Genomic DNA, 144,179 nt, shown 5'->3' with positions numbered 1-144,179 from the left:
TGAGAATTGAAGAGTAAAGCACAGCCACACCACTAGAGGCTCTCTGATATCTATTAAATTCCACACAGAGATGAAACTAAAATTTTGATAAGCCTTCAGTTAACACCAACCAATTAACTTTCACATAGTAAGTCAAGACAACAGGAAATAAGAGTACAAAGCTCTCCACTGCGTTCTTTGCTAGACACCCAGGGTCTCAGTCCCAACATCATACTAGGGCTCTAATGTCCTTCATCAAAAAGATCTGCTGCAGTAAGGAAAAACAACTTCAGAAACCTAGCTCAGAGAAACCATACAATCCTAATATTCCTTCAAGTAAGTTACTTTAAACGTGAAATATAAAGAGTAGTTTGGGGCAATGGGAGTACAATAATAGAGTATTACAGCACTTTTAGAGATACTGTCCAAACTAATGTCATCAGGAAGCAACAGGTAACAATCCATCATTCCAAAAACATAGCCACACACATTTTTTCCACAGCAAAACACAAAAAATCTTTCTAGTTCTGTGCACATGCAGATACAAGAACAGGAAAAACAGCAGTGAGACCACACCAGAGGCACATCTCTGGGCCAAGGACATCTTCACTATGATTAAAGCAAGTACCTATGCTCATTCTTGTAACCACAATACTGCGCTTCAACAGCTCGCCAGATCCGAAAAAGAGTAGGAAACTCAGATAAGAACTTTTATGGCTGGAAGAAAGGAACCAACATTTGCTAAAGGCTTTACTTCCAGAAAAGCTACACCTACACTGAGCTTCTCTTTCAACAAGTAACTTAAAACATCACGCTTTTCAACATTCATAGGTTATTTGGCATCAGTGTGTAAACCAGCTACACTCAAACATGCTACCTTAATTATAAGTGTTCACCTTTACAACATGTAATTTAATTCACTGAAGAGCACTTGCCAATTTACTAACCAGCTTCTAAACACGTATAATTGAAGCTGCAAGTATCAGCTTTCATACAATAAACTCCTGACACCACATAACTTGTCAGACAGTAGAAGCAAAGATGCAAAAAGCTCTTGATACGTCAACCAACTGTTAGCAGCCAGAAACGCACCACTTGTCATATATATACAGTATATTTGTTTATATACACACATATATGTTTATAAAACTATGCACATACTACATAGTACAATAGTTACATGGAAAAATAACAGGAGAGGAAAAATGTAAAGACGCATTTGTCTTCGAAACTATCTGGATGGTATACCAATAACCACACCCAGCCTGTGGAAAATAAAAACTGGTTCCCATAAGTGAGCAGCAGAGCTATGAAGGAGGTACACCAGATTGGAATCACAGAATAATTCTGGCTGGAAGGGACCAGAGGAGATGCCTGGTCTGCTGTCGTTCAAAGTGGGACAGAGGCATTCAATCAGGTTGCTCAGGACTTAGTCTATAATATTTATTTGCAAAGCATTCCTAAAAAGATAAGCTAGAACAACATGATGACAGGAGTTCTTTGACTATAGCATCTGAATAAAAAAATCAAAAGATGCTGTATCATATTTACAGCCAAATCAGTAACAACAAGAAAGCAATCCACACAAACCCCAAACCAAATCAACAAATTTAAGAGTATGAGGATGAGCAGATAATTATTCAACAGTTTCAAGGGAGCTTCTGTACTGAACATTCTTGTATTAACATTTACATTTAACAAAGCTAATTCAACTGCCCAAGTTGGTTGGTTTTTTGTTGTTTAATTGTTGGCACTATCTTCCAATATCATAGCAACTTATTACAGTATGCCTATGCTAAGAAAACTGAAGTCTATGAATGTAGTTCTAAGTTTCATGCCATCTCCTCCTCTTAAAAGCTTCTCTAATGGCACACAATTAGTCTTGAAAAGCTCTAAAGGAAAATTAAGTTTTTGTTCTCTGCAGTCAACCTAAGTGGAATCTCTCTATTTTCTTTAGCATCACTCTGGCTGATAGCTGCTTTTTTGCACTCAGGGAAGACCTCAGCAGTTGACTGGGAGCCACTCCAAGCCTGCAAATAAAGATGCAGAAGGAAAAGGTGCTTGTCAATCCCCAAAATTACGATTCTAAAAAGCTCTGTGTTTACTTGGTTTCTTCAATTAAATGCATTCAGTACACAACAAACGTGTTCCAGAAGAAGATACAACCCATGAGCTGAATAATCAAATCAAAATCAACTGAGATTGTGGGGTACTTTTTAAGGTGTTCCCCCACTGCTAGCAAGTCTTCCACAGAACTTGCAGCTCAATCCATCTAAATAAGCCACAACAGAAATGGATGACTGGAAATTCCACACACAAGATATAAAGCCTGTACTTTCTCTAGGCCCAAGAAAAATAATTTGCCTTTATTTTCATGTTGTTCAATCCAAAAAAAGTAACATTTTTTCAAGGTAATGTTTTTGTCTACTTAAGACCTTTTAAGAGTTGTGCTCTAAAATAACTTCATCAGTAGCCAGAACAATGACTGTAATGAGGGACTACAGTCAACTAAATTAAATAGGTACAGTAAGCAAAAAGCATTGACAAAGATTCTTTTCAGGACAAGAGATGATATTTTGCAAGACACATGATATTTATTTTTATACTTTAGTCATACAATAATACTACAGATCTTTTTCTTGAAAGTAGCACATTATTTTATGTTAAGGTGCTTTGCTGATATTAATTTTGTACAGCTTAACATTTATTTTTGCTGTTACAAAAGGTTTGATTTTGAATTAACATACTGCACATGGAAGTATTCAGTATACATACAGGTATGCAGTGCACCTTTTAAAAAAGGACAAGTCTTCACAAAAAAATTAATATTGAATTCAAACACAAAAGGGAAAAAGTACCATACTCAAAAAATAGCATGTGTCTCTTATCTTTTCAATCAAATCTCAAAAAAAACTCGTTATACATGGAACAGCAAAAGATTACTGGCTTCAGATTGCTGTAATGATCGTCAGGCCAGTACAGTACAGGCAAAAAGGTGTAAAATAACATTGGCAACATATTCCATCTGAATATGATAGAGTACATCCTTGTTGACTTCATTTAAGCAAAAATTGTTCCAAGACCTTGTAATTTTTAATATACCAATTTTTCACATGAGAAAAAATATGAAGGAACATATCCCCTACTGATTACTCCCCTCAAGTGTCAGTTCATGTAGTTTTGATTCAAATCTACATATTATCCTTGAAATGACTGGAAGAATATTTCAGATATTTTCAGAAATTTATCAGAATTAACTCTTAGTTAATGTAACACAGATTTTTCAGGTGAGGTTTTCTTACATAGTTAGTTTGGTATAATTTATTATCATGTCTTCACTTTCGTTATTATCCCTCCCCTTACCCTAACATACTTTCCAATTAAAGTACTTCAGGGCTCTACTATATGAAAACTTCCATGTATCATCAAAAGTAACAGATAGGACTACATTAGCTATTCCTTAAATGAAAAAAAAATCCCCACCTAAAAAAACACTCATCCTGATTCAAAGAAGAAAATCTAACAAAATTTTATGAACATTGCAGACAGAAAACCAAGCTTATTGGTTTGTAAAGTAAGTACTTGCAGAGGTCAGCCTGCTCAGAGAGAAGAAAACAGAAGTTGGCCAAGACCTCGTCATTAGAAAACAGTCTCTATCATGGTAAGTGCAGCATGTGTTTGAGAGTAAAACACCATAATATTATTTTACAGTGTTTCAGCAGGATTTTGTTTTTACTTGGGTGTTATAGAAGCCTGTACAGTACACTAGAGTTTTTAGTTTGATTTTATAGAAGAACATTGAACTGAAAACCAAAACTAATAAAAATACAAGGGTCCACAAATATTTGCAAGACAATAATAAAATGTTTTAGGATACAATTGTGTACTCAATTATAGTTGCTACAGATCCATATAAAATTGTCAGCAATTCCAAGTATCCACAGCTGATTGCAAATCCCTGTTTCTACCACCTCTACCACTGCAGGCTGAAATAGTAGTCAGTCATTCTCGTTTAAGATTTTACACTAATTTATTTGGGGTTTGGGGCTTTTTTTTTTTTTTTTTTTAAAAAAAAAAAATTTTTTTTTTTTTTTTTAAAAAAAAAAAAAAAAAAAAAGGACAAAATCCCAGCAAGCTTACTAGGTTTTCTTCTTTGAAATTAGATACTATTTCCCAAAATCTTTCAAATAAACCTACTTTTTCTTTTTTCTTTTTTCTTTTTTTTTTTAAACAAAAAAATTTTACATAATGAAGACAGAGAGCAGATTTTCCTCCTCCTCCCCCCACAAAGTTTTGCTCTCCTTTTAGGCCACCATCACAGCAGGCTCAGAGACACTCAGGAATAGCTTTGACATCTGGATCCCACGTTGCCAGATTAATAACGCTCTTTCATACAATGTCTCCAAGCAAAAAGACCAAAGCTTTTACAGAATCTTGCCACTGTTTTCTCTTGCTAGATGACAGTTCCAGCCTCACATCAGAGACAACACACAGATCAAGCTACCTAGAATACACAGATTCTCAGACATCTCCTCTTAACCCAGTCTAGGTTAACATTTAATATTTCAAAACTACAAATTCATTCAAGGTTGTCTTCTAATTCTGTATCTAAACAGAAGTAACTAAATCTCTACTGTATCATTAACAGATCAGTAGCATAACATTTTTTTTAGTAGCATGACAACTGCACTGGTAAAAATCATACCTGTGTTTTAAAAAACCACTTTGTGTTCCAATGCAACTGATTAGATTGAGCAAACATTGAGAACGATAGGAAGTACTTTTGAGAAGCAGTAAATGCACTTAGTTTTAACAGCTACAAATGTGTTTGCCATGTCATACTTAAATCTGGGTATATCATTACCCCATACTATTTAATTCAATGTCTACAGATACTAAATATAGAACATTAAGGTGCAGCGATGAGGGAACAGGAGCAAGCAAAAATAAAGCTTATCAATTGATCAGCATCCCCATAAGTCTATACAAGAATACATGTCTACAGAGTAACTATCATGAAGATGCAGTATCCATCCCTCCCTTCTTAGTGTAAGGGATAACATTATTCTAGTACTTGAGGCAGAATATTCTTATACTAGAGTCAATATTTAAGACTCATAGAATGATATAAATACACTGAGGCAATATGAATCATCCTGAGAAAATAGATACATTTTGTTTTCTTTAAAAGCCCTACGACATACAAAGAAGTGGAAGATTAACTCACCTTCAATGAATAAAAGATGTTTAAGCATTTGAAAAAACTGTACTTGGACCCCCACCCATTCAGTTAAAAAAAAAATCCCCAATACAGGCAAACTATTAAGGAAGAGCCAAGTTTCATGAAAATCATCAACAAAAAATTAAATTATCTTCACCCTCACACTAATTAACTATACCCTCTAATAAACAAGAAAGTCAGCACAAATGAGACAGTTACATGGCCAGGAAGTTTCTGGAATTAAGTTCAAGAAGCTCTAGCATATGACAAACAAGTCAATATGTTTAGTTATTTCCAAATGGACTGTATTGAAACTCCATAAAACAAATGTTACCAAAAAAAATCCGTACAACATGGAAAAACTCTGCTGTCATTCTTCCATGGGTTCCATCTTGACAGCTTAAGCAAGTTTTTCCAAGCATGTACGGTCATGGTTGCAACTGATTTCAAGAAAAGTAAAACCAAAGTACTGAAGTACTAAATGAAATGCTAAAAACTAAGATATCTAAAATAAGATACAAGTACTAAAAAAAATTTTAAACTTTGTGCCCACTCCAGTCTGGTCAAACAGGAGCACCCATCTTTCTAAGTATAACACAAAATCAGAGAATTGTACCAAGTGCTCATACCATACAATGATCAAGATACTCAGAGCTGATGAGAAATTACTTTGCTTTCCTATCAGCCTTCAAACACTGTAAATACTGTTTAAATACTGTTTTCTTTAGCTTTTTTCACTCTGCACAATGTGCAATACTTATTTAATAATCAGTTATTCAATATCTAATTTTTTTAACTCCTTTTCAGTATGAGTATGCAATTGTATGATTACTAAAAAGCTAATACTGTAGGTCACAAATTAAGAAGCCACCAGCTTAATTTTCTCACTTCTTAACTGAGCACTCTATTTTGTTACTCTAATTTTTTTAACAATTTGCCTATATGCACACATGCATATCCCTATGTAAGTTCTCCAGACAGTGTGCACAAACTTAAAGAGCTGATTAAGTCATTTTGCATGATGCTTGTAGATAGTTCAAAAGCTAGTCCAGATGTATCATCATTCAAGCAATCATTGCCCCCACAGAAAAGTGAATTTTCACAAGTTTTTCAGTGGTGCCCAACAGCAGGACCATAGGCAATGGGCACAAACCAAAAACCAGATGCCTTGTGACATCAGGAAACACTTTTTCACTGTGAAGGTGACAGAGCTGGCACAGGTTGCCCAGGAAGGTTACAGAGTGTCTACTCTTGAAGACAGTTAAAAGCCACGCGGACATGGTCCTGAGCAACTGACTCTAGGTGACCCTGCTTGAGGAGGGGAGTTGGACCAGATGACCTACAGAATTCCCTTCCAACCTCAACTAGTCTAAGATTCTCTGAAGAAACAGCACTTGAAAGGTATAAGAGATATACCTTGCCACCAGGCTTCACAGCAGAGGAAGACTGAAGAGACTCCCTTCCAAAATCTGGCATTCCAGCAGGCTCTAATTACTATACTTTTCTCCCAACTTTGTTCTCCTCTATCCCATACTCATTAATCTCTCTCTACCCTGTCCTCAAATACCTTCTCCTTCCCCTCTTCACTCTGTTATCCTATACCTTAAGCCCTCTTTCCATATCAACTTAAATCAATTTTCTACTGTCCTCAGGCTTTTCATCTCTGGATCCAGGTAACTGCTAAATTCCAAGACATAATAAGCCCATTCAAACAGAAACTTTGAAACTTTGAAATTTTTTTTTTAAGTGTATGAAACCTGGCCATATTTTTACCATTATTTGTGAAAACCTGACCAAATGCATAACCATGAGAAAGTAAACTTTCCATTCCTTATTAAATATTATAACAGCACTGAAGGTGTTTAAAATAAACCTTTTTTTTTCTTCTGAAGGACTTACTTTCTCAACAGTTAAGTGTTTTGGCTTGAATTAAATAAAAGTCAGAACCAAACCACATGCAAATCCTTAAAACAATCAGGCTAAGGCAGTCGTCCAGTACAGGGAGGGTGGAGAGAATAAAAAGAAAAATTGTCAGTCCAGACACATTTGGCAAAAGTTATAAGCAATTTAAAAGCTGTGTCTTAAAGGGGAGGTTTTGGGAACCTTAATTATAGATAGTAGTTCCAGACTTGTCTACATAAAAAACCCCAAACAACACCCCACCAAAAAAATAGTAAGACTAGATGTTTCAATTTTTTCTTTTTGTGCATTTGATAAAGAAACATTTTTTTCAGTAAGCTTAAAAACTCCCATATATATCAGCGTCTATTCTAAACTAATAGATCTCACATTTTATCTCCAAATCTGTATATATTACAGGGTATGAGTACTGTTACAGTATTCAAATTTACAAATTTCAAGCTCACAACCATGATACTGATGAAGGCTTTGTTCCATTTCAGAGATCTGAGACAAAGAGAAAGGGATGGATTCAATATGATTCATGCAGTGTGAAACTGGTGGTACCCTAGCTCTTACTGACAAACAAAACTGACACTGCAAGATAAACAAAAGACTGATTAACATGTATATGTTTTGACCTTTAAAATAAAAAAGTTCTTCAAATGAGCCTTAAGGATTACAAATCATAAACAGAGAGGCCTGTGGTCTCAAAAAACCCGAAGAACTAAAAAAGCCCCACACCTTTGAACAAAGCTTGAACTAGGATCTGGGGTTTTTGTTTGGGTTTTTGTTGGGGTTTTTTAATTTCTTAAACTTTCTTCTGTTCTGCCATAAGTTTAAGACAATATCAAGAAGCCCATATCAGTTACTCAAGCATTTCTTTCCTGGATGAAACTGTTTCTTCAGAAGTTTCACTTAGTGAAATGAAACAAAATGGGTTAAATTAAAAAAGCAGTTCATGTATAATCATGGATACACTAGACTTCTGCTATATGTAATATGTGACCTGCAATCAAGAACAGATGAGTTGCTGCTGATGAAACAGGAAAGGTTGAAATAAAGGAGAACTGTAACAAAAGCTCAATACAACAGAAATAAAAGGGAAAGATAATGGGCTACAAAATGAAAGGCGATTACCCAAGGAAACTGTTTCAAATCCTACATATGGGGTGGGGAAACCACTCCCTTCTGAAGTACTGCAATTCATTAGATATTGCATGGGTATAATTTCTTTACCACAAAACTTAGATCAGCAAACTGATACAGACTTAAAACAGATGTGAATGTAATTTAAGCTGAAGACTGCCAGTTGCTTACTCAGTAGGACATTTTCAGGATTACCTGAAAGGAGCAGAAGTTTCATTAGTAAAACTGGCATTTTCTAGAACAGTAATGGGGATAAAATGTCTCCAACCTTAGCCTTTTATATCCATTTTTATCACAGCTTCTTATGACTGGAGCTTTCTAATACATTTTACGTGCATGTTTTTTTTTCTGTCACAACAAGAGAAATAAAACTCTACAGCTTGAGAGGAGACATAAAGTGTTTAATATTGGTTTGTACTAAGTAGAGGCTCAGCATACTCTCACCAGAATCTTTAAAACTTATTTCTGGGTGATGCTAAATTGTCATTTCACTACCATGAAAAGCATTAAGAAATTCTGCTTCCTGGATTAACGCTGCAGATTAATACTGATAGTTGGATTCATACACATGCCAAGAAAACGTGATTCAATGTTCAATCACAATACTTATTTACCTTAAGGTTTAGCATCACTCACCATATCCATATGGTCATTAAGGACTACATAAGAGTATTGCTACAGTAAATGATCAAGTTACGAAGAAATGCTTAATTGTGACAACACATTTTCCTAATAAAATTTAGAACTTCTACTTGTAATTATAAAACCTGAAGTTATTAGATTCCATTTCAGAACTACCTTTGTGTTCCTGTAAAGAGGGAAATGTTACACACCAATTAAAAAATGGTATTTGGGACCATCATCCTTGGCAGTTAAATATTGTTTAAATATAGATCAGGGAACCTGTTTTGCAGCTTAGTTAAACTGAAACTAGAGATGGAAGCCTTGGAGACAAGCAGAAGATATTTGATCATATGCACCAGTTAATTACTGGCAATGCTGTTTTCCAAGAACTCAAACGTCAGCAAAATCTTGAGTTTCATTTGTATCTCAAGCTGTCCTGCAGTGGTTATCTCCTTAGTTACTACGTCCTTGTGCCCCTACATTCGGTAGGCAAATCATTTTGCATCAGAGCACACAACGAGAAGGGCACTAAGCCTGCATTCCATCCAATTATTAGTTTTATAGAAGATCCTTCAGCATTGATATTTTCTCTATACTGCTTTACCCTAAAAAAAAAAAAAGAGGGATCACTATAATCACCTGTCTTACTCAACTACAAATTGTCCCACTCTGGTATGATATCCACTTTTAAAACTCAGTATGTAAGAAAAGACAATCACTTCATTGATTTTTAGTACTGTACACACTAATTTTACAGGCCAAACTACAAAATTCTGAGAGAAGACATCAAGATCTCATTAATTTGGATATCATTCATTGTAAGAAACCAATCCACTGTTAAAAGGCTTGTGTCAGTAGCACAGGTGCTGAACTTGTCTATATAAAGCTGTAACTGGACTTAATACATATTATTCCCCACAGCAACTCTAACACAGCCTCACTTAACTTCCTTGCCTATAGATATATGTTAAGCACTTTTGCTGTATTAAATCCCTTCCACATGATCCAGTTCCATACAGGTTTTAACCACTACTTTAAGAACATCTAAACAGATTCATAATGCAACATTGCAGTCATAATACTAGGAGTTACTTCTTTCTGTACCAACCACAACAACTGATAAACAGAGTATTGTTTTAATTTATACTATCCTACATTAATCATGATCACTGCAAATACACTGTGGTTTGTAGAGAGAAACATAATGCCTTGCAAGTCAGCCTCAGTAACAACAAGCAACTTGCAGTAACAGCATAAAAGTTCTTGGATCAGCTGCTGTAGCAACAGAAGACTATTAAAAAACGTTCAACTGAGTGTGAAGAATTTTTCTCATGTTACATTCATGCTATTTGGTTTGTGTGCATTTAAGAGGTACAGTAGAAATGGCCGAGAAGGTAAACTGGTAAAAAATACTTAGAAGCATCACAATTCCAGCAACAGCTGGAAAGTCTTGTGATAAAAGACAAGACACTCACAGAAGGCTACTGAGGTTACCTAGTTACTCAGACATGCACCACAAGCACCTGCAAACTAAAGATACTCTATAAACTCAAATGCTAGCAAGGATTAGTTCACCAATTTCACACTGGCAGAACAACACTGAGGCTACTGTGCTCTGCCCCTTGCAGTTTTAACAACAGTAGAACAGTATTGGCAAGATATGAAAAATCCCATCATCTTCAGATTAATGGGGGTTCCCAAATTCCCCTTTTCTCTTAAGACCATAAATTGAAAAAAAGATATTTCTTCCCCATGCTCCACAACCTGCCTGATCACCATGGCAATCTCACAAAAAATAACATTGCTTGTCCATGACTAGAACCTTTAGCAACTCAAACCTTTGGGATGAAATGTCAGCACAAAGAGCAGGCTGCTACAGACTAACCCGGTTGTTCTCATCATCCTGGTCATATCAATAAAATTGTCATGTTTCTCTTGTCATTTTGTTAATTTAGAAACTTAATCCACAGAAATAGAGAATAAGCAGGAGTTTAACAATGAATTAGAGAGGAAGTGCTTAACAGATAATTAACCAGCTGCAGGTTGAACATATATTAGTGAGACTGAAAAGGATATGTAGTGTCTTGTGATCAGACCATAAGCTGCTGAGCAACATTGTTTATAACTGCATAAGCAACATCTGTGAACCTCACTGATGGCTGAGAGAAAAAAAATGCTCGACAGCCTCTCAGTCATTCAAAACACTTTCAGAATACAAGCCAAATTAGCAGGGTTCATCTCACAAGTCAGAGAACTGCATTTTTTTTTCCTTTAAATTTGAAAACCAAATGAAGTATAGCAACCAGTTCAGTGATGTATAGATGCAGATAACTTTTCAAGGTCATTTGGAGTTACAGGATTTTGAAGTATTTGTATGCTATTTTCATAAATATGATTAATTTAATCTTGAACTTCCAGTGTTGAAAATAACTCTTCTTAGTAAAGATCCACAAATAATGAGATTGTTTATTTAACAAAACTGCTCTAAGAATCAAAACAGCTAAAGTTTTGAATCTTACAGCAAAAGTAATCAAAAACCTAAGAGACAGTATGAATTGCAACTACATAAGCCCTCAACATGAGATGGTACAACAGGAACTCCAGGAATGCTCGAGTCTTCAGAGTGGTTTTATGAGTCAACAGGCTGTTCTCCATACCCTACACTGCAGTGTCAAGAACTTTGGACAGGTGACCACAGGGGGACCTTATCAATTTAGGATGTATAGTAGAAATGGCTGAAAAGGTCAACTGGTAAAAAGACTTACTAAGTGTCTGATCGGAGAGTGTAAAGAAAATAAAAACAGATTCTTCTTGGAGGTGTCCCTGAAAGGACAAGTGGCAATGGGCATGAACTGACACAAAGAAAGTTCTATCTGATCATAAGAAAACACTGTAACAGTGAGGAGGGCTGAACACTGAAGCAGACTGCCTTCAGAGGTTGCAGAGACTCCATGTTGATGCTCTAAATGGCACTGGACACAGTCCTTGAGCAACCCACTCAAAGTGACCCATCTTAAGAAGGGGATTTGGATTTCCACAGGTACTTTCCAGCCTCAACTCTTCTGTGATTCTTTGACACCTTTGGAGTTATCTCAAATTATAGTGCATAATGTGTCTGAGGGTATTACATGACAACACAAAGGTGCTTCCCAAATTCAGCTGGAGGACTGCAAAACTTCATGTTATCCCTTTCTTTTTCTATCATGTCCTGGTCCATGGTTAACTCCTATATTTAATTTGCCATTATCCTCCTTAGTCCTGAGAAACTCCTTTGCTCCTGCCCACATTTCAAGGCAGCTAGTAGTTTTGTAAACATTGTTATTCAGAGCCCCTTCAGATATGCCTAAATTAAGACAGTTCTTAAACTTAGTATTGCTAATGTTGGCTTCGATACCTATTCTACCAAAGGTGAATTGCCTGTTCTGTCTTTCAGTGCAAAGTGACTTATCTCCTGAAGATGTCGTCTTTACAGCTTCCTATTCAAAAACAAAACAAAAAAGCTTTCCTTCTTTACTCCCCACATCTTCTAAATTAAAAAATACTATACAACATAACAAAATGGTTGAGGCCAATTGGTACTGCTGTGCAGACCACAATGGAAACAGTTACTTCAGCAAACAAATCCACAAATGCCTGTGAATTGTAACTTTTGTTTTGAAACAGTTCCAATGATCCATCAATAAAAACGAAGGCAATAGATTATTCACTTACAATCCCAATCAGAGGCCACCAGGAATGGAATGATTTCACTGGGCTAACTTCCTATACCGAAGAAGCGGTAGGAGCTGTGCCATCTTCCTTTGGAACCAAAACATAAAACAGATACAAAATGAACTTTAACTTCCCTTGAAGATGCTGCACACAGCCTGAAATGACTCTTCAAGACATTCGAGGTTACCAACATTTGCCTCACCAGTGGATTAACTCCCCTTTGTGATTTTATTTGTATAGCAAATTACTTATTAGCTGCTTAAATTCTCTATATTACAAAGAGAAGACTGTCAAGTCTAAAAAGCCATAACAGAACACTGTGCAGTATAACTCAAAGAATAATATGATATAATGCTATAAAACCTCACACATACAAGCAGAACATTGATCAAACCAAACATGTAAAAATACATCATCTCAGGTTCTCCTTAGGATTTTAGTCCTTTTAATTTGCTGTGGAGATGCAGAATGATGGGGAAAAGTTTACTACTTAGAACAGCAAAGAGAAGAACAGGTTTCAGTCAGAAGTTATTGAAAGGGACCAGGCTATATATTTTCATTCCCACAAGAACAAGTAATGCCTTTCCATTGCTTGCCTAACTCTTAGCACATTTATGATTTCTCTGGAGTGTATCAGTGCTGACTAAGCAAGAGGTGTTCAAACTATAAAGGACAATCTCCTACAATCAAGGAAGGAAGACTGGCTTCCATTCTCCCTCCTACTCGCTACACTGAGTAAGCTGGTAAACTAGAGAAAACTCTTCACTTAGAAGGTCCCTTCTCTCTAATATCCCTCCTCCATTTCACCATACAGGGACAGCCAGCTTGGCACTTAGTGAAAGACACAGCCATAAGAAAAGAGATTTTAAGTTTCTTAACTGTTTGGAAACTGATGCCTCCACTATTTGCCTTTTACAATTAGACCACCAAGACACAATTCAAAGGCTACCAAATCACATCCACATATCAAAGAACCATTAAATATCTCTTTCCCACAGAGGGGCACCAGGGTAAGAAAAAGCCCAGGTAAGCACACCCATTCATAGACATCATGTGCTTCCTATAACATTTAACATTACATCAAATAAAACAATATAAACTAGGAGAGAGAGGTACTGCTTGTGATCCTTTTTCCAGGTACATATTTTGGGTATAACTGGCACTGAAACCATCACCTCTGACCTGCTTAAGGCTCTTTCATCATGATGATTTAATCCATCATAATGGATTAAAAAAAATTATCTTCCTCAGAGTTCCTGAAGCTTTGAGAAGCCTCAAATTCCTCCACCCTGTTCACAATAAAATGTAATCTACTGATGACATCTTCTGAACGCTGACAAACAGGATGGTGTTGGATGGTGTTAAGAGAAATTATTTTAGTGCACCCCAGTCATGATACAATACAAAATCATGCAAGAGCAGGTGGAGGCACCAGTAAAAACCTCACATGAACATCTGCCCACAGTTTATTAATCTGTCCATAACATGGGATAAAGCAATGTGTTTTAAATGCACTTTATGCAGTATGCAAAAAAACCCTCATTTAAGAGCTAAACAGCTTCAGTTAGTGAACTCCTTATCTAGAATTGCTTGAGGAATTTTGAAGGCAGATACACTACTTCTCGCCATTATAAAATGGAAAATGTCTTGCTATCACACTCAATCATTCAAATATTTGGAAGAGATGGGCACAAACACCCACATCTTCCCAAATGAAAGAAAACTGTCATAAAACCAGTAATTCACACAGTGAACAGCCAGTCACAAGACTCACAGCTTAAACAAAGGTTAAGACTGGTACTCCAAATATGTTAATGAAAAAATAAAACAAAACGCCTATTTATTGCCCACTTTCCAGTTAATGAGCAGGGAAGGATACCGTTACTTCTTCCTCTTTTATTTGCTTCTAGGACTGGGTCTTCCACCTTCCTTGAGATTTTTATACAAGTCAAAAGGTTTCCTCACAGCTACCAATCTAGGTTTTAAATTAAGTAAAAATCCTATCTGTAACACTAAAAAAGTGCCTGCTAAATACAGAATCAGACTAAGGACTCAAGATCCAACCAACACATCTAGGTTACCAAATTCTTCTTTTAAAAATGCTTCCCCAGCCCCTCCGATCAAGAAAGAATACAGGCAGCATCTTCAAGAAAAGTGTTAAGTATTTTGCATAAGCATAGGATCTGTGCCTTTAAAAGATGGGGTTGAGGTTAGGTATTTTTAGAAACTCCTAGATCTTATTTTTTTAAAGCCAAAAGTATGTAATTAACACTAGTAAGACCTGCAGATCATGGGCATTTGAAAGATTAGTTCATATGTCATCAGTTTCACAACTGTCATCTGCCTAAAAAAAGGATCTTTTTAGATCCATTTAGACTAAAATCCAATATTTCAAGAACATTAAAATAGTTAAACTTGTTTTACCACAAGTCTACCAAATCCAGCATCTGATTTCTGACATCACCCAGAAGGGAATACAGAGTATAGCATAAGAATGCTACAAGCATGTAAAGACAACCCTGAATACTCTACCAAAGACTCTGCCCCATACAGACACACACACCCCCTGCCCCCAACATCCTATTGTCCTCACTGTGTTCAAATCAGATAATCTCTTCCTCAGATCTAGATTTCAGTACAGCCCTGTTCTGTGCACTTTGACAAAACTGTACCTATTTAACACAGGCCAGAAGCTAAAAAGCATCATTTCATGCCATATTGACGATAACACAGTTTTAACACAAGTAATTTAATACAAGTTACCGAATACAGATTATCAAATACAAACTAGTTTAGCTCAAACTTGATGGTATCATCCTTACACACAAATTACTGGATGGAGTTTGAGAAAGTGGTTTGTAGCAGATTAAGGCAGTTGATTACGGTAGTTACTCTAGGACTTAAAACCTGTTAGCCTTACTTTGTGGTTAAAAGAACACAGCTCTAATGAAGAAAAAAAGCTAAAAAACAAACTCCTTTAGCTAACCAAGAGTCGCAACAGTTAATCCAAAGACTGAGTAATAATTCAGCTGTATGTTCAAAATATTTTCTAAAAATGTCACATTCATTATTAAAAGGCCACAAAGCATGTACCTTGTTTGAAGAACCTAAACTGGTTATGCTCAAAAGTCAACAAAAAAAGTTAGGATCCCAGAGAAACTAACAAAGGACTATAGGATTTTTCACCTACAATAGCTCACATGCAGAACAACTACAGCACTCAAGTACTACATACAATGTCTTCAGATTGCTTTCACTGAATACTGAAAATAGCACTAAGTGGTATCTATTTGAAAGAACACAGGAAACAAGATATTTCAAAAGCTATTAAAGTTATAGCTATTGTCACAGTTTATCTGTGTTCTTACAACTGCGAGAGTGATTATTCTCATTTTATTATTTTATCAGTCTGTGCTGTTAAGTGTAGCAGTTCACCTATACTGATGAATTAGAACTTTTACTCCAAAACCGGCCCTGAACAGGATAGGAAGAGAAGAAAAAATAGCACACTTAGCGCACACTTTTGTAAAATCATGTTTCAAGTCAAAAAGAATTCCCTTTCTTTCTTCCTTTCAAATGCTCCAAAATTCAACAGATTCCAATACTGTGAAATTCTCATTTAAGTTTACAACAGAAACAAAACATCAAAACATCCCTTATCCACCTATGCCTTTTGCCCCTTTGGTTTTTGCAGATCTGTAACATCCAAACAACAGACACTACCTTTTGTCCTTTGAAATACACTAGTGTTACACTGATCTGATAGCTATTAAGGGTAATATCCTACTTAGGTAAGGGAACCCTGACCACTAACATCATTAGTATGCAACAGCAGTCCTACTTGTTCTTCTTTTCTTTGTTTCTCCATTTATTTTATCAGTTCAAATGGAATGGGGAGTGGAAATTCAATAGGGTGTGCTTTCAGTACTTCAAGAAGTTTAGATTACTTGATTCATTCATTGTGACACTCATTAAGAGTTAAAATTAAATCGCTTTAACTGCTATTTTTAGAAATACAGTTTTAACTGCTATTTTTAGAAATACAGTTTTAACTGCTATTTTTAGAAATACAGTTTTAACTGCTATTTTTAGAAATCATAAGCAAAACATGAAAAGGAAAAGGAAGAGACACACTTATTTCTTGTTTAAAAGCAATTCTTTAATTGATTCAAAAACCAAACAATATGCAGTTACCACTCTCAATATTTTCTGGTCTCCTTCACTGTATTTCAACTGACTAGCACATAAACATGTGACACTAACAACAAAACCCTATACTAGCCACCAAATAAACTATCTATGACTTGTAAAAAGAGTTGATCCTAAACAATCCATTTTCTTTACTACATCTCATATCTGCCATAAATATGCAGAATTCAGATCCAGTTGTAGAAAACTATTGATAAAGCACTAATGTTGAAGACTGCCACATGATCTTATGCCATAAAGCAAACCCTATAGGGCAGTAACAGTGAATTTTTATTCCCAGGCATTGTAATAGAAAGTAGAAGTTCATATTTGTATGAGTTCCAGTTATAAAATACACTTGATAAAAAACAGAATTAAAAGTCTTAAAGGCTACCAATAGTAATTTCATTAACACCACCATGTATTAAGCCACAGGGAAGTACAGCAGAGTAACAGTAGAGCTTCTGTATGTAGATCATGAACAAAGTAGAACTTACTACACCTAATACCCACTAGCAGAGCCTATTAAGTAGTGTCAATTTTGTGTATACATATTGGTCTTCTAGAGGTGAATGTGTGTTCCCTTCTTTCAAAGCACTTGATCAATGCATTATTGTCTCATCTGAAACAAGAAAATTAACATCAGCATTTCCAACTAATTTAGGATACACTTCCTATACACAAATAATGATTTACTGTTACAACACCTTGCATCACTCTGTTTTCTGGGATATCTGACAGCAAATAAGATTTTGGGGAATAGTTCTAGTAAAGTGTTTCATTTTATTACTGTTGCCAATATGGATAAGCTATCACAGTCATATCTAAACAAAAACAGTAAGACCAACAGTTTTATTCTTAAAAATTTGACTGTGTATTTTTAAGTATCTAAAGGCAACTCAAAAAAGCAGAAGAGACAATTAGCTAACTAGTTGCAGTCTTTTTTTTTTTTTTTAAATTCAATTGATAGAACATAGTTCACCATAATTTTCAAAAGGCACTTTCTTAATATTACAATTACACAGCTTCAAGACCATATTTGGGGAAGAACTGTGGGCAATGAAAAAAAAAAACCTCAAAATATTAAAACCCCATATACCATACAAAAGACTTCTCCCCTTAGGAAGATCACCTTGCATTTATAAATTATACACATAGTACGAATGTAATTATCTAATCTAATTTGATACTGGGTATTACAAAACTCAACACAGTTTATTTAAGAGTAAAAAAGGAAGAGATAGGCTCACTTAAGAGTGACCGAGAACATCAAACTTCAGAAAAAGAGAAACTGAATCAAGTTTACGCATATATTCTTTGCTCTAGTAAAAATGTATGTGCAGACTGACTTATTTTAAATTTTAACTTGACACAGTACACAACTGCCACACAGTACACAACTTGACACAGTACACAACTTGTTTCTAATCAAGAACTTCTTGAATTTTATTGCTAAAACAAGTTTTGAGCCTTACATTCACCAGGATTTTTCCCCAACCAAGATTTTTTTCTTCCTCTCCCTAGTTTACTGCAGCATTTGCAGAAGTCTCCCAAAAAATTCAGGACCAGAGAAGCCTACCAAACAGAATAACCCATGCTGGAAGATTCAAGAGATACAGAGATTAAGCTGCCTGTAAAACAGAGTGCAAGAGCAGATCTCACTAAAGATGTATTTCCCACTGTTGAAAAAGCAAATTAGCCTGCTGTTCCTAAATTACAGTATTTGTAAAATGTGTTTATAGCTGTACTACAGCAAAACACTTCCCCCTCCTCCCCCAATCTCAAAGCTATGCTTCCCCTCCCGGTACTTCCACATTTTGTCATCTCATTTATTAATTATTGCTTAAACCCAAACATACACTACCTGCATATTTTATAAACAAGATATATTCTTTAACTTTGTTTTATTTTCTCACATACAAAAGCACAACTAATTAGAAGAACAAAACTTAAATGTATGACCAGAAAATGCATTGTGGAATTGAACATTTTTGACTTTTTTTTCCTGCACTTGAATGACTTACATAAAGGTTCAGCTCAGACTTTGAGGTGCTCACAATAGCCCAAAACTAACACCTTGAGTCTCACAGCAATCCATGTTAAGCAACTATGTTACCAGACCAGAGTCACAAAGAAATACTTTACCTTTTTCAGAAGATGAGAGTATTGTAACCTAATCTCCAGATAAACAAAAACTTTTGAACACTATACAGATTCAGGAATCCAACTTTATTTCATTATAATCCTGGCATTGTTATTCTCTTTTGCAAACCAGGAACAGTTAGATCTCTCTGCACAGGGAATTCGGATACAGAAGAGCTGAGCTCCAACTCCTAATATTTGTGACAATTATTAAACACCCACTGTAAATACAGTTGTAAGGAGCTCAAAGTTCTGTGGTTAATATTCAATAAATATACATTATAATATCAAGGACAAAGTCTTACCACAAAAACCTTATCTGGATCCTACAACATATGCTTACTTTCTAGAAAAAGGACTACCATCCACAACTTCCCTTCAACAGTAATTCATCATGCAGTCTTAATTTATGGAATAATTAAGCTACTGAAAGGCACATAAAAAGCCATAATAAACAAAATCAGAAAAATGTGCCAAGTAACACCTTCATTCTCACATTAAAATAAATGTTAATAGATAAAACAATCCCCACTCATTTCCTAAACTTACCCTAACCAATATTTGCCCTCCACAGCAGCAAACCTAAAATAGAACCGTGATACAAAAAAGGACCATTTCTATCACCGATCTTCACCACACCTTCTACAGGTTCACTGGAATACACACCAAGGTCCTAGAAACAAGGAAACTTGGTCAAAGTAAATCACAGCATAAAACAGTGATCTTCATTAAAATGCATCACTAGCCATTTGTAATTTGAGTGGTATTTCCCAACAAGAAATGACAGCCTGCAAGAATCCATGAAATTGCAACAGCAAACAAGAAATACAAAACAACTTAAAACATACACTAATCACAAGCAAAACCCCCAAAGCACCATCCTAACCTTTCATCTCCAATACAAATGGTCAAAACAGTAAAGGACATACTTCTTGAACGTCTAGGTAGAAATGACAATTATCACTGCATAAAAGAGCTCAGCTGTATTGGGTTTGCATGGCAGGGTTTTGGTAGCAGGGGGCTACAGGGGTGCCCTCTGTGAGAAGCTGCGAGCAGCTTCCCCTGTGTCCGACAGAGCCAATGCCGCCGGCTCCAAGACGGACCCGCCACTGGACAAGGCCGAGCCCATCAGCAACGGTGGTAGCGCCTCTGGGGTAACGGAGAAAGAAGCAGGGGGAAAAGCTGCTGAATGACAGCAATTGCAGCCGGAGAGAGAAGGGAGAGTATGTGAGAGCAACAGCTCTGCAGAGCCCGAGGTCGGGGAAGGAGGAGGGCAGGAGGTGCTCCAGGCTCTGGAGCAGAGATTCCCTCCCCTGCAGCCCGTGGGGCAGCCCATGGCGGGGCAGGCTGGGCCCCTGCACCCACGGAGGTGAACGCAGGAGCAGATCTCCACCTGCAGCCCGTGGGGGACCCCACGCCGGAGCAGGTGGGTGCCCGAAGGAGGCTGTGACCCCGTGGGAAGCCCACGCTGGAGCAGGCTCCTGGCAGCACCTGAGGGGAGCAGCCCCGCTGGAGCAGGTTTGCTGTCAGGACTTGTGACCCCGGGGGCACCCAGGCTGGAGCGGAGGAAGAGTGTGAGGAGTCCTTCCCCTGAGGAGGAAGGAGCGACAGAGACAATGTGTGATGAACTGACCACAACCCCCCTTGTCAGTCCCTATGCACCACTCAGGGGCAGGAGGTAGAGAAATCAGGAATCTGTGTTTCCCATGACTGTAACTAGTGGATGATCTCTCCCTGTCCTTCTCAACCCACTAGCCTTTCATTCTATTTTTTTCTCCCCTGTCCAATTGAGGAGGGGAATGTTAGAGCATCTTTGGTGGGCACCTGGTATCCAGCCAGGGTCAACCCACCACATCAGCATACTTCAGTTCTCCTAAAAGCAGTCTACAACCTAGGGAGTCTTGTTCTGGTTCTTATTCAGTAAATCTCAAATACTCAGCCAAGACCTCTACAATCCCTATAATTCAAAAGAACACAACTAAGTAGTTCCAAACATATACAGAAACAGGAGCAGTGACACTAAGGTCTGCTCAGAACACTGCACCTCATAACTCTGACAAAGCTTCCTACCTAAAATGTCTTCTCCTATATCCACCACCAGAACTCATTTCCACTTAAGCTCTATCTTAAGGCTTCTTAAGTAGAATAGATGAAAAGCTTTCCTGTTCACATCCTCCAGTGCTGATTCAATTAACCTGTGCCTTATCTGCAAGGAATACAAGACAGGGATAGCTTACAGTATTACTAGGGGGAGGAGAGGATCATGTTTGCTATTTTGCAAAAGGGCTATTTGATGATTATACTCTAACTAAAAGAATATTTACAAATGAGTGTCAAAGAAAACACTGACCACTCTTCTACCTTAAGGTTAAAAACCAGCATATGAATAGTGGTTCATGAAAGAACAAAGTCACCACCCTGAACAGAGCCAAGCAACAAAGGTGAAAACCACATAGCAAGTACAGATACAGCCTGGAACATTCACAGTTTCTACCAAAAGGCATAAGCATTCTATAGATTTCTGCTTTCTCAAATTCTGCTCCAATTTGTATTTCACCAGCTTGTTTCACAAACGTCTTAAAGACACGTAAAACAAGACAAATAGGCCGATTCATGGAACTCAAAGTACTGTTTCACATCATGCTCAGCAAAACTCCTTACACTGCACTGATTTTTAAAACCATGTCTATTTTCCCACTCTTTCCAAATTTAATACATTTACTGCACAACATCTTTGAACAATTGGTTATAGTAGTTTATACCATGACATGGTATGACATGTTCACAATAATTCAGAAGTGCAATAACTTGAAACGAAATAAATGTTAGTCAATGGCTGTACAGTAGAATTCTTACTCATCAGGAATTTGGTCCCGTTGTTACCTTGACTTACATTTCACATTTTCAGGACTCCAATCACAGCTGTACCATAGCACTGGCACATGCACAGTATTCTCTCATGCCACTACTGACACCTTAACTCAAAATCAATTTGGAAACTTATTTTGTATGTTTCTCCTTCAAGAGGATTACATTTCTCTTAGGTACTGCAGTGCAATTGCTCAACATTTGCTTTCATCTTTTTTCAGATTACTTCAAGCTATGTTTCTCCTCCTCCAATGATTTGGTTTTGCTATTAAATGGCAGTATTCTTTTCCTCAGGTGGAATTATTAGAAAGAACCCTAATGAGTTATAACAACTATAAAACTGACAAGCACAACATACATTACTTTATTCTGTATTGGTAAGGAACAATGTTCAAAAGAGAATGTCCACTTTTCTTCACTTAATCAGAGAAAAGGGAAAAAGGCTTATCAAACTGAAAAGTTAGTAGAAAAAAACAGCATGGTAAATATATATGCCAGCAGCAGACCTCCTTGAAAATTATTTTAAAATACTTCCCTTCATATAGCAGTATTCCATATACCTTTTGGATAATTTCTCTTCAGTTCATGTATTTTGGAGGCATATTTAAAGGACAAAAATTTCAGTATAGTATGTGGCCTTTGTACAAGCATTTGCAGTTTTCTAAAAAAACAATCAGGAGAAAATAAACTGTTAGAATGGTATCATTTTCTCTGCTTCTTAAACATTTCACAAAGGCACAAAACATACATTCCTTGTATTTAGAAAATATCAGTATTTTCCCCAATATCAATACATCACCATTGGCAGTCACACATAAGAGATCATAAATGATTACAGAAGTGGTCCATGTGAGAATCAGCAGCATGCAGTAATACCAGAAACAGCAGTGAGACATCCCTAAGAGCTACTTTTTAGCCAAGCTAGATTAAGTACAGCATGAAATAATTTAAAAACTGATTTTGTAAAAAAATATGTTTGATTTATAATAAAACTATAGAGCATTAATAGTATGTTTTGTACATTTTTCTACTCTTAGAGGCAATCTTAAAGAAAGCATCACAGGAATTTCTCTAGCCTACAAATACTTATGTGCCCAGCATCACCTGTTCTTCTACCACTAGCCCTATAGAACCTAAACATGAGCAAAAATATGCTTGCAAAATGCAACTAGACAAAAGTATTTTCAAGCAAGTGTTATTACATGTTAAACAATTTCACTTTTTAATATGTTGCTTCTAGATTTAAACTCCAAGTTAAAGCATACTATAATGCCATTTCTGCTGTGGAATCATGATGAAAATCTGTCCTATATAACTACCTGGCATTGGCGGACATTAAGCAACTCATTTCATGTTCAAATTTATTTCTGGTTTTTGGCAGAGGAACTTCACCACCATATTCTGCCATATATAATGAATATGAAAGTCTATAATTTCTTTTAGTCTGTACTGCAGTTCCTCAATAAAATGGTAAGATCTACCTGACAAGGAAAAGGAAGTAAGGGAAAATTCACCATCCATCTTACAAATGTAATTGATTCTAGAAGTCCATTTTAATCTTCATCTATCATAGCACCTGAAATAAAATCCAATTATTTCAGCTTTACAGGTAGATTGGATTTTGATCCTGAGACACATGAATGAGCCATGAAATTAACATTGCACAAATATATATGCTACATACAGAGCTGCCATATCCCAGACTACAATGAATACACAACACCCCAGTTTAAACCTTTAGCATGACATACCCACTCAAACATTAGCAGGGCAGCACAGGGACTACTATTGACTGAATAATACCATACTTGGGAAGCACAGCTTGCCAAAGCAGTGTTTCACCTCAAGCAGGAAGACTCAAGGCTAGTGGGACACCTATCCACAAGAGCAAACTCTCACCACAGCCTCATACCAGACCCTTCTTGATTCCATGGCCCAGCATAAAGCACACAGCCTTCCATAAAACCCAGACAACAGGTCTCTCAGTGTCAGGGCTCCACAACAGATTAAAAATCTGTATATATGCTCAAGAACATAGTTTCATTTTCATCCCTGCTTTCATTCCACTACTGCAACCCAGCTTCCACTATTTAATTCCTCTATATTGTATGCAAAACCAGCTTTAAGGATAGGAAAGATCTTATATTTTCCTTTCTAAGTATTATAGTTACATTCACAACAGGTGGAAGAAACTGAAAGCGGTCATTTATCTGTACAGCAACTTCCATAAACACAAATTAGGACGGGGAGTCCCATCATACAGCCCCTACCCTCAAGATTTGACAGTATCAAAACACACTCCTATTTTTCACACTGGCACCCTTGTGCATTTTACACTACAAGTCATTCCCCTAATTTGGGGGTACGTATGTCTGTTGGATAGTAAAAGTGCATGGAGCTTGGCAGCTTGCAGGTCATTCAGTGGGGTCCGTTCTGTTGTAACTATTGCTGTACTCCACAAGGTAAAAAAAAGATCAAAACTAAAACTAATGATCAAAACCAGGAAGTGAGCAAGAAGTTATATTAAACCCTAAGCAACGTAAGAAAAACCCAGAAAATAGTTTGATAGTCACAAAGTGAAAGTTACAACCATTGTTAATAAATTCTTTAAAAAATTGAGATATTTAAAAAATATATGAACTAGTATTTTTAAAAAACATTGATTTTGGAGAAGGTAAACTTACTGAAACTATTTATTTGTATTTTCTATGATTTCTGTAAAACAATCTTTTTTCACCAGCACTGAAGCTTTATGTAGTCTCATTATTTAAAAGGACAGCATACTTCCTCTCTGTTAATTTTTTTAATAAGAGCAAGCTAACATGCTTGATCTACCATTCCATTTCCAGCAAAATAGCCAACAATAGCTCAAGTGTTATTTTAAGTGAATATAACTGGAACAGTCAAACAAAAGGTCACCCATTTTACTGGTGTGGAAAAACACAAAATGGGCCTCCTAGGGCTGTTCAGTAGTTCATATGATCAAAGGCAAGCAGCCTTCGGCCTTAATACAAGTATCTTCCATCTCCCCTCATCCATACATATTATTTGCAACACAATTTTAGCCACTGTATTTTATGGTGACTTGTATAAACAAATTTGCTTTAGCCCACAAAAAAACCCCAAATCAACAAAAAAACCCACCAAACATCTCCCAGCATCAAAACTTAAAGCAATCTTAAATTTCAAACACATTACAAATATGCATAGATTTTTTTGTGAGTTATATCACATAATTTGAGTCATCAGAAGCAACCAGAAATGAAAAACAACTAGGTTAACAGAAGTGAGGCCATGATTTTTCTCAAACATGCTGTTCACTCACACAGCTTTAGATAACTAAAATGTCAGTGTGTATTGAATTTACTGAAACAGATTTAATGATTTCCAAATGACAGCAATCGTTATTTTGTTAGGAAAGTACAGTCAAGGTTCACCTCCTGAAAATGCTGTTTTGTTACTACTACCGTGGACATCCCACACTGTCACCTTCATACTGGAATCTGTTTTTATTTATAGTAGTATTACAATTTTTAAAGAAAGTCAAGTAACCCATTTGTTGTGCTGAAATTGCAAAATTCTTGAAATCCTAAACTGAACAGAATATTTCAGCCTCAGGAGTTTTTCAAGAAACATTTTAGTGGTTTAGATTCATTTTGCTGTGCCACAACACCTTTTTTCTCTCTAATCCCCCTCCATTCTATATATGAGATTCTATGTTTGAAGTTCCTCCTGGTTGGCTGCCAGTATTCTTCCTGCTTCAAGTTCATATTTCTGTCACTGACTTTGTAGGATATGTACAACCTCTTACCCACATACATCAGATGACATGTTTTCTATTCCACCCACAATCCTCTCCTTTTTCCTTGTTCTTTATGATAGGTTTAAACTGAGCAGCTCTTCCTCCAATTCCTTTAAAGATTTTTTTAAAACCTAAATTATACTTCCTCATAACCTATATCAGGCACTGTCAAACAGGTCTCCCACAATCACTCTGGGTCCCACATCCACCCATGAGAGTACCCTTACTTCCCTCCTAGAATAACATCCTCAAATTATTGCCTGTTACACTTGCCTCATTATGCACAACGCAATAACCTATCATCTCAGCTTCATGTTTCTCGTTTTCCGTATTATACTAGCTTGGCAAAAGCCAGCAAATGTCATGACAGGTATTACTACAGGCTGACCACAGAGACATAGAACAGAGTTCCCTCTGTTTCTTGACCAGTCTCTTCCCTAACCATCTGCCTGTTTCCATAAGGCCTATATGTATGTCAGAGCTGGAGAACCCTGCCCCTCTGCTAAAGTTGACCAGGAATTGAGCAAGTGGTTCAGAAGTTACTGGCAGGGTGGGAGAACAGGCTAATGGACAGATGGAACAATTGTATAATCAACCTTCCCTCAAACTAAAATAAAACTTTGAAGTCCCACCTGTCCCACAAAGCATTTCATCAGTAGTAGCCACACCCCAATTCAAGGTTTTCTGTTTTATAATAGGCAACACTGCATAAAGTAGTAGCTTTAGTCTATAGACTCACCGGATCAACACATTACTGGCTGTACATCACGATGTACAGCTACAGCACTCCATAAATAACTGTCTTGAAACACAAAGTGTACCCAAACAAGATTTCACAGTTAAGCAGAAAAAGAATGGTTGCATAAAAACATTATAATAGCATGTCATTTAAAACATCCTTCGTAGTAATAACAATGCCAACAAGAAAAGAAGAAATAAAAGACAAGATTTTGGGGTGGAGTTTTTGGGGATTTTTTTTTTTTTGTGGGTTCTTCTTAAAAACAAAAAACCAAAGAGATCTAGAGATGTAAAAATAAAGACTACTACCAATTAAAGGATCTGCAAAGGCGTCTTGCATTTCAACAGCCTAAGATTGTGTGAAGGGATAGAGAAGAAGCTGAGCTAGATGAACAGATGGATCAGGAAAGTGTGAAGAGGTCCATAAGGTAGACTCAAGTTTTTAAAGCATGAAACTTCTGAGGCAAGCATAGACTTACTGTATGTGTTTTGATACAAGAATTAGTTAAGGTGAGGAATTTTGAGGGTTGGTCGTTTGGGTTTTTTTTAAGCTTATAGATGTAGGTAGGTAACAGCACACTATGTGTGCATGTCTGGAGTGGTGTATTCAGGGATACTTCAACCCTAGCCTTGTCTGACAAGCAAGGCAAGGAAGACCGTAAGTATTTTTGCAGAGGTTAAGCAAACAACCAGATGGCAACATTGTGGATGTGTCAGATTAAGAGTAGAAACAAAAAAAGGGGGGGAGGGGGCAGGAATCAGTGTCAAATGGAGAAAAAAAACCCTGCTTGCACCAAAGACCTTTGTTTCCTTTTAGATGCTATTCTCTTGTAAAGTGCTCAGAAGAAGATAATGCAGTAGTGTCACTAAAATGAGTTGGTGTGGGGTGGAGTGCTTTTGGAAAAAGAAGAATAATTCAATTTTACACAGCTTTTTCCTAGTGACATTTCAGGAATAAATATATATTTTAGGAAAATACTGCTTTTGAGCAGAACATCTGACTACACAGCCTCCTGAGGTCCCCCTTCCACCCCTGATGTTTAAGTATCACTTCAAAATACCCTAAGCAATCCTATTGCAAACAGCAGCAGAAAGTTGGGAAGGTGTAATCTCTGTTTATTAATAGATTCAGCCTCACTTCAGTGAGCACTCATCTTGCAATTAAAAAAAAAAAAAAGATAAATTAAATAAAGTGAACATTCTGAGGTTCACAACTGAAAGTTATTAACGTTGATTGTCACTATGACAATTGCCTCTCTAACTAATAAACAGCTTTAATTTTTGGATGAATCGTTCTATACATAAGTAACCCATAAGCAAATTATACTTTTTTTTTAATCTCAAATGGTATATATCAGAGAGCAAACTTGTTCTAAATTCCCATAAATCTATGCCCATCCCCTATTTTTCATCCCCAAAGTATATTCCAATAAGGCAGAAAACACTTAAGACCTGCCAATACATCTACCAACTACTTTGAACAACATGAAATATCGATTGAGATGTGAGATCAAAACCAGTTTCATATACTACATGAGTTTTAAGATTTCTTCACCTCTCAAGGGGGTCACGTAAAAACTGAAGTCGGATGGTCCGGGCCCCAATCCTGCATACGCTTCCCCATAAGCAACAACTGAAGTTAAACATATGTTTAACTTATTACATGTGCACAAATATTTGTAGAGAGGGCTTGAATGTCTCCAGGGAATAAACAAGAGTGCTGCCAAGTGCTCAAAATAAAAAACAGAAGCAGAAACTTTTGCTGCAGTTTGTTTTCAGCTACTGTAAAGTTTTTACGGAATGTAGCAGGTTACAGGAATTTAGAAGTGTAATAGCTCTGTTAAGAAGAGTTTTATGAAGAGGTGACTATGACATATACCCACCTTCCATACACCTCTGTTTTGCTATTACCATTTCAGATAACAGACAACAATGCAATCTATAAAAACACCCACTATCTTGGAAGATGCGCAACAACCAAACTAAATGATATTTATTCACAGAGAACTGCTCTGATCAACCTGCAATTAATACGATTATGCTGCAGCACACAAGATACAACAAATTTCAGTACGTCTGATAAGAACAAGCAGAAAGTAATACCCAAATCCTTCCAGCAAGCTTCTGAAGCTTATCTATTAAAAAACTCCCATGAAAACAGTTTCCTCTTTACCATTAGCTAGAAATGTCATCCAGATGGAAAGGGAGAGGACAGAAAAAGAGCAGCACACACCACCAAGCATTGTGAATCTGCAACACTCAAGTCACACTGGACCTTCAGCTCTACCAACACCAGCATAGTACCAATGTGAAAAAAAAAAAAAAAAACCACAACGACTTTCTTAAGATTAGGAAATGTAGCAACAAGTAGGGAGCTTATAAACGCAAATTTACTGTGCTCTTGCGTTTAATCCAAAAGTTTCTATGCTTTAAAGATAAATACGTAAGTACAAAGTCCCACTTGCTGGTACAAGGCTTAAAGTTAGCAGCTGGCAGTTATTTTGTGGCCATGAAATCAGAGTGCTCCAACAAGTTAAAATGTCACCCAGTCTATCGCATACAGGCCAAACAAAGATCTATCTTCTCAAGGTCAGAAAGGGATGAGACTGTAAAGCACTGAATTGATGTACATTCAAGTAGCTATTCACTTACTTCACGTGTAAGTGGGACTTCACAGCTGAGTAGCTGCTCACTTCATAAGCACCAAGGTCACTCAAAGTAAACCACACATAATCAAAACCTCTGAGTGATCCTATGCCAGATAATTATCAATTCAGTAGAAATGTAAAAGGATCTATTTCAAGACTACAACTTCTATGACTTTAAAAACTAAGGGTTTTCCCACAAAGACTTCACAATTAGTTGTCACATTAACCAAAATACAGTTTTAAGGAACTAAACTAAGAATTCTCTCCTACAAGTAACTCATTGTAAGTGTTAACCATTTCTCTGAATTCACTAAGAAATGTACAGCTCCTACAATACATGATGACTTTTAAACACTGACAACTAATTATGATGAAAAGTGGAGGAGGGGATGAAAAAAGTTGTTTTAACATTCAAGCTCCAAGAACTACTATTTATTTTTATATTAATAGTTGAATAAATATTTTATTCTACTGAACCTTACAGCCACATCCTCCCTTTCCTTCAGCTGAATGAAGCAGCATGTTACCATTCACATCTGTACTTCTATAGTCATCTGTAAGAAAAGGTTAACAGAGACAGAGATACAATTCACCAAAATAATGGAGCTCTATGTGGCTGGCATAATGAGGGTTCAGTTGATTCTCATTTTTTTCAGAGAAGAAATTTGGGTTTTGGCTTGGGAGCTTTCCCTCCCTCTTTTTTAAAATATTGCCAAGCAAGTATTTCTTGTGAACGTCACCCACAGCAATATTATCTTCTTTTTCCAAAATAAGCATCAGTGTTAAATTAAGTTATCCTATTGTTAAAAATAAACCTACTAAAGGATTCATTTTCAAAACACTAACAGGCAATTCCAACACTATGAGGTTCAACCAGTTTAGATTAGAAATACAAAGTTCAAGCCAAACTGGAACATAATAACATATCTTCTGCAGTAGTGATAAAAAAATATATGTAATTGTACTAAAGCTAGAATTAAAAGCTTCTGGAGACCTAAACACTTCAGTATCACAGAAAGTCATCATATATCAACATCTTACTCTGTATTGATTTTCTTCATTTTAAGACAGCAATATATTATTTTGACTCCACAGCAACTAAACATAACTTAGGTATCATCCTATGAAAATATGAACTGAGAAGTAGAACACAACTCTAGCTTAAGAGCCCATACATTAATTTCTGAAAGCTATTTTGCTCAAAGGAAATAGGCATGGAAGTTGTCTGAAGACTAGACTATTCCTGCAACATTCTCATGGTTGCCTCAGAGAAGAGAGTTAAACCCCGCAATATTTCTATAGCAACAGAGTTTAAGACATGCAAAAACTTTCAATTTACTTTGTTCTTTCATTGCAATTTCATCAAGATATTTAACACAATTATTTCTGCTATGCTAAAATATTTAACACAGTGACAAAGAAATACATTATCACATTCTAAATAAAAAACCCTTATTTTTAAAAGCTGAATACATTAGTGTTGTGAACATTCAGAAGTTTAACTTTTTCCCTCATCCATATTTATTATGAAACTGCACAGACTCAGCAAAAGGGCCTATGTTGTAACAGCAATTTCCTCAGTTTACTTATGTATTCTTTTAATGCTCATTTTAATTTATATTATGAAATTAATTCTTAATGCTTCTGATGCAGAAAGTTGGTATTACCATTCACAAATAAATCTCCATCTAGATACTAAAATATCATAGTTATAATAGAGAATTTGAATCCAATAAATAAACTTTATTACTCATTATATTACATACATTCTTCAATGATAACAAGTCACTGACCATTCTCATTCCTTGATGTTCTCATGTAAAAATCAAGATAAAAACCTAAAGTTGCTAGGTTTACCTCATGAGTAGGGATAAAACTCTTTAAAATTCTCAAATAGAAGTTCTTGACAAATTTAAGCCATTCTTGTTCCGCTCACATGATGGCACATAGTTCACAATGAAGTCATTTATCTTCCATGTCAACACATTTTCAGGGCAGCTCCCTCTCATTACTGTTTCATGAACCATCTTCATGCTCTGCTCAGAGTAAGCATATAACCTCATGAAAATTCTCATAAATAAGAATTAATATTTTACCCAGAGCTCAAATAATACCTAGGAAAACTGCTGGCTAGGTTTTTTCTTTCCAGATTTCCACTGCCGAGTGTTGTGTGTTTGTACAGAGAGAAAGCTAATGCTTATATGTGAACGGTTTTCAAGAGCATCCATATATAGTCAGTATTATAAATAGCTATTTTTATAACAGCACTGAACTGACTTTTCGTTATATATAGAGAGGGTGTTTTCTGCATACAGAAATTATTTTCTTATTCTACCTTGTACTTGCAGTCTTAGCTCTCCCACTCACACAGTCCTGCTTCATACAACAGAAATAGCCACTGTGCGTGTCAAACCACACTGGAACTATAGTTCATAGAATCATAGAATACCAGGTTGGAAGGCACCTCAGGCATCATCTGGTCCAACCTTTTGTGGCAAAAGCATGGTCTAGAGAGATGGCCCAGCACCCCATCCAGATGAATCTTAGAAGTGCACAATGTTGGTGAATCTACCACTTCCCTTGGGAGATTATTCCAGTGGTTGATTGTTCTCTGTGAAAAATTTTCCTCTTGTGTCCAGTAAGAATCTCCCCAGAAGTAACTTGTGCCGATTACCCCTATTTTTTTCCCTTGGGGCTCCTTGTAAAAAGGGAGTCTCCATCTTATTTGGAGCCACCCTTTAAATACTGGAACACAGTGTTAACTATATCAGTGCTCCAATAATAGTTTCCAGACTAGCCCAAATATCATTACAAGAAGTTCTCTCCATACTGACAACAGAATTTTTACATTTTCCTGTAGCTATTTCACTAGTACAAAAGGCTTACAAAATTGGTATTTTCAAGGGGTTTGTTAGGAATATAGAGCTACAGTAAACATTTCAGTAATTGAATCTCAAAGTGTATTTTGTCCTCATTATTATTATTAAACTAAACTGAAAGGGTCTATGAGAACATTAAAATGGATCTGCAATTTGTTTCAACACTTCAAGTTTTGAAAACTAAGCCAGAGGAGATCAGCTACAACACTAACGTGTTTGTTACAACTCTCATTTTGAAATCAGACAAAAGAAATGAAAACAAATTTCTAGTTTCAGCTTCCATAAAGTTCTAATCTAGAACATTAAGAAAAAAAAGCTTTTAACATGAAATGACAAATAGATCAGATTCATTTAAATTGTCAACATTCAATTCAAATTTAAAATCAAGCATAATGCAAGTATTTTTTACATGTGTATTTCTGAATGATAACTGCTTTCAGCTGCAGAGCACTGTCTGAAGTTAATTCAAAAGATCTAGTTCCACAATACAGTATGGCACTTGCACCTTGCAGCATGTGATTGCTACAGCTTGAAATTTCTCCCCTTTCCTATAAACTGTGATCTTACACCACTGTAATATTAATCATAAATTTTTCTGCATGCCAGAAAAACCTAAGGGGCTAAAACATGGCAACAAAGATTTTGATACAATTTTGATTTAAATCCCTAAATGCTACAGTTTTAGGTAAACACTGACAAACAAGGCCATACTCCTGAGAATTATTCAATGCAGAGGCTTCTTTAAGCAGAGAGCTCTCTCCTTGAAGAGCATCTTGCCAGAAGTACAAAGGGGAAGATTTTCCCTCCTATTGCCAAATGAGCAAATTGAGAGAAATCTTAAACACCCACACAACTAGAGGTAGTATTTAAGTTTGTACAATAGAAAAAGCCAATACTTTCATTATTCAATCCACCTATTAAAATGGCGCTTTGTGTTTCTACTATAGGCAGGTATATTTTTATAAAAAGCTTGCTGCTTTTTTTTTTTTCATTTGCAGATCTCTTCACTGTTAAGTCAGCACACACAAAGACAAGAAAAATCTTAAAGATCATGTTGTTTTAAGCAAACCCAACAGACTACCTGAAACATTCCATCTGATACACACTATGATCTAGAATAAAAATAGTTGTGTCCTCACAGATAGTAAAATGAAGTGGGAACTGTAGATTGTACTAGCCAAGAAACCATTATCAACTGGCAATATAAATACAACTTGATCATTCATATACTGGAAGCAGGGGGTGCTCAACACCTCTCTGAAAAACAGCAGAGAGGCATGAGGGCAATAAAAGAAACTAACTGGACTATTTAAAACTTCTCTTCTGCAATAATGCAGAACCTGAAGGCCATTCATGATCTGCATCTATCAGCATGCCAATAGATCTTCCTAGCTTTCCTCTGTTTTATATTTTCTCACAGCCTATTTGAGACATTCCAAAGCTTTGCTAAATAAACATGTATTTGCAATAAATAAGAACTCTTCCAGACACACCTGTGACCAATGTATTACCATCTTGACAAGTCTACTGAGAAGTCAGGTAATAGCTTCTCTCACTCAGAGCACTGCACAGAGGAATTTGCATGATCATTACTAATTTCACTATGGCAGTTTCACGCTGTTGCTGTTTCAGACTGCTACCTGCCGCAGCAATGGTAGGCAGTACACGATGCAGACAGGAGGAGGATCTCTGAGAGAGAGGCTGGAGTAGCTGAGCAGCAGCAACTGCACGCAGAGCCCTCACATACACTGAAGAGAATGGAATAGGAAGGGAGCTGTTTGCTCCTCCAGCATAAAACCTTGCTTGAAAAAAAATCCCTTTTCCCTTCCATACGCTCAAGGCCAAGGATAGCAACCCACTTTTCCCTGCTCACCGACCAATATAAGAGACGAAACCTGAGAGCGGAATCAAGGAATAGCCCAGCAATGGGAATCCCGGCATCCCTCTTCTTCCTAGCGGCTCCAAGTGAGGAACAGCCTCCTCTCCTGGGTGTTGTCCCCTCTGATGCTCTCCATCACCACCTACCTACCCGATAACAACTAGTGTATTTTCTCATAACTGGCACAGAAAATGCACAAACCCAGCAATAGTGCGACTGATTAAATAAATAAAAATGTTTTTAAAAAAAAGCCACCACACAAAAAACCCCCAACCAAAACAGAGAAACACTCCCTCCCCCAAATCGTAACAACCTAAGGAGTATCTTTATATATATATAAAAGCCACGAGCCCTTCTCGCCAGGCGGAAGCCGGTATCATAAACCTTGCGCTTTCCAGCTTTGTTCAAACTAATGAAAAATACAGTTAAAAACTAAAGTCATGTTCAGCTGCCACTTTCAGCAAAACATCAAATATCACATGCATTATGGTAAAGAGCAGTTCTGCAAGTTATGGATGCTTGAACTCAGCTCCCATTTTCTTGGTATGCTTCAATGGTTGTTTAAATTAGAAAAATGTTATGAAGCCCACTGGACATAACATGCAGTAAGACTCAGTGATGGCTGGGTATTGCTAATCTAACACTAACCAAAAGTATATTTCTTTTGTAAGGATATGAAACTTAAAATAAATCACACAGATAAGAGACCTTCAGGTACTTCAGTGCATAAAAATCAGGCTCCTCATTTTCGTTTGTTGTTCCACACAAACTGCTTTATGAGCCTCAGGGCACTTAAATGTTTTCGTTTGGATCAGGGATACATTGTTGAAGGAAACGCTGTTATCATCTCTGCTTACCGTGCTTTGATTCACAGTGTGGAGAGGTGTTGGGAGTGCGTGAAGTAGATCCCTTTTGGATGAAGCTCAACTGGCAGAGGTGCTCCAGGAGCACATCTAATGCATTCAGGCCACAAATGACCACTCAGCGGGGCTCAAACTGAACTAGTCGAATACTAGGAATTCCTGAAATGAATGAAGCTTGAAGATCTGTTGCATTCTGCAGGTCTTCTGTTAGGCCTTGGTGCTTGCCTGTGTAGTCAAAGACTTGGAGCTTTGTAGTTCAGAAGGAAGGTCCAGAGGATTTCTAATGTAACATCTGAAAGACCTGCTTCATGGTTCATGACAGGCAATCAAGCTGATCTTCTGAAGCTTTGATGCTTAAAACTCTGCCAAAACTCACTTTGTATATGGATCTTCCCATATTGTTGTGTCAGGAATATGTATCACCATCCATAGCTATAAGGATACCTTGAACTGAAGATCAAGATGTGATGCTGTTGTCTAAAGGGTAGAAAATGTGCTATCAGTGTTGCTACTCCAGATACTGTCAATGACTTTTGTGGTCCTTAATTTTCCTCCTCTATGCCTGTAACTGATTCCGTGATAGAAGGCAGTGGTACAACAAGTTAAAAATTAAGATAAATGACTGGGTAATGCTTTAACTCTTTAAAATAACTAAATTAATTTCCGGTAACATATGCTAGCAATTAAAACAATTTTCTTCTATCAGTGTATCTTGTCATTTTAATATGAGGCCAGATTGTAAGTGATGTAATTCATGTTCAATTTTTGTGAGAAGGCATAGACAGAACCACTGTTGTGGCAAAATCTGAGCAAAGGACTGTGGATTTTCTGTTGTAATCTACACAAAATCAATTTATTTTTCCTACAGTGCTTCTCACAAGTAACCAGTTTCACACACTAACATGATGTAATTACTCTTTTTACTGAGATCTGCCTTCTTTTGGATGTTTCTCATAATATGGTATGTGATACAGAAGATAGAACAATTTATAATAAACGTTAATCTTGAACTTTTCTTTGGTAAGTACAGCAGTCCATAATTTTACATGCCTGAAATCAGACATCATAGCTCACTCGTCTTCTGGGTTTCTTCAGTACTCATCATAATATTTTTCACCCTAATCTTGTGCTTGTAACAGAAATGTACAGGAGGTTTTTGTTCATTGTATCCAAAAGTTTAAGGTTAATTTCACTCAACTAAAAAGATGGAATTTTCTAATATCAACCTTTACAAATCAGGCATGGATGTGGAGGCCAAGCCCTTTTTTTCTGACATGCACATTATGGTCTATAATAGAGATTTTGTTTTGGGAAGCTAAACTAGACTCCACCATATATGTGATTTACCAGGTAAAACAGGCATATATATGACTTGAATACAAATAAGTAGCAGGTCTCATTCACAAGAATATATAATTTTTTGACATTTTTCCCATAAAAAGGAGGGGGAATGCCCAAGTTTGGGCCACCTAAGTGTTTTTTTCCAGGGACTCCTAAAGGGATTGTGAAGTGATCCAGAACAGAGACAAACAGCAGCAGCCAGATGGTCTTGGCTTCCTTTTTTGGTCCCGCAAACTAGCTGGCTCGGTGTCAGGCTGGCCCTCCAGCACAGATCAGAGCAGTCTGATCTGTTCTGCTGGATACCACATGAAGTGCCAAGTCCTACATGTCTTCTCTAGGACCGCCTATGACTCACTGTGTCAGCTAGGTGTACAGGCAGCTACTACTGGTTTGATGGCTAACCAGTGTAGTACAGCCTCAGCAGGAAAGAGCTGCTTGCCCACCACATCTGTATCAAGGTGCTGACGCTAAGAGCCAAGTAGGAACAAATTTGATGTAAGCATCAGTGGAAGTGGATGGCAAAAGGACACTGAGTAAGTAGCACTATCCATATGGTTTAGACAGGTATAAATGTAAATACATGGGGCAAGATACTATCACAGCATTTTAGAAGAACCTTTAAACAGGAAAAAATCAATGAGATTTTCGCCTAGCTGAAAAGTGCAGAAATTGGCACATGGATAGGAGCAGATTCATTTATCCTTTCTTGCAGTGACATTTCATTTACATACAGAAGAAACAAAAACCATGAAGAAGTGAATAGATATTGTTTCTTTCTCACAGTCTTGAGAGAAAACAATGCCACAAAGGGGAGTGATGCTGGTTTTCTTATTATTCTCTACAAACTAGCAGTTGCTTTCCCAGGAACCAAGTTCTCAGTTGAGCAAAGACTTATTTAAAAATAATTTTATCATTAATTTCCCATACAATGTTGCATATTTAATACATGCAATAAAGGCCAACAGTCACAATTCTCAGGTGGTAGAGTTTGCTATAACTGCACCAACATCCTTTTACAAAGCTTTTCTTAAAATGCATATTTTAAAATGTATAATTTTGAAGTAGAGCTCTTGAATAGGATCATTTAATTTTGAAGATTTGGCTCATGATCAAAGAATTACAGCTTTATTCCTCCCTGTGTAATCATTTCCGTGCAATGGCTACAAATCAAGTTTTTGCTTCTCCACTTGGTGGGTGCTGCAACCATCCTTCACCGAAATGGCCAGTGATTCACTCCACAAGATTTGCCTGGTATGGGTGTTTGTGGGGATTCAACAGGGATGAGGGTTTTCTGCTCATTCCCACCACAGAACTGCTAGCTGTTCCGCCCAGCACTTCTAATACAAACAGAGCCCTTCCAGAATAAACAGTGTAAGAAACAGTTTTACTTGTTTAGGCTATGTAAAGTGATCTAGAGCTTACCTACCCTCTGCCTCTTAGTTTAAAAATAGGTTTTCTGTGCTGCTTAGCCACCTGCTGTATTCTCCTCTTGTGCATTACCACTGCCCTTTCTTCTGGCTTCCTAAATGTATGTGGGTAGATTGTAAGATACACATTCTACTTTTACAGAGCCAGGACTCAGCCTAATTATAACCTGCAAGATCAGGATGTGACTGTTTTGACTTGCAGAAGCAAAGATGAATAATTGAGTTGTTGACATTTAATTTGTTTAGATACTCTGAACTTGGTCCAGTTTTTACTGTAATTTATTGTGTTTATGACAGTGCTGGTACCTGATGAAAACACTTACTTGTGCAAGCCATCATTAGCATTGTATTTTCTAATTTAGCAAAGTAAAACCACTTTTGTTGTTCTTTTATGATTCTGAAGTCAGAGTGTTTTTATAACTTCTCCATGGCAAGAAAATAGTACACAGAATAAAGTTAAATAGTATTTCTTTCCAGACAGTAATTTACACAATCTGACATTTCAAAGAACTATATATCTTTATTTCAATAATAATGACCAGTTACGGTTAATTGAATTCATACATCCTAATATCTCTTACTATGTGTAATAGGCACCCTCAGTGTGCACGTAGGTAGCTTTGCCCATGAGGTATTTCATCCTTGAACCTAATTCATGGTTTTATGTCAGCATTTGGTTGGAACAAGACAGGGGGTCAGATAACATGATTGCAGGGTGGCTTTCTGTTGCAGTAGTCTGTGTCTTAAGCCTTGAGGCCAATTCCTGTATGTCTAGACCCATCAATGCTGCACTCCTCAGTTCATCTCAAAATAATGGTAATGACATACATCATTATAGCCTCACAGATCACATTGTCTTCCACCCCCTTTTTCCCCATGGAGCTCTGGTGTCCCTAGCAATGATGTCAGAATGAAAACAGATTAGATATTTCTCACATATTTTTCAGGTGATTATTTTATTAAAATCAAATTTGTTTTCAGAGCATTTATATCTTTCCAGAAACAGTCTTCGAAAGCCTGCCCCTCTCATTATATTTAAATGCTCTATTTTCCATCTCTGTCTGACTTCTCCCTCACACTCCTTTCTCTCTTGGTTGCATTTAAACTTCACATAGTTACTACTGTTTTCACCTGCACCAGCAGTATCCCCTACCTGGGGCTCTTCTGACCTATTTTCTAAGAGAATAGGTTTCCATAGGAAAGAGGAATCACCCTTCCTCTTTAGAAGAATTAGAATTTATTAACTGTCTTACTAAGCCAAGCCTAAAGGAGAGCCCATGCCGCTACACTTAGCATCTGTATACAGTATCCCTAAACTTTATGTATGAAACAGTAATATATGAAATATTGCATCTAGGTTGACATTGTCCCAGTAAATGTAATTTTCAATTAAATCACATACATAACTTGCTTTTAATAGGGGAAAAGATGTCTATGTTTTTTGTACTCTGACATACAGAAGATTATGTTCTAAAATATAAATTTAAATATAGCAGAGAGGGGTTGCAAAACAATATCAACACAGCTGAGATGTTATAATTTCAACCTATTGTAACGTATTATCTTGACTATTGTACTTAAAGAGTCTTAGTTTTGGACAGAATACTTATTTAGGTGTATCAGGTGGGGTACAAACAAAATATGAAGATGATTCATGACCCAAACCCCTTATAATTCAAGAGATAACAGGTGAGAAAGTATTGGTAAAGAATGAGGTACTTCACACATGATAGATGGCTACACTTACACAAATCTGTAGCATCATGGCAGAGGTGAATTTCAAGTAGAGATTTTTAAGGAAAATACTGAAGTGGCTATGATGATGTTTATGAGAAAATCAGCAAGAGCATGTAGGAGCAGTATGGGAGATAACACGGATATGCATACCTGGAATTTTAACAAGCAGATGCTAACTATCATCCTGGGTAGGCTGGTGTAAGAACTTGAGAGCTGATATGGTGGGGATAGATTGCAGACGGACTTGAAAATGAAGACCGCATACACTGATGCTGTAAAGATGGGGAGAATAAAGAAAGGATTGTAAGAGAGGGAGATTTAAAACTTACCGTCTCCCTGAACGATGATGAATTATTAAGGTAATGCATGGCAAGGGTAAGGAAACAGATGTTGCAGCAATCAATGTGTGGCATAATGAAAATTCGAATGAGTTTTTAGTATGCAGATGAATGCAAAAAGCCTTTTACTGGAAATGTTAGAAGAAAGTCTTGTTAGGATTATGGCATAATTTGGCTATGAGAAAAAGATGGAGGTGGAAAGTGCAGATAAGTGGCAGGCTAGATATGATTTGTCATGGTGACTGCAAAGGAGATGCAACTGAAAGTGTTGTTTTAAACATACTGTTCTTGCGGTCATGTCCCTGAAGAACAAATCTGCGCCAGATTTTTTGAGATTTTCCTCTGAATAAAAACAGACAGATCTGGAGAGAAGAGATGAATATTCAAAATAATAACTAAATCATCCTAGGGTTAGATCATCATAAATGCTGGAGGTGGGTCTTGAAAGAACTCCAAATGGCATGAAGTGGTAATGGACAGACGCACAGAGGGAAAACAAACAAAAAAAGACAGTCACAGAAACTTAAGGAGGACAGGGTTTTAATGAATAATTATTATTTTTCAACTTTGTTTTGGTTCAAAAACAGTGAGAGACATAGATAAGAGCAGATTATGTTATGTCTAAGGGGAGAAGGCTAGTTTACAGAGGTTCTGTGATGAAACTGGAGAAGAGCTATGTTTAATGAGCTTGGAGATGGGAAAGAGGAGCAGAGCAGTCTGTAGCTGGTGAGAAAAGGGGATCAGAAAAAGAATGTTTTTGGTGGGAGCGTGAGAACTGAAGGAGGAGTGAACAACAGTTTGCTCAGGATGGAAGAACTGAGGCAAACGGAGGAGTTGGAAAAGAGAAATTCTTAATATGTGACATGGAAGACAGAAAGAAGTAACAGAAAGGGAAATGATGGAAAGCAGATGTCTTCATGTAGAAGACACTGGTGAGATCCCAATGTGAAGAATTCAAGGAGATTGAGGAGCAGGGTAAAAGAGAAAATGATTTAGGGTAGCCAAAAACCTGCTTGAGATGACAGATGGAGTAATTCTCCATTCTCCAAATTGAGAATGGAGAATTAATTAACTAGGAAACTGGAAAAACTGAGATGGATAAAACAAACTTGCAATGGGAAAAGACAGCTCTTGGGTGAAAAAGGTGAAGAGCAAAGCAAGTAGAAAGTGAACAATAATCCTTGAGATAGAGGGAGAAAGGAAAGAAGAAATGTGGGAAAAGAGAGAAGAGACAAATACTGATAAATACCATTGACCTAGAAAATGTGGAAAGACTGAGTGACAAAGCATGAAGAAGACCTTAAGTATGAAGATGAAATACATATGATTATTGTTTAAAAGGAAGGAACACAGCATCAGAGATCTGAGAATGTGGCTGATGAAAATCAGTGCAAGACAGTAAGCTTTAGTATAGAGTGAACTGAAGGAGGAATGTCGACTGAACACAGAAGGGAAACGTGGGACACAGGATGCATCAACAAAGACTTACATGGGATACAGTGAAAAGAGAAGAATGCCTTAAGTTGAAATCAAAGAACAAGGCTGAAGTGAACTGCTGCATGGAATGTAAACAGCAATACAATAATAGAGGGAAGTGGAGAAGGGTCGTATTTAATGCTGCTGAAAATGAAGAAAGAATATAAGGGGTGTAGCCAGGGAGGAGCATAGGCAGGGAGAGAGTGGAAGTCCAGTGTGATTGCCATGAAATGAAGCTGAGGGGAGAAATGTATGGAAGACAGAAACCCCTGAAAGAGAGGGAAGAGAAACAAAAGGATCCAAGGCTTGGTGAGGCTGAGGGGAGTGACATATGAAGAAGTCATGGATGACAGGGGTTTTTTACAGAGACAAAGAAAGTGGGAGGAAAGAAGGGTGTGGGTGTGAAATTTGAAGCTGTGAAACAAGACAGGTAGAAGCAGCAAGAAAGGAAGATGTAGCATAAGGCAAGACACAATTTTCGAACTTGGATGGTAAAAATAATGGTCTTGAATTCTGTTTAGCCATCTCAGTAGAAAGTGACTTTAAAGCATGGTCCCTTAAAACATTTTTCTCTTTTCCTTCCAGAGATCATCTACAAATAGCTTCTCAGATGTGTGGGCTTTCCTGAGGAGGGCAGAGGGAAATGAACTACTGATTCCTACTGCCTCCTGTTCAGCGTGTTCACAAGGCTGTTGGAAAGGCTGATAGAAACCATATTTAATAGACTAGCAGGTGATTGATTTAGCTGAGAGAAGGCATAGATGTTAACAGCATCATTCCTAAACAAATTTAGATCTTTCTGTTTCATCACATTTGGCAGGCCTGGTTCGATGATGTCAGCACTAATGCTTAATATGGACTTCAGCTTGAATGCAACCTAAATGGCTGAGTCCAGGTTTATTTCAGCAGTCTGCACTGGAGGGCTCTGCTGCTTGAAAATGCTGTTGGTTTCTATCCTAGGGATTTTCTTGTTTCTTCTTCTGCATTAGCAGCAGCCATGAAGAATTTTTTGCAGTGTGAGCTTTGCTTGGAAGTGGATACCTTTTTTTCCTGGACATGGACCTTGCTGCTTCTCTGTGCTTGTGTCACCTGGAGTTCGGATTTCTGCAGAGCGCTCCATAAAAACATGCCCAGGGCTCAAAAGGGAGCTTCCCCACACGAGTGCAGAACACTCAGTGGCTGAGCGAGTTCCTCTTAACGTTCTCGGCAGGCAGCCTTGGCTCCTGTGAAATTCAAAGTGTGTGTTTTTACATGCATTGCAAAGCTTTGGGACGGGATCCATCTCACACGAATACACTGCTCACTCTTTGTAATAACTGAGCAGCTGGGGTTCTTCAGGTGATGGGGTTCTGCTCCCTCATATACTGGGGAAAGGTCTGTTGATCTCGTGTTTTGTGTGCTCACCAAGGTGCTCTTGACGAGCATTAGTATTTCAGTCATGATGTCTACAAAAGAGCCTGAAGCTACAAAGCCTGTTTCCAAGATAAGCTTTCTCCTTCCTGTTTTTTAAAAGGGATTTGGTTGTTAGGCTCTGGGAGCCGCACAGACTGCGGTTCTGGTTTGTTTTCTAGGAATGACTAAGAGAGGAGGAGTTTGTACAGTCTGACTAAATTCTGATGACTTTGTTAGCAACCGCATTTCTTTAACTGTACATGAGCTTGCTGAAAGTATGTTTTTAATCTTGTAAAACCCTCAGTTTCTGATGCTGCTTCTCACACACATCCTGTTATTTTCCATTTTTAGCTTCAGTCCTTCTGTGTTTGACATACAGGCATTTCCAGAAATATTCTAAAATGGATTTTTTTCAACTTAGTGAACATATTACTTTCAAATATTTTCATTGCTTGCTAACATCTGAAGATTTCTTGGTTTAAGTAAAACCCTTCGACCCTGGTTAAAAAAACATTTTGTTTTAATATATGGGCAGCCAAGCCATCTTAACAGTGAAATACATTAAATCAGAAAAATGAAAAACTAATCAGGCAGACATTTAGCTTTGAAGTTATAGCAAGAAATGGAGAGAGAAGAGTTCAAATCTTGATCAGAACAATGCATACATGGGATTAAGGACTTGACTGGAGGTTGCACCAGAAAGAAGGTTGTGATTTGAGTCCTCAGAGCAACATGAATGAAGCACACAAAAGCTGGTTTTGGTTCAGAATGATGGTTGTCCCAGATTAGCTTCCCTGATGTGATTTCAGGTGTGTCCAACCATGACAGTGAATAGTTTCTTGTGTTTGATACCAACCAAGAAACAAAAGTACAAAAAAATATTTGGATGTGAGGACTGATACTCAGTGCTGCCAAAAATCCAAAAGCATGAGACTTCAGTTCTCCATTGTGGACCACTCCCTGCTGAAACTAGTATTATCATTTTTCCCCAAACTCAGTTGGAACAAGTTATCCTATACTGCAGTGACATCTACTGAAGGAAAGTGAAAAAAGCCTTAGGAAAGCAGCAATGGCCTCTCTTAAACATAATGCAATGGTCAAAGTTTGAATGTATTTTTAAATACCAAGGGGTTTCATATTTTTCCCTTTGAATATTTCAGAGCTCTTATTATCTATCTGATTGTTACTCAGCAGCCATCATCACAATGTTTCCAGACTTTCAACAAATGCATACCTAACTAATCTATTCTGCAACTTGTTTTGTATGCAAATATTTAATTCCTGAAAGACTGTGGTTTACTTTTAGTTCATTCTCCATTTGAAAATGGAAGTGAAGGGATTTTTTTCTCACTTAAGGATGGGAGAGATAACAATTTAGGCGGCTGCTTGCCACAGTGAGTGGGAAGAGGTGGAAAGGACAAGGAGAATTGTCACTTCTGCTATTAAGGTGAACTGCTTGTATTTGAGTTACATTTAGGTAGAGCATATTTAATGATGTGTTTTCTTTATGCTCTCCTCTTGCCAGTAAGCACTGTTTTGTACTGGAAATGAAACCGAATCTCTGTTTTTATTGATTAATTACTTGTGTTACCTACAGCTGCTTGTAGGGAAGATCTGCCCTGTTTGCTGGTGAAGGTTTGTGGTCTGTAGTTGCCCCACCTGTATACTTCCATCTCTTTCCTCCAGTGTTATGGGATCTAATCTTCCAGCCATTGGCAGCAGTGATTGCAGGTCTCTGGATCAGGAGGAAAGTAGGATTCATGCCTGCACCTCCACCCTTGTGAAGCGAGAGCATCTTGTCCTTTTAGTTGCAAGACTCTTCTTGAAGGGATACCTTCCAGCAGAAGAAATCTCATCAGTCTCTGCATGTGCCAAACTATCAATGAGCTGGGAAAAAAAAGCATAATGGTGCTGCAAAATGTCGTTCCTTTGAGATTACTGTTGTTTGAAAAAGACCTGAAAATACTGGTAGGAAGGTTTTATGGTTCTGCTCTCTTCTGCCTTTTTCTAGTCTCCCAGCATGCAACACTTACAGCCTATAATTAAACCGGCTTGCTGCTATTTGCATTTTCGTGAAGGGAGCCTCTTCTAACATACCACTCTTAAATCTCCTATTTGATATCGAGTAAAATTTAATTTCAAGGCTTTCCTCTTTGCAGATCATTTAACTCTTAATGGCTTTTTAGCTTAAATCTATCTCTGCTTCTGTCTGAGCCTGTGTGTATCCCTCCCCCTCTCTCTGTCTCTCTTCCTCATTATTTGTTCACCTTTAAGCCATTCCAAAGCTATTGGAAAGACAGATTGCAAAGACAGAAGCCTGAATTTTGCTATTGTGCTCAACAACTCTGGCACGAGTTCCTACACATTCCTATTAAAAATATGTCTGGAGCCAAAAACCCAGTGAGGGGAAAAATGGGCTTCAGGCTGCTTATTAGTTGAATAGTTCTTTATGGCATTATCTGCACATGGGATTCATATTTGTGGATTTAGATGAACAGTGGAAGAATAGTGCTTGGCACAATATTCTTGGAGTGCTGAATTTAAAGACATATATAAAACTAAAATACTGTACATACACTAACTGCTAGGTACTTGGTGCAATACAACTGAGCAAGGCAGCCCTTAGAAAAGTAATAGCTAGCAGCAAAGGATGTCTAGCAAGTGGAATTTTCTGTTGATTCTCTCATTCCCTTCCTATCTTCCCTTTTCCTGACAGAAACAGATGGACTTTTATTTTCTCACAATTACTATGAACTGAGACTAACAGCTCCTAAATTGGCAGTAAGGAGGTGGAAAGGTGTGGAAAGAAATAAAAACATGCAAACCCCCTGTAACAGTCTGAACAGTGAAACATGGAAATTAACCTTGTCATATGAATTAACCATGGCTGGCCTGTGACTTATGGATTACACCCAATATGCAATGATCCATCATCTCCTCAAATAATGTGTGTACGTTAAACAATAACACAATTCTGTTGTCCTTCTACTGATGATTAGACTTTCCAAACTATTTTGACAAAGAGGAGTACTGCCATGTTATTTACTTAGTGTTGAGGCCTGCAAAGGGATTTTTTTTAGCTTTGAAACTGTTGTTTAAGCATGGTCTATATGGAAGCCTTTCACTTTCTTAGAGCATTTCTTTCAGGTTCCTCTTTGCCCAGTTTCCTCTTTTCCCAAACTCTGTATTTTCTTTTTGTGACCATTGTCTTACTTTTAAAAATGTATTATTTAATCATGGGGGAGAGCACAACGGTAGTAAACTCAGATTAAAATCTACTCCAGCTAGCATACGGACATCTTCTGAGAAAGCAGCCATCTGACTTTCTTGTAGGCTAGTTTGGGAGATAGTCTGGATGTGCCCCAGGTACTGGCTGTAATACGATTGTCTAACACTGGCCCCAGGGTCCACACAAGGACTTTCTGTGCTAGAGCTATCCTCAATTTTGAGAAAGAAACTTTGTAAATTGAACATGTTAAATATTTTAAATTATCCCCTAAACGGGCTATATGGAAAGATGAGGAAATTAATATTCAGAAAAGTAGAAGCTTCTGAAATGCCATTTTATGAACCTTGGCTGAGGTGTGGAGGTCATGATGCTGTTCCTGAGGAGGATCCCAGTGGAGACTTCCGCATGCGTAGGACCTGATCCCATGGTGGGGAATGCACTGCCTGAGATGGGGCAAGGATTCCCCTTCAGCATGAAAAGGGTGAGGATATCCTCTCAGGAGAAGAGCAGTAAAGGAAGAGATTTTCTGCAAAGGAAACAGAAAATATGCAAATGAGTTTCACAGAAAAGGTCTCAATCTCAAAGAATGGCACAAAGAGATCAAACAGCAAAGAGGAAGTATAAAGCATGGACCAATTTACCTGCTTGTTATGAGAAGCAAAAAGTCACAACAGACCTCTTCCTTTTCCTAGGTTTAATTTGATCTCTGATGAAGATGTTTCAGATATTCTGGATTTCCTAATGCCAACCCTGGCCAGTTACCACTGTGCCAGTAAGACAAGGAAGTAGTGCCAAGGCTGTCATGCCTTGCTCAAGGAAGGAAGAGTTCCACCTTTTCTGAAAAAATGTGATGACCTTGAGTGCAGGGTCTTCACCAACTATCTTTCCCTCTCCAGATGCTTGTTTTCAGATGAAGTGGGGAGGGGAGGGCTCCTTCACTCCTGGGGCACTTGACCTCATCTACATCTGGAATATATTTCAAGCTCTGTTTTGGCTTTGCTACAGAACCAAGACCATGCTGGGCCTGTGTACTGGCTGCATGTTGCTCTAAGATCAGTAAATTAATTTGGGTATGATGGACTTTGCAATTGATACTGATATTGCTGATCATGACCTGTTATTTCAAGAGTTGGAGGTCTCTGCATTCTTGGTAGTGTTTGTATTGATTATAACCCTCTCTAGAGCTGATTATCAATGCCAAGTGATCAGGGTTGTTGCCTCTGGTCTGACATATGTGTACCCCTTCCTCTTGCACCCACACATGCATGATTCAGACTAACACTTAGCTTAGCCTGCAGTGTAAAGCAATAGCCCCAGAGGATGTCAGTGATTCCTTCTCATCACTGAGGAAGCTAAAATATGGAGGTTGCTGATGGTTACATACCTTAAGCTTAAGCAGAGCTCCTGAGAAGATGAATGTTAAGCATGGGGTAAGAGATGTTGAGTACACTAAAATTATTCAGCTACATATTTTCTGCCAAGCGGACCCTGAAAATTCTGGGAGGAATGCCAAAGTGATACCGCTAGATGAATATTTCTGAGCCATCTTGTCCTTGACTGCAGGAAATAAGAAGTGTTGTTGGATCAGGGAATTTTTTATAAGGCTGTCCTCTCTCTGTTTTGCTTTTCTTCGTATGGAGCCATGTTAAATACTGGGTCAAAAATCTTAGGAGTCACTTTTAATGGTGCCCTTCTCATGGAAAACCATGTGTTGGATGAAGCTTTTAGCTATGCAGTTTGCATAGATTGCACCTTATTTATTTCATGGTTACCTCATATCAGTGTCATATGCATCTTCCTGGATTTTCTGGGTTTTCACTGTTTTGCTGATTCACTGTATACAGCACACTGAAAATGCTTAGTAACCGTACAAACACAATCATCCTGATTCACATTCCTTATATTGTGTGCTCATTTCATAGAAGATCCAGCTTCAGTCTGCCTCAGCATATACAGCTGTGACAGGTTTAGCCCAAGTCATCTGAAACCTCCTTCTTGAGCATTTGCTCGACAGGATTCTGCACTATATGTTGTCTTGTATTTTGGACTTTTGCACCTGTGCCTAAAGGCAGTGGCTGTTGAAATTTCTGCCATGGTGACTCCTTTACAGAGAACTGGCCTCTGAAATACAGCTTGTTTGATTCTCCCAAATATTTTTCCTTACCTAAAAAATTAAAAATTACTGTCATAGTTGCATTATGATTGTTTGAATTAAAATCCTTGCTCCTGGTAATTTTGAAGTTGAAATCTTTCTAGTTACTGATGTATGTTTTCTAAGCCCTTTTCAGCACTTTACGTCCCTATTATTACTTTTGTCATTATTATTCTTATTACAGTTCTAGAGCTTTTTTTTTTCTGTTCAGGACAGCCAATGCAGAGAAATTTTCATTTTAAGTCTGCCATTTTTTCCAACATTAAAGGAAAAATTCTTTCTATTTGACTTTAGTCATACACTGATTGATGTTTCTGATGCTCTCTTTCATACCTTGCTTTTCGTAATTGTAATTGCACCTTCCTTGAAACATTAATTTCATGTTCATTAGCTTCTTGTCCTTTGGAGGGTTTTTGCAGTGACTGTAAAAAAAATAGTCTAAAGGCTATTAAAGAAAGACTGTTCAAAAGAAATATTTTTTAGTTAACTTTTGAAGCTTTTTATAATTTTTGACCCCCATTAGAACTATAGTCGCCAAATCAAGTATATGCTAAAATATTAAGCATTTTTATTCTGAAATATATTGATTGCTATGTGAACAGAGGGAAAAAAGTCTATGGGAGGTGCTGAACACGTAGGAGTCGATGAGTCTGTAATAATAAATGTCCCACTTAATCTGCACAATGCTGGATTTAAAGTGATTGTTAAGAATTCTGGTTTATATATGACATTAATAGCTCTGAACAGGTATATCATTGTCTAGGGTTTGCAGATTTATTTGAATATGCTGGGTATGATGCTCTGAGTTGAAAGAAACCCATTTGCTAACAGTAGTTTCAGAAATGGAGCCACTGCTGAAGGACAGAGCCAAACGTAATGTGCTGTCTTCTGCTGAGATTCTGGTGATGGCAGCTGAAAAACCCATGTAGAATTAAGGGACAGCAAAAGAAACACTGGTACAGGATAGAGCCAGGAGGCTTTATGAGGTGGGTTTTGGGAAAAGCAAGCTTGGAACTGTGGAGGAGACAAGCTTCCTCCTGTTTAAATCCTCCCGTGTTCAGGGCAACAGAGATGGGCAAATAGTCTCTGTAAACCACACCAAAGATAGCACCAAAGAAATACTCATGTAATCAATGGCTGATGTGAGTAGCTTTCTTCCTAGTGGAAATATGCAATAAAGCCCTAAATACTGGCTAGCCATGTGAATAAAGGATCAATATAATAACTTTTCAACCCTAAGAATGAATGCAGCACATCATTGTACACAGAATCTTGATAAATATAACAAAAGTGTTGATATATATGAAAATTTACTGTTGCACATAAACTTCAAATGCAGCTAAAAGAGGAAAAAAAAAAGTATAAATCTATCATTTTTATGGGTTTGCTTATACTTAGACTGAAGGTGGGGTCACCAGGACCTGTAACATCATGCATGTCAGGGCTGATATTATGTGGGAGTTGTTCAGTGTGATTCAGAATCAATCTTATTTGAGGCCATGTTTCCATAGTCCTGACTCAGAAGAGAGAAAATTTATTTGGGCTGGATCCTAATATTATTCTCCCTGTGGATATGTCTTTGTTGGAATATATGTATTTTTTAATCAAATTTGGTATCAGATTTTTTTTTTTTTTTTTTTTTTTTTTTTAATGTGTGCTAAACTAGAGTGGTGGCTTTCTAAAGTTGCAAAATGAAAACAACAGTTCCTTTTGAATTAATTTATTCTGCCACTTTTCCCTTCTGCTGGAGCATACACCATCTCACAAGAGCTTGTAGCCCAGTCTTGAGGTTCAGTGTTTACCTTCCTGTTTTCTGCATAACTACCTTGGCTTTTTGAAACAAGGCAATTTTACGTCCTACTGCTATATTTCCTTCAGATCATTGTTTCCTAAAGCTACTGAAGCACTGAAAATGTGCACAAAAGAACAGATTTCATTAAAGGGAAGTATATGAGTTTAATTATAACTAAAAGAAGAGAAAACACCACTTCCCTATGCAGTAGTCATTTCTCCAAATGCCTCAGACATCTTGGAATGCTCAACAAAGAATTCTAGGGCACCATTTTTTAAAGGATGTTTTATTATTGAGTTAACATCAAGAAACATCAAAAATAAAGGTTTCTGACTTTGTATATTAAAATAAACTGAGTTTACACTCTCTTCAGAAATGACAACTTTATATCTTCAAAAAGATATTTCTGTGACCAGGACTGGATAGAGTAGTGGTACATGGATGGGAACATTGCAGTGGCATTACTGTTTTCCCATCCCATGATCTCAGAAGCACTACTTGGGTGTTACAGCTCTTTCTTTGTCCTTCAACATCCCTCCTTTAGGTATTTACATTGGCTCAGACAAGGAAAGTCCACAAGATGATAGATAAATCACAGCTATATGCTACGTCATGGTGGGCTCTTTTCAGTTGGAAGCATAAAACACCCTAAAAGGTGGTCTCAGGTCCACAAGAAAAATAGATCACAGTTCTATAGGCTAATATCCTGGCACACTTCCAGTATGCATGGGATTTTATAAATGTATTTAAGGAACAGCTTTCAGCCAAATAATATGAATTAAGAGGGTGCTGTAACTTTTCTGCTTCTATAGTGTGCCTGACCAGAGCACCACCACAGCCAGCTGGCCATGGCCAAAAGAGTAGCAGATGGCATGAATACAACAATGATGCCATGAACTGCAATGGTTTGCTGTGAACACAAGCCAGGGGCATAGAAAGCCTTATTCCACACATGGGAAACATAGAATCATAGAATGGTTTGGGTTGAAAGAGACCATAGTGTTCTAATTTCCCTGTGTGGAGACAGGGACACCTTCCACTAGATCAGGTTGCTCATCCAACCTGGCCTTGAACACTGCCAGGGAGGGGGCAGCCACAACTTCTCTGGGCAACCTGTTCCAGTGCCTCACCACCCTCACAGTAAAGAATTTCTTTCTTATATCTAATCTAAATCTACCTCTTTCAAATTAAAACAGTTACCTCTTGTTCTGTCACTACCTTCCCTGACAAAGAGTCCCCATCTTTCCTCTTGGCCCCCTTCAAATACTGGAAGGTCACTATCGGGTGTCCCTGGAGCCTTCTCTTCTTCTGGCTGAACAAGCACAACTCTGTAAGACTGTCCTCATAGGAAAGGTGCTTCAGCCCCCTGGTCATCTTTGTAGCCTCCTCTGGAGCTGTTCCAGCATGTTCATGTCCTTCTTACACTGGGGGCCCCAGAGCTGAATGCAGTGCAACTCCAGGTGGGAGAGCGAAGTAGAGGGGGAGAATTCCCTCCCTCAACCTGCTGGTCATGCTTCTCTTGCAGCCCAGGATATGTTGGATTTCTGGGCTGCAAGCACACATTTCTGGCTCATAGTCCCAAGTCCTTCTCCTCAGGGCTGCTCTTAATCCAGTCATCACCCAGCCTGTGTTTGTGCTTGGGATTGCCCCGACCTGTGTGCAGGACCTTGCACTTGACTTTGTTGAACTTCATGAGGTTTGCATGGTCCCACCTCTCAAGCCTGTTCCGGTCCCTCTGGATGTGATGCCATCCCTTCCCTCCAGCGTGTCGACCGCACCACACAGCTTGGTGTTGTCGGCAAACTCACTGAGGGTGCACTCAGTCCCACTGTCTGTGTCACCATTGAAGAGGTTAAACAGTGCTGGTCCCAGTACCTACCCCTGAAGAACAACATTCATAACTGCTTTCCACTTGGACACTGAGTTGTTGACCACAAATCTTTGAGTGCAACCACTGAAGCCAATTCCTTACCCACTGAGTGGTCCATCTGTCAAATCCATGTCTCTCCAATTTAGAGACAAGGATGTCATGGGCGACAGTATCAAATGCCAGTTTGTAAATGCAAAACAATCAAAAAAGTGTGGGTTTTAATCTTTAAATTATTTACGTGACCATACACATTCACTAGTTGTCACAAGGCTGGTGGCAGAGGGCAGGGAAGGAATGGAGAGTTTTGTGAAATCTCTCTGAAATCCAAAATAACTACATTTTTTATTGTGACAAAGTAATTTTAAGGACATTAGTAATTTGCTATTTATTTACAAGAGCAGTCTGGTAGAAAGATAATTTTTAGCCCAACTAAGAGGGGGGAAGAAAAAAAAAAAACCCAAAACAAAGTCTGTCCATGCAATTAGCTATATAATCCGTATCTTGCCAGTGTATTACCCCAACTTGTTCTTCACTTGTCATGGTTAGTAAAAAAGGTTTTTGTCTTGTGCAAATAAAAAGACATTTGAGTATTTTTTAAGTGCAACTTAGAGAAAAAATATTTGCTTGAGACAAACAACTATTTTGTGACAGAACTATTTCAGGTGAAAAGAATGTAAAAATCTAAGCAATGTGTCTCTGGTGTATAAATAAATGCCCTGTAATTGTCTTTGCTAAAAGTGGAGGTAATGGTGTTGAAATAGCAGACTCTATTGAAAAATGAAATCCTGTAAAGTGATAAATGTGTAAGGTCAGCTGAACTATTTGAAGGTAAATCACTTGTCTTTCCTTAGCTAGTGGCATCTTTAATGTGAGAAAGAAGATGTCCAGAAATTAACTCCGTGCGTTCCACAGAGGTAGGAAAAGATCTATAACAGATATAGGATCACACCTGCCACTTCACTTAGTGGGAACCCCTTCAGTACACTGCCTATTGACTGGATTAGACAATTCCTAGCACAAAAATGTCCAAAACTGTGTTCAGACATGCTCAGCTTCTGCTAAAACAGTTTCATGCAGATGGTTGGCAAGACTGATGAGACTGATGCCTTTCTGACCAGCTTTCAGCCAAGGGGCTAATACTTCACATTCTTTCTAAGAGGTTGGGGTCCTTTAAACAGGTAATGGGCAAAACTCCTCCTGTATACACAGAGAAATGCCTGATTAGTGGGCCCAAATCCCAGCTGGAGCTCTCATCCGGAGAGGAGAGCGCTGACCAATAGGTAGTTACAGTTTAGGGGTGTTTTGACTACTTCATATAGCTCAAACAGATTGCTGTAACAGGCAAAAGTAGCTAGCAGCCTCCAATGGACTGCACACACCAGGTAACACCACCAGGAGTGGAGCACAGATTTAGCACTGTAAAACTAGTATTGCATCTTATTTCATGTCACCACCTTACATGGTCATATGGTGTATTCATGCCACGCTTTGTCCGTTTCTCAGTTTCCACTTCACCTTCCAGTCATTCCCTTTTGCAATCTCTCCCAGCTTCCTCCAATTTTATACATATTTTACTACATAAAATACTATATGTGTTATACTGTGTACACTTATATCTGATATGTACATGTCTATACAGCACTGCTGATGTCCCAGGCAGCAGCAGTATCCTGTTGTAAAGAATTCTCCACCCAAGCACATAATGCAGTAGCAGAGCTCAAAGATCTTTATTGCATATATAGAAACACTCCACTTGTGGTGGGAACATCAACCTCTGCTCCAACAACTGGGTGCAAATGCAGAGGGGCTTCATTTGAAAAGATCTTGGCTCTGTCTCTGTGCTCATATCCTCCTTTACTTTGAATACATGAGATTTTTTCCATTAGAGCTTAATTTGTGAAGTTATTTTTGGGAATAACTTCACAAGCAACTGAAAAAGAATAAAGACATAGCACAAAAATAAAGACATAGACTGTGAAAGAATAAAGAAAAAGCTGTTAATGCCAAGTGTGTAAGAACTTACACTCATGACAAATAACTACTGGAAAGAAAAACACCATATTCTGATAACTCAGATATTTGATATCTTACTTCTTATGCAACTCATTTTCTTTACATCCCTGGTGTTTCCATTAGAAATATGATTCTCCTTCCCTGCCTCCTGTTCAGCTGGTATTTTGGTCATGACAGTTTTTCATCTTTAAGAACAAAGGAATTTTTATACTTTATAAGATCAGAAGTTCATGCAATCCTATGACTTTCCTCTGACAGTGACAACCCAACCGACTGCAAAAAAGTATGAGCAATTGTTACAGGCAAAAAAAGAATTTTCTTTCTTACCCTTAGCAGCTGTCAGCTGCAAAAGAAAAACCTGAAGGGATGCTCTCTATTTAAAATTATCTCTATTATTATCATCATAAGATGGTCAGGCTTATTTTAAACTCTACAGGACTAATCTTTTTATACTCTTAACTCTTGATGGCAATGTTATATTGTGCTAAGGGGTTTCATAGATTATTCTATTTTAACTCTTCACATTTCCTATTATTCAAGCTCAGTGTATGATGTTCATGTGTTTGGAATAAAAGGCTATATGAGTTTACATTCTTTGCAATTTTTTCCCTTTTTAAAAAAAATATTTATTTATTGACCCTCATTCATCTCCACATTAAACAGCTTCATGTACATGGTCTCTTCTTGTATAAAAGTCTCAGAAGAATTTCTATTTTGTTTCATCATCTCTTTTTGAATTAATTTTATTTGCATTGTTTTGAGATGGAAAGAATAAAACTAAACACAATGGAAAATATACCTCTGATTTAAATAATGCTTGTATATTGTCACTGTTATTTTCAATGTTGCTTATAGGCCTTTCTTGATAATGATTCTTTTATGCAGACACTTCCAAAGTGGAGCAGGATTTGCCTTAGGGACCATTGGCATCTTTGACCCCTTGTTGGGAAATGTTTGAAAAAAATACCTTAAGCAGAGAAAGTATCCCTAACAAGTTCCTGAGAAGTATCTCTTTGTTTTGCCTAAGAGTGAGTGTGTACTATTTTAGCAGTTCCACCATTTATTTCAAAACTCTCTTTGTGTACCATTTAACCCTGAGGACTTGTCCTTCACTTTATCTTGCTGTTTCAGCACCTCTCCCTCCAATTCCTCGGTCTTCATCTTTACTACCTGGAAATAGAACAGAAATGGTGTAGAGTTATTCTAACATTTTCTTACTGTTTCTGCACTCCTTCACACCTAAAATTTACTCACATTATCTTATTTTAAACAAAGAACATTTAATTTACATATTTTTTTTTTAAAAAAAAGATATAACACAAGCCAAAATCTTGTTAAAATCGAAAGTTAGCTAAAACAGTTGAAACACCTAATTTTGTTCAACAAAATGCTGAAGGCTAGAGGTAAGGTGGTTTATATATGAGAATAGAACAGGACATTATTTTTGGATCTTTGTAAGAAATGCTTCAACGGCCATAACATCATTTCTTATACTAACAAACTAAACTATGTATTTGTTTGAAGTATTTAATAGTAATGTTTTGACACAGAGAAAAGAAAACCCCATTACCTATATATACTACTGATTTGGGGTTGTCTGTTATAATACAAACTATTGCCTTGGGAAAAATAATCCTTACTTATGAATATTAATAAGAAAGCTCCATTTGGCACTCTTATTCTGTTCCACAGCTTGAGACATTCCCTGTCTCTCCCTTGCTCAGTCTCATCACTGCACAGATGAGGTGCAGCCCCAAAGGAGGACAGGGATGGGTGGCAGGAGTTGACCACTCTTGCCTTGCAGAAAAGACACAGGTGTTGGCAGCCGCTGTTTGTGCTCCTGGCCCTTGCTCTACCCCCTTTCCCCAGTCACCTCCTCTTTTGCTCTCTCTCTCTCTCTGCAGCAACAAGGGTACACCCTGGGTCTTCCTCACTTGGTGGGGCTCTGTCCCCAGAAAGCTGAGAAAAGCTGTGCCTAGCAGAGACCCCTGCATGCCACCGGTGCCCATGTTGCTCTGAACGTGGATGTCAAGTGCCCTCGTGGGCAGAAGCATCTATTCCCAATAAAGCCAAATAAATTAAACTATAAATAAATGAATAAATAAATGATTGAGAAGGTGAATAAATGAAACAGCACTTCTGTTGTACAAAGAATAGTGTTTTAAGGAAAGTAGAAGTCACTGGCATTTGTGGCTTGCAAGCCAAGAGCTGCAGGCAGACTGCCTCTGTCATCATTTGAAAACACAACGCTGACAGATCTCTGACTTGACGGTAGCACTAAACAGGATTAACCACTTTGGCATCTCAGGTTTCATTGCACTGAAATGGAAATAAGTGCTGTTCACACAAAGAATGGCATTTGTCATATTATTCATCACTGTGGTGGCCTCTCAGGGTGTATGTGGTTGGACACACCATGCCAAACAATGTATGACTTGGAACTACACTTTCAGGAGTGCTTTAATGGTGTTATTATCAGTTAATTTTCCTGGTCTTAGAGTACTAATTGAAAGGGATAGCAACCTGGCTCAAACACCTTGATAATGCCCAGCTTCAAGAAAAGCACAATTTTGATTTTATTCTTACGGTTTATTTAGCAGTTAGTTCCTCACCCACCCATGGCACTCCCTAGCACTTGCATTTCATCTAGGGCATGTTCACCAAGGCGTATAGCATGAGCAGGATTTACACAGCCATAATTCAGAGGCCTAACTCATCTGATGGTGATTTCGGGGTTTCGTTGCCAACAGGAGCGGCTCCTTTCTCTGACTCTCTCAGGTCACAGCTGCCGCCCTGCCTCAAAGGCAGCCCAGGGGGCAGCCAGCCTGTGCTTCTCGCTCACTCCCGTCTCCCCTCACCAGCTGGGCTCTCACTACCTCCTCACTCAATGCTTCCTCGGCGTCTTGGCTCCCTTCTGCCTCCCTCTCCACCAGCAGAGGCAGTGGCCACGGGAGGCTGCCAGCAGGCACCAGCAGGGCAAAGAGACAAAAGAAAATGTCACGTAGCAACTGGCAAATCCCATGGCAGAAGTGCTCTGTTCCGTGCCATCACAGAAACCTGACTGGATTTGGAAGCTGTGGGATCACAAAGTCCAAAGACTGCATACGAGAGAAATTAACCGCTCACACGTACTAGTATGGTCACCCCAGATTGCCTAAAAATATCGGGAGACCTCAGTGTTATTTGCTTAAATTTGTTCGTTTTCTCAAAGCTTTCCCGCAACTGGAAGAGATGGATTTTTATTTTTTATTAACCACCCAGACAGCTGTCAAACCTTGCCAGACGGAGCTCCTGCCACATGCCTGGTACTGAGCCAGGCAGTGATCCCTCCGGACAGCTGGATAAGCCCCAGCGGCAGGGACACGGCGGCAGCATTATCACCAACCACTGAATTCAAAGGCAGGGATTATTAGCACTTCATCCTATTTGCTCTCTCTCTTAGAGAAGAGAGTGCTCTATTTTACTTGAATTTCCTTTTCACTTTTAAAGAGCATCCAAAGGAGAAATGTTACTACATTAAAGGAGACTTTGCTTTTGTTTGCCAAAATGTGAACTTGGAGCCAGAATAGTTCCTCTGTGGTAACAAAAGAGCTCAACCATTCATTACTCTCCTGTTGGATGATGCTTCCAGTACCCCCTGAAGAGATTCATCCTTACCTAGACGTGCAGAGAAACCAACTGCATTAAGAGAAAAAGGGGTATGTTATGGCAACTTCCCTACTATTTTGTGGATCGCCTCAACTAAATGAGAATAATTAATCATGCATTTAAATTGTTGCAAAATTAATAGGAATTTGGGTCAAGTGCCTTGATAAAATATTTGTTGATGTATCAGAATTGGTGACTTAGGATGTATATTACTGCTTTTGAATTTGGCCCACTAATACAAATCACTGATCTGGATTATTGTGACCCAGAAGTAGAAGTTTTATTTCCCAGTGCTGCTGCTTTATTTCAAAATCCCATGTTTATATCCATTCCATAAAATGTTTCCTCCCATTTTATTAATGTGTTTTAGACTAGCTGGAAAGCTTCCTACTACATTTATACAAGTCGGTCTGCTTCACTGATATTGTCTCCAGCTAAAGGGATGATATTTGTGTCATTCCTGGATCCAAACAAAAACCCCCAAACTAAGGTTGGACATTTTAACACTCAAAATAGGATATTTAGAGCTAAACGTTCTGAAAAAGTTTGATTCACAACATTTCAATTCAAATACAATGCAATTTATATGAAAACAAAAAAGAAAGGGTCAAATTAGGGTATTTAGAAACACTGAAACAAACCGTTTCCATTGACTGAAAGTTTTGCTTGGTCAGCTTATGAACCTATTCAGGATTCTGATATTTCAGCTATGGAAAAAATACCATCGAAATGGAAAATTCATTGGGAAGGAAAAACAATTTTCTGTCCATCCCTGCATATTATTTATCCAACCAAGAGGCAACCTGAAGCTCCAAAGAGTTTGATATATGTCAGGAAGAGTTCTCTCATCACTTCAGATTTTACCTTTTCTGTTATTACAAATCTATCTCTTTGTCCCCAAAATTTTGGGGGTATTTTTTTCTTCTTTTTTATTGTCACTGTGCAGGAAGTGCTCACTTTAGGTAATACAAAACCAAATTTTTAAAAATCTGTTTTCCCTTGCTGAGGCAATTTTAATCGCTATCCATCCAGTGGCAAAAGATTACCTATAGCTTAAGTCTATCTTACCTGAAATTGATTCCTTACTGCTTTTACCCTACAAATCAACTCCAAACTAATACAGCAAAATATGTTAACAACTTTTGTGGCCAATACTCTGTTCCCACTTATTTCTGTGAGCTTCCTGGTCCTCAGAGAAGTTATTTTCAGGTTTGCAGCCATGCAAATGAAAATAACATAACTCCATTTCTTTCAGTGTTACCAGTTCCTACATGCATGTCTAACCACCCTATGTATATACTGTAATGCTATAGCATTAAATGAAACTGCTTTAGAATGTCTGAATATTTTTACTTAATATAGTCGCAGTGAGTGTTCTTTACACTTGTCATCTGTAATTATTCCTGTGCTTAATCTACACAGTTTAAAAATTGTGAAGGAGGTGATGGCATTTCCTAAGAGCAAGCAGAAAAGAAAAAAAAAAAAAAGAAAAAGAAATAAAGACATTATTAAAAGAATATGTCATTGTCACAGTTCAAGCACTGAAGGATTTCTGAGGCTGTTCTGGAACAGGTAAACTTCATTCCTGGGAAAGAATGGCATGTTAACTTGCTGTCAGATAAAAATCTACAATTTCTGTTGAATTCACATAACTGAGAGTAGAAGGCAGACATCTTAATGTCTAAATTATGGCTCTCTCCAGGTAGTGAAACTGAATCCTCTGGTGTACCTATAATATAGTTAGCTACATAGGGACAATCATTGTGACAGTTTGAAAGAAGGAGGACTCAGAAAATATGAAGGCAGTTTAAAATTCTTACTGAAAGAATTTATTTTTGGAAGCTAGTGGCATGCTTGTTGCAGAAACAATAAAACCCTTTCCATGAGGATGCTGATGCTTTCCAATGGCCTTAAAGAAAGCTTACATTCATTGAATTGTGTTGGCAGGGACCATGGAAGGTGGTTGAGTCCACCCTCTGCCGAGGGCCAGTCTACCTGTGCTCTTCTTGAAGAGTCTGAGGTTGGAGGCTGCACAACCACGCAGCCAATCTTCTTCCCTATCATTTTTTTTTTTTTGCTAATCTTTATTGCTGCATTTTAAACCTGTTCTCTCTGGACCCATCCACTATGGAACACAGAGCAAATTTACAGCAGTCTTTCAAGTCTTTGATATACATTATTATCTGTACTGTATAGCTACATACGTTATTTTGTCTTCTCCTGCTTTCCCCCCTTCAGCCTAAATCCCTGTTGTTGCTTTTTTTTTTTTTTTTTTAGAATTTTCTTATATGCCATATTTAATAGATATCTGATCATTCAGATTGTTCCTTTCTGCTCTCTTCATGGGCCACATATTTACTGAAGCCAGACAGATCATGGCTACTGAGCTTTTCTAGGGCCATGTAAATCAGGCTGTTTCACAAAGAATCTGTACTTCTCTTTCTCCACTGTTGTATGTGGTTTGACTTTCTCCCTGCAGCTCTATGGCATTGTCCCCTTTGCATAGATTTTTTTTTTAATTTTTCGTGTAATTTCAGCTGTTTTCTCTGCAGAACACCCAGTAGTTCCCTTTCTCGTTTGTATAGCTGATCATACTTGCCTCTGCCCAGTAGTGTGCACTTATCCCTGCTGAATAGTATCCTCCTTTTTTCAGATCCAATCTCTAGTGTGTGAAAAATCTTTCTAAATTCTACATCTGTCCTCCAGTATGCTAAAGTCTCACGGTTTGGTATAATCTGCAGTTATGTAAACATCTTTTCTGAACCATTGCTGAGTTCAGTATCAACCTTCTGACAGTGAGCCGCTTGTATCATCTCTCTAAATATGTTCATCTACATTGTTTCCCTTGTTTAGTTAAAGAATATAATTTGTAAACATGGAAAAAAAATCTTACTAAAGTGACATTCAACATGATATCCAGTGTTTCTCCTCCACAGATGATTCCCCTTTGTTGCAAGAGAGATTAGATTTGTTCAACATCTTTTGTTCTTGATAAAGCTGTGTTGGCTGTTACTTCTTGTGTTAATAAGTGCTTAAAAATAGCTGGTTTACTTGCTCCAGCATCTTTTCTGGGTACTGAAATTAAATTTCCTTTCAACAATACTGTTTGTCCCTTTCTGTCCTGTAATATCCCTTCACTGTAAATTCTCAGAGATAACCACTAGTAACTGAGATTTCATCAGTGCGTCCTTTAAGTCCAGCTGATGGAAAAGCAGAAAATTTCGTCTGAATAATTTCTCATTTGGTCCTTTGATAGTCAAGTCTGAAATCTGTCTGGTTTTGCAAGTATCAATAAAGCCTGATATTAAAAAAAAAAAAAAAAAAAAAATTAGATGCAAAAATATTAGGAAGCTTGGCTTTCTCAGTGTTGTCTGTCAAAAATTTTCCAGTTTTGCTTGATACTGGAGTAATCATTTGCTTGATTCTTTTCCACTTCTGGTAACATACTTAAAATTATTTCATGTTACTCCCAATATCCCTTGCCAGTTGTGTCTCATTTTCTGCTGCCTTTTCTGATTTCATCCTTACATGATTGGGCTATGCTTCTGTAGCTCTCCAAGGTAACCTGACCTACCTTCTCTTTTCTGGATGCTTCATTCTCTGAGATTCAGGAAGAGCTTGTGACAGCCAGGCTGATCTTTTACTGTGCCCCTTACCTCTTCTGCATGAATAGGTCACTTACACTCTTAATGTTATTTCTTTTTTGTCTGCATCAACCTCCCAGAACATCATCTTGAGTGATTATATGAGTTCACTGGAGTGTCCATGAAACATCTTGGTTTTGTTTTTATGTTGTTGCTTCTTTTTAAAATCACAGAATCTCCCTGCAAAAAAATGTGAAGCCACATATATGTATACATATATACATATACACGTTTACCTCTCTCTTTGTGAAGAACACTGAGGACTTAAAAACTGCCTGGCTTTTCTGACCCAAATAATTCAGTTTAATACCTATAAAAGTAAATGAAAGATGATGGGTGAATCACCAGAAAACGAGTTCATGAGTTCATCATTCTGCTGGAAAATGGAAGCAGGCATGACTTCTTATTCCTTTTCTAATAATCCTGTAAATAAATAGTTTGCTATAACTTGTTGGTGAAGCACACATGTGAAGGCATTACAGACGCATTTGGTTCCTGGATTAGAAGAGAACGTTAAAAGTTTTCTTCTATCCTGCTTGGGTTTTGGTTTTTTTTTTTTTTGTTTTTTGTTTTTTTTTTGTTTTGTTTTTGTTTTTTTTTTTACTGGTGATGTATCTGTGATCTTGTAGACATTTATTCCTATGTCTATTGTTAGTTTCACACATCGGGGGTCTAGGTAGCAGGATTAATGCTGGCTGGGCTTCCTGATTTCAGCCTCCTGGGAAACTTACCAACAGGTCGAGAACTGCACTAGTTCACGTTTGACAGACTCTGCAACAATAGCTGTGGAAACAACGCTGTGGTGTCCCACTGGCTCACAGGGAACAAATCCCTCAGATGTTATATCTAGCACTGGCTTGGGTTTAAAGGATAACTTTAAAATATGTTTTTGTTTCCTCGTTGTCTCCCAAGGATTTATTCTGTGACACTTGGCACATTTCTGTATCCATCTCGATAATGAACATGATCTCCCCTTTTCCTGCAAAAGTTCGATATGACAGAAAGGGGAAAATATTTCACATGAAACAGCATCCTACCTGCATTGGTTACAAGCTTATCACGGCTATAAAGATTTTCTGTAAGCACGTTTCAGCATGTATTTGTCTTTCTCATATATTTTTAATCACTTGAATTAGCATTTTGTTTTGTTTCTCTCATGTTGTATAAATACGAAATATTTATAATTTATGGCAGGGACTCATTTTCCTTGTTCCTGAAGAACCATTTACTGTTTATGGGAGTGCTTAAAATAATTAGCAGTAGCTTGTAATATATGTAGGATACTAAAGTGAGCTGTACGGATTTCAGTTTCTATATAAGAATTTGAGGGGTTTTGGGGTATATATATGGGTTTCCCCCCCCCTAGAAAAACCTCATAAAATCTCACTCTGATGAGCTTAGTTTAGCGTTGAGTTTAAAATTTCACTTTCAACTGATGTAAGCAGTGAAGACAAAACTCGGTCATAGAAAACCCCGAACACGGGCAGTATTCAAAAGATGATTTCTCCCCAGGTATACTTATGCCCACACGCCTCTTGACATCTGAACTAAAATACCCAGAGCTTATAAAACGGGTCGTACCCTCATAAAAAGCCAAGGAAGAGCTTTTCAGCTATTATGCAGTATGTATAAGGGTGGATCGCTGCAAAATAATTTGTATAAAATTTCTCGGATAGGTGTGAACCAACTAACTGTAAATGCGTTATACGGATGCGGTCCTCGCACAACGCGGAGTCTCATTTAGCGCGGCTGATGGGGTCGGTGTGGCCGTACCCCTGCGCTGGGGGTGCAGGCGCACGGCGCGGACACTGCCGGCAGTCTTGCAACGCTCGCCTTACGCTTCCCGGCAGAAAACTTCGCCTTTAACTCCTCGCACCTTTTCCAGACGTTACTGCTCTACCCCGAAGGCTCCTACACAAACACCTGACCTGGGGCAACTCTTCCCCCTCCTAAGGTGCTCCCGGGGCGCAGGACGGCGGACCCCCACCGACCCTACCCCTTCCCAGCCGCCCGCACCCCACAAGTCTCGCTCCGTCCCGGTTGGTGAGGCAAGTCACTCAGGGTCAGTAACAACTGCAGCACTTGTGCAGCTGGGAAGAGTAATGGCAGTGAGGCATTCACTGTGTTACGGTTGTGTTCGAAGCTGTCACATTAACATCAGGTAATAAATAGGGGAGTGAACGTGTTGCGGCATACCAGTTCTCTGTGGGCCACCAGCAAGTGCTGCTCAGACCGCAGCAGCCCACAGCCCACGTGAGTGGGCTCTGGCAGTGTGTCTGGGGAAATTACTCCTACAACCAGGCTTCGTGCTTGGGGGCAGGGGGAGCTGGTTTTCTCCCTTAGGGTATCATAAAATGTAAGTACTATTTAAGGATGATATGACTTGATGTAAAGAAAAAGCACATTGAAGACGCTACTGTTGGTACTTTATTTATGAGAGATTTTGCAATAATGCAATCAGGAGGCAGCGGGAAAGAGTGTATGGTAGAACTGAAGTTGAGACCTGAAAGTACTTGCACAGCTTTTGGCTTGAACACAGTCTGGTGTTGCGTATGAACATAATGTTTACAATTTTGTCTGAGACTCAGCTAATGGAGTTGATGGGCTAGTTTTCTGTTTGGTGTAAATCTGTAGTAATGTTGTGTGCTTAGGTGGTAATCTTTCAGGTTGCTTGTTACTGTGTATTTTTATAGTAATGTTCAGATTGAGGAAAAACAAATCCTGGCTTTTGATTATGTGTTATAGCTGCAAGTATAAACTACTTTTGCACCATTTAGAAGCCGTATAGATATGCAAACATGACTGATTAGATTGTTCTTAAAATTTGGTCATATGTTAAGTGTTGATGTAGGGAGGTTAGGGAAGAAGCAATGACAGTCCTCCAAAACATGTTTCCTCAAACTTTGTATATTCCTACTTCGAATGTGCGGATGCCCCTTTTCCTTTGCTGCGGCTGCACTTGCTGCATCCGTGTATCGTGCTCTCGTAAGGCAGAGGCATTGTTTTCTGGAGCAGCTGCTTGAGTTCAAAAGAGGCACTGGAGAGTGTTTCCTTTAAAAAAAACAAGTGTAACTTTGGTTTTGCTAGTGTGAAATTTGTAGTACTGAGAAAGTATTAATTCCAATATCTGCCTAAAAGTTGTGTGTATAAAACAACGACCAGGGTTTACTTAAGAGAGAATGTGAGAAAGCCTGAAGCAACGTAGTTAGCTCCTTCTGCCCTTGGTACATGGATGTCTTTTGCATGATTTTGCCTCATTGTTTTCTTACTATTCCAATGGGATTGTGAGCTGTGAGAGAGCCCTGTTTATTCCGTTTACTGTTGCAATCAATCCATGATGGAATGGATGTACAGGGAGAAATAAAGTCCTCGGTGATTATTCCTTGATACGAAATATGCGGATTATTCCTATGGAATAGGAATATTCCTATGATACGAAATAGCATCGCTAACAGGAAACGACATTTGTCATAGACTGTCCAGGACGCTGCAGCTGACTCTTTTATTTGTCAAGAAACATCTACCTCAAACAAGCATGGGTGAAATGCACAGTTATTCTTGCATGTTTTTAAGATAATATTTGAAAATACTATTTGACAGTCTACTGTAATATTTTCTAAGTGTAAATGTAAAGCAAATTACAGGTAGAGACTAGGACGCTGCTTCAAGGAGTCTGCACAAGGCAGGTTGTTAACCAACTTTTTGACCTCTGCATCTGCAGGGCATTTAAAGTTCTGTTCATTCCCATTTGAAAGAAATAGCCTTAGGCACCCAACTTCAGTGCCGATTGCTTCTTCCAGAGATTAAAATCTTAAATGTAAAGTACTATACCGTTTGTGTTCTTTAAAGTGTAAGACAATCAACAAGCAACGTAAATGGCCCAGAACTCTGAGATTTTTCTAGCATGTGGGAAGAGCCAGAAAATTCTGTATAAAGTTGTTGAGTCATAACAGAGCTGTTTGTGAATGTAAAGCAACAGAAATGTTAAATGGAAAATTATTTGTGCTTGAATGTTCCAGGTGTTTTCATTACATGTAGCAGTCCTGGTATTTTAGAAAACACTTCTGGTTTGCAGTTTGGTTTCTGTAATTTGAAGTCCCAGAATATCTGTTAACATTCTGATACAATTTGGTGAATGTTTCTTTTTTACTGTGATGTATATGAGAGTGTTTTTACTAAAAAAATTTGTACAGCTTCGGTGAAAGACTTCTTTTAAGGTCCACGTGTTCTATAATTTGGTGCTACCTTGATGTAGTGGTAGGAAGCTTTAATATTAGTTACATGCTTTTAAGTTTATTTTTGCGTTGTAGTGCTAACTGATAATGGTGAGGTACATGTGGTGTGTGTGAACAGCTTTACCTGTGATGTCTTAAGTGGAGAGACGATTCATATGTTTGAGTTAAAGCCTCTAAAAAGTGAAACAGTTAAGTCCTTAAGTGAGTTGTAATTTATTTTAAGAGTATACTCCTGTGTGAATACCATTTTTGTACCTTCACATACCTGCCAGCTGACTTGACCTGCATCACCAATGAGGACTGAGGGTGTGTGCCCAGATCCTGCCACCCCTCACTCCTGCAGCAGTGCTGGCCATGGAGCAGTAATGCTGCCTCTTGCTCCAGGGAGAGCAAGTGACAATTTGGTGAGTGACCAGCTCAGTCCACATGTGCCTTTGTTTGTGTGTAAACTCCTCACATTGCCTAAAACTTGTATCCTGTATCTGTGATCTCTTTAAGTATCTATCTTTCGGGATGGGCAAGGAGGGCTGCAGGAGTGGAGGGGTGGCTTCAGGTACATGAGCCAACAGGGAGCAGGTTCCCTCTTTATCTGCAGTAGGTGTGTAGACAAAGACTACCCGATACATAAATGGTGATGACGACCCTCAGAGGTACTTGCATCTCTTCCTTGTTAGTATTTCTACTTGGTCAACAAGGACAAGGAAAGTCAGGAGCTGCATCACAGCCATTCAGAAAGCAGCAACTGTCTTCACAAGCTGTTTTATCACTTACTTGGGCTTACTTTTGATACTTTCTATTGTATACAGTGGACAGTGGGCACAGGTATATACAACTAGACTAGTTGTAGTTGGGGGGGGTATACTGTATCCCACCCTTAGCAACTCTCCTCCCAAGATCCTTGTCATAAAAACTAACAGCTTAGTTTCTGTGTCCTTGGAATAGGACCAAAAATCCAGTATTTTCTTATCTTAAACCTATGAATTGAATTGAAGAACTATACACTACTTCTTTGAGATAGTAAGTTATATGTCTTTGTTATTTCAGCAGTGTAGATTCAAGACTGAATCATAGTTCTGGACTTTAACAGTTGCCTGCTTTATGGGTAGTGATTATTTTGGATCCAAATCGGTGCAATACTGTGTGTGCTTATTGTGCTTCTTCTATGTGCTCTTTTCCTGCCTTTCTGAATTACTTGCAGAGCCTAATATAGGAGTCTTTCTGAAATACTAAAACCTTTAACAGAATTTTAGTGCTCTTCCATTTCTTTCAGCAGGGGGGTAGCCTTTCTGATCCACAGGGAAGATGCTCTCTAGATATCTTATGTCCAGACTAATCCTAAAGTACTTTTTCTTTATTGAATGTATTAGAATAATGCTATATACAGCTTAAGTATGAAGGGTGTTTTGGGCTGATTTTTTTTTAACCCATAAAGGGTATATTTTCTGTGCAGCTAGCCTTTTGTAGTTGTCGTCTAAAGCCAATCAAGACATTTCATTAAGGTTAGGTGTCGTGGTTAAATAATTTGATTCTAGGTCTTCAGCTTCACAAATCAGGTCAAATTCTATTTAAAATACCAAGGGAATTCAGTCTTTTCATGAAAGGGATGAACTTCTTTGATGGAAATCTCAGTCTGTTGCCTTCTCAAGGTAATATGATATCCCTTTTAGCGTAGGGCAGAGACAAGGTTGAGCCTTTCATCATGTCTAGCATACATTAGTTCAGGGAATGTCTGAGGTTTATAAAACCTGCAAGAGAGTAGCACCATTTTAATGAGGTGTATACCTAAAATGAAGCACGTACCATTATTTATGTACTGTATGGGACCTATCAGAGATTAATGCAGAAAGGTTCAGTGGAAGGAGTGCAATTCTTGAAGCACGTTTGAAAGCCTGTTTGAAAAGCAGTTTGTAAAAGTGTCTTGTACACGGAAGAATGTGAAAGAGTATCAGAGCTGCTAAATTTGGTGGAACTACTCCTTATTGTTGCTTTTGTCTGTCAGGGACTTGGAGATTAAAAGGGCTGTAGCGTGTTTGATGGCACTTCTCATACCAAATCTCTTGTATGTGTATCCTGCACTGGAGTGCTATAGAGTCAGGCAGTGTTCTTCTGGAAAGATCAGAAGATATGTACTGATTTTAATCACAGAATTGAGTGTTATAATTAGCTGTAAAACCTTATATGTGGCGTGTAATTTTCTTTTCAACCAGTTGTAGGAAAATGCTACCTAGGTCCTTGACTGAATATTCTCCAGTGCTCAGTAGTGTAAGCACTAGGTGGTGGAGGGAGGGGGGATGGCCTCCAGAAAGATAATCTCCAGAAGCAGCAGAAAGGGAGATGCTCTGTCTGTCGTCTGTCCTGGGCTGGAGCCACACATAACACATGACATCTGTGCTGAGGAAGAGGTGGAGGAGGTTGCCCTGTTATATCTACCTTCAACTGTTCTTTTATAATCGTAAAGTTGACCTGGGATGTGGAAAGGAGAGGTATGGATTTTCTGTGGATGTTCTTCATGCTTTGGGTCTTTAATCTTCCATTTTTGAAGAGTGCAGCAAATAGTACATCTGAGTATTTGCAGCTGTCTAGTCTTTTTTGCACCTAGGAATTGTCTTGTCTTTTCTGACCTGTCAGCACTTTGTTAGCTGCAGAAATGTATAGCACCAGTGAATGGTGCTTATGAATGTTTGTCCAAATAGGTGGACATATATTTTTGGCATTATCTGTGTGGAGGATGAACTCTCTTCCTTGTATAAGGGGATTAATGAAGGATTTTCCATTTTAGTTAGAGAAGTAAGAGGTTGGGGAAACAGCACAGCTATCATTACCAGCAGCACAGGTGAGCCCTGTGCAAGGATGTGGGTATGCCTGGAGACTGCAAGCAGCAATCTGGGCTTTTCTCCCTTCAAAAACATCCTCTGGAAGAGGCAACTACCAGGAGATTGCTTAAAGGTTTATGCAGTTCTGGTTGGTTTGGTTTTGTGCCCTGATGGGACACCAGTGCATGGGACCAATGTAGTTGTCCCCTTCTATAAGCTCAGGTACACTATGGTGTGTTGCAGCAACAGATAGATGCAGTGAGACAAGTTCTGTCTTTGTTAATATATAGCAACAGGGAGTCCCAGCCACCATTATGTTGCTTGGTTTCTCAGGTGGGGAGAGTGAAAGATATACTTTAAGCACTGGAAGAGGATGTTAGCAGAAGTATGTTGCTTCTGGCACTGAGTACAAGCAAACGAAGGCAAGTGTGTTGCTCTGAAACAAGCAAACTCCACCTGGGTTGCTGGCAGCAGACTGATTGATCCTATGCAGAAATGTCCCAAGGCTGTTCTCCATGCCTTCAAAGAAAACAATAAATTGTGCACTTTCATAGCTTTCTGCACCAGACTAAAGGTGTTTGCGTTTCTGTAGATACTCTAAAATAAAAACTGAACAACAAATAAAACATGAATAAAAAATCTGGACCACAGGGATGGATTTGCTGGCTACACAGTATGTGGATAGAGCTCTGTTAGATCATATCTGAACAGAGCTTCCACAGTCCTTTTCAAGTTTGGAGGCAATGTAGATGGGAGGAAGCCAAAATTGCCTAAGAGGTTGTAAAATCCCTTTTCCACCATCCCTCCTCTGCTTGTCTTTCTCCCCCTTATCCACTTACGTACACATACTGTCTCCGACTGCTGCTTTTAAAGCTGCTGTATCGCTTGTTGTCTGCCAAAGACAAGCACAGAAAAGCTCTATAGGGATCTCTAGCATCTGGGCATCTCTTACTATGTTTGCAACAGCAATTTCTCGTCTCCCTTACCTGCTTTATTTACACTGTGCTAAAGGTATGCTCGGTGCCTCACAAAACAAATAGTTCAAGAGCTCTCTTCTATGTCAAGGAAGGCTGAGCTGAAGGCAGAGGAAATGTATCTGGGTGTAGAGAGAATTTCGTGCAGGTATGTAGCTCTTAGCCAGTGATAATCATAGAAAATTTTGAGGGGTTTTGTGCATAATCTAATTAGTTTGCTTTATGAAAGAAATTTGAGTTAGGCTTTTGAACGAAGCCAGGTTGAATAATGATGATGAATGTTTTCAGGAAGAGTACTCCAGACGTGAAGGGGGAAGTGGAAAACAGCACAGAGGTTTCAGTGAGCTGAATTGACCAAAATGATTAAACAATTTGTTGAACTCTTGTGCTACTGTAAATATGTACTACTAAACTACTAAAACTGGCAGTTTTACTTAAGATAGAAATGTAAGCACTGTGAGCTGTATTTTTGATTTATTTGAATATAACATGAAAATACCCTTTCATGTGGGAAGACTGGCATTTTAAGAATATTTAAAGCTGTTAATGGCCAGTCAGCGGCTTTGCTGAACTGCTGACTTCACACATACCATTTCCTTTTTCAGGTTTTTACAACCCCACATCTTCTGACTTTTAAAGCAGGATGGGGAAGGAGTGAAAGAGGAGAAAAGCTATTTTTATTTTCTGTTGTGGTAGCCATAGAACAGCTCTAAACTTTAATTTTTAAAATTACTGTCAAATTAGTAAATGTTAAATCTGCATGACATAAACAGATGTTTCTGTTGTGTGTTGATACAAGCTATGCTGTTTAATTCGGAGACTTTTTCTGCTGCGCTCAGTTATAAGTATTATTTCTTGTTTCAGGAATTTTTGGGACAAATCTTTGGTCTAAACCTTGTTAGTGTTGCTTTTTAAAATACACAGTGCCTTGCTCTGTACTGAATAACACATTTAGTATGATTTGAGAGTTTAGAGAGATTTTTGTAGTCTTGAAATGTATGACTTACTGTAATTACAGTTGCTCATATTCTAAAGCAGATCGTAAACTTACCTGGAGAGAGGGCAGAACATTTACAGGCAGTATTTTACTGCTGACAGCTTAAAAGTTTGTTTATGTTAATCACTTCATAAATAGTGAGCGGTACACTGTTGGTGACTTTCTGAGGAATTTTGCAAGTGCAGAAAATTTCTTCTTGATGTTAAAGCAAGTGACATTACAAAATGGTATTTGTAAAGCACTAAGTACCACTTTCTTCCTTTAACAATTTAAGAAATACTCAAACTTAGTTTTTGTAATAATACATATGGCTAGGTAATATTTGCTCTTTTGAAAGCCTATAAATTTGACAAAAGCCTGTCTCTCCTAGCTCTCTTTTTATCAACTAGAAGACAAGGTATTCAGATACCAACTCATTAGTTCTGCTGTACGAAAACATGGAAGCTTAATTTCCTTTCCTTGAAAGAATCTCACTTTTTCTTTTTTTTTTTTTTTTTAACCAAGAATGTAAACTGAAGGGATATTCCAACTTGGATCAAATTTCTTGTCAGAACACCAACTCATTTGATATTTGCATGCATAAATAAAAGAAGAGCTGATCTTTATATTTTGTTTTGAAATGATATAGGTGTAATGCTAAACAGTACTGATTTTACAACTACAAAGCTTGTACTGCATTTTATAACCTTCTGATACATTTGTGTGAGGTTTTTCTTCTTTTAGCCTTTGAGATCTTGGTTTTCTATAATGATGCTCTAAAAGGTGTAAACTAATTATTACAGAAATAAGGAAGTATACACTGTTGCGTCTTGAAGTATACTAAATGAGTCTCGCACTGGGTAACTTGCTGGAAAGTACATTTTCAGGTATTGGAAACTGGGAAGTATTGCATGTTATAGAGCTACTTCCTTAAGTCTTACTCTCTTTATTTACCTCCTTTCAGCCCCTTAAAGGCTTATGAAAATGGTATGAAGTAGGGTATTTATGTAAGAGATAACAGATGAATAGTTGATTATGTTTAAAAAAAGGTATTCCAGATTCATGAAGGATAACTTGGAAGGAACGCAGTGAAGTCACACTTGTTTGGGAAGCGACTGGTCCCTGTATGTACACGTTACCCAGGCATGGAAGCTGGAGTGGGAACCGCGGCTGCTGGATTCTGTGTCGGTCCACGGAGGAGGCTGTGTGGGTCCTTTTCTTGAAGGGTTCTCTGCAGTGTTGTCTGTAACAAACAACAAGAAGGAGGCGAGGAGTGGTAACAGCGATAGGAGTGTGGTGATACTGGCCAGCAGTTGTAACTGGTGTCTTTTACTTTTCTAAAGCTAACAGCATGTGGGTGCTGGTGGTGAAAGCAAACGTAGGACTTGTACATGCAAAAGAGTTGGGGGGGAATATTTCTTTGATTACGTTGTGCCTATTCTCTGTCTATAACTGGTTTGGATGTTCAAACTATGCGTAATTCTTTTCCCCCCTCATGTATGAAAATTTGATCTGGAAGCATTTGTAAAAGAAAAAAGAATGAAGAAAGAGAGGGACAAGTATAATTCCTTGTTCGGATTGAGGCTGAAAAATATCTGCCTGTATTTTAAGCTAAAATTAAGAACAACTTAATTGATGCTTCAGAATGGATGTTTTGTTAGATTCCTCTTCAGTGCTGTGTATCTGTATAAAAGAATAGCCTCAGTCCTTATCCAGCAGAGACTGCCCATTGATGACTGTCCCTTCTTCCCTGAGGATGGCAGTGATGTGGTCTGAGTTACTGCATTTATACCAGTGGTAGGATTAAAAAGCTAACTGGCTTTAAAACTGGTTGTCTCTGTCTTACCTCTGAGAATGATGTCCAGAGTCATTGACAGAAAAACCTTAGTCTTTTTGGTGGGGACTAAACCCACAATCTACTTTTTGCTTAGGCTTCTCTTAAATGTATTCTGTGCTATGTATTTTCATGAACAGGCATGCTGTTAAGATAAACTTGCACTGGGAAGCCCTAAAGATGCCTGATTTTTTTCAGGACATTTGTCTTACTTGAGTGCCTGTCTTACAGTGAGAAGGATAACAGAGATGCGTAGCAGGCAAAACAGAGAATGACTTTGTCATTTTCTGTAGAATACTGACAGGCAAAACAGAGAATGACTTTGTCATTTTCTGTAGAATACTGACTACTTTGAAATACAGCAATGCATGTCCTTTGAGTAATTCTTTCAGAATGAGAAGAGCAAAGTTGGAAAAATGTTTTTTATCCTGTTTTCTGACACCTAGTATTATGTAGTAGCAAGGCGGAGAGGGTGAAGGTTTAAGTTTGTCTACTAATATACTGCTTTCTGACAAAGGGCTCGCACAGTGGGAGGTGGCTAGTAGAAGTTATTTGGGGATTAACAATGAAAACTTAAGTAAGGAATTAAAGGCAGATGAATGCTTTCCTTCTGATTTTTAAAAAAGTAACTGATGTAAGGGATGCTAATCAGAGAAAGAATAAAACTCAGTTGACAAGATGAATTGAAATGTGATTTATGTAAATAATACACTTCATGAGTGTGGATATCCTCTGTGGCTCTTTAAATTGAAGGTATTTTGATGATTAATCCAATTTTATCCTAGGTTCATGTTTTGGTGGTTTTTTTTTTTTTGGTCAGCTTTTTTAGTTTCCTTAATTTACAGCAAAGAGTTTCTCACTGGTGTCCAATATAGATTCTGTACTGCCATTCCCTGAATCAGTGGGGTTTTGTCAGTTTTGATCTGTGCTCGACAATCACTATGCTTAACTTGGTCTTTGTAACTTTGGTTTTCATTTTGCTGCTTTGTGCACCCAAACGCCATTACACTTCAGCCTTGCCATTGCATTTCTTTGTTTGCTCATATATTCGTGACCTTGTTTTGTTTTATTTTTTCCCTTCATTTCTAGAAGCTGCTAGATTAATTTCTTAACCCTAACTTTCTGTATCATTCACTTAGCTTGCTTGCAGAGGTGTATGTACAAGAATGCCTTGAGCTCTGTCCTTTCTACGTAATTTTGCGAAAATGTCCCTGGAGGTTTCTCCCCTGTGTTTGCTGTGGTTTTCTTCTCTTGTGTGGCGGGTGTGCTGTGGGTTGAGCCAGGCTGGTGATGGTGAGTGCAGTGTAAGAGGACTCTGCCTTGGTTAGCAAAGGACATAGCTGACTTGCTTATGGTTTGCCGCTTAATTATGCGAGGTGGTGGAGAGCTCTTCCTAGGTCTGCCCCTGGAAATGAAACGTTGTTTCAGACTGACCCCGATCTGTTCTGGAGGTAACTGGTTTTCATTTTGCTGTAATTCAGCAACATGTAGCGGTTGTTAGGTAGAGGCTCAGAAATACTGTTCTTGAATTTACTTTTTTTGTGTGTGTGTGACAAGCAGCACTACCTACAAGCTAATTTAATAGCAGCTCTAAATCGAATATTTAGGTGTAACTGAGTTTTGAGCAGCACCTCTTTGAAACAGTAATATATTGTATTCCTGCAGTTGGGTTTGCTTCATTTCGAACAGTGCTTTCAGAACTTTCAGTTGTCTTATATTTTTAACAGGCTGGTGGGCATGCTGTAAAATAGCCTATCTGGTACAACACAAGCTAATGAAAAGCTGGAATCCTTTTTATGTTCTGACAGACGCTTCGGTTGTGCTAAACTTGATGACTATCACTGCGGGGTTGGAATCTTTATTACTGCACCAAGTGCAATCTGGTACTTGGAACAAAAAGATAAAAACCATGCACTGTTTTAAAGTAATCTGTAAAAACAGTTACTTTGACTCTGCATCACCTTTCACAATTTATTACTTGCAGCGGAAAAGCTTTGATTTATTTTTTTTTTTAGTCTACAAAAGTATCGAGTATTTCAAATTTATTTGATGGCTTAAAAGGATTTCTGTTCTTAATCCTGATGATCACTTATACTATGAATGCTATTGTGTAGCAAACCCTGCTTATTTTATGGTGTATTCAGTTTTATTTATAACTGCTTTCAAGTCTCAATCTTGAGAGTTTTTGTAACAACTGTCCAGCATGTTCACACACAGTACACACACTCTAAATGAATTCTTTAGTCACTGGCATTTTTAAAACCATATTCAATTTGTTTTAGCCATGGGACTTGGACTGTATAAAGTTTTCATCATGCAGTCCATCACCATAGTGTGCAAGTTCCTCGAAGTTTCACTGAAATGTCACCGTTTCACGAAAATACATAGCTGTGTGATGCCTCTCTTGTTATATGCAATATGCATGTGTAATTTTATTTTTTTTCATTATGCAAGTATAATATTCAAGAAATTTCAAGTAGATAACTTGCTTTTTAACCATTACTCTTTTTGTCTAACACTGGAAAGGTGTAGCTTTTAGAAATGTTATCTTTGGAAAAATTAATATTGGAAAAAGTATGTACATACTTAAATTTTTTAAAAAATTTTGAACTTTTGATGATATTAACTTTTAACCTCTTGGGAGTTCCTTGAAAGGAAATGATCACAGAAGATAATTCAGAAATTTGAATGATTTTTACCCATTATTACTTGAAAAGTTAATAGAAAAGGATAATAAACTCACTGGCTTTGTTGCTTCAAGGCTAAAAAGCTTCAGATGAGTTTGACTTGAACACAAAATTCAAAAAACTAGATGCTGGAGTAGGAGAACATAGGAGCACACAAACACACACGAAGTTTGTTTTTACTGTTTTACAGTAGTTTAACTAATCTGGCCCTTCTAATTTCTAAACTACAAGAATGTGGCTTGCTACTTTTATCTGCAGTTAGCGTTTCCCTAACAGGTTCTCTGTGCTCTGTTACAAGTCCTTGTGGGCAGGGGTATCAGTGAGCACTTGGGCCTTTGTGTAGATTTCTTACATCAGTGTTTTGTTTCCCCTTCCACTGTAGCTGTGCAAGATAGTGTGTTTTACCCAAAGGTGTTTAAATTGATGATTGTTTAACTCTGTGCAAGTGAGGCAGGATGTGTGGGTTATGTATAAAAGTCTTTCTTCCAATTTTCAGTAATGTTTCTTGGGGAAAAAAAAAAAGAACAAAGCATGTTTTGTATCTTTCTTTGTATTAGAAATCCACAGAAAATGCAAATCATTAGACAATGACTATCTAAAACAATGAAATTTAAGTTTGGGTTCTGTACCCTTGCTACTTCGATATATCTATTGTTTACATGCTGTTCTTGTACACATAGTTTGTTAAACGTTTGCAACTTAAAACTAGCAAGGGAATTATACATCAATACAAAAAAAAAATCCTCCTTTCCAAAAAAAGAAAACCCAAATCCTGACAACAACCTCCCCCCTAACTTGTTGTATTACTACTCCACAGGAAACTGTTGTGCTGAAAGGAAGAATTAACTGGTCTTTCAACTTCAGCCTTTTTATTGTGAGAAGGGAGATCACAGAAGTGTTACCATGGGGAGAACAGCAGCTAAAGGTAAGGCCTGGTAGCTTTTATCCAAGAGGAAAGAAAATAAGGAACCTGCTAAATTCTGTTTCTGAAGGTGGTGAGATATTACTTGAGAGTTACTATACTGTTACATTAAAGAAGACAGTTTATTATATATGCTGAATACAGGTAAGTTCAAACTTCACATTGTTTTAGGGTAAGTATGAAAATTTAGTTTATCCTGGAGTTATACACGTTCAACCAAGGCAATTCTGTACTGTGATAGCCTTGAAGCTACTATACTACTGTAAAATTGAAGAATGAGTCTAGGTGTGGTATTAAATTAAATGTAGTGCTTTATTCTGTAGCTGCATATAATTTAGCAGGACAATAACTGATTCGTATAAGGAATCAAATTTTATCACAGCAAATGGCATTAGCAGCTGTCTCTTGAAGATGAAGTGAACATTTTAAAAGAAATTTATCCGCAAGCGCACAGTGTACTGAAAGGTGTGATTTCTGCTGTGTCGCATCTGGAAGTTAATTCTGAGTTAAGTGCTAAAATAGAGTGAGACTTAAGGGTGTTTTGGTTGGTGAAACAAAGAGAATGTGAAGAGAGAACGACCCACTGCCTGAAACCGAGCTGCTGCTGCTTTTGAAAGTTTTCAGATGGGTTGTCCTCCCCCATAAAAGGCTGTGCTAACACGTTTGTACTTTTTCTTGAGCTTTCCACCTTCAGCCAAAGTGGCTCTATTTGCTTGTGTGCTCCCTTGGTAAATAATTGTCTTTTGCTATAATGGATTTTCTGTAATGGCAGGAGTTGCACCAAGAGTTTATGGAGGAAGTTTATCCTCTTCTCTTGAAGGTTTTCTGCATGGCTGTTGTCTAAATATACTAAGAGATACCCTGTTCTGGTCAGATAAGATAATAATCCTTCTAGGGAAGCACACAAAGAAGGGAAAGGAGGCATTTCATATTCATGCTGTGTTGATATCCTCAACTTTGTGCACCGAGGCTTGGTGAGGGCTAGCTAAAAGGTGCTCACAGCCCTGTGTGGTACGAAGTGAAGAAGACCCCTTCCTGAGCAAAAGTAAGTTTTTGGCCTGTCTTAGTAAATGCATGACACGGGAGGAGTAAATGTTGATGTCGCCCAAAGGTATTTCATGTCCATCATGAAGAGACAAGGGCTTTCTTTGAGAACAGAGGTCTTCTGCCATGTTTTGAACACCCGTAAGAATTGAAGACTTTAAGGTGACTAAGAAATAGCTGCAGAAATCTCAAAAACATGACTCCGAACTGCTTTTTCCCCACATTGTACAGCAAGCAAATAGCAAGTCTTAGAAGATAACACATGTATGCCTCCTCATGCTGTTCTTTGGTAAAAACTAATACTGTCAAAAAAGGCGATGCTTGCCAGCACACTGACAAAGCAGTCATCTTTTTTGTTAAAAGGTTAACTCTTCCCAGAAAGAAGTGTTGTGGATTTTTAAAGCATCTCAGACAAGAAGCTGGGGTTCAACATGGGAGTTTGTAAGAGGAACTATACATTAGTCACCAAGATTATCTTTACCAGACCTTATATTCTAAAGGTGCTTTTCTGATTGTTTTTGTTTGGTGGCTTGTTGGTGGGTTTTTTGCATTCACAAGTCAGTCAAGATAGCTTTGTCTTTTTTCTTCCTTGTCTCTAATTTCTTGCATGATAGATGTGGTTTCTCTTGCCTGTCTTCTGTTGAGTAATCTTATCAGCAGAAGAATTCTGTGGTTACAGATAGAGTGGAAGTAATGTAAACATGTGGAGTTTTGAACTGGTAAGCAGAAAGCACTATGTTAAATGATCTTACTCTAATCTTGTTTTGTATCTACAGCTTTAGTTTATGAAGTGCACTGTAGAAAAACTGTTGGTCAACAATAGAATATGCTATTTTTGTAATTTTAGTGTATGCTGTTTTCTAATCTTGCTACTTAGAAGAAAGCAGTCTTTCATTGGGTTTTGAAAGTAAAAATTTAGCCTGTATGTATTATAGCATAAATGAATATATATTTACATAGCAAATACATAAACTCTCTATACTTATATGTATTACAATATTTTAAAAACTTTCTTTGAAAATGATATCTCATTCTTTTTGTTGTTGTTGTTGTTTTGTTTCGGGTTTTTTGTGTTGGGGTTTTGGTTTTTTTTTTGAGAGCCAAGTAGCATGTGATTAAGTCCACAGTAGCTGCATTTAATTTTCATTTGTGTTTTGACAAAATCGTCTAAAACATACTGTGTTTTACACTGGAAAGTAGACTGAAACTTTTTAAAAATGGACTTTATGAATAGAGGAAGAGACATAATGAATTCAAGTGATCTATTTTTTTGTCACCATGGGCTTCAAGACTCTAGAACTAGTAAGTCTCTTCTGTCTCTGGTATATGAATAAAGTTCCCAGTTTCAGGTCCACTTTTCAGGTTTCAAGGAATTAGTCATTTAATGTGGCTAGGTGAAGGAGATGAAGATACTTTTTGTACCTATAGAAGTATTTACCTCTTTCGTAACCTCATTTTTGAGGTTTGACTTCAAATTTGGACCAAGCTGAGGTTCATATACTGAGGGAGTCATTTTCTTCGGCCCAGTGATTTGATATAATAGTCTTCCATATCTTCACGTTGTTTTCAGTGATCTTTTGAAACTGTATTTATTATAATTTAGGATATCAAAATTTCAAATATAGATTGACATGCATTTTAAGAAAAAAAGAATTTAAAAAACATGTATTACATATTGCATTTTAACAAAATCCAAATCAAGTTGATTTTAAAGAATTTTTTTTATTTTAATGTTGCTTTTGAAAATAAACCATAAATTCTTATCCACTGTAACTACTGACATTGGAAAAGACACACCAGACCAAGGCATCATAGCAACTGTGAAGTACAGGCTGGAGGAAAGTTTTCTGAGGTGGAAGTAGATACAGGGTATCTCATGTTAAAACAGGTTACTAATTCTTGCTGCCAGTAGCTTTTCATCTGCTTAGACAAAACATTCCAGCTCTGTAATGGTCTTCCCAGTACTGAAGAATGGAATACATTAACGCAGCGGGAGCCTTTGAAAACAATCTTGGGTTTATTCAGAATTATTTTTGATGCTTCTGCATGTGCTGGGTGATTTTTACTTGAATGTTTTAGAGTAAATTTCAGGCCATTGAAAACAAGTGATAGTGATGGTGCTTTGGGTTGATTATGAATGAAGATGCCTCTGCCTCAAATGAAATAGATGTTTAAACTGCTATTGAGGAATCAATTTATTTTTAATAATGTCATAATCTCTTGTTCTCAGTTTTCTAATGGCTGCTGATAAGAAAAATGTGTTGCCAAAAGTGTTCCGTTTCAGTCTTTGTATTTCCTGTGGTATTTGTGAGATAGGCACTAAACCTAACTGGTACAGGAAATAAATAATTTGGGTGGTGGTTGTCAGTGAGAACTCATCTGGTGTCCAGGCTGCAGTTTTTCACATTCTTTCACCTGTTCATGATGTCTCTTATCATGAAAGGCTGTCATCTTGTTTGAAATCTGGCACTGTTGGGTAGATACTCTTTCATGACTCCATCCTTTCAAGCTTTGGGTGTTCACAGGAAGCAGTTATTAGTTCTATTCTTCAATGAGTCTCTTATGTGGGACTCCATTGGATTTCCTCTGTGGAAGTAAGCAGATTGAGAAGCTATCTATTCTGTAAGCTGTCAGCCTGATGTCTGCGACATTCTTGTGACTTTTTGAGAAAGCCTGACTAACTGAGCCTGTAGAACATAGCAAAAGCTCTGCTGGTGATTGCCACTGCCCAGAAAACTAGCTGGATTCAGTTCGTTACCAAAGAAGCTGGTTGGAATATATTTTGATTTGTAAGAGGGAGAAGATGAATGTTAACAATGACAAGACACAAAGCTACTGAACTAGTTTTAACGCTATCTCTTCTCAGATTCCCACTGGTAGTAGTTGTCAGGACATAGTGTTTCCACTTGTGTGGGTTGAAGCCTTACTCCTGAGGAATTGCTGGGGCTAGAGCTTTGTGGGCACCATCCAGAGGCATTTCAGCATGTCCATCTAAAGTTGACCTCTGTAAGGGTTTTTCTTTAGGAACCTATCAAGTAGAAAATATTTCAAAGCAAACATTTTCCAGAAGAAAGAATGTGTAAGTCAAGGAGTAAATGTAGCATTTTCTTTCATTTTCAAAGGTTCTGCAGTACTTCCCATTACCCGCTTTAGGAGAAACAGGTAATATTTTTTCAGCATATTTTGAGCATGTATGTAGCTGTAGGTGTATTGTCTAGGACTGTGGAGTCTGGGTTATTCTTGAAAGGTATTGTAGTGGTTTGAGGCCAGAGGGCAACTGAGCACTATGCAGCCCTTCACTCACCCCTTCCCCATCAGGACTGGGAAGGAGAAATTGAATTAAAAGGCTCTGGAATTGAGATAAGGACAGGGAGGGATGACTCACCTGTTATGATTATAGGCAAATGACAGACTCCTTAGGGGAAGAAAAAAAGAGTATCGCTTTAATTCAAATACTAACAACAACAACATTTAACAGACAGAGTGGGACAGTGAAAAGCATTACCATATCATAAAACCACCTCCCCACCATCCCTCCCTTCTTTCCAGACTCAGCTTTATTCCCGATCTCTCTAGCTTCTCCCCTCTACGGTCCAGGGGCCAGGGAATGGGGGTTATGGTCAGTTCACAGCTCCTTTCTTCTCAGGGGAAGGACTGCTCGCATTCTCCCCTGCTTCAGCATGGTTTTCATCTCATGGGAGACAGTCCTCCACAAACTTTCTCTGGTGTGAGTCCTTCCCATTGGATGCAGCTGTTTGCAGGTTGCTCTGGTGTGGGTCCTCCACAGGCTGCAAGTCGGCATCTCTGTGCTGCAATCCTCCTAGTGCCAAACTACAACAATGGAGGTTTCTCCTTCCCACAGAGTTCCAGCCTTCTTTGGGTTCAGCCACCTGCTCTGGTGTGGGGTCCTCCACAGGCTGCAGGTCAGCATCTGCTCCACCTTAGACCTCCATGGGTGGCAGGGGGGCAGCCCTGCCCTCTCACCACAGGATAGAGGGAAGGATCTCTGCATGGGTGCATCCTCCCTGACCCCTTCGTCCCGCTGATCTTGGTGTTTGCACAGATTTTCTCCTTACAGCTCCTCCTCCCAGGTTCCCCTTCTTAAATATCTACGTTATCGCAGAGACATGGCCACCATCACTAATTGGCTCAGCCTTGGCCAGAGGCAGGTTTGACTTGGAGCCAGGGGAGCTTCAGGAAGCTTCTCAGAGGGGGCCACTGCTGTAGCCCCCTCCCCTGCTACCAAAAACCCTGCCACACAAACTCAACACAGGTGTCTTGGCCCTGAGTACACTAATAGGCTTTAATGGCCTTGATCAGCCTCATGTGGGGCCTAGGCCCAGGACCCCATGTCAGTCCTCAGGGGCCATCAGCCCCCACCACAGCAATGCCAGAACCAGGCCAGTCTCCAGCTCCCTGCAGCCCTGCCCTGCCCACCCATGGGTCCATGTCCCATCCCAGCCTCAACCTGTCCCCAGGGGCTGCCCCCAGTACCTCCCCTCCAGTAGCTCCTGGCCAGGGTGATAGGGTGGCCCTGGCTGGTGAGGCCTTGCCTGGCCACCCCGTCAGGGACCCTGGCCAGTGCTGTAGCACCACATCCTACCCAGCACAGAGCCAGGTGGATGACTTATCTCCACCTCACTGACTGATGGGGGAGAATTTTGGGATTGATGACAAAAGATTGTCATGATTTCAGCTCTTGCTGTACATGGCAATTCCTTAACAAATAATGAAAGAAGTGGGGTGGAAATTATGAACATCACGTTGCACTGTTTCAGGAAAAGCCTTATAGAAAATACAGAAGAGAAACACTGTAAGGGCTTAATCTTTTCTGCAGAACAACTCATTGTATTTCAAGTGTTTCTGATCATCAGATACTTCCTATTCTATCCTTCCAAGATGAGCAACCCTATTCCAGGTGTTGAGGCATTTGCAAACCCAGAGTTATTCTGCCATACAGAGCTTGATAAGCTTTTTAAATCTGAAAATGTACTTGCATGTTGGTTGCCAACTTAGTGTTATATTTCAGCTGTGCTTGAGTCCATGAATGTCAAAATCAGGTCACCAAGCCAACATATTTTAAAGACTAGAAGGAACAAGCGGAACTGGCTCCCTCAGTCTTCTCCATTCCAGCCTTCCAGTCCCCCTTTGTGTCTCATAAGCACTAAAATCTGGCAAAAATGAAATGACAGACTCCTTTCTGTATGTGTGCAGAGGTGAATGATAGAGAAGGTAGATTCTTCTGAATTATTTTTTAAATAGCTGACATGTGCATTGAGATAGCTGTTTGCATTTGAGATTCAAGAGTTTAAATATAGAATGGAATCTTAAACTCAGAAATTTGCTTTTAGGGTGGGCTTGTATTTTTTTTCCTTGTTTCTCAGTTCATAGTGGTCTAGACAAGATTTTAAAAGATATCCAGTGATCTTGAGGATCTCGAATTGCATGCAGGTTGAGTAAAGCTGTTAAAAACGAGGTCAGGGTTGCTCTTTGTGGAGCTACTACTACATTTTCTGCAACTAGATTTATTCTGATGATGTAATACAAAGTAGTCAAAAGCTGTGTTTTTTCATGCTGTACTTCTCATATTTTGAATGAAAAATAGTGCAGTGATTAAATTTATAATAAAAATACCTTTCTGAGTATGCACTGAAATGAATAAAAGAAAGTATTTGGAACAAGACACCCTGTATTGTTTGAAAGCATTCTGTGTTATGCTGGACATCGTTATGATGTGAATATTACATTTATTATGTAATGGAATCTTGTCTTCTAGATTCAAAGAATATTAAAAAAGAGAAAGATGGAAAGAATCAGCAGGCAAACAACCCGTCTTTAAAAAGTGGTAGGTATTACAGCTGTCAGGTTATTAGTTAAGGTACCCTGAAAGAAAAAGTGTGTATTGGATTGTACTATCTCCTGAGGCTTTTGTTTTGCAATCTCTTTGGCTATTACTGGTGGGTAGTTAAAAAAATACCATTACTTTTGCCTAACTCTGTTAGGGAAGTATGTTTTGGTATAGAAAATCATTACTGATTTGTCTGTTCTTCTCATCATGTATTTCCCAGTTTCATGCCTCTTCTGTCTCATTATCTTCGCTTTCCTTAATGTGTTTGCTGGTGTCAAAGAAAGGATTTTCAGTTGAATAGTCTTGAGGTTTTTAGGATTACTAACTGAATAAATTGCTTGGGATTCCAGTTTTAATTTAAACAAATTCTGTTTTCAAATCAATTGTGTTTTTACAATAAACTGAGGAAACTACATATTTACCAGAAATGATCCATCTTCTTATCAAACTTAGATAGCCTCTACTATCCTCAGCAAGTGCCATATAGCAGCATATACAGTTTGGTTTTTGTGGGCTGCAGTGAGAGGGTAGTGGCATCCTTATACACCCTTCATATGTTCATGTTGGTTGCTTGAATTTGGGACAGTAAGAAATGTCATGAGTACCGTTGACTGAAGTAGAAAATCCCTTCAGGAGCTGTTAGTTAATTCTGCATAAAATGTCACTGGGTTACTTAAGCTCTCACTCTGTTTACATTTCCATGCCCTCTGACTCATAATAGATGGTCTGGTTCAGAGCTTTCCTTGGGTACCAGTGGAGGAGTTCATTACAAGTAGTGTAGTCCCTGAACAAACATGCTGAGATACTAACATGGTATCTGGGTAGTTGAGGTGATGACTTTATATGGTACCCTGTTACCATTAACTATAGTAAAGCTTTCTGATGTTACATTTGCCAGACTTAATTCTTCAATTTCTTGGCATCCTAGCAATTGTCTTTGTTATTCTTCCCTGTTACTTTGAGACAGGAAGGGAAGTGTGTTTTATTTCTTGTTTTCCCTCTTGAGCAGTGTGAGAGGAGCTCCAGTCAAACTGGACTCTGATAGCATGTCTTTGTTTTAAAATAATAATGTTCAACATGACAGACAGAGCCCCATAGGACGTCCCTCCACCAGGGAAGTGCTTTTCATATGTGGATAAGATAACCACATTTCATGAGTCATTAGAAGACGTCCCTGACTCCTCCTGCAGTAGAGAGCAAGGTGTTGAAAAAGCTTTGTGGAGAAGCCGTGCTAAGCAGACAAGCCTTATTCGGTCATCTGTGTTCTGCCACTCGGTATGACGCTATTAATCTAGTGTCTGAGCACTGAATTTACTCATGAAATCTAGACTTGGTTCTGTGAAACACTTAAGAGAGTAGTGCCTTGCTCAAGGTCATGCAAGATCTCTTTCTGTAGATGAGGTGATATTTTTTATCCTGCGTTGTTGCTTGTTGGTGGCAAGGAAAAAGAAGGAGCCTCTTAATGCTGGATGAAGAAAGATGCCTTGCAATGCTTTGGGCTAGCATACAGGTAATCTCCAGAGTTTTCAGGAGAATGTGTGACAGGAAAAGTTGAGGAGGAGGGGACATAGAGATGTGAGAAAAACAGGTGAAAAAATAGAGTAGGTAGAGAAAGACAGGAGAAGAAAAATGATAATTGAATGATTACAACATATAGAAGGAGGTACAAGGTATAAAGCAGGGTATGAAGTACCTTCCATTTAAACTATTATGTTTGCAAGAGTATGTAAACCAAAATTAAAAGGATACTTCATCCCTGACAAAGAGAGATGGTGGAATGAAGACTAGGAAAGATACATCTCTGTGTCAAAAGGCTCAGATGCATGCCAAGGGAACCTAGCAGTGAAATGAGAAGACATGAGGTGCTCTGTCTGCTTAAACAGTGTTTGGGCTATGGTGATACTGTATTAAACTAACCTAAATAAACCAGGACCTTAAATTCTACCTATCTACAAGTGACACTTAACTCATGGCTTAAATCTTCAATTTAAATTTTTTAAAACTTTGACTTAAACTAAACTGAAACATTATCTACAGTTGAAGACAGGGAGCACTGAACAGCAAAGCAGGTATTCACATTCATGGAAGCAGATGGGATGCCTCGAAGGGTTCTGAGGTAGTTGACTGATGTCACTGTGAGGCTTCTCTCCCATTTTGGAGAGGTCATAGTGACTGCGTGAGTTTCACGATGACTGGAAAAGGGCACACAGTATGTCCAGTGTCATACAGGAAGGGAGCACCTGGGGAATTACAGGCTGGCCTGCCTGACCTCAGTCTTTGGGAAGACTATGGAGAAAATCTTCCTGGAAGCCATTTCCAAGCAAATAAAGGACAAAGATGATGTCAGGAAAAGCTGAGATGGATTTTCCAAATGTGAACTGTGTGTGACTGACTGGCTTTTGTGACAAATGATTCTGTAAACAAGGGGAGAACAGTGGATGTAGTTTGTCTCAGATTTGGCAAGGCTTTCTGTACGGTTTCTGTAGTGTCCCTTCAGCCAGACTGGTGAGATGTGATTTGGATAGGTGGATAGAAAATTGACAGACAGTACAAGGTCCACTTGGCAGCTGGTAGCTAGTGGCATTTTTCAGAGGTCACTACTAGGTTTGATGCCATTTATGCCTTACTGACAGACAGGGACAATTGGACAGAACACACTGTCAGCTAGTTTGTGGGCAACTTCTAACTGGGAGGAGTGGCTGTTAGGCTGGAAAACAGGGCTGTTCTTCAGATAGACCTCCCCATGCTGGAGAAACAGGCTGACCGGAACCCTGTAAGATGCAAAACCAAATGGAGAATCCCTCCCGCACCTGGAACAGCCCGGGTGGGAAGCTGGCTGCCTGGAAAGCAGTTTTGCAGGAAAGGCCCTGGAGGCCTGGCAGGCAGCAAGCTGAGTGTGGGCCAGCAGTGTGCTCTTGTGGTGAAAGACATCAACTGCATACCGAGTCCTATCAGCAAAACTGTAGGCAGCAGGTCGAGAGAAGGGATTTGCTTCTTTATTGCTATTTGTGAGACTGTATCTGGAGTATTGTGTTCAGTTTTGAGCTCCCCAGTACAAGGAAGACACTGCTATACTGGAGAAAACTGGCTGTCAGTCCAGCAAAAAAAATGAAGAAGCTGGAATGCAAGATACAAGCAGAAAACTGGTACTGAAACCAGAAAAATGGTTTCTTCGGCCAAAAGAAGAGAAAGTTTATGGGAGATCGTCTTGCTGTCTTCACTTATCTGACAGGTGGCTGTAGAGGGGCCAGGGCCAGGCTTCTCTCAGAGGCACAGTGGAAGGATGAGAAGCAATAAATACTGGCTGGAGCATGAGAAATTCTATTTGATGGAAGGAAAAAAATCTTCACATTGAGAATGATGGAACCCTGGAGAAGCAGGAGGCTGAACTAGAGACCTCCTGTGATCACTTTTAGCTTAAGTTGCTTTGTGATTGGCAGGTTTGACAAGAAGTGATAGAGTATTGATACAACATTGCAGAGAACATCAAGGGTTGTTGACCTATGGGTCATTACCAGTAATGCAAGAAACTATGGCATAAACTTCCTCCATTTTTAAATTAGTCGGGCTGTTTGCCTATGGTGATTGCCTTGGATCACTGTTATAGATTCTCACTCCTCTGTTGGTTACCAATTGTTTAATTTTTTTTTACAAAGGGTCCTAGTTACCTTCTGGCATGTTTTGGTGTTCGTTTGATTTGTTGTTTTTTGTGTTTTTTTTATTTTTTCCTGTTTCCAGTATATGCTGGTTTGTTCTTCAATGTTAAAAATTCATTTCTCTCTCTAGTTTTCACTTTGCCGGTGAGTTATAAGTTGTGCTGGTTGCATAAGGGGTTTTTCTTAAGCTGTTTAATTCAGTCTGCAGGTTTGAGTGGGAAGAGAAATGCATGTTAAATCATTTAGTGTGAGCTAATTTTCTTAAGGATTTTTATTTCTCAGAAGTTGCATGTTTTCAGGGGCTTTAGAATTAGATATATATACAAAACAACTGCTTCTTTACCTGTGCATGCTAATACAGAAAAGCTTTTTGTGTAGAGATTTTTTTCAATGTGATTATCTTCCTAGACATGTATTTTACATGTTGCAAACATACATTAATCTCCTATTTCGATGACTGCAGTAATTAAAGGATAATTAGTACCATCTCTGAGAGCTTGGCTCTAATTTAATGCAATGTATCTTCACAGATAGAGAGGCTCTAATTTAAACTTCAGGTCATTTCTGCTTGATGAAAGAGGTTTTGATAGCCAGGATTTAAAGCAAAGAGCCAGGCAATGTTGTTTTCCCCTTGGCTTTATCTGCAGCTGACTGCTTGTGTTCTATGTCTTTCTGGTAAATATTCCCTGGAAAAAAAAAAACCTGTTTCTTTCTGTACTTTTGGATTATTCCACCAAATTTATAGTCCTGTTATAACAGTTGAGAACATTTGGGAAATGCTGGTATAGATAGATAATTTTTTGGGAGGAGGTGAATGGAGTTTTCTCCCGGTGAAAGGTGGTGTCTCTGAAATATCTACATTTATACAGACCTTAACACAGCAAGGCTCCAATTCATGATCTAACAGCTTTTACATCATGTTAGATCTGAGACAGCTGGGACATAACTAACATTTTCTTTTTGCTATATTTAATTTTATTGGATTGTATACTTTAAAGTTTACTAAAGTAAACTGATTAAAATGCAACTTTTTTAAAAATCAGAAGTCAACCTCAAGCAGCAACTTTATTATTAGACTCAAAGAATAATTTTTATAAGATGAAACTTTGCTAGCTGTTCAGCATATTTAATTTTTGCAGCCTTCTTGGCCTGTCAATGAAAAGAGCAGCAGATCTGGAGGCTACTTTCTGGAGAAAGCTCTGAAGAGTCACTTCCTGAGTGTGCCTTCCTGTAATACAAGTATCTAACATATGTTTAAGTTAATGTACCCTGTCTTTTGTGATTATTACAAAATCAATCTAACTGTATAAATGTGTAAATAAAATTTTCATTCCAAAGTAGGCGGACTTCCAAGATGTATAGAAATGGCTTTGTTATCAGCCTACATACAGTCCAGGTCACCAAATTGACAGCTTCTGAGATTTTACTGATGTTATGTAGCTAACAACCACTTGGCCTCTTCAGTGTCAAGGACAAATCACTCCCACGCTTCTGAGTCTGTTGTGCCAAAAAAAAAGGATCTCAGCAAGCCAAGGGGGTAGTTCTCTTCTGCTTGAGACACTATATTTTCAACTAAACGTTGTGCTAATGCAGGTAGACTCTGGATTAGAGCCACCATGCATCCTTCAGAGAAGCAGTGTGCGAGTGCTGGAAAATGCTGCTATTTTCTGATTGTTTCTTTGCTTCTCCTCTCTCCTGAAAATTGTAGAGATGTATTTGCCCAGTGGTCTTTTTGGAAGGATTACTGATAAACCTGGTGCCGTCTCCATCATAACCAAGGATTTTGCTACAGGCTGTGTGAATTGCTGTTGCTGAGCCGCTGGGTGGCATCACTGCATCATTTTGGGGTTCATGGGTGATTTAAAGGAACATCATAAAGATGTCAGCTGCCTAAACAAGAAAAATAAGCAAAAGAGCTCACTTATAATTTAGGGACAAAAATGCTAGTTGTGCCATTGTATTTTTTCTCTTGCACTTTATATTAATTTAAGTAATGCTTGCTTATATGTTTCTTAGTACTTCATCCTGTTCCATTCATGCAAAACTGATAACATTGATTAAATCAAATGCAGAATACACTCACCTGTGCATGTAAATCATGCCGATGTTAGCACTGGAAAAAAATATACCATGATTCTGTTGCTGAACATTGCCATAATAATTACCTTACAAAGGTTTTATCAGACTTCAGATGAGAAAAGATGTACTTGGAAGGCTGTTGTAATGCTTTTGCTTTCTAGTGGACTAGGGATAGTATTCTCAACATACATTTCAACAGAAACTATGTGTCTGTGTTTTTCAACGTCTATAATCTCACTACTCAGATGAGGTTATTGTATCAGTGCTGCTGCTAGGGGAGCTAAGGTACAGAAAGGCTAATGTGATTTGTACAGGAAAGCTTGGGAGATCCTTATACAGAGAAATGAATCTAGATATCCTGACTTTTATCTTTGTATGTGGATGACAAAAAAAAAAAAAGGGTTTTATATTGATTTTGCTTATTGTGTGATCACCTCTGTGAATTAATGGTACTCTTTAAGCTCCTTCAAGGATTGTATGTTTTTCAACAGTGGAGTTTCCATTTGAGAGTAATACTGTTCTTGAAAAAAAGTATTCTACAAGATAGTTTTTGTCCCTGTCTTTTCCCAACCCCTCTTTTAATTTGAGTTCCCTTTAAAAACTGTCTGTATGGTCTTTTTTTATCTTATGTCTTCCAGAACAGTTTAATTGGGATGATTATCTGAAAGAGACTGAATCAATAGCTGCCCCTCTACATTGTTTCAGACAGGTATGACAGATAATATTTTGCAAGTGTGTGTGTATGTATGCATGTTACAGGCTGATCCTAGAGCAACTTTTATGTTTAGACTGCTTGCAGACTTTGACTTCTTTTGATTTCTAGTTATCAGTAGCGTGCAGTTTTGGCAAATGCTAGCTACTGAAGTTTTTCATTCTTGATTTCTGCCTCAAACCAAACTTTGAGGGTTTGATTAAAATTGTAACTTTGGACTCTGTTTTCCTTTAAAAAAAGACTAGTTAATGAAAACCAATAGTCTTAGAGTTCAAAAGTGTTTTCTACTTTTTTTGGTAATCTTAGAGGTACAATGGTTTTTGTGAGAATTAAAATTTGGCTGATGACAGAGGACCCTTTCTCCTGCCCCGTTTCTGAAAGAGTCCTTTAGATTCTGGCTAGCTGCAAGATGTGTGTACATGTGTGTATAGGAGAGTTTATTCACCATTTCTTTTCTGGATCTCTCAAATATGTTTAATTTTGTGTCTTTGAGATGAGTGCTTTTTGCTAAGGAGTAACAGATTCTGAATATAAAAAAAAAAAAATCAAGGGGAATATATGGGAATACAAAGGAAATACTGGATTTATAATGAAGGATATTTAAAGTGCTGGTTTGTATTTTACAGTTTGATTCCCCCCTACCTGATGGCTTGGTATGTATTTGCAGATGCAGTTTAAGTCTACCATCTTGTGAGAGCTAATGACCTCTGGTTATTCAGCTCCCTGGAGAATGACTCAACCTCTGCAGGCATATTTCTCTCTGTAGAGGCAGGTGGGGCTGATCTTTTCACAAGCTGAGGAGTATCTTAGCTGTGTAAAGTTAAGTAGGATGAGTTTTGGTCTGTATGCCTTCACTGTGTTAGGAAGATGCTGAAGGAATTGGATAGTTCGGGTTGATAGAACTGTAATAGATGTGACGAGGTGCACGTCTAGTTTAGTGGATTGGGCATGTTCAGAAAGGTGTCTTCTAAGGTTTGTTGGTAGTCTGATGGTATTGTAAATGATACTGGCCTCCAGTGGGAATCAAACAAAAAGCAACGTGAATGGAATAGTCTGAGGAGGAGAGGAACCATCATTTGGTGAATCTGGAGTAGTTGCAGGAATGGAGAACAGGGAGAGAGAAATGCAGGTGGTAGTATTTCCTTGTACTAGATCTTGAATCTCAGCTCTCTCTTTGCAGGTGAGGATAAAGGACAAAGAGCCCCTCACATGCTGCTTTCAGTGAGAGATGGCTAATAATAGCAGAGTCCATAGATCTGTTAGAATTATTTCTGAAGCTCTATTCAACAGTATGTGTTTTTCACAGTGGATACCAGCTCAAGGCAGAGACCTCAAACTCTGCTTGGGTAGAGGCAAAGAGCAATAGCATATCCCTGGATCGTTCTGAGGTTAATGCCATACTCGCAGACCACCATGACCAGGGTGTGTGCTTCCAAGAGATGCAGCAACTGCAGAAAGCTGCTCAGAAGCCTTTCCTTGTGCCTTTCTTGCATCTTCCTCTTCCCTACTAATGCTTAAGAGGTACAAACTGAACAACCAAATAACACCTTAAATAAAGACACTTAAGTGACATGCATTGACTGAAATAGATAAATCCAAGTGACTTGGATTGCTTAAGGAGTGTGTGGGTTGGAACGAAGGGCTTTAATTTCTGTGCATAACGAATTTAAAAACAATTTACATATGCAGACTTTCAGTTTTTCTAAGAGTTGACCTTTACGTAGAAGGTGATATGCAATATTAATTAGTGCAGAGCTAGCTCCTCTCACTACATAATGTTTGCAGATTTTAGAAACTAAAGTGCTTGAGCTTTGTATAGGACTAATTTGACTTTTATTGGGTTACATATGAATTGTATGTGTCATTATCACTCTGTGTAATGCGAAGAAATACACTGCTGTGGCCAGCCAGAAAACAGATAGCACAGAGAAGCTTAATTTGTCAATTACATCCAGAATTTGTGACCTGGGGGAATTCTACAAAGTTTAATTTTTGTGGTAATTAAAAATAACCTGGGGAGCAATAAATTAAAGGCTGTACCATAAATTAAGATACAGGCACAGATAGCTAATGGAAATTGGTTAATGTATTTATCTTAATTTAGAAGGTGTTTTATATGTTCCTCTAAGTTGTTTTTAATAACTACTTAAAATTTTGGTGCATTCCACATCTCTTTCTGTCACCCTGAAACTTCTTTTCAAGCATTTGAAAATTTTAGATAAAAAAGTTTAGTACCTTATGATTTGAACAGAGTATAAAAGAAGGCTGTTACTGAGTGGGTTTTGTTATCTTGCTGTCAGGACAGACTGGCATGGAGGAGTTTACCTTTTTAGTACAATGCCTTGAGTTGTTAGTATTTAAACAAGCTCATCTTTACTACTAAAAAATAAACAAACTCCCCAATTTCTCAGTTTCAGTTGCCTTTTATGGTTGTAGAAAATAACAGCTTGACAAGCAATATCCTGAAATTGAATTGCCCTTTAAATTTAATATGCTCAGGCTCCCCTTTCAGACAGCCTGCTGTCTAAATGCAGTATCGGCAGATGCTACACTCAGTGTTCACTGAATATTGCTCGCCTCTTTGTTTTTTGGGCTTGGGCTCCTCAGGGCTCCTCTTGTTGGTCTAGGGTGTGTTGTAAATAGTACACCTGCACACCATAGTAAGTCGAGCAAGATGTATTTTAAATGTGGTAGAAACAAAATATCACTTACATTTGTTGCAGGAGTGGATTTCTTCAGCTTTTTCTTATGTATCCAGGCAGATAAGTCACACCCTTATCTGCTTACTATGGAATCCCCACCTGACCTGGTCAGGAGGACAGGAGAAGGGACGTAAGAACCTTGTGAGCATGAATGCCCATGGTTTTGTTTTTTCTGCCTGCCTCCTGTGTTAGGATTCAGACTGTGTTAGTCTGTATGGGACAACGGTTTAAATGCCACAGGGAAGGCTGCCTACAGTTCTTGGTGTCTGTGTTCGAGAGCAGGTTTTACTCAAGAGTTGCAGAAAAGGATTTCCAGGGTGACAGGAGAAGAGTCACCTTCTAAGAGAAACTTCAGTGCTTGGCTTATTTATATCTTGTTGAAAAAGTACTGAGAAAGGTCAGGTTGCCTTCTGCAAATACAGCATAGATTTTGTTAGTTGCAAAGGTGCAAAAAGAATTTAAGTTAAACAATAGTGTTGGCAAAAAAATTCCATTAATAAATTTAGGCTGGAGATCTTTAGATGTCTTTAGAGACATATAAAGAGAATAGTGAGAGGCATTCAATCCCAGTTAGTGTTAATACAAAGTTTTGAACATCATTAGATGATATTGTTGCCTGCAGTAGGCAAGTAATCAGACTGTGATCTAGTCAATCTGCCAGTAGTGTGTTGACACATGAGGTAAAAAATACTCTCCTTCTCTTTTGTTCATCTTTAACTTGTGACAAAAAGTTCTGCTCAACGACCAAATTGTATGCAACATGTTTCTTTTCCCTGTGCTAATTAAACAGGCATTTCATTGTATGTGTATGGATATATTCATTTCTCTACGAATAAGTACAAGCTGCAATTTTTTTTCTTAGAACAGAAGTTTTATTTGACTTTAGGACTGGTGTTATGTAAAATGCAGTTAACAGTAACTCCTTTTTCTGTCTTCTTTCTTTGTATTGTAAACTTTTTTTTTTGGTGCAGAAACTCTTTCTTGCCTTGAGCTTTTGTAGTGCCTAGTGCAGTAGGGTCCAAAGTTTGTTTAAATTTCTGAGATATTTCTATAATGAAAATAACTGTTTCTTTTGAATTGCACACTAATAAATCTTGTGGGTGGTTGGATTTTTTTGTGAATTGGTTTGTTGGCTTTTTTTGGGTTGGGGTTTTTTTGAGTAGAATGTCATGTTTTCCTATGTCCTTGTTTTCCATTCACTTCAAGTATTAATCAAGGCTCCTCCATCTTTATGTTCATACCTTTGTCAGGATTCCCTTGTTACCCTTCTTAGCGTGCTTATTATTTTATAAATCAGTCATGTTTATGCTATAGGAAAATCAAGTATCTGAAATAGCTGTTGGTAGGTTATCCAGCTGCCTTTTCTGACTCACTGCTAAACACTCAAAGTTTCAAGACTTCTTTATGTTTCCCATTTATATGATATATTTGGATGAACAAAAGCTGTGTATTGAACTGGCTGGTAAATTTAGCAGTACTTACATCAATAAGAAAAAGTTTTTTACCTTTGATTGTAGTCTAGAGTTCCACCTACGAACGATTTCAAAGTTGGAATGAAACTGGAAGCCCATGATCCTCGCAATGTTACATCGGTTTGTATAGCTACAGTAATTGGAATCACTGGTGCCAGGCTAAGGTTGCGACTGGATGGAAGTGACAACAAAAATGATTTTTGGAGGCTTGTGGATTCCTCAGACATACAACCCATTGGGACCTGCGAAAAGAAAGGGGGCATGCTTCAGCCTCCACTCGGTAAGAAACAAAGCTTCTGAACTAATGTCTGTGGAGTATTGCTTTCATAAAGTCGATTTCACTCTTTTGTCTTGGCAAATTCAGTGGCACTAACATTTCACCAAACCATTATTTAATTGAAAAAGAGGTAAGCAGACTAATTCGGGCTAAGTGAATTATGGGTTTTTCTTCTTTTTGGGTGTTTTGACATAAGAATGAGCAGAATAATTCTTTTGAGTTCTGTTATTTCTTTAAAAATACTACCTTGATATTCAATGGGAGTGTCTGACAGCTTTCTGAATGATAGATACACTGTCATGTACCTATTCTATATATGCTCCCTCATACACACCCTGTCTTACAAGTGTGTACGGATACGTTTTCTTGACGCTGTGCATGCTTCTTTTAGAAGACCTTCATACAAGCTGGGGAAAGCTGACTTGCCTTTTTTCTCTTCAGTCAATCGGAGAAGCACTAGAAGGCGCTCGCTGTTAACCGACCTGCTTAGCAGGGCTGCAGGAGGTACAGCAGCTCAGGACAGCCTGAACGTTTTTTTTGGGATTGAACAGATCAGTTGTGGTCTGGGAAAGGCAGCATAGGATGGGTTAATGGAGGTATTGCAGCATTCTGCTCTGAGGTAGGAAAAATAGCACTCCAGAGCTTTAGCAAACTGCAAGCTTATGTTGCATGTGGTTCTCATCTCCTCAAATTGACACATTTGGGGGATTGTCTGATCAGTTTGTCATGATGAGTTTGTGAGCATGATGAATGCTCTCGAACAAGGTGTAGCTTTACTATGCTTAAAAATAGTATGTAGAATTTCTTTTACGTTCCACAAGCAATATGGGTGACATTATCTGTCTCCCCAAACTGAAAAATAGTGCTTGGGCTTAGTTTTATTGAAGAAGTTTAATAAATGGGGAATTGTACAAAGGAATTCCTTGCTATATGATGAATAGTCAGAGGTAACTTTGACGAACTACTAGGGGTAATAGAGTGTGATATCACCTTTCTTTGCTGTGATTAACATATGTGTTTAGATCTGCATTCTTGTACCATATTTATTATAGCCTAAACTTAAAGGTGTGGAAATCTTGAAAGAAACACATTTTTTCACATAGGTCTGAAAATAGTTCTGCTTTTAAAGAATATGAAAAATTATGACCAAAATTTATCTTAAACCTGCCACCCACAACAGCAACACCACCCCCCCACCCCCACCTCCGTATGCTGTTATCTTCTGTAATTTTTAGAACATGCAAGAAATAATGTTCTTAATATAAGAATAATATATGAGAAATCACCTGTAAGCAGAAGTTGGTTACTGCTGGTTTCCCATCTTATGGTTATGAACCTACTTCTGGTTTGGTGTCATAAGTAACTCTCATCAGAGGTTTAGTGAAGATAGGTATGCTTTCTCTTTGTAGCCTCTCAAAAAACTTGTCATCCCAATTTGTTAACAACTTTCAGTTCTGTTGAAAGATGAAATGAAAAAATATCATTTCACTACAATATGAAACCTGATTTATTTGTAGAGGCAAGCAGGCACAGGAGCAGTTGACATAACCATTAATACACTTCACCTAGATTATAAGGGTAGAGTTTTCTGCTGTTGTGCTGCTTTAGAAACATAAGAAAAGCAATGCAACCAGGGTGCCAGCCTAGAATAGTGTTAGTTGGGATGGACAGATACAGTTTGAGCCTGAAAGGGGATGGGCTTTTTTCCTTTTTTCCTGTGGATATACAGAGGTTTTGAATGAAAGCACTGGAAATTCTTGACACATGGGGGAAATGATTCTGACTTTTTTTCTTTTTTGAGAAGTTACTCAGTTTAACCTCTCTGAAGTTCTTGGTATAACCTTGTAGAATGAATGTAGTGATACCAGTATGAAAGAGGGTTGTAAAAGAGAAAAGTATACCTACCTATTCCTTCAGCTACACATATGTACAGTGTTCAATATATGGCTTCAGTTCAGGAGGATAGTGCTTTTTTAAATGTGTTTCTAAACCAGTCTGATGAATAAAAAAACCTCTCGTTATGTATAATGGGGGCAGATGATCTGTTAAGAAGAGAAACTTTCCGTGATCATCACTAGAAAGGTTGATGCTGTCTCTTCAGATACTGTTTTTTACTCCTGTTCTGTCAGATTGCTTGTAGTGCAGCACCTAACAAGCAGCTGTTTCCCTGCACCCAGGCATGTAAGTTTACCTGTCCTCCGAACAATTGCTGGTTATTCAGAAAATAATGCTAGTGCCATTATTTTTTCTCTCCTGCCCTAGATTTTTCTAGAGATAGGCTAAATTCCAGCAATCAAGCATTCCACCATACCTAGATAAATTTTTGAAAAAGCCTTTTTGGCAGTTTTACAGCATCCTGTTTCTGGGTAAAGCTGGGAGCTAATTGGGTGTATAATTACCTCCTGTTAGACATTTAAGCGACTGATTTTTATATTTTTTTTTTTCTGAGTAGTAGGGAACCTTCTGGATACTAATGTTCTGCTTCTATCATAATAACTAGCTAAAGTAGTCCCTCCTACCTGATTTTTACATAGGTTTAATTATGCGTGTTACATAAGGGTTTTACAGAAATGATTAATGTAGTGAAGGGTTCCTGTTCCAGCCTCTGTTTTTCGTAGGTGAACTTTTTTGTTGTTGAGAGCCTAATGTCCTCAACAAATTATGTTGAGGACATTTTCTCTGTTTTTACCAGGATGTTTTAAAGGCCAAATTAAGTTAAATGAATTTGTTGTTCCATTGTCGTTTCTCTGTCTTGCGTATATGTCTTTTCTGGACTAGCTGGTTAGGAATATTGTGTTTCAGTAACCAAACATGTTTAGATTGTATAAAGACACCAGTATCAAACCAGGGCTGATAATCAGCTCAGCAGTCTTCAGTTTATGACACCATTTATCAGATATGAGCATAGTATTCATTTAGGTGCTGCGTAGGTAGTTCCAACTTGAAAACTGTTTATGCAACTGAATATAGCTTAAAGCTACTAGTTAAAGAACCATTATAGCATATAATCCCATTTTAGATGACTTAATGATTTAACTGATCAAGAATTGCAGATATGTTTCACCTTTCTAGTTACGTTTTGTTTTTTTTTTTTTTCAAGAGAGTTGTCGAGGCTCAGTTATGAGAGAACTCATCAGTTCCTGGCAGATTCTAGTACTATTTGCTTTGTGGAAGAATTTCCAATTTTTTCTTATGTCTGTTTTTCTGTAGAACTGTGCCAGACATAACTTCTAAATCTGCAGAAAAAATGTCCACTATGTCTGTTATCTTATTCATTACTTTGAAACATCCATTTGGAAAGCGCAGAAAGCAAAGGGATTTTTTTTTTGTTTTATTTTTTTAACTGGAAGGTAGTTGATTCAGGGGGAAGATTATCTGGAATGAGAATGTTTTCAGACAAACCTTTGTTTTGCTTGAATAAGGTAGATCATCTAAACAAATTTGATTATAGTTTGTGCCTTTTATTCACTTGTTAATGAAGAATATTAAAGTAGAAACATCTTCCGGTTCATGTTTTCCAATATGATGCATGCATTTATTAAAATAATTGTATTTCAGTTCTTCCCTGTTACATGTTCTTTGGTTTTTAAGGCTATATTTATTTATTTTTTTATTTTAATGGGGGTGGGAGAAGGAACAGATTATTCGTTTTTTCCTGTGGTCTGGTGAAAGAATTACAAGAGTCTTGAAAACAAAAAGGTATCTCCTCAATAAATGAGAGAAGTTGAAGCAGACGATGTTGTTTTAGAATGAAAGCAAAAAAGCAGACCTGAAAAAGAAACTAGGCGCTTGGGCTGGGGAAGTTTCACTGGACCAGGGACTGTGTGGGACAACCTTATGATCTCCTGTACTAGAACTTGCATGTCATTAAGTCATTAAGTTCTAGATGTTTATCTGTAATAGTACAAATAGCAGGCATTTTGCTCAGAATGGAAATGTATTGCATGGCTTTCTGCATCGACAGTCACCCTGTTTGTTCCTTCTTGGCTACTTTTATTTTGGCCAAGTCCAAAACAGAGGGAATGAGGCATTAGTTAAAACAGACTTTATATCCTTCTCCTGTTTTATTTTACAAACTGGAAGTAGGGCTATTTTTTTGTTTGTTACTCAGGATTTCAGATGAATGCATCGTCTTGGCCAATGTTTCTCTTAAGAACTCTCAATGGAGCTGAAATGGCACCCGCAGCATTCTTTAAGAAGGTAAGAAGAAAGAGACTGCTAGTAAACAACTTTCTATCAATTGGTCCATGGCTACATTTTTTGAATGAGGATGCCAAAATATTACCCTGTTGTCTGCAGCACGGGAAGGCAAGACTATTATTTAAAATTACTTTGAACTGGGTTGGCAAGCTGCAAAGCTTGACAGGAAGCAATCTGCTTCTAGTCCTTTGAGATGGGCATCTCTTTTCCTGAGTTTTTTGTCTCGTGGATTTAAGATATGATACATGTCATATTTCTTAACAGCACCATATTCATGTGGTTTGTGCACAGGAGTAAAAAAAATTTGAATGGGGAATAAGAGCCATCAGAATACAGTGGTGCTTAGAAGTGTTTTGTTAAACGTTTTCATTAGGCACGTACTCATCATTTAGAATGTAGTGAGAAAGCAGTTGAAAATAGGAGAAAAAGCAGTTCAGTTTTTTAAACATGACTCGAGTAAATTATTGTGAAACATGAAAAAGGATTTAAAACCAACAGTAATATTAAAATGACTTGGTTCGTTTTTTTGTTGAGGTGGTAAAACCCTGCTGTCACATGGAGTGACTTAATTTTTAATCCTGCGAGTGACATTGACAAGTATGTCAGCAAGTCAAACAATTCGGTTCAGACTTGCAATCACATTGCTTGCGCGTTAACTTTGTATAATTATATAATTTTTTGTTATTAGATTATATAAATTTTCTGAGGCATGATGAGCCATGCTTCCCAGTGCTAGCCTACCAGCACATCTGAGATGGCTCTTGGATAATGAGGTTCTTGAAGCTGAAGTGGTAATTCAGGTTCCGTCAGGTCACAACTCCTGCTGTGGGGGTACACTTATGCTGGTCACATTGACTTGATTTTTGGTTTTCTTTTATCCACTTGGAATTGGTCTAAGGCCAACAGAGTTAACAGAGACCTATAAATAATGTCCAATGCTAATGAATTTTTCATGGATTAACTGGGAGGTGAAGCTTTTACTAGACAGTTATCAGTCCCCAGAAATATCCATTCCCTGCAAACCTCCTCTTCTTTATTAGCATGTAATAATTTTATTTTAGTGTCTTTGCTGTCTTGCTGCCCAGACATAATGTATTGGGTGCAACCTATTGCTTATGTAAATACTTTCAGCAGGGTCTTCCTGTCATGGAGAATTTTGCTAATTATCCCAGCTGTGTTTGTGGGAACAGAATCTAGATTTGTGTAATTACAGAAGAGCAAAAGCAAATTTGAAATATGAGTAAGTTTTCTTGAATATCTGCTATAACTTTTTGAGAGTAGTGAGTATAAGAAGTAAGGATGTTGAAGAAAAACAGAGGCCACAGAAATACAAATATTCTACTGCTCTTACTTTTGTAGGAACCACCAAAACCTGTGCCAAACTGCTTTAAAGTTGGAATGAAACTTGAAGCTATAGATAGAAAGAACCCATACTTGATTTGTCCAGCAACCATTGGAGATGTTAAAGGAGATGAAGTTTTTGTTACATTTGATGGCTGGAGAGGAGCATTTGACTATTGGTGCAGATGCGATTCTCGAGATATTTTCCCAGTTGGATGGTGTAGCTTGACAGGAGATGCATTACAACCACCAGGGAGCAATGGTAAGATGACTAATAATATTGCTTAATTATTTTTCCCCTCAATTAAAGCAGAATTTTAAAAACGAGCTGGCTGTATGCAGATAAGACTGAAGATTTGATTTGTGAGTAGCTGATGAGGATGAAATGTTAATTTTTCTGTATGTAGTTTAAAGCTAATAGGATAGTTTCTGGGAAATGATTTTTGTCTGTTCATAGAAACTCTGGGAATGTGTTTTATTTAATACTGTTAGGAAGGCTTTTGATAATTTTGGATTTTCGTGTGCTTGTGAAGAATCTTGGACTTAAACTAGATTTGCTGTTTGTATTAGTTAAATGCTTCTGTTTAATGGTAATATATTGGCTGCAGCAGCACTTTATATTAAGCTAACTGCTAAGAAAGTGAAGTAGTCTTTGTTTCTGTGATGATTGAAGATTTAAACTATATACTTAGTGTTTCTTCATACTCACCAAGTTCTGTCTTGAAGCTGTCTATTACGAATGCTTTATCATCTTCATGCTTTTAAGGATGTTTCTACACAGGCTTATAGAGTCCCTTTAACAAATGGCCACTGTACTTTATAATATACAGCTATCTGCCTTAGAAAGAAGGGAAATGGAATAAAGAGAGTTATCCTGGAATGTAATCCCTCTGCTGCTCTGGGGACCTATTGTCATGTTTCCATAGTAAAAGGCTTTTCTGTCAAACTGTTCGGGCTTTTCTATCTTCATTCCCTTCAAATTTGACAGGAGGAGGGGTTTTTAAAGATGGGAACCATATTTTAATTAATTACTTGACTATTATTGACCAGAATAGTTTGTTCTCATGGTAAGCATTTTCACAGCTGGCATTAGGTGAATAAAGAACAAGTAGACCAGTGTCTCAGAACTCTCACTGGAAGTACCAAAGGAACAGAAGCAAGAAGGCAAAAAATTAGTCATGTTTCCTGCCCTCTCCATCCTCATTATTTTTCTTAATCTTTTGTCAGCAGGTCAAGAACTATATGGAAAATAAAACAGAAATTAGTTCAGGGTACCTCTGCATCCTTGCCCTCACCTGCTTGTCTATAGTTACTGTCTGCAGTTACTGTTGGTGGTCATAGTACCTGTAATCTAGTTTAGTCCGTTTTGACGGATTTCAGCAAGGGAACAACTATGTGTGTAGCTGTACTGGCAGATCCAGGATGATCCACCAGTACAAACCTGCAGTGAGAAGGCAGGGGGAAGTCAGGTGAGGATGATCTACGTTCAGTCAGAAGTCATCTGGTAGGTACCAAGCCCAATTTTATTCTTAATGTTTCTGTGCTCCCAGTCTGTAAAGTATCTTTCTCAGCTTCTTCAGAAGGTTGACCTTGTTTTGACAAATCATGAATGAGATGTGTTATTATGGTAAGTTAATTTTGATAATTGTGGTGAAATAAAATGGCTTTATACAAGAGAGACTGTAAATAAGTTGGCATAAAATTTTTTAAGATATTTTTCTGGCAGTTTAGATTGCTGAGTCCAATTGCATCTTCTGGAAAGAAGTATTATTAAATTGTTTAGTTTACTCCAGTTTCACTGCTGGAAAACCAACAATATTTTGCGATAATACATACAGAATGTTTCTTACTGGATTAGTTCTTGATAGGGATCAAAGAGTTGTTTAACAGTTAGTAAAATTGATTACGTATTCCAGTTGTTCAAGTAATAAAACAAACAAAATTCTTGCGTATGTTCAAATTTACTGAAGGCTTGAAATACCTACCGAGGTATTTTTATGAATTCTGTTTTGTTGTGAAAAGGAATGACACTTTAGGCATTAATAAAACCTGAAGCAAGGTTCTTACAGACTTGTAGTCAAAACTAAGAATTTTGGACATGTGTTAGAAACTGAGGGCAGAGAGGTGCAGGCTGGGGATTTTGTTATTTTTAATTCTAAAAGTGAGCCCAAAGTTAACTGAGTTTTATTGAAATTTTGTGTGCTCCTTTTTACCCCATTCTGAGCATAAAGAATTTAGTTCTTTCCGTTTTGCTTCATGTGCTTGTTTTTTATGTGCTGTTTGTGCATGTTTTATGCACTTGTTGAATTTACGTAGCTAGGTGAAACATTTTTTGCGCTCAGGTTGTGTTTTTCCCTGTTATTTGATTGCTTTTGAGCCATTAAAGAACTGTAGTGGTAGTCCTTTGTTAAGATGTAAATAATAACTTCAAGGAGAGTGTAATCAAGTCATTTCAATTCAGAAATATGATAATGTTGTCAGGATTCTTCATTAAGTCACATTAACAGTGACTACTCCTGTTAAGGAATAAAGTATGACAGGTAATATATTGTAAGGATTCACTTGAAATATTACAGTATTATTCTGGCCTGGACTTTTTTCCTGCAGGTTACTTTAATATTTCTGCCTTGAATTACCCCAGTAGAAAGTGAAAATAATTGACTAAGTGTGGCTTAGATTTCAGAGTGAATATAATGAGAACTGTTCTTGATTTTTTGTAACTACCTTTCCTGAAAGCATTTAAATGTGTTAAATCGCTAAAGGACTGAAAAAAAAAAAAACAAACCCAACCCTCAGATTTTAGTGAACAAGCAAAAGCAATATCCTGCAATCTTAAGTATGAAAGAAATACAAGATGCTTTAAATTTTGTCTATATCTAGGACAAAAATTTCCTGCCATGAGATTTATATTTTTGCTTTTGAAAGTATATTTTTGTCTAATTTTGCCTTTCGAAAGAGAGATGAAAGGCAATAAGGGAGACAATATGAAAATTAGGGAAGATTTTATTCCAGCTGTTTACTGTTTTAGCCTATTAGGATGCCCAGAGAGAATGCAGGACCTCAGTCATGGGGGGTTTTTAAGAACAGTTTAAACGCAGGCTTTGATGTGGGTGACCTTATTCAGACTGGATTATGCAGTATATTTAGTAGTATCTTCTGTAACTTGCATTGGTTGTAGATAGATAAGATCAGCAACTAATACACAGTTAATAACAGATAAAATGGAGAAATGTGTGAAAAGTTGTTTTTGACCAGTCATTTTTAGCATTCAGGCCTTAATCTTTATGTTGATGTTTTGTCTTTGGTCCTTATCTGAAAATGTGACTTAAGTGGACCTGGCTGGGTATCAGGATATGTGTACAGGGGTACAAAATGCAGTGTTCAGTATTTATACTAGCAGAAGCTGTGCTTAGCTAACATTGTAGTTTGTTTCCTTAGAAATATCTCTGATAGTAGTAATTTATGTTCTGTGTGGTTTGACAACAGTGCTTGATGTTGGCTTAGCCTGCTGGCCCAAGGTTAGTATTTTAAGGATGCAGTAGATTGTTTTCTCTGTTGTCTCTTGGTCACTTTTAGAGATGACTTGTCACTCAGGAGCATCGGTGTGAACTAAAAGAAAAAAGCTGGTGAAAGAATTTGGCATGATAATGTCTGTGCTGGATCAGTCTGAAGGACCATCTGCTTTAGCAGGCGTTCTCCAGCAGTGGCTGAAAGCAGACGTCTGAAGAAGAGCATAAGCACATAGGAGAGAGGTTTGCAGAAGTATTCCTGATATCTGGCTGTCTACAACTCAGCACCTCCCAAACCCAGAATAATGATTTTATGCCGAGTACCTTCTGAAGGAGTTTGATCTATTTTGTTCAGTTATATTTTGGAGCCATCTGAATTTTTAGCACCTACATCATCCTGTAGTAAGAAGTTCTGTACTTGAGTATATGTTCTGTGAAAAAGGAGGTATCCTTTTTCTTGCTGTTAGTTTAACTTGTTGTCCTCGTATTACTGTACTGAAATAGCTTCTTGTACTTCAGCACTTGTACAGGAAGAGACAGTAAGTAATCATTCCCTAGTTGCCTTCATATCCATCATGATTTTGTGGACCTATATTCTAGCTTCCTTCAGCTATCTGTATTCCAGACTCATAAAATCCTGTTCTGTTTTCTTTTTCATTGTTACGGGATCAGTTTAATTCCTCTTGCTCACCCTTGTTCGTCCATGCTGTTTCCATTTCAGCTATGGCATTTTTGAGCCACTGGAACCAGAAGTGCATAAGGTATTTAAGATTTAATGGCATAATGGTGGTTTTGTTTTGTTTTCTGTTCCTTCTGTAATTATTCATGAGTTGGTATTTGGGAATTTTTGACTACTACTGAGCAATGAACTAATGTTGTCATAGAAATACTTTTTTTAATACTAAGATCTTATTTTTTATGCATCAGCTAATAGCCCATCATCAATCCCAGAAGCTGGATTATTTTGAATTGCTTGACAGTGAATTTCATCTGTTACTCCCTTTGCTGAGCAACTGCTCAGCTTTACAAGATCTTTTTACACATCTTTAGTGACTCGAGTAATTGTTCAGCAGTTGTTACCATATCATGCTTTACTCTTGTCCTAGATATGAATTGAATGGCACAAGCCCAAGCAGAGATCTCAAGATTTCTCTAGAGCCCTCTCGTGGCTGTGGAAACACGCCTGTTTATTCCTGGCCACTGTAGGGTATTTTCCAAGAAATTCTTTAGAAGGACCATGAGGATCTTCCCTTGTATCTATTGCCAGCTAAGGATTTCTTTTAAGAGACAGTGATGTGAGATCTTGTCAAGTGCAAATCCATGGACTACATCAGTTGACTTTCCATTATCTGCTTGCTTACTGACTCATCCTTTTATAGAGAAAGGTGACTTTTCTCTACAAAAGCTATGATTGTTTTCCCCAAATACAGCTTATTTATCTTTGGGTTCACTGTCTCTGTTCTGTATGAGTTTTTAGCAGCTTGGCCAGTACAAATGTCAGGTGTCCTGTCCTACCTTGCTGGCTAGAGTGTTGGAATCACATTACCACCTTTTTAAGTCTCTGAACTTGAGGTGGTTTCAAGAACAAATTTCCACAATATCATCAGTAGGTTGGACATTTCATCTTTTCATTTCCTTAAAACTCGTAAGTGCTGTATCTCCTGCCAGCTCTCTACTGCTTGTTTTGTCTCTGTTTCCTGACCTCTACTACTGGTACTTCATGTCAGGAAACTTGTTTCAAATCACTGTGAAGAAGGGTTCAATAAACCTTCTTGGAGTGAGTATGAACACAAAAAAACAGTCAGCCTTGTTGCTTTATTATTATCTTCTGTGTTTGCTCATTCTGAAATTTGATCTTGTTGGGTCCATATAATTTCTGCTTTTGATATGTTTTAAAAAGGCTTTTTAAGTTGGATATCTGTTGGATGTTTTTCTATTAACTCTTTTTCTAGGCCAAACATATTATGCTTTTCTATTTAGCCACCATAATTTGTAATTTTTATTTTACTCAATTGGCTAATAGAAAGCTGTTACTATGACTAAGAATATTCTTGTATTGCACTGTAACTAGCTGAATCTGAGGCTTATAATTGAAGTAGACAGCAGATGACTGGAGATTGTCAGAGCAGTTTCCGTTTGCTGTTTCTGTATAAATTCATTTTACTATTTAGTCATTACACGTAAATGGCAGTTACTTAGGCAACCCACCTTTTTATTTATAATAGAAGTAAAATCTTTTCCATAAAAGAAAGAAAACAAAAGAACAACTGGGGACAAGCCATGTGGGAAATAAGTAGTTTCACCTGCAAAGATTGATTTCGCTATAAAGTAGTATCTATCATTTAGATGTTAACAGCATCTGGAGAGGGATCGGTTTCTGATCCCCACAGTTTTTTGAAGCTGGATCTTTGACAGATAAAGGTGATGCAAGAACTTGTGAAGGAGGAATGGCTCTTTGTGCTGTACAGGAGAGAATTTGGTTGACCAAACGAGGATGATGTAGTAATCTAAATAAAAACAGTAATACACTGTGGCTTTTATCTTCCTTCCTTCCTTCTCCGCTGTCTCCCCCCACTTCTACATTGTGTGCCCCCTCATTGCTTTTCTCCCAATTCAGTGCATTTATTGTCAGTGAGAGCAATCTTCTTTCATTACACTAATCAGCGTGTGATGTTAAAGGTCTCCTTCAAAAGCTGTCTGCAGCAATATGAGTAGTATAGGCTCAAGCAGAGTTTTAAAAAGTATCTTATTTGTCTATTTTATGATTTCTTAGTTTAGTTTTATTTAATTTTCAGACTTGTCCTCAATTTTGTGAAGATTTTTCCAAGCTAGCTCCTGGAGATGCACTTCTCTTACCGATAATGAAATTATGTTGAAATAGCTGTGCTGTATTTTCAGCTGAGTTGTATATAAATGTGCTACATCAATATAAACTTAAGTACTACTGTGTGTTTGCAGATGAAACAAAAGTGTTGAAACTTTAGACAGAGCTACAGTTAGATCTGTGAAAAGACTCTGTGTTGTTTGAAGTAGCCCAAAAAAATCAGATAAGCATGGTAATTCTTAAGTTTCATTAAATGAAAAAACAAATGCTGAAATGGTACAATTTCATACTGCTGGAGGTTTAATTTTTCTCTCGTTGCAGACAGCTTCTTTTCATGAGCAGGTCACAGTAGTTAAATCAGGCACATACAGTAAGCAGATTTATGCTGTCTTCAGAATTGTACATGAAAAACTCCTCAGTGCTTCAGGCTAAAATCTGATTTGCCACATTCTCTCACGTTAAGCTTTTTTTATTTGGTATTAATATGTCTTGGCATCTTGCAGCAAGGCCTGGATAGTGCTGCTACAGGGCAGTAATCACTTAAGAAAAAATAAAGGTTTTGCCTTTCCTAAAGCTGTGACCTTACTGTAAGTCTGGTTTCCTCACCATCTTACCATGTTTATTTATAAGGTAGTTGTAATTTTCTTATAAATTGGAAGTACTTCAACACATGTACTTTTGATTGTTACACAGAAAATATTTTTTTATTTGCTCTTGTTCGTGTCTTGTGGATACTAATGTCCATTGTGGTTGTGTTGCTCAACTAGTGAATGAGATTGGGTGGATTTTTTATATGTTAGTACATATAAACTATGTTAAGAGTATCAGTGCTGTCATTCAGATATTAAGACAAAACAGATTAGTGCCAATTGCTCTGTTTCTTTTTTCTTTCCCTGAAAATTGTTGCATTTTATTGTTGCATTTTATTGTTTCATTTTGGTCCCACCTTTCATCCTGCTGATGCTACGTGGGGAAAAAATAATGGTAAAACCTGGGCCGAATCAATAATGATGGGGTGAAGAATCAGGATGTTAAAACTCTCACCTGATTTGTAAGAGCTAGACTTTGCCAGGCCTATTGACAAATTCAACAGCAGCACACGTAAACTGTCTTCAGGTAACTCAGGTTTGTGTTGCTTTGATAGATTATGAGGTATTTACTTGTCCATTTTTCATTTTTAAAATTTTTTTGCGAGTGTGGTTGCAATGGCAGTACTTTGTTGAAGGGTGAGACTAGAAGCTGACTTTTCACAGTTCTTGGTTTATGGAGAGATCTGTCCAGTTGTTTTGCTTGTACACCCCACTCCTGCATGCCACCTGCCCCAGCTGGGCTATTAAAAGTTGGGGTTTTTGGAGGTGATATGTGTTAGTTTGGTTAGCAGTGGGCTTTGACTGATCTTAGTATTTTCACAGGTCTCTTCTGTAAGTGCTGGCTTGCCTAGCTCTTGATAATGTGTGTGCTACAATGCTGCCTGGGGAAGTCACTAGGAAATAAATCTTTTCCTTTCCTCTGGTTTTGCTCGGAGCTCTACATTTCACCTTTCAGGGCTCTGAAAAGAGAGCTAGGATTTTTCACAGAAGATAGCAAAAGACTTCCTTTTCTTTCTTTCTTTTTTTAAAACTTTTTCTTTGCTTGTGTTATACTGGTGGCAGAAACTAAAATCTAGAAAGAAGAAAATTGCAAGCCATAATGTCCATGTCTTGCCAAGGTGGATGTTGAAGTTTCCAAGTGCAGTGTCGCTTTTTAGATAGCAAAATGATGACTTCTAACTGATTTTGTATCATAGCAACATATCAATTAGGATCTCACAGCTACCTCTTAACCAGAAGTAATCCAAACACAGATAGAAAGAGGTGGCATGCATTACAGATACTTATGCTTTTGTATGGTGCTCTTGTTCAATTGAGACATAAGGACATAAATTTTTATAATCCTTGGCAGTAAGCTGTTTTGAAAAATTGCTAATTTTTTCCACCTCCTTTGCCAGTTGTCAAAACTATCATGATAATAACTTACTGTATTAAAGAAGGTTAATTTTACAGTTAAAATCCCAGGCTAGAACTGAGGAGGTATTTATTATACTTTGCTGTGGAATGCTCACATGGATTTAGGGTAAGTTGCTAAATCTCTTCGCCTTGTATTTTTTTATGTGTAGATGAGAGAAAGGCCAGGTTTTTATATTCTCAGAAGAGCATTTGGCTTGTGTCTCAGAGGGGGGCGTAGGAAAAATACTGCAGTACAAATACGAGTTGTTTCTGTCTTGAAAGAAATGCTAGTTTAAACACCAAATTACTGTTTTTACTGTCCTAATTGGCACCTCCACCTAAGACAGAAATGCTGTGTTCACAGAATATACAGCAGAATGGGTTCCTACCTTGCTTCGTGTAATCTCACTTCAGTTTTTTAAAGTCTTATCTTGTGACACTAGCTGAATAGCAGATTGCTAATGTTTAAATATTACAAATCTGATTCTTTTTTTCCCTTGCTTGCCATAAAAACATAGAAGGAAACCATCACTGTGGATTATTTGAGGGAATTTTACTAATTAGAATTGCATGAGAACTCAGGCTTCTGAGTTGTCATCTGTCCCATCCCCTTCCCAAGTGCTGAAGATTTCAGTAGCTTCAGATTTCACAGTTGTCTTAAATATCTGACTTACTCTGGCAAGATCTTGGGGATAACATGCTGGGGTCAAATTTTGCAGCCCTGCATGTGGCTGGGTGGTTTTTCTGCTTCTACAAGCAGAATTTGAATCCCTCATCTGAAGTCTAATCTTTCATGTCCTTCTCATGCAAATGAGCTCAGTTGACTCCAGTGGATCTGCTTGTGCGAATGAGGACTGAGTTGTGACAATGCATCTTTAGGCTGTAAGTTCCAAGATACTGAATGTGGGGTTTCTCTTATATACGTTGCATCCGAAGTTTATAGGTATTGGGATTCTCACAGAACAGTTTTGGGGAAAAAAAAACGGAGAATGTTTGAATGAGCAGTAATTGAAAGTATAAAAGCTGTTTGTGTGTTGCATTAAGGTAGTCACTGATAGCCCTCACTAACATGACAGTATAACTAGGGCTCTGTGAACTTTGAAAATGCTGTTCAGTTGCTAACATTACTATGGCTAAGTATGCTTATATAGTTATTGAGGTACAGGTTTTGGGTGTAAATAAGAGACTTGGGAAAGAATACTATGCAATGCATCCCACTCCTGAAATTGGAGTAGTGGATATTTGTGTAGAAGAGCAACTCGACACAAATGCTTGATTTTGTTTGTGCAAATGAGAAGGCCTTTGTGATGCAAAGCAGCATCCTGAAAAGGCAAATGTGCTTTTTTGGTTGTAAATATCCCAGCTAAATACTGCAGTAATTGCAAGCAGAGCTTGGCATTTTTCCCCTCTATTCTCTTCATCGTTATATTTTAACAAGTTCTCATGAGACTATTAAAACGTCTTAGTTTTTGGAACATGTGGCCTAGTGGGGGTAACTCTGTCTACAGATGCAGTGGGTTGGCAGCTTGATTTTGCATGTCTTTTCATTTCCCTCCAGATCCTGTGACCCAGCGTAACCTTTGGTCTCCCTCTGAAGGCCGGGGTGAAGGAAGTATGAGCAGGTGACTGATGATCACTGTCAATACAGCCTGCAGACAATATGGGAATTGCTTTAGCAGTCTCCCACTCCCTTGCATTCCCCCCATCCTCTCTTAAATCAACAAATGTAAATAGCAGCCTCTTCATTTGCTGCTATCTCTGGGAGGCTGACCAGGCAGCATGGGCTTTGTTGCAGTCCTGCCTATTGAAAACAGCAGCTTCAGCCCTAGGCAGAAGGAAAAATACCAAATGGGACCTGACCACCCCCCCCACCCCCCCCTTAATGCTTAATGCTGCTAATATTTGGTCCTCTGGCGTATACAGGTAGGAAGATGCTGAGATAAGGGTACTTGATGTGTGTGGTTCAAGAGGGCAACCTAAAGTGGTTGGAGCTGTTTGCATTGTTACTCTTTGTCGGGTAAATGTTCTTCTGGAAGGGAGCAGGGATTGCCCAGTGTCCCTAAACTCATACCTGTGCTCCCAGAACCTGTTGATATTGCAATTAGGTGTGTATTTAACCCTAGCTGTGTCTTTACTGTGCAAGAATAGAAATGCGTTTGCTAGATTTCAGCAGTTAGAGGCACAAAGAATTTACAAAACAACATTTCTTTAAGAGGTTATGATTGTTTTCTTAGTAGTAGTAGTTGTATGGCACAAATAAATAAAAATAGCTGCATTTTACATTGGTGTGAGCATAATACAGAACACAACATGTAGTACTGTATTGTACAGCACGCAGTAGATATTGTTTTGCTTTCCAGACATACAACTTGACATGAGTTGTCATTCAGCAATTCGGAGACGTAAAAGTAATGCTATGCCAGCATTTGGTTAAAATTCTGTTCATCTTATTTTAAGCCATCATTGCACATGAAAACAATTTTTGGCATACATAAATAAAAGGAAAGCGATCACTTTGCACATCCAGAAGGTGCTCCTTCTCAGATACCTAGGGATATCATGTCTGTGTTTGATGTATTAGTATTGCAACCAGCCATAATGAAGAGATTTCTTCTGAACTGCCATTTAGGAATATTAGATTAGTAACCAAATCAAATAGCAATGTATGTAAATGCACCTACAGCTTTAAAAATGTCTGTCAGTAGTACTTGTATTTATAAGAAGTCTGTTTGGAGTGTGTATTTCATCTTACCATGACATTTTCTATTGAAAATACTTAATAACAGTTAACTCCTGAATGAAAAATTGTAACAGTTGTAAAGCTAGGTGCTGGACTGTTAAGGTGAATGTCACTCACAGAGCTAGACATTAAAACTGTTACTCAATCTTTAAGTATGTTTTTTTTTTTCTCAAGATTTCATTTTAAATGTATCTTTGAGTTTTATTTCATGTTTTACTTGCTTAGCAGAAAGCCTCAACATGCTAATGTTTTAGGAGAAGAAATATTCCAAATTTACGAAAGTCCTGGAAATTAACTATTAGCAGGCCTCTGTGCTGCACTTTCAGTCAGCAGTAGTGCTTTGGGTCAGGCTCTAATGATTGACACAGTCAAAACCTGCTTGAACCCTATTTTGCAATACTTGTAAGTTGTGTCACATTAAGTTCATAGGTTTAAGATTAGGGTAAGTCACAGGAGTTTCATCTTTGGTGAGATGCAAAAGGCAGTGGTACGGGCAGTGTGATACTAGAAGGCCATCTAATTTTAGTGTAAAGGCTTCACATTATTTCAATGTTGCGTGTTCCTTTCCCATACCTTTCACAACAAGGGTGGTTTGATGTCACAGAATCTCCCGTTTTCATCTACTACTTACCTCTTCTTCAACTTATGTGTCTGTCTGCTTACCAGGAATCAGACCAACAAAATAGAAATTTGGGACTTCTGAACTTAGTAATTGCTTTTTGTTGGCCACAGATGCCGCTATAGAATGGCGTGATATGAATATGTCCTTATCCATTGGTTTTGTTTAGCATTCTGGTGTTTTAATTTATCCATTGCAAAAGGAATTGTTAAAATAAAACTGTCAGTATTACTTCAGGTATGCGTTGGGTGAAAGAGATTGCTAACTATTATAGGAAGTTCTGTTCAATGAAATCTGATTACATATTGCAGTTTCATACCAGATGATAAAACAGTCACATCATATACATATAGGATCAATTTTGGTTTGGGATGGGAGATTCAATAAAGAACCGCTTCAGTGTAAAGAATGAATAAAAGTGATACTTTGTGTTTGACTTTTGGAAGTCCTTCCAAATAAAATTTTTAGTCTGGATGGCTCCAAGTAGAACAATTTGGGTATAGTTATATGAACTTAACTTTCTAAACTGTCATCTTGGACAAATGCTCATTAATACTACTTTGCCTATCATCAGTTTCTCCTGTTCAGTGGGATGATTTTCTTTGCTGCTCAGAACTGGTTTGTAGCTCCATAGAAGTAGTTGGCATGTCTTGTAATTGTGGAAACTGCTCTTAGATGAGAATAGATGTATTATGGGCTGTACAGTTTGTCAAGTATTTTGAAGGCCTTCTTGACAAATGGCACATTATAAATATCATAATTAAATTATAGGAAGCATTTATAAGGTGAGTGAATTAATTGTTTTTTTTAAATTTTTATTTGAATGTTTTTCTCATAGGAAAGTCCCACTAAACGAATGGGCATAAAGAATTCTTTCTTTGGCTTTAATGAAGTTACATAGTTTCATGCCAACCACTTAAGTTCAAAATATCCAAGTATATTTACTTTACAATGTAAATTGTGCGCTACCTTTTTATTTTTTTAAGCCTTTGTTAGAAAATTTGCTTTCCATCGTTCATTTTGAGGTTTTTCCCCCCTTCCCTTTTGTTTTTGTTTTTCCTCAGTTTCCATTACAAAGAGCAGTGCAAAAATCCAATCTTCCCCTTCCAAAGTGACCCGGCGTTCAATGCAGTCTCCACAGAAATCTGCTCCAGTACCAGCGCAACGGGGCAGGAAACCAGGTCGGGGCAAACCCCCTGGACAGTCTGCAGTTCCCAAGAAGGGCAGGTCTCCTAAAAATATTCCCCTGACAAAAAGCACCTCTCATACTGAAAATCTTAAAACGAGGAAAAAAAGTTTAAAACCTGGAAAAAAGGTTAGTCCTTATCTACTACTTTACTTCATATTGCAAAATTTTACAGTGAGATTTTTTTACTTATTATTTTTTAGTTTTCTGTCTTCAGCCTTCAGGGCTTTACTGTCTTCAGCAACTGATTACAAGAAATAGTCTAGAATAGCTATTCTGGAATATTTCAGTATAAACTTCTGTGGATTATTTTATTCCAGAACAAGATTATGAATTTATTTATGGGTGAGTTGTTGGTGTTGAAAACTACTATTCTGGAATGGCTATTTCCAGTAAAATTACAAGAGCCGGGAAAGCCTTTAGGCTTTTTAGTCTGGATTGTTTTGTTACTGAAATGTGTGTGTGTATATATATATTTGACATAATTTTTCTAAATTTATTTTTTTGTTTTGTGCTTAGAAACAAAGGAATAGGAACAGTGAGGGCTTTGTTGCAGAATTTAGGCATCTTAAGCATACAGCTGGATTTGCCAAATGAATCTGTTGGATACCCCCTAATCCTGGAGATACTAGCATGAAGCAGGAAGCTTTTTTCCGGGCAATACATTTCTCCAGGTGTGGACCTAATTCTGCCCTGGTGTGAAAGATGTGATGCCTTTCTGCCTTTCTCCCTGCCAAGCTGAGTCAGACCTGGAGCACTGGCAGCTGCCTTCAGCTTCAGCTCCTCTGGAGTTGTTTGATCAGGTACAAATCGGCACTGCTGTAACCATTCCCTTCCCACTCCCATGTGACACCAACACTGGTGGGCAAATAGTACCAGAGCAAGCTAGTTCAGGGAGCTGAATGGGTAGACAACTAACCCACATCCATCCCTCTTTCTTCCTTCTTTGTTTGCTCCACCCCCAAAAAGCACAAATGCTACAGCTGCTGCAGGGAAGGATTGGATCACAGCAGGGCAGATTCATAACAATTTGAATTGCCATGGCAGTACAGTTTATTTTCTGAGGCTTGCTCACCCACTGCAGGCTATCAAAGAGGAGTAGCAATCCTGCAATGCCTTTCCCCAACTTGTCTGTCCCTGTGCTTCTCCCTCCTTTGCATTAGCACCACTGGGGAGTGTGGGGCATTGGTTTTTCTGGAGTTTTTTTGTTGCGGTGTTTTTGGGTTTTGGTTTTTTTTTTTCTCTTTGCCCACTTAAACTGAAAAGTTTCAAAAAATTGAAATTTTGGGGTCTTTCTCCCAGTCTGGATCACTGTGGGCTATGGATATATTGCTAGTGATGTGTGAGGGAAGGAGTGGAGTAATGGCATAGGAGGGACTTCACTCCTCAGTGATAGTGCTGATCAGTGTAAAGTGCTAGTGAAATAACCTAATTAGAACATATCCAGAAGCCTCTAATATGAAACTGGAAGCAGGCATTGTGTTGAAATGATGACCACAAGGTAAGAAATTATTCTAGGGACCAGAAATTGAAAGCTGAGCGCTGGTTCCTCTGCTGCCTGCTCCTTCCAGTCAGGCATCCAAACTGGTAGGCTACTGATGCAAGTGATCTCTGGCTTTATGTCTTGCTTGGTGTATAAAAGTGCACAGAGACACGGATTAAAGAGGACAAAGGTGCTCCTGCTCAGCTGGTGAATGGGGTGTTCTCCGTAAGTCTGAGGGGCTTTAAAGGAGAGCATTGAACACAGGACTCCTATCTCTTAGGACATACTTGGGTATGAAAGGATGCACACTTTCATCCAAGAGTTTGTCCTCTGTGTCTCATGAAAAGGAAATTGAGAGGCATTATGTATCCTTTGAAAGAATAGTTGGAGGCGTCTCACCCTTAAAGGAGGCTTCTGGGCTCTAAAAACAGGGTGTCTGAAAGTGTCTCCTTGGGGCACTGCATTTGGCACCTGGTCTGTGTGAGGTACTTGGGGGGATTTGCTTGCAGAATAAGGGTTACTGCTGATACTCCCTGTCTTGAGGCAGTGAATCTGAGTTACCTCTACACACTGCTGAGTTCCTCTGTGGGACCAGGCAACTAAGGGTTAGGTTTTGCAGAACCTTGTTTTTTTAATCTAACTTGGGAGTTTTACTACACTAACTTTCGCATTAAAAACTTTAAAAATTAGCTCTTTTTGAGAATCCATGAAAGGTTGTTATTGCTTTGGTACATGGCTAAACCGCCAACATGTTATATGTATATGCAAGCGCTTCTTTGGACTGTTACACTTGTTAGCATAAGGGTGAAGAGAAGAAATGGCCTTGTGGGAGTTCTGCACAGACAGGGTATATATTATGTGGAGTGCCATATACAGCCTGTATACCGTACAATATATACACAAATGTAATGCAAGTGGTATGTGCCTAGAGATTCTAAAGTACTTTTTTAAGACTGATCCAAAAAACCCTCCAGATTTCAAGCTAAGTAATTGTGCTTCAAGCATGAGCTGGCTATGTGGTAGTTCAAAACCTGTGTATTTAGAGAGATTGGTCTATGCCTGATGCTCTGTAGAGTTGTTTGACTTTGCCCTTTTAAGTTTGTTACGCTGCAATGTTTATCATTGTGCAGGTATTAAGTTTTATTATACAGCTAGGCACGTTGAGCTGTTATGTCATTTTTTTTCTTTATTTAAAAGTTTTCTAAGCTTCTCTGTAAGTATGAGATGCATGTTGGGTTTTGTTTTCTGTTTGTCTCTCCCAGTTTTCACTCTATGTTTTTACTCTCTCATAATGAAGAAGAAATCTCTTTATATCCCTTTCGTTATTTTAAAAAGTACACTTTTATCCTTCCACAATTTCTTGAGAAAGTGCCTTGTTCTGAGTGTGGATCACAGCCCTGAATTTGACCCCACAAGAAGAGAGTTTTTAAGCATCAGGGTAAAGCCTGTGAAGTTGGCTATGTAGCGCCAGACTGTGAGCACTGCTCTCTGCAGGCAAATGGAGCTGGCGTGCCCTCCCAGCTGGCAGGGGCCAGCCATCAACACCCTGACCAAGCAAACATGCTAAGCCCTGCTGGGAACATGGCCTGCCTCGTGAATCAACGTGGCTTTGCGATCGCAGTTTGCTGCTCATCAGTTTGTGGTTGCAAAATTAAAACCTCAGCTGAGCAAGCATGGCGTGCTGTATTTCCAAAACACATGTTCTTTCCTCCTGAAGGAGAAGGTAGGAAAAGGCTGGCTAGCCTCACCACACTTACATGTTAGTATGGAGGGCAGATAGTTCCTCTGTGCTACAGTTAAGTGTTTGTATTTGTTTTCATGCCTGTGTTTCTCCCATTTCCTCCTATTTCCCCTCAACTCAACCACCCGTATTTTGCAGCATGGTCACAGACAGCTGCCCCCCTAAAGAGTCCCTGTTCCAGAGGCGCTTTCAGGAGTGTCAGACTTCAGATCAAAAGCTCAAATGTTCCAAGTGCGTTGTTGTTCTCTGTGTTAAGGATAGGGAGACGCCTTTCTGTCACCCTGTGACATAGGCAATTCCTGACAATTAATCCATCACTACTTGATTCAGTGTCTGACCTGGGCCACTTTGTTTCATTCACAATGCAATGCTAAGACTTGGAAGTCTATTTCTTTTGTTCATGGCAGTTCCACCAAGTGCCATATTGTCAGGTAGTTTCTCCAGCCAAACCTATCTTCTCTGAGCTGTAAGTGGCATAGAAATTTTCTTTAAAGCGCCCCAGATTTCATAAGAAAGTCTATTTATTCTTTATAGATGTTGTGAAGAAGTTAAGTACTGCTGCTATTAGGAAGGTGTATATTTTGATTGCTTTCTGCATGATTTTTAATATATTATTTGGAAAATACGCTGCTTTTAAGTGTAAAGGATGAATACTGCTAAATGGAAGAGGGTTTCGCCTCCCTTAGCAACTGAATTTTCACTTCACTATAGGTCAGTTTTCGCACTAAATCCTGAGCACATGAGTAGTCAAGTCTCTGCTGCCTTCAGCAGTGTCAAGACCATGGATAATCTCTTACATTCCTAATTTTTTTGGTAGGTAAGAAAATGAGAACATAATATGTTCTCATGCAAGAATAAATGGGGAAGGGAGAGGTGATGAGCTTTTCTCCCCTTCATTATTGCTTTTATTTCCATGTATTTTCATAGAATGTCAAAGCACATTAAAAAAGCCTTCCTTGTGCATGCCTTTTTTCTAAACCCCAGTCTGAACCAATTTACAATAAAATTCTCCTTTCCTCAGGTGGAATATAATGCACACTGACTAATTTCTAAATCTTTGTGCTGCAAACTCTGGTTGTCTGCCATATGATAAGCTGCAAATGTTTGGTTTGGGAAAGGAAAAGGTTTTAGCAACCCACATGACTGGATTGTAACTACTGGTTTATTTGATGCCTTGTGTAAAGCACCAGTTCCTGAAAGTGATTACTTGAGTATTTCAGCCCCTTTGAAACAAGTTGAGGGAAAACCTAGGCACACTGTAAAGTTGACACCTAAGCATGACTCAAGCTTTATATGGGAATATATACACAGCCCAAGTAACTGATTTTGCGTTGTGATAAAGCCAGATGATAGGAAGGGCATGTACTGGGAAATAATCCAAAACACCTTTTGTGTGCTTCCTAAGATTTAGAAGGGTCATGAATTAGTATATAAAGCTCATTCTCTTCCCACTTTTTAGATAGAGGTGGGTTCCTTTTTGAGTAAGTTGTCTTCCACTGCCTTACTTAAGTAGCTGTAAATGCAAACCGTCAGTTTCTGGTCTTCCCTTCCTGGACTTTATCTTCTCTGCTGTGTGTAGTACTTTTGTAATAAGGTAACTGATAGTACAAAGGTTTTGTAGACTCCTTAAAAAACATTAAATATTTTGACTTTGTTTTTTTTCTCTAAACAGAAAAAAATCTTGCCAGAACAGCTGACTCTTGCATCTCCTTCTCCTCATTCTTCTGAGGGGGACAGTGGCACTACGCAGATACTTAAAGATGGAGTTAATTTGTCAGGTGCAACTGCATCAGTTATATCCACAGGTAAAAGACAAATAAATAAATTAATGACATTTTTATTGTGAAATGGCTACCATTTCAAGCAAACTACTAGTGCCATTTTATGGAAAATGTGCTGCAAACTTACTACTGTAAATCATTATCTAGCTACCTTACTCTTTGAATATACTTGTAGGTGCCAGTGTTCTTTGCAGAACTAGTGTTTTGATGCCCGCATTATAGCAAGAAGTGCTGGAGCACAGGAGCTTTTGATAGATCTGATAGACTTAGCAGTTTGTTCCTGTCTGAAGAAGGAAACTACACTTCTTTTATGTCTGTCCCACTCCTTAATGTATGAAATTGGAATAGAGGTAGCTGAAAACCCATACGATATTCTGATGTCATGCAGACTGTATTGTAACCTAACAAAATGGAGATTTTATAGCCTTACATTAAAAGAAACATCTCAGACTGTTTAAACCAAGTAAAGGCAATCAGAAGAAATACTTCCCTTCTTCCTCTTATGTTTGTTTTTGAAATATAGTGAAATGTATCTTGAAAAAGGTTGGAAGAAGAGAAATAAGCTACTTAATGAACTAACTCATTGAGGAACTTGTAACCCCATAGTGAAACAATTTGTATGTTGTCAACTGAAACCTCATAACTTTCTAAAACCTCCATAAATTATGATAATATTGGTTGGGATGCTTTATTACTGTTTTTACAATAGAAGGTGTCAGGCTTTTCTCACTCCTACTTCAGTCATGGATGAGGGGAAAATATGTATGTTTTTGCTAAGAAAATAAATCTTTCAGGAGGCAGTTGTTTTTGAACCCAGACAGAAGATGCCATGAAAACTATTTTTGCTGATTTGTATCTTTGATTATTTGTACAAATAGTTTCCCTCCAATCAGACATCAGAGAGTGAGCAGATATGCATGAAGACAGAAATATTTCACTTTTAAAAATCCAGGGTTATAACTAAGCCCAAATAATACTACAGTTCAGAAAATATGGCAGTCTTCTGTATAGCAGAATACTTAGATTGTCTGCTTCATCACCACAGAACCCATGTTTTTCTGCCTTGCTGTTCCTTTTGAAAGACAGTTTTGCATAGTTTCTGTAAGAAGTCCTTTCAGATGACCTATTTGATTGTTTTGTGCTAAGTTTTAAACTGCCTTACAGTGTTTCTAGAGAAGTATGTTTATTTTATGTAGCAGAGAAGGCCAAGTTGCAGTGTGGAAACCGTACATTAGTGATTTGGGGCTTCTGAAGGTACAGACCTTCAGTAACCATTATATGTGCAGACGTTAACATTGTATGGGTGCTTCAGAGTGAGCGTCAGTGGTAGGTATATACCATAGGGCTGTCTTTGTAGCAGCTTCTCAAATAGGAGAAAATTTAGGGTAGTAACTTGGTAAGGCCAGATTTTTAGAATCGCATCTTGGTAGTTTAGAGTACCTGCCAGTAATTCTTACCTTCTTGGAACTAGTGTATGAACAGACATTAGTCAAAATAAAAGGTATGCACAGATTATGACAGCTTTGTTATGTTAGTGTGGTAGAGAAGGACTTTAGAGACAAAAAAAAGGTGGGTTTAGGACTCAGACAGGAGGAGAACCTTGATAGAATACAGAGAGACATGCTCTGAAAGTGTGTATCTATGTATGTTCAGCTTCTTGAGTTCACCAGTACATTTTTTCCTCAAGATGAAAACTAAAAAGAGAGTTTGCGGTTCTAACTTGGAAACATGTCTTAGTTCCTTGGAAGTACATATGGCTCACTTTTTTTTTTTTTTTTTTTTCCAGTTTGTGTTTATGTCAACAAGCATGGAAATTCTGGGCCTCACCTGGATAAGAAGAAGGTTCAACAGCTTCCAGATCACTTTGGACCAGGTCCTGTCAATGTGGTACTTCAACAGGCTGTACAGGCTTGTGTGGATTGTGCCTATCAATCCAAAACAGTCTTTGGATTTCTGAAATCTGGCCATCATGGAGGGGAAATGATAACTGGTATGTGAAGATGTTCTGTTTCTTCAGTGTTCTTCCTCCTTCAGAGGAACTGAAGTAGCTGCAATGAGTTTATATCGCTTTTGTAACTATTTCAGCACAGTCAAGAGCATATACTTGTGAACCTCTTTCCTAATAGAGTGTTGGCAGAGTGTGTTTCATTTCACTCTGGGTTGGGGATAATTTTAATTTACAGAATTGTTCAAATTATCCCCAAGCATATAGCAATAGCAGTGGTAAATTACATATATGTGTTACAGTTAGATTCTTATACTAAGAGCTCATGCACCTCATTTAGAAGCAGTAGCCAAACATTTGTCAAGTAAACTCAATACAAGTGAAATATCAGCTTTATTAATCCAAGTCATTCACATAATCTTATCCATACATAGTGTTTGTGTTCTTAATGCCTTAACCAAGTGGGTGAAAAGTTTCAAACTAATCTGTTTAGCTTCCAGACAAGTGATTCCACATGCTCAAGTTGCTGCTTCTTCCCTTCCCCCATCCCCCAGAACTGTAGTTGTATCTTAGGTCAGTGTTCATCCACCTATGTCCCCTATTATGGAATAGGTTTATTTCTGCTACATATTAATGACAGGTCTACAGATAAATTATCTCTATATCTCAAACTGAATAGCTGCTGCTTGACATTTTTTTTCCTTCTAGGCTAGGAAATATTCTATATAACAGTTAGCACATCAATTCATAATTCCATCATTGGTGATAAAAAGACTTTGTGTTACTTTAATATCCTTACATTAATACCAGATGTGAAAGATGATTAGTGGAATACAGGTTCAATTAAATCCTCATAAAGATGTTGCTGTTTAACAATATTTAAAAAGCAGCACCCTGACCTGCATATAGCAGAACTACAGTATGCCTTCCTTATGTGTCCCTATGAGTTTGTTCACAGAATGGATGCTGCTTTTCTGCTGTGTAGTAAAGGTTTAATGGCAGTGTATGGGTTGTTTTGAAACCCATATTGCTTTTTTTCTTTCAAGATATATACAAATTTATTACATTAATACCTTGCTGTACCTAATCCAGACAAATCAATTTCCTTGAACAAAATACACTGAGATGTGCACTGACAGTATTTTGTTTGTGATTGTTTATCACTAAGGACTAAATTGTAGGCCGGGGCGTATCTGGGCGGTGACTGAGTAGTTGAAAATAATTACTTCAGAGGAGGAAAAAAATTCTGAATTGTTATGTAGTTGTGATTTGTTTACATTCAAAAATTCTGTACAAAAAAGAATTGCTGTTCTGCACCTGGCTTCACCACAAAGCCTGGATTCAAAGAAACCAGCTCTGTAGCCCTGGATTTAAAGAACTTGGTGATGTGGACTGCTCCTGAAGCAGAGACCTCACATAGGTGATAGTGAGCCACAAGACCCCTGTGGGGTTCTGGTGTTCTTGACCTCTTGCCTTCTCATCTGCTTGTCAAACAAGTTGCTGAGAAGCGGGTGAGAAAACACTCCCTGTCATTTTACCAAAAATTTGTGTGATGTATTTTGAGAACCACAAAATGTGACTTAGGTTAATATAGCACATTACAACCAGCTGTGCATGTGAACAGTAAAGAATAGGAGGAAAGCTACGGTGAAATAAAATGAGGAATTACAGGATGAAATTGTGAGAGTGTCTGCTTGTAGAGCTTTTGTTTGAAAGTGGTTTTGGAGTGTGGCTTGTTCAGGTATTTTTCTTTCATGATGAGTATTATACCTGCTCTAGGAGGAAACTGTATGCTGCTGAGGATGTGGATAAAATAATCCTGCTAGAATACATGTGAATAATTAGCGGGTTCTTTTGGTTCAACTGCCAAAGAAAATCATTGTTTTGAATAGAACTGAGTTTACGATTTTTCCATCTTTTCCTACTCAAACAAAAGCACGAACTGTTTTATTTTTGCTTGATGCATAAGGTTTCAATTCAAGCAAATATAACTGAAAGGAAATTAAAGGCTTGATTAGCAAGCCCACTAATGGTGGTGATGGTGTCAGCCCCTTCTTTCTCCTTGTAGGGCAGAGTCTATGACGTTTGGTGGGATGAAATAGACTGAGGCTCAGATAAATTTTCTCAAGCAGAGAATTAAAATCAGACTCTTTGGTGAGTTTCTTCACTATCAGACAAACACAGCTCTCTGATAGTTTAGCTCTCAGACTTTCTCCTGGTTAGAACCTGGTATTTAAAACATACTTGCACAATGGAAGATGAAGAAATGAGAATGACAGTTCATCCTGGGGTCTGGGATTGCACAGACAAGCCCCAGTCCCTGTTTATTTGTCATTAAAGGTTGAGGTTATTGCACCTCAGAAGCACTCCTTTTTATTTTTTTCCTCTAGTATTTATGTGGGAAGTGAGAGGTTTATGTTGTTCCCTCGCAGAGCAGACCGTTGAGCCTGTGGATCTGCATCTCATACCCTTGGTTGAAGTTTGCATGGTTGCCCTTGGGTGTTCAGAGTATAAGGAAGCTGTGTTTGCGCTGAATCTTTATTTGTGGATTTTTCCCATGGTATGCCTTGCTGGGGCAGTCCCATTGCCTTGGCTGTTTCTTGCTTTACCCTCCTGACAACTCTAAGATAATAATGTTCTTTTCAATGCTTCTTTTCAAAACGAGAAATTAAGGTATGGAGAGTAAGTGATTTCCCCAAGGTCACATAAGAAGGTCTGTAAGGCTATTATAAAGCATTTTAAATTTTTGCTATAGCTGACTACTACCTTGCAATAAATTTGTTAGATCGGGCTGTGCTAGATCTCACAGCCCATTTGCTCACCAGAACTGGTTGAGTTCCAAACAAAAATTTGCCTTTGGAGACCCCTTCCCCAAACAGGAGGTAGAGGACCTCGTGTCTGAGCCACATGTGGGACTGTGAATCATTTAGCATATCGTTTGAACGTTGGAGCTGGGAAAACTGAATGGGCTATGGAAACACATTGGTCCGAGATTTGTCCCTGTAGTACTGACCCTTAAACTTTAAGCACTTGCATTGGGTCAGTCTGTCATGAAAGCAGATGAGAGAGGTAGCACGTTGCTGTTGATGCTAACTGGTTAACTTGCATTAACTAATCAGAAGCTTCTGTACATCAACAGTATAAGTAATTGACATTTCTGATTTCCTAAGGAAGCCTAAAATATGCTAAACTTGGGTGTTTGGTTTTGTGTATATTGTATGTCTCTCTTGTAACACAATATGGAAATGTTCCTTTCAGATCTGTGAATAAAGGCTTTCTTGTAATTTCTGTTTTTTTGGTTTGGTTTTTTTAAATGCATCTGCTACCAACAAAATGTGATCCTTTAAAGCTCTACTTATCGTTTGGAAACTTATGTTAACAACAGAAAACTGCATGACAGGCTGAAAACCAAGAAGACAAATTGATGCATAAACCTGGTGTTTATGCCGCTTCTTTCTAGCCCTAAGCTTAAGTTACAAGTTTGTTCCTGCTCTGTCATAATGTCTTTCTAATCAGAAATAACTATGTTTCAGCTAACATAATGATAATTATTTATCCATATAATAGTAGTATTGAGTCTTTTTAAAATCTTGCTAATTTTCACCAAAAAAAAAAAGGAACAAAAAAAAGCTGCAACACTCTTGGGGGCAAGGAAGGAGGTCAACAAGTAAAAGACATAGGCACATGTCCAGGCTTTTTGTAATCACTCAGTTTAAACGACACCAGATCCATTTGTGGCTGTTGTGGTATCTCTGTCACCTAGTTCCTGTTGAAATAAATGGGATCTTGACCACTGTAGTGTTGACAGCAGCATAGATTTCTCTAGTGATAAAATAGCAAATGGCAAAACAGTTTCTGTAGTCAGAATTTCAATGGTAGTGGATGCCAGCACATTACCACAAGTATGTTCAGTTCAGTTAGAAACTGAGAAAAAAAATAATCTTAAAGTTGTTTGCTTCCTTTTTTATATTTTGTATTTTTTTGTTTCAGCAAGTACTGTAAAGGGTCTTTGCTGTGTTATCTTCTGTAAATATGGGATGGAGAGCTTTCTGTTTTATAAGCAAACAACAGAAACGTAAGGTTTTGGTGATGAGGGAATAGTTGCAAGTTTTGTTATGCTGTTGTGAATCCAAAATGATATTAGTAAAATAAGTCCCACAGAGCAAATTTAAATTGACATAAATCCAACAGAAGGTAAAATCAGTCCTTTGGATGTAAATTTGTTAAACTACCAGAATAACTGTTTACTCCTCTCATGTCTTGTGTGGTTTAAAACAAATCTGGATGTCTTCTCCTTTAAGTTAATGATGGTGTTTTACTGTACTCCATGATGCTTGGGGGGTGTTTGACATCATCTTCTTGTTCACAGCTTCCTTTGATGGGGAAAAGCATGCCATCAATCTTCCTTCTGTAAACAGTGCATCGTTTGTCCTACGCTTCTTGGAAAAACTCTGCCACAGCCTTCAGTGTGATAATCTCTTTAGTAGCCAGCCTTTCAGCCCTTACATGGGATGTGCGCATAGTCCTACGGAGTATGATAGGAACAAACCAGGTACTACTGTTAAGCAACTGTTACTTCAAAGTGCTGATATTTTTGAGAAGTGTGGCGACTTCATGAAATGTAACTTTTTAATCTGTCTTTCTGTGACATGAATTGGTTGAAATGAATACACTTCAGTTCTTTGTGAATTGGTTCCAGTGTGTCAGTGCTTTGACAGGATGGGATAGCTCATACCACATGTGCAGAAATCATTTTGTTCAGCAAACTCCTCCTTGTAGCCAAGCCAGGAAACATATGTATTGTACCACCATGATACTGCTCAAAACTTCACATTGCATTTGTTAAATTTATGTTCAGATCATAAAATAAGCTTACAAAAAGGTACTTACTACCTTATGAGAAGGGGCTTGCTCTGAAAGGAATTCAGCCTAGGCCTTCCCACACCAGTAAAAGGTTCTTTCTTCCCCCTTTATTTACCTTACTCAGTGGTGGCTCCAAAAATTTTACGTTGTACTATGTACAGTCCAATTTTCTAGTAGAAAAGGTGGGTTTTGCAGGTGGCTGCTTGTGATATTTTGTATGAGGCCAGTATCTTTGCTGCACTGAGAGCGTAGAGTGAAGGGGAAATGAAATGACTTGCACAAGATCTCACATCAGTTTGTTTCCAGGGCCTGGTATTACAAGTCCCAGCCCAAGGGTTACCAGGAGCCATAGATGAGAAAACCTTGATGTCAGGGTAATTTCAGAAGATGAATATTGGGTGTGAAGCTTCCTCACAGCTGTCTGATATCTGGGTCTGTCTTCTAGATGCTGCTTTAGAAAATAAAATTTTCTTTTTCTTCCCTTTCTAATGGAGAAATTACGTTTATAATTCTGTCATATGAAAGTTAATAGTTTAAACTCTTTTCTGAAAAGTAGCCAAGGTCAAGGCAATTTGGGTGATGACAGTATAAACTAAGCTGTACTTCAGCTTTGAAAGTTTGTGTTGAAAAGACCAAGTCTGTATGACTCAAGAAACGGAACTGTAACTTGGTGAATGATTGATATATGTCTTTGCTTCTGTCCCTGGACTTTCCTTCCCCATGAGCAGCTTTATGCTAGAATAATAGGTGGTGACTTTCCTCTTCGCAGCAAAAGAAGAAATACCTGAGAACAGGAGTGCTAAACGATACTCTCAGGACTCTCCGCCGTATACTGCTCCTCTTTCCCCTAAGCTTCCCAGAAATGACGCTCATCCATCTGAAGGTAATTACATTATGTCAGGATTATATACAAGGATTATTTATGATTTCAGTATTTTCAGTCAAAAAAGACCAAGTTCAGCGTATGTGTCTGGGTTGTCTCTAGCCTTTGACAAGTCAGGGTGAAAGTATGTTAATTATTGATCACTGGCACAGATTTTGCACTTAGGGAAAATCTACTGCAAGTTCCAGTAGTCCTACTACACCTGCTAGCCTTTTTTGTGAAGGGACTTGGCCAAATAGGTGATGGATGAAGCCTCCTGCTCCATATATGGCTATTTAGCAGAAAACCATTTGCTTCAAAATGGATTAGGAGATAAATTAGAAGCAACTCTTAAGAACTCTGGGCTGGGGCCATTAAGTGAGTAACGGTGTAGCTTGATGATACAACTCAGCTGAGTTTATGATTAGCTGCCACTGAAAGTTGTGCTGCTCTTTCTTTCCTTGCCTCCTTGTCCCTGCAGTGGGTTCCAGGCTGCCCAGCTGGGTGGTGAGCTGAACCACTGCACAAAAGCACAGAAAACATTTTGGTGAAGCTAAGAGTAGTTTGCAGTTTACTTCTCTGGACTGACTCACCATGGACTCAGATGAGCACAGGAAAGGTTTGAATAAAATGCAACCATGGCCAGGGGAGCAGTGAAGCCTCCCTGTGGCAGCTGGCTGTTAGATTGATTTAGCTCACTGATGAATAGCATCTTTTTCCTGCACTGCAGCTCATCCTAACTGAGCATGTGTTGAGTCTTAGTCTGCATCATATGGAAGTGAAGTATCTAGGATTAAACTTCAGTGAGAGAGACTTAGGAAAATGTGGGGTTTTTTCACTCTGCATTTGCTGCATAACTGGTTAAGCTATGGTAAATTGTTGATGTTGACTCATCCCATCTGATACACACTTTCTCTTGCTGCAAGATATTTGCATAGAATTTCCAAAGGCTTTTTTGAAATATGATGGAGATAAGTTATTTATTCCCTTTTTCTAGATCCTCGGGTCATTTTGTGTCTATTAGCATCAGTTGGGGCAGAATGATATCTTTTTCTGGGCAGATTAAATGTCATAGGACTATGGTTAAAGCAGAAAAGGATAACAAATTGAAATGTTCAGAATGATGGGTTATTTAGTACATCTTATTATTTTACATATGTAGCATATTCTTTGTATATAATAACAGCAGCAGGAAATACAGTTCTGCATTGATTATCAATTTCTGTGTCTTTCCAAAAGAAGGTACTGGCTTAAATCCACAGATATATTATACACCTAAATCAGGTATTTCTGGTACGTAACTTAATAAGTGTAAAGCACTTAATTATACTCAAATGAAGTTGTTTCAATTGGAGCAGAATAAATGTTTGAGTAGACCTGCATTGTCTTTTAAGAAATCTTCCTCAAGTAAACATTCGTGCACATATTGCTTTTTAATCCTTATTTGCTAATGGATCGCTTTTACAAATGAAGTCAGCATACTCTTTAAAATACATTTTAAGATCAGTAGTTCATGACAAAGTGCAGTTACTTGGATTAAAAATAATTAAGTGTTTTGCCATAGTTTCAGAGGTTTGAATTTGTACTCTGTGCATTTCAAGAGGCAAAGTGTTCTCTAGTGTTGCATGTTTCCCATTAGGGCAATGTCCTCTGCTGAAAATCTGGAGGTAATTTCATAGCGGTCAGTCATGGGCTGGTTAGCGAGAAAGATCTGCCTCCAAAAAGTTCTGGTTCCATTGAGACATAGTTGTCTTGAAATAGTTGTTTTGAAATATCATTTGAAGGCAAAGTGGAATAATTGTGGGAAAGGGTCTTTTAAACAGCTACTTTCCTTCTGATCTGCTCAGGGATATGTTTTGCAGATTTTGCTGTCTGTCATGCTCACTAACAGTTTCTTCTTAAAGTTATGAAAGATAAAGGGGGGGGGGAATAGCTCAGTCTTCCTCTCCCTGAAAACAGAGTGTTCTTACTACTGCAGCCAATTACATCATTCCTGTTGTGTATGTGGCAGAACAACTGGCTTCTAATTCCCATAGGAGCTTCAAGAAAACAAAACATCCAATTCCTGCTAAGGCCTTCAGTGTTTAAATAGTCTGTTGTCATCCTTACATTTGAAACATAAGGACTTTTATTAATCTACCCAAAGATCAGACATTCTGCAGTGGAACCTCCCGTCTTTTTCCATACCGCTGTTATTCACAAATGTTCGGTATGTTGAAGTGTGTCACTTGTTGCTCCATGGTTTGCAAAGCTCCATTTGCTGGATGCTGATTTTGAATCGGCTGTCATACCAGTTGACAGCTTTTTCAACAAGATTACAGCTGCGTTTTGTTTGTAGAGAAGATAGATGGATGGAAACTGGACTGGACAGTATAGTTGCTGAACAGGAACACCTCTAAAAGATGATGGGCAATATGCCAGCTTTCCCACCTTGTGTATGTGAATTGAGAATTTACAGGAAGATAAATTTAAATTCTGGTATCTTGTGGAAAAAGGCAGAGCAGATCTTTCTGAGCCTTATTTACAATTGTTTACTTTAGGATATATAACATCAGAGAGAAATCTGGCATATAATTGGTACAAATACAATTAAATTCTTTTGTAAATCACTCAATTTTAAAAATCTTTTTGTCTTCAGAAATCTTGAAAAGGGTTATGTAAAACAGTTATTTAGAAAAAACACCTGTATGTGGGATGCCTGCTTGTTTACTATAAAAACTAGAAGGCTTTTTCTTAATACATTACATGGAGATGGCTGGTACATGCTTAAATACTGTAGTTGAAACTTTTTGCTGGAGAGTATTGTCTCATCCTACCCTTCAAGACTTCTGAAATCTGAATCTACAGGTTCAGTCAATTAAACCTTAGTCTCCTTCATATAGCTTTGCTGTAAATATTCAGAGTATCACCTCTGCCTTTTGGTCTTGGACTGAGATTTCTGTTAGTGGTTTCATTCTCTACAGTTCTGATGTTCCCTTGGTTGGTTAACCTTTAACTTTATAGTCATATTGACTACATCTCTTAAAGTCTCTCTGAAATTCTATAGAATGATGGCTTTTGGTTTTTATTTTGGTAAGTTGCTGCAACTACTTCAAGATGACAAATGTAAAGAAGGTGGTTTTCTTGTTTATTTTCTTTGAAAACCTCAGTACCCACTTTGCTTTTGTGATTCAAATCTGACAAACTAGAAGGTTTTGCAGTGGTTATTCTGAGGGTTGTGTATATGAAAGAGAAGGGTCTGTGTCCATAAAAGCTGCTTTATTCCACAACTATCTAGTTCAGTAAAAGATGTTACATCGTCTTACAGATCTTGCCTTACTGAATTCACTGAATAGGGAGCTGACTCTGAGTGCCTTTGTTCCCTTTTGGGATTATGCTGTCTGAAGGCCAAAATACACTTAACAGTTCTTCACTGCACTCTGCTTTTAAACAGGTTTCAGCAGCAAACGTAAGAGCTGGTGAAGCAAGTTGAAAACATGCTTGAGAAGCGCACTGGGTTTTTTAGGAAAATACTTTTACCTTCAGTTTTAATTGGGTATTCACCCAAGAAATTCTTGAAAGTTGTCATATAAGAAGGGTAGTAAAAAGCTTATTTCAGGAACTTGTTTCACAGAACATACCCGTTCTTATCCCAAAGAATATGCTGCTTCACTAGCATATGTTTTATAACTTCACTAGAGTAATTTTCAAGATGGTTGTGTGGGGTTTACACTTCTGTGAACCTGTTAGCTATATTTTCCAGATCTTAACTCTCCTGCCAAAGCAGCATTTGTTTCATACAGATTTGTGCATCATGCTTCCAACTTCTTTCTCGGGCTAGATATTGGCCTGATGCAATCAGAGAAGAATACATATGATTGCTAGAGAATGGAGTGGTGTTCTCATTGATTTGTTTGTTTGTTTGTTTTTTTCCCTTGCATAGCATGTTTCTTGCAATCAGACCTGAATTTGGTTGACTGAGAGTGGAATTTTCAGTAATCAAGCAAACCTGGCTCCTGTATCATGGCACAGGGAAAGGAACTTACAAACTCTGCTCATCTGGCTTAGAAACAGTATTGACAAGCTCTAAAAATTCATGAGTCTTCTAAGCAGGCATTGTTTGTGTTTTGCAGAGTAGAAATTAGCTGATGAGTGTTAAGAACTAAAAAGGGGAATGTTGTTATACACCCTTCCTGAGACCTGATTTTCTTTCTTCTTTTTTTTCTTTTTTTTTTTTAACTTGCTCAGTGGATTCAGTAATTTACATGTATCTTTAGCTTTCCAGAGTCTGTGCTCATAGACCCTGCCCTGTGCAAAGAGCTAACTGTATGTAGATAGAGCATTGTGGTCAGAACATGTTACGTTAGTGTGCTGTACCTGGCACTTGCAGCCTTCTGTGGCTTTGCCTATAACCTGTTCAATTTTTGAATTGTGATGGCCTCAATGTCTGAATGTGTTGACCTCTAGAGATGATAATCGTCCACTTGTTTATGAAGTTAGTGACTCCCTCTGCTGTTTGGAACAAATTAAACAATTGTTAGTTAACAGAGGTTTTATTTATATTAAATTTTTTTAGCAAGATAAAGGTAACACACTCTTAATAGTTAGCTTTTTGAGAATATGTTTTAAAAATATAATGAAAATACTGGACTAATATTGTTTAATGTCAGACAATTTTACCCCCCCCAAAATTTCCTCTGTCGCTTCCCTGTTCATGGTACTTAACAGATACAACTGAAATGATATATGGAAGACTGTCTCAAACTTGACATATTAAATTTTTTGCTACAAAAAGTGTTTTAAAAATATAGTAACAGTCTAATGATTACTTGAGGAAAAAGGGCAAACATTCAGCAGCACTGATTGCCTCACAGGAGATTTGTTAACAGGTTTACAGTCTCAGTATCTTCAAGAGAACATAGCAAGGAGTTAAATAACAAAAGTATAATGTCCACCACCTTGAACGTATTCATACATATTTTTTGTGTAGCAGAAACATTACCTATAGAAGAAAACAGCACTTCCAAAGAACACCGATTTTCTGAGGACTCTATGGATTCTGCACTTAGTTCTGTAAATCCTTCAAGTCCGACCCGTCAAAATTCCACAGAATATCGTACATCAGGGAGTGCAGCGTATTACAGAAATTCCCTTCAGCCAGTGACTGCTACCTCAAATTCAGGCCCAATCCTGCGGAGGCTGTCCTTGAGTTCTGCTGGGAGCGGTGGTTACTATGAAGTTAGTAGGAATCGAATACAGAGGCGGATTGAAGGTATGCTATATAACTACACTTTCCAAAGTACATAACTGCTTTTATTAACATACAAAGTCCAAGAGTTAGGAATAAAAAAGTTCTTTGCCATAGAAAAGCTTGCATATGGAGTGAGATGTTGTGCTGTTGCCAAGCATGTCAGTCTTGCTAATGTAACTGCAAAGGCAGAACTTCAGCCTGTTAGAACTAATACTTCCGTGTAAGCCAGGGGAGTTCTTGCCTGCTGCACCTTCCTGTCACTGCTGTTGTGGACACGGCAGCGTGCCAGACCCAGGAGGGCTAGTTACGTGCAGCTCCCTTCCCAAGCATCGTCTCAACTATTACCGTGTTGCTGAAATATGGGGATAGGGTTTCCTCCTGTCCCTCCCTCTGTCTGCACAGCTTAACTTGCCTTTGCCGCATTCCCAATTAATGGCATCTTGAGACCCAGGAGCCAAGTACAAGTTGAACTAATCCTTCTAGGTATGTTGTAGTGCTAATGTTTATGCTGCTATAAATATTTGCAGTTATATAAGGCATCTAAAGACAAATGGAATAGTTCAATATTATTTGGAGGAAAATAAAACATCTTTCATTTTAATATATTGCAAAGAATGCATAATAAAAGCTGCGTGTTAATATTAAGAATGTCATGTAAAATGAAATGTGTTATCCCAGTATAGACTAGTGATAAGTTCTTCCTTTCACAATATCTTTATACTAAAAGCTGCAAGTTCCACAACTGGACCGGATCTGAATTCACTAAAGAGGGAGCCTTCAAGAATATTGAATAAGAATCCTTCTACTTGGTCAATAGAAGAAGTAATGCATTTTGTGAAAGAAGCTGATCCACAGGCACTAGCTCCCCATGCAGAACTCTTCAGGAGACACGTATGATGCATATTCATTCTGTTCTAGTAGATTGTGTGTCATGTCAGTCTCTTAAAATACAACTTTCGTGTCTATCGCTCTATTTGTAACTGAAGGTAGAATAGATTCTACTTGTATATCAGAGGGAGGCTGAAAATTATTTTTCCACTTGAAATTCCTCCTGCAGTATATTTTTTTCTCTGTGTTCCAGTCTTGTTAGACTAAATATCCACTGCTTTCCAGCTTACATGGAATAATGCTGGAAGTATCCAAGTTCTAATGGCAAATATCCATGGTACCCCCATCATCCCCGGTACCTCTAGAGAGCATTCTCATGTACAGTATGAGGCATTTGGCCTACATAGGTGACACCTCTCGGAGACAGTCTGTTTTGGAGACTGATTATTCCAGAGTGGATGTGCCGTTAGGCCTCATTAGCTTTACACTTGGTCATTAATGCTAAAATTCAGAGAATCAATTGAAATGTTGAATTAGTCTGTTTTGAAAAAGGTTTCACAAGATCTAACTAGATGCTCTATTTAGAGAGAGCAACTGTGTCAGTTTCTCTGTGCTGTTTCTGGTCTCCTCTCTTCCTTCTCACTGTGCTTTTCTATGGCAGGTTGCTCAGCAAAGAACTTCTTTCATATTTCATTGTATATACGGCCCTCCAAAAAGAGATTGTATTTCATCCTTGTTCCGCACCAGCTCATACTAACAGTTAAATCTCAGAGTAAGCTGGATTGGAAGGAAAACTCAAAATAACTTCTAACAGAGTTTCCTATCTTTTATTCTTAGTTGTATAACAAGACTAAATGTCACTTTTTTTGTTTTTTAAAAAAAAACATAAACCTGACAAGACAGAGTGGTTTTCTTTATGGTGTTTTAAGGAACTAATTGCCTGTCTACAGTATGTAATGCTACTAAAAGCTTAGGACTGTCACATTTCAGCACCTTTCAACCAGGCAGTTGAAATCTAAGTTGTCCTTGGTCTTGATCCTAACAATCTGTCTGGTTTAACCTGAACATAGATCTGTCTTATTTCACAGATTTAGATGGTCTGTAACCCCTTCCTCCATGTGACTGTTTGCATGCACATGCCAGAATCTTCCCACAGCTGTGTTCAAGGTTCAGTGCAAGGCCTTGGTGCTTGCATCATTTAATCTCTAACTGCACAGACCTTCCTTTGCAGCTTTTTTTCCCCCTTGACCCATTCACTTTTTTTCCCAGCTAGTACTTAATTTTGAGGGCTGTTTGGTCAGTTTCTTATTGTAATTTTGTTTAGCACCTTAAATATTTTAATCATACATTAAAAAATACAAAATAAATTCAATTTCAGTGGCCATCTGTAAATATCAAATTATACTAAGTTACTGGTTTATATATAGTAGATAAATTTTTACTACAGTATAAAGAAATATAATGTGTTTTTCAGTTTTACCATGCAGCTTGTTAAAGTAGTTGTATGTTGTGATTATTCTCTTCCTTCTGCAGGAAATTGATGGGAAGGCACTACTCTTACTGAGGAGTGATATGATAATGAAATATATGGGACTGAAGCTGGGTCCTGCCCTAAAGTTGTGCTACCACATTGAAAGACTTAAACAAGGAAAGTACTAGCCAGTGGAGATACCACAAATATGTGTGTTCGTATCACACTAAGCTCTCAGGTTCACAGCCATTGCCTTTATTTGAAACTATTTTGTTGGTATAAATCATCTTTATTTTTTGAAAGTGCTCTGAAAATGTAAAAAAGACATTCAGGATAAAGAAGGAGGGAAAAAATTGTATTACATTCTAATATTTTGCGAACCATTTCAGAAAGTTTGCAGGGAAGGACAGTTGATCATACTGGGGGTGGGCAGGTCAGGTAACAGTGCTCACCACATCCTGAAAAGTGCATTCTCTGTTACTTCAGGCTTCAGACTTCAGCCAACATGTTCATATTCAGAACCAAAACAGCTGAATCCAAAGGAAAATAATAAAACAAACTAGCGTCAGGTGTTAGTAATTTTTACAGGAGTGGCTGTAAACTTCTATATATTGCAAAAAAAATTAAAATAGAAGACCTCATTTCTGTCGTGAATACTGTGTCTAATGTGCCAGCAGAGTAATACACTAGTATACTATTCTAGATTATTCTTCCTAGATTTCCATAAAGGGAATAGCCATATGAATTGATTATGAGGGATAGAGGTGTGGGGAGGGAAGGGTTATGGAGGAGAGGGTTTAATACAAATATAAGCTTTTATAAAGTGTGATTATCAGTTCTTTGATAACTTACAAGGACAAATGTACCATATATTGTCAATTTATGTAGGCAATAAATATTTTTGTTTCATGGAAGGGCATACTGGCTGTTTAAACAGTCATTTCTAGGACAGACTGATTTAACTGGAACAGCGCATCCGTATTTTAAACATTCCATCTTTTTGCTAAATTTGGCATGGATATGTGTGTTCATGCCTTATATATATATATACACGTGTACGTGTCGGGGAAATGCATACTATATATATAAAAAAATATACATACACACTGTACATATGTATTCAATTTTTTGTGTACTTTGCACTGTGCCAGAGAGAACTGTACAATTTCTTGTTGGTTTTTTTTATCCGTTAATTTAGTTGTGTACTACTTGCATATTCATTAGCACCTGTTTAATTTGTTGTCCGTTCTTGGAGTCAGAAAGTGATAAACAATCAGAGAGTGGGTTTATTCATGCAGGCAAGATCCCTGTACTATGCAATGCTTTTGGTTATTCATCTCTTAATTCTGAGCCATATATTCTGGTATATTTCTGGAAAGACACATTTGCTTCCAATGTTTTGAGCTTCTGTTTCCTATAAGGAAGTGCTACTATGTAACCGGTGAGCCTTTTTTGGGTAACATTGATACTGTTTGTATAAGCTGCAAGAATGAGTAGTGATAATAAAACAGTTTGTTGTCACTGCCAATTGTTAATATACATCAGGGACAAGGAAATATACTTTCTGTGTAGGAAACTGAATGTATTGTATGTAATAGTGCAAGTGATAAAAACTATTTGCTAGAGAAGGTGTAGTCCTAAAATGGTAGGTTTTATTATATTTCTTACTGACTTTTTATAAGAAAGCATATAGTATAAATGTATTTTTTACAAATTCCTTTTCTGAAAATGCCTCAGTTTACCAGTGGTCTGATACTCCTCAGGTTTCAGCAGAGATACTGCTGCAAAATAATAAGTTTTGTGGCTCACAAGTGTCCCAAGTATTTTGTGAGTTTAAGTGACTGCAATGCAATTTTAATTTAGCAAGTCATTTGGACTTCAAGAGTTGTTTTTATTATTATATCATTAGACATTTGACAGTAAAGGTTATCTATATTAATTTGTTTTGCATATCTTTTGGGGTGCATGTATGCTTAGATGAGTAATACAAGCATGCTCTGTATAGTAAGAAAAGGTCAGAGCATTGATTGGAGAAACAGAATATTTTCTCTTTGCGTTAATACGGACCTCATTGCTAGTGTAACCATATAAAAGTTAGCTGTATGAGGAAAACATCATGCCCCACATGTTCAGCATATTATGTATACTTCACATTTTCCACACTTTATTATACTGAATTTTAGAGTTCTGTAGCGTAAAAAGATCTGCATACTATTTAAGTGGAAGTAATTGACTGAAAACAGTTTTCATTTTTTACGTTGCCGTTGGCATAAGAAAAACAAAGATGTTTAAATTTTCTGTTTGGCCGTTATGGAATGACATTTTTGTACATGGCACTATTATGGGTATAAATATTTGTTCAAGGCTTTCTGTGTGTTTGTGTGCACAGGGATTACTGTGCCGTTGCAGTACCAGAATTTCGCCATGTGTTATACCGTGAGATTGAAACGTTCAGAGTGTTGTAGCAGAATATAATTTTTATTCTTTATTTTCAATGGGATGTTCTTACCTGCCAACAAAAATAAAATAGTTTGTTCATTGTTGCAACTGTCTGTTTTGTTTGATGTTGTGTGTATGTGTGACCGCTGTTTGCATAGGCAAGGGTAGCTATCTTATCTGACATCTGGCAGTTCTTGACAGTTCATGTAAACATCTGATGTAAGGAAGTCTTAATTAGAAGGGTAAAATCACTCCAACGTGGTTTATCTGAAGCAATTAATGTTTGAACTTGGGTTGGTCTGTGCTTTCAAAATAACAACTTAGGAATCTATTCAACTGTTTAGTTTTGCATATAGCATTTTGCCACTTACAGCTGACAGAATTCTTACATAACCACTGAGGGGAAGAGACGGCTAAAAACTTTGTCCTGTGTTCAGGTGGAGACCTGAAGTATTTTAAATCAAAGCAGTTGATGGCAATAGATTTGAATTTTATACACTTCATGTTTTCTTATTTCTATGTTACAGAAGTCTGTTGTTCCAGTGGCTGTTCTTAATGATTAGCCTGTGCTTGAGAAGTAACTTAAATTGGGTTAATAGTAACCTCAACTCCTTTGCAGGCATATTATGGAACTTGGAAGTTGGTAATGACAGTAGTCCAGAGGCATTTTACATCTGATCTCTCTCAAAAGATACTGAACATCTCTTTGGTGCGTATTTGATGTAGAAGACAACACAGTGTATTCTCTTTGTTTCTGAGTTGCTTTTCTATTGACAAGGATTCACCTGCTTATCTGGTTCTGTATCTTTCAGTCGTCTTGCAAGAGAGTGCCATAACTCCTCAGTACCTCGTAAGGCCTCTTCTATTTGAAATTAGAATACTGCTTCCTGGGAGGACTAGCAGCTCTCACAGTTCTTCTTGCAGAAGACCTATGCAGTATTGAAACTGAAGAATGCTGTATTGGCAGGGTGATTGCACGTTGCAGTTGACATAACTGCTCTTCTAACAAGTTTGTTGTGGCTGTATACGTATTGTAGGGCATATCAGGAATGATTCTGAAAAACAACATCATGTTGTAAGTGTTGGCTCAAAGGCTAGAGTATCTTCCCCTTTTTTTTGTTGCTTTTAATAAAAGCACACAATTTTTTACTTCAGGTGGTAGACACAGGGGCAAAGATGTTAATCTGAATACTTACGGTATTTGTAGAAGTTCCTCTTCCTTTCTAGTCACCCAGGGACATAATTTGTTCAAAAGCAATGGTAGCCTTCTCTGTAACTCTGATTACAGTTTTCTGTGAGTCTGTGCATGTGATTGTGTATGCCCTGAACATGTCACAAAAATTCTACATTTGAGTATCTCAAGTATTCCTGTAGGGGGGGGGGGGAAAATGAAGCCCTGGGTAAGGATGGTTAAAATCCGGAAGTTTGAACCTGGTCAGATGAAACGTGATGGTTCTTTGTGCTTGTCTTTCCCTTAACTGGAGGTGAAGTTCAGAAAACTGAAGTATGGGTACACTATTGAGTTAATAGTTTATCTTCCTGCTTAACTCAGAGGGCTCCAGTCACCTTTTCCTATTTGTGTATTATTCCAGTAGGCCAACTTAAGATCATGTTTTCCTTTAAATATGAGTAACTAATGAAAGTCTATTCATATGTATGTTTATGTGAATGTGTAATGTAAATAACTTTTAATTTAAATGACCTGACATTTAGAACCAGGCAGTCAAAGCATCCTGTGTCCAGCCAAGTTGAATCATAGGCTGGTAATCACTGTTTTAAGATAAATTGTGTTACACTATTTATCTGTTCTGTTTCTGGTTTGAGCTGACTGCAGTTTTTTTCCATTCTGCATTATCAAAGATTATCTTAAGTTTGCTTGGTTTTTTTGACTTAGACCATTTATGAAACTTTTATGCATGGTTCTCTATACCAGTTGCTCTGAAACTATGTAATTTTGAAGTTTTTTTTAGAATAGACTTAAAATAGTAATTGGAAGTAATGAGTGTATAGAAAGCAATGCTACAGGAAAAACCAAATATACTCCTCAGCATAGATCTGAGGGTTTTCCAGTTAAATACAGCAGGTTTTTTTATCTATAGCTTTTTATGTTTCTAAGTTTGTCCTGTATCCATCCCATTCTAAGTAGGAGTTGAAGAGTGTATTACAGAATTGAGGACTAGGGGATTGAAAGGGACCTCTGGAATTCATCTAGTCTAACTCCCTAGCTCAGGCAGGGCCACCTAGAGCCTGTTGTTCTGAACCATGTCCAGGCAGCTTTTGAGTATCTCCAAGGATGGAGACTCCTCAATCTCCCTGGGCCACCTGTGCCAGGGCTCAGCCACCCTCACAGTGAAAAAGTGTTTCCTGATGTTCAGAGAGAACCTGCTGTGTTTCAGTGGGTGCCCATTGCCTCTGGTCCTGTCACTGCACAGAGCCTGGCTCTGTCCCCTTTGCAACCTCCCCTCAGGTATTTCTATACATTGATGAGAACCCTCTGAACCTTTTCTTCTCCAGGCTGAACGGTCCCAGCTCCCTCAGCCTTTCCTCACAGGAGAGATGCTTCAGTCTCTTCATCATTTTTGTGGCCCTTCATTGGACTCTCTTTAGTATATCTGTGCCTGCCTTGTACTGGGGAGCCCATAGCTGGATCCAGCACTCCAGGTGTGGCCTCACCACTGCTGAGTAGAGAGGAAGGATCACCTCCCTTGACCTGCTGGCAACACTCCTACTCATGCAGGCCAGACCACCATTAGCCTTTGTGGCAATGGCATGTTACTGGTTCATGGTCAGCTTGATGTCCACCAGGATATCCCAGGTCCTTTTCTGCCAAGGTGCTTTTCAGCTGGGCAACCTCCAGCACATACTGGTGACTGAAGTTGTTCCCAGGTGCAGGACTTTGCACTTCCTCTTCTTGAACTTCCTGAGGTTCCTGTCTGTCTGTTTTCCCCCCGTGTTGACGTCCTTCTGGATGGCAGCATGACCCTCTGATGTATCAGCCGCTCCTGCCAGTTCGGGGTAATCTGCAAACTTGCTGAGGGTACACTCTGCCCCATCATCCAGGACATCAATGAAGACATTGGACTAATCCCAGTACTGACCCCTGGGCTACACCACTAGTCACTGGCCTCCAACTAGATGTTGTGCCACTGATCACCACCCGCTGGGCTCGGCCATTCAGCCAGTTTCCAATCCACCTCGCTGTCTGCACATCCAGCCCACACATCAGCAGCTTGTCTGTGAGGATCTTATGGGAGACAGTGTCAAAGGCCTTCCTCAAGTCAGGGTAGACAATATCTGCTGCTCTCCTCTCATCTACCAAGCCAGTCATTTCATCATGGAAGTTTATCGAATTGCTGAAGAATGACTTCCTCTTGGTTGAAGCCATGCTGACTACTCCTGATGATCACCATGTTCACAGAATCACCTAGGTTTGGAAAGATGTTGAAGATCATCCAGTCCAACCATTAACCTCACACTGACTTCCCAACTACACCATATCCCTCAGCGCTATGTTGACTCTACTCTTAAACACCTCCAGGGATGGGGACTCTACCACCTCCCTGGGCAGCCCATTCCAATGCCTAACAAGCACTTCTGGAAAGAAATGCTTCCTAATATCCAGTCTAAACCTTCCCTGGTGCAACTTGAGGCCATTACCTCTTGTCCTATCGCTTATTACTTGGTTAAAGAGGCTCATCCCCAGCTCTCTGCAGCCTCCTTTCAGGTAGCTGTAGAGAGCGATGAGGTCTCCCCTCAGCCTCCTCTTCTCCAGACTAAACACCCCCAGTTCCCTCAGCCACTCCCCGTTACGACCTGTGCTCCAGACCCTGCATCAGCTTCATTGCCCTTCTCTGGACACGCTCGAGTCATTCAATGTCCTTTTTGTAGTGAGGGGCCCAAAACTGAACCCAGGAGGTGCGGCCTCACCAGTGCCAAGTACAGGGGTAAGATCCCTTCCCTGTCCCTGCTGGCCACGCTATTGCTGACACAAGCCAGGATGCCATTGGCCTTCTTGGCCCCCTGGGCACACTGCTGGCTCCTATTCATCGGGCTGTCAATCAACACCCCCAGGTCCCTCTCTGACTGACAGCTCTCCAGCCACTCCTCCCCAAGCCTGTAGCGCTGCTGGGGGTTGTTGTGGCCCAAGGGCAGCCCCCGGCATTTGGCCTTATGGAAACTCCTCCAGTTGGCCTCAGCCCATGGCTCCAGCCTGTCCAGGTCTCTCTGCAGAGCCTCCCTACCCTCGAGCAGATCAACACTCCCACCCAACTGGGTGTCATCTGCAAACTGACTGAGGGTGCACTTGACCCCCTCATCTAGATCATCAATAAAGATGTTAAACAGGAGTGGCCCCAACACCGAACCCTGGGGGACACCACTTGTGACCGGCCGCCAATTGGATTTAACTCTGTTCACCACAACTCTCTGGGCCCAGCCATCCAGACAGTTTTTTACCCAGTAAAGCGTGTTCACATCCAAGCCATGAGCAGCCAGTTTCTCCAGGAGAATGCTGTGGGAAACGGTGTCAATGGCCTTACTGAAATCAAGGTAAACAACATCCGCAGCCTTTCCCTCATCCAATGAGCAGGTCGCCCTGTCATAGAAGGAGATCAGGTTTGTCAAGCAGGACCTGCCTTTCATAAACCCCTGCTGACTGGGCCTGAGCATCTGGTTGTCCCTCATGTGTTGTGTGAAGGGACTCAGGATGAGCTGCTCCATCAGCTTCCTGGGCACTGAAGTCAAGCTGACAGGCCTGTAATTTCCCAGATCATCCTTCTGTCCCTTCTTATGTATGGGTGTCACATTGGCCAATTTCCAATCTGTCAGGACTTTCCTGGTCAGCCAGGGCTACTGGTAAATGATGGAAAGCACCTTGGCGAGCACCCCAGCCAGCTCTTTCAGCACCCTGGGGTGTATCCCATCCAGTCCCATAGACTTGTGTATGTCTGTGTGATACAGCCAGGTCACTGGAATGAGGGGGGGTCGTTCTTCCAGTCTCTGTCTTCTGGCTGAGGAGGCTGGATTCCCTCAGTACAACCAGTCTTGCTATTAAAGACTGAGGCAAAGAAGTCATTAAGCACCTCAGCCTTCTCCTCATCACTTGTTACCATGTTTCCTCCTGTGTCTAGCAGGGGATGGAGGCTCTCCCTGGTCTTTCTTTTGCTGCTCATATACTTACAGAAACATTTCTTGTCATTGATTGCTGAAGCCAGATTAATTTCTAGCTGGGCTTTAGACCTGATTTCCACCCTGCATAGCCTCACAGCCTCTTTGTAATCACTGTGTGTGGCTAGCCCCTTCTTCCAAAGGCTGTAAACTCTCCTTTTCTCCCTGAGTTGCAGCCAAAGCTCTCTGTTCAGCCAGGGTGGTCTTCTCTGGCGTCGGCTTCTCTTAGAGCACCTGAGGACCACCTGCTCCTGAGCTGTTAAGGCTTCCTTCTTAAAGAGTGCCCAGCCTTCTTGGGCCCCTATACCCTTCAGGACTGTCTCCCAAAGGATCCTGTCAAGCAGGTTCCCAAAGAAGACAAAGTCAGCCCTTTGGAAGTCCAGGATGTCAGTTCTGCTGTCTCCTCTCCTGGCCTTCATAAGAACAGAGAACTATATTATTTTGTGATTGCTGTGCCCAAGTCACCTCCAACTACCACATCATCCACCAGTCCTTCTCTGTTCACAAAGAAGAGATCCAGCAGGGCACCTTTTCTGATCGGTTCACTCACCAGCTGTGTCAGGAAATTCTCCCACATTCCAGGAATCTCCAGGACTGGTCCTGCTCTGCTGTATTTCCAGCAGATGTCTGGGAAGTTAAAATTTCCCACAAGAACAAGGGCAAGTGATCGTGAGATTTCTCCTAAACGCCTTTAGAATATTTAATCCACCTCTCTGTCCTGGGTGGGTGGATTATAGTAGACTCCCACTACAACATCTGCCCTGTTGGCCTTCCCCCTGATTCTAACACAAAGACACTCCACCCTGTCTTCATTACACTAGTGCTCGAAGCAATCATAACAGTCCCTAACATACAGAGCCACCCCACTGCCTCTCCCTGTCTATCCCTCCTAAAGACCTTGTAGCCATCAATTGGCGCACTCCGGTCCTGGGAGACTTCCCACCATGCTTCTGTTATAGCCACTACATGGTAATTGTCCTGCTGCATCATGGCTTCAAGCTCCTCTTGTTTGTTACCCATGCTTATGCATTGGTACACATGCACTGCAGATGGGCTGATGTTTTGTCCCCTTCCCCCTTCAAATCTAGTTTAAAGCTCTGTCAATGAGCCCAGCTAACTCCTGGCCCCAAATCCTTTTTCCCCTCTGGGACAGGTGCATTCCATCTAATGACGAAAGTTCTGGTGCTCTGTATACTAACCATGATTGTAAAAATCCAAAGCAGTCTCGGAGTCACAAGTTCATCTGTTGAGTTCTCTTGTAATCTTCTTCATCCATCCCCAGAACTGAAGGGATGGAGGAGAGCACAATTTGTGCCCTCAACACCTTAACCAGTTTCCCCAAGGACCTGAAATCTCTCTTGATTTCTTCAAGCCCTTCTCCTGGTAATGTCATTGCTACCTACCTGAAAAACCAAGAGAGGGTAGTTGGGTCTCACTAGAGTGAGGAGTTTTGCCATGAGATCCTTGGCCCAGGCCCCAGGGAGGCAGCAGACTTCCCTATGAAGTGGATCTGGTCTGCATATGGGGCCTTCAACACCCCTTAGAGTGGAGTCACCCGTTACAATGACTCTTCTGGGGTTCTTTTTAGAACTGGTTTTAATACCTGGTCCAGAACGACCCAGCCTTGGTGAACCTTGGTCTTTCTCCTTGTTTGTCTCATTTTCTTCCTCCTTCTTTTCTTCATTCAAAAGTTCCAGGGCCCCGAATCTATTGTGAAGGGACACCATGGAGGGTGAGGGAGGTCGGGAGAGGATTTTCCTGACTCCATGAGCAGGACTTGTTTCCAGCCTCCCCCATCTCTTAGGTCCTCTCCGTCTGCCTGGTAGCAGGAGGGTGAGGGATTGCCTATCTAGTTTGGAGCCTCCATTTGCTCCGTATGCCTCAGAGGTCCCAAGGTGCTACTCCACCAATCAATTTCCCTTTCACACTCCCTAATATTTCTTAATCTTTTGATCTCTGAGTTCTGTCACCAGGCTGAACAGGTCACCCAGCTGATGGCAGCGCACACAGGTGCTGTCCCTGCTGCCCTCCAGCAGGACTGACAGGCTCAGGCACTCCCTGCAGCCCGGGACCTGCACCGCTGCATGTTTGCATAGCAGCTCCGTCTGGGTCACCATGTTCTTTCTGGTGGTGGTTTTGACACTAGTGGAAACCATAGATCAGTCTATTCGTGGAGGATGATAAGATGAAACTAGCTCAGCTAAGTTCTAGACCCAGGAGATGGGCTGAACCCTGCCCGCTCGCCCTGCCTGCACGAACTGCTGTGCCAACCTTCTGACGCACCAGGCCCTGTTCGCCGTGCTCCTGGTCGCTCAGGCTCCCTGGGGGCTGCTCTTGTATGTGAGGGGCGTTGGGCATCATTATTCCAGTCTCTGCCCACTCTGAGTCCCCACTGCCCTGGTTCGCAGCTCACTTCCCGCTCAGGGGGGAAGCAACTTGAGTCTCTCCCTCTTTCCTGGGCTTCTGCCTTCACGTCTTGAGATTTTGCTGCAGGTTTTTGATGCTTTCAGAAGGGTCCCCCACCACTATCCTCCTCTTCAGAGCCCCTCTCCTCAGCAACTGTTCATGAGCCTGAAAATTATTTCCAGCACTAGCTGCTACATCACCTTCTCAGGGATTGACTGGCATATAGTTTCCTGGGTTCTCCTCTTTCCCCTTGTTCAAGATAGGAGTGACATCTGTTTTCCTCCGGTCTTCAAGCACTTATCCCTTTCACCATTATCTATCAAAAATTATGGAGACTAGCCTCACAATGACATCAGCCAGCTCCCTCAGCACTTGTGGGCACATCCCATCAGGCCCCTTGGACTTAATGTATATCCTGTTGGTTTAAGAATTCACTGACCAGATCCTGTTCCACCTAGTGTGTATTTGTTGCTCTAGTCTTTCCCCCTGGTCTCTTGGACCTGTGATTCCTGAAGGATGCTCTTGGTAGTAAAGGCTCAGGCAAAGCAGGCATACAGTACTTCAGTCTTTTCCACATCCTGTGTAGTGAGGTCCCTCATTTCCTTCAGCAGTGGGCCCATATTTTCCCCAGTCTTCCTTTTGTCACCTATATAGCCTATTTTAGTGCAGTATCATGCACATTTTAAAAGTGTATATCAGTATATTTTAATTTACTAGCTAGTTACGTAACAGAGTAAAGGAGTATTTAATTCCAATATTAGATGTGTGGACCTATTTAAAAAGTTACAGGCATCTTCATCTTTCTGCTGCTGTTTCTGCTGAGTTGAAGCTATGTAGAGTTAGGCTGGCTTGATTTAAAAAAAAAAAAGAGAAAAGAAAAAAAAAGAAAAAGGCCCTCTCGAGATCAATTTCAAAGGTCATATATTTCTCCTCTCTTTTTTTATTACATGTAAAACTATTGGAGTGAGTAAAAAGTGCTCGTTTGGAAGTGCCTAAGAGGGATGCAGGGAGGCAGAAGCTGATTTCACATCCATTTCTGTGGTGAAATGGTTGCTGCTTTTTTCTCCAGCCTTGATTATAATCTTCCACTCTGTAAAGATTACTAAGCAGTGTGTAATCCTGGGATCTTGTTCCCCAACTGTCAGTGCTCCTGTTGTTTTAGAGGTCACATAGAGCCTTTTTTGAGACTATCTTCTTAAAATATGAAGAGTCAGCTGTAAACTCAGTGTTTTGAGTTTGAGTCTGCAAATATGAGACATTTTGTCTTTTTTTTTTTTTTTTTTTTTTTTTTTTTTTTTTTTTTTTTTTTTTTTTTTTTTTTTTTTTTTTTTTTACAGTGAGAAGCCTAGAGATTGTTTTCTTAAAAGTAGCAAAACACATACATGAAAAATTTCTTCTCTGTTGGCTTGTCCTAAGTAAATTCGCACTACTCTGGCTGTGCAGATGGATGGAGTCCTATGTGTACTTAAAATTTACTGTTACAGTGGTCCAATAGGCTTTTAAATCCCTCACTTACATGAATCATCCACCCCTGTCCTAGCAGATAATTTTGATTAGCTATAATATGTCCCATTTGAATCAGAATTAGCTTCCACCAGCTCCAAATCTCCCAGTCCTGCTGTACAAGCTGAGGAGTCCTGCATGAGCTGCTTCTCCTTGTAGCTTTATGGACCACTGCTAGTTTTATTTCAGCGTTCATTATCTGCAGGGGAACTGCTTAGTGCTGATAGTGAAGGCTGCACACCTCTACTTCTTTTCTTTTTAAAATACATGAAGACATTTTCATCCATAGAGATTCACTTTTCAGACTCTGAAATCAAAGCCCTTCCAGGACAAACAGTACGAGCAAACACATGCCAGCACAAGCGGAAAGAGAGATCGCGTCCCATGTTGTGTGAACAGACAAATGCGAACAGATGTACAGCTTGAAGCTGGCAGAAACTCTCTCTGCCAATGGTTCCTTTCTAGTTATGACAGCTGGAAGGAAATGAATACACCACAAAACCACCACGATAATTGCCATTACCCTGCATTGGCAGTCTCAGCACTGAGGTCAAGAACTGGAAAGACAAAGACTCATCTACCCTCCCAGGTGGAAGCTGAGGCAACTGGCAAGGCATTGGGAAAATTTTTGATGAACGAAGGCACACCTTAGAAAGTCTGATGCTCAAATGCAAGAGGCTATAATTTTACTATGTTTCTCCCTTCCCCATATTTAGGGTTTTTTCAGTAGTTATAGAGTCACTCTGTTTCCCCAAGCAATTGTACTAATGCTGTCTAGTTCCCTAAGACTGGTGTTTTCAAACAGTCTGAACCCTTCTTCCCTCAACTTCCATCTCTCCAAAACAGTGCTGCCAAACAGGTCTTCCTCTCATTGGAGACCCTTCGGAGGGAAGCATCTTTGCATGTGCTTCTTACTCCAGTGTGTTTTGAAAAATAAGAAAACGCCTCTGCAGCTTGTGTGCTCTATCTTTGATGTAGGTACCAACTATTGCTACCGATTTCAGTCCTTGCCTGGGAATGTTGGTGGTACTCTGTTATGAACAGATGCTTCTCATCTGGGTGATGTTCCTCAAGGTGTGGTCTACAAAGTCTATCTGTCAGTCTGTCTTTCTTTTCTAAGTCCCTGTGCTTACATGAACAAAAATAGTGGGGAGGGAGGAATTAATAAATAAATGCT

At 38.6% G+C, this 144,179-nt stretch overlaps 2 protein-coding genes across 6 annotated transcripts in view; one reads left to right on the top strand and one right to left on the bottom strand.

Annotated features, from left to right (window-relative positions):
* CDKL5 (cyclin dependent kinase like 5) overlaps window positions 1-12,651 on the bottom strand; it is a 110,856-nt gene extending 98,205 nt beyond the window's left edge. The window contains exon 1 of one of the 2 annotated variants that reach the window (XM_026842661.1): window positions 12,584-12,651. The gene's annotated coding sequence lies outside the window, so the exon portion shown is untranslated. The remainder of the gene's footprint in view (window positions 1-12,583) is intronic. The other variant, XM_026842668.1, reaches the window with a different exon arrangement.
* Window positions 12,652-74,984: 62,333 nt separating this feature from the next.
* SCML2 (Scm polycomb group protein like 2) lies at window positions 74,985-133,996 on the top strand. Of its 4 annotated transcripts, none has more exons than XM_026858501.1 (14): window positions 74,991-75,093; window positions 81,911-81,979; window positions 88,356-88,426; window positions 92,649-92,883; window positions 96,992-97,080; window positions 98,440-98,683; window positions 111,163-111,413; window positions 116,181-116,313; window positions 118,076-118,279; window positions 122,604-122,786; window positions 123,867-123,980; window positions 128,932-129,210; window positions 129,917-130,080; window positions 131,551-133,996. In XM_026858501.1, exons 1-14 carry the CDS (start codon window positions 75,072-75,074, stop codon window positions 131,674-131,676), a joined length of 2,184 nt encoding a protein of 727 aa, XP_026714302.1. In that variant the 5' UTR covers window positions 74,991-75,071; the 3' UTR covers window positions 131,677-133,996. The 4 variants fall into 4 exon arrangements, with proteins under 4 accessions (XP_026714310.1, XP_026714302.1, XP_026714295.1 ...); XM_026858494.1 differs by having other exon boundaries at window positions 128,929-129,210; XM_026858509.1 differs by lacking the exon at window positions 81,911-81,979 and having other exon boundaries at window positions 74,985-75,093; window positions 128,929-129,210.
* Window positions 133,997-144,179: the final 10,183 nt, after the last annotated feature.

This window comes from Athene cunicularia (assembly GCF_003259725.1).
Source record: "Athene cunicularia isolate RWA chromosome 1 unlocalized genomic scaffold, athCun1 chr1_part1, whole genome shotgun sequence".
Classification (NCBI taxonomy): Eukaryota; Metazoa; Chordata; class Aves; order Strigiformes; family Strigidae; genus Athene; species Athene cunicularia.
This window is presented reverse-complemented; position numbering and strand designations above follow the sequence as displayed.

Coding starts and splice junctions, on each gene's coding strand:
- SCML2 (XM_026858494.1), top strand. CDS start 75,072: ATGGGGAGAACAGCAGCTAAAG. Junction 111,414..116,180: donor GTTTAAAACCTGGAAAAAAG/GTTAGTCCTTAT, acceptor TTCTCTAAACAG/AAAAAAATCTTGCCAGAACA. Junction 116,314..118,075: donor TGCATCAGTTATATCCACAG/GTAAAAGACAAA, acceptor TTTTTTTTCCAG/TTTGTGTTTATGTCAACAAG.